The sequence below is a fragment of the Telmatherina bonti genome (genome assembly GCF_933228915.1).
Source record: "Telmatherina bonti genome assembly, chromosome: 9".
Taxonomy (NCBI): domain Eukaryota; kingdom Metazoa; phylum Chordata; class Actinopteri; order Atheriniformes; family Telmatherinidae; genus Telmatherina; species Telmatherina bonti.
Window position 1 is genome coordinate 9,122,769 of NC_136627.1, and position 144,179 is coordinate 9,266,947.

The 144,179-nt window shown below is 41.2% G+C and overlaps 7 protein-coding genes across 7 annotated transcripts; 1 reads left to right on the plus strand and 6 right to left on the minus strand.

The window, feature by feature from the left end:
* Positions 1-1,305: 1,305 nt before the first annotated feature.
* On the minus strand, positions 1,306-5,978 carry LOC306760824 (tapasin-related protein-like). Its single transcript, XM_079246823.1, has 8 exons — positions 5,883-5,978; positions 5,612-5,791; positions 5,265-5,540; positions 4,854-5,183; positions 2,138-2,485; positions 1,956-2,048; positions 1,861-1,880; positions 1,306-1,766 (listed from the first exon to the last, which is right to left on the minus strand). The coding sequence occupies exons 1-8, from the start codon at positions 5,926-5,928 to the stop codon at positions 1,752-1,754; spliced, it is 1,308 nt and encodes a 435-aa protein (XP_079102949.1). The 5' UTR covers positions 5,929-5,978; the 3' UTR covers positions 1,306-1,751.
* Positions 5,979-11,657: 5,679 nt separating this feature from the next.
* LOC306760694 (tapasin-like) lies at positions 11,658-16,380 on the minus strand (the record flags this gene model as incomplete). The annotated part of the gene is made up of 8 exons (XM_079246658.1): positions 11,658-11,672; positions 11,769-11,797; positions 11,869-11,958; positions 12,036-12,380; positions 15,035-15,364; positions 15,446-15,721; positions 16,070-16,246; positions 16,335-16,380. 8 exons carry the CDS (start codon positions 16,378-16,380, stop codon positions 11,658-11,660), a joined length of 1,308 nt encoding a protein of 435 aa, XP_079102784.1.
* Positions 16,381-16,806: 426 nt separating this feature from the next.
* Positions 16,807-30,236, plus strand: gemin4 (gem (nuclear organelle) associated protein 4; the record flags this gene model as incomplete). Its single annotated transcript, XM_079246150.1, has 6 exons — positions 16,807-16,922; positions 19,095-21,062; positions 28,211-28,367; positions 28,444-28,714; positions 29,253-29,939; positions 30,015-30,236. The coding sequence occupies exons 1-6, from the start codon at positions 16,907-16,909 to the stop codon at positions 30,234-30,236; spliced, it is 3,321 nt and encodes a 1,106-aa protein (XP_079102276.1). The 5' UTR covers positions 16,807-16,906.
* A 2,134-nt stretch (positions 30,237-32,370) lies between these two features.
* Positions 32,371-36,183, minus strand: LOC306760967 (TLC domain-containing protein 3A-like). Its single transcript, XM_079247025.1, has 5 exons — positions 35,972-36,183; positions 34,863-34,946; positions 34,510-34,720; positions 32,899-32,994; positions 32,371-32,745 (listed from the first exon to the last, which is right to left on the minus strand). Exons 1-5 carry the CDS (start codon positions 36,091-36,093, stop codon positions 32,455-32,457), a joined length of 804 nt encoding a protein of 267 aa, XP_079103151.1. The 5' UTR covers positions 36,094-36,183; the 3' UTR covers positions 32,371-32,454.
* A 901-nt stretch (positions 36,184-37,084) lies between these two features.
* Positions 37,085-40,400, minus strand: LOC306760695 (GTPase IMAP family member 4-like; the record flags this gene model as incomplete). Its single annotated transcript, XM_079246659.1, has 5 exons — positions 37,085-37,653; positions 37,733-38,038; positions 39,853-40,093; positions 40,162-40,316; positions 40,391-40,400. 5 exons carry the CDS (start codon positions 40,398-40,400, stop codon positions 37,085-37,087), a joined length of 1,281 nt encoding a protein of 426 aa, XP_079102785.1.
* A 2,037-nt stretch (positions 40,401-42,437) lies between these two features.
* On the minus strand, positions 42,438-100,411 carry LOC306760530 (ubiquitin carboxyl-terminal hydrolase 2-like). Its single transcript, XM_079246405.1, is given in 16 exon segments — positions 42,438-44,292; positions 49,436-49,556; positions 49,686-49,790; positions 51,893-51,971; positions 52,279-52,359; positions 53,212-53,315; positions 53,725-53,789; positions 54,228-54,338; positions 54,420-54,531; positions 54,887-55,010; positions 55,668-55,718; positions 80,260-81,010; positions 81,012-81,052; positions 97,386-97,491; positions 97,598-97,750; positions 100,012-100,411. Coding segments are annotated over 13 exon segments (1,827 nt in total). The 5' UTR covers positions 81,050-81,052; positions 97,386-97,491; positions 97,598-97,750; positions 100,012-100,411; the 3' UTR covers positions 42,438-44,207.
* An 18,039-nt stretch (positions 100,412-118,450) lies between these two features.
* tbcela (tubulin folding cofactor E-like a) lies at positions 118,451-131,634 on the minus strand (the record flags this gene model as incomplete). The annotated part of the gene is made up of 9 exons (XM_079245848.1): positions 131,627-131,634; positions 128,256-128,435; positions 125,754-125,893; positions 124,059-124,240; positions 123,658-123,914; positions 122,958-123,084; positions 122,702-122,818; positions 122,492-122,603; positions 118,451-118,657 (listed from the first exon to the last, which is right to left on the minus strand). Exons 2-9 carry the CDS (start codon positions 128,401-128,403, stop codon positions 118,451-118,453), a joined length of 1,290 nt encoding a protein of 429 aa, XP_079101974.1. The 5' UTR covers positions 128,404-128,435; positions 131,627-131,634.
* Positions 131,635-144,179: the final 12,545 nt, after the last annotated feature.

Genomic DNA, 144,179 nt, shown 5'->3' on the forward strand with positions numbered 1-144,179 from the left:
GTCTCCAAACCTGTCTACCCCTGCAGCTGAAGAAGTGGTAAGGCATGGAAAGGCTTCCATGAACAGACACACACACAAAACGACTCATTCAGATATCAGTGAATGTAAAACAATAATGAAATAGTTCTGAAAATGAGAAGCATGTCACTCTCTGCAAATTACATCAGAGACGGGACTGTTAAAATGACAAAGATCATGACTCAGCAAACTAATTCAGCTCCAAGACACTCCATTACCTGTGCTGGGTGGAGTGATGTTGACGATATTTAGCAGACAGCACTGGTCTGTAGATATATGAACTCCAGAGGGAGTGCAGGTTGGCATTTTCTCTTTCCACGACACATAAAAAACTAATAAAATAAGTTTTGTTTATCGTAGGTTACTTTCAAGAGTAATAGTTTTTGCAGTTCAATAGTACCTTACTGGAGCATTTGTCACAGTGGACCGTTCCATCTGATCATACAGTCATCTGTCATCCTAACAACAGATCTTTCTCCATAGTCAACAATCTCTCCTCTCCACTTCTGCTGTCATCTGGTGTGCCACAGGGTTTCATTCTGGGCCCTGTTCTATTTTCTTTGTACATGTTGTTCTGTGATATCGTCATACTGTCTCATTCTATTTCTATGCAGATGATCTACAAATCTATCTGACATTTGCCCAGAGCTCCCAGTTTAGTTCAGAATTCAGTTCAAAATCCCGCTGTTTGGTTTTTGTTCCATCCACAACTTTGCAACACTTTATTATTATCAGGTGAGAGGCAAGGTCCATCCTGGATAGGTTGCAGTCTACTGCAAATTAACAGCTACTATGATCTCTCTGTTTTCTTTATTTCTTAGAAAAGACAATGGAGTTACTTGTTTTAAACTACAACATTTTTATTAAAAGTGAAAGAAATGTGATGTGTAGTATGTAATGTATTTAAAAAAAAACAAAAAAAAACAAAAGTAAATGTTTCTGTATTACTAAATGTTGCTTAGTGATGCAGCAGACAAACAAATATGTCTGGATATTTTCTCCAAGAAGTGAAAAAAAAATTCATTAGTCACACTGAAAAGAGATGCGCAAAAGCATATTATTATGTCAACCCAAACTTTATTTGTGTTTTACCTTCCTTTAAAGAAATCTAATTTCTGCCAAAATAAATCACAAACAGATGAAAAATTACAATCAGACTCTTTTTGTACACCAAGAACAGCTCATTTTCATCCATTTATTCCCTTAAAGATTGAGTTGTTTTCAAATTTATTCATGCAATAATAGGTGTTTCACCTTTTTTATTACATCTATTGATTGGTTCTTTTCAGTGACATTTAGATCTGATGCTTCAAATCATTTTTGTTTTTAGCCTCAGCCAATGAGAAGTTCATTATAAAAACGTACAACATTCAGAAAAATAAACACCCAATCTTGCATGTTCATTGAGGATGGTGAGGATCTGACATTTTAAAATATCAATACTTCGGCTTGTTTTTGCACAACCTTCCATCAGTAGATCACCTGTGCAGGTGCACCACCTGAGTCACCAGCTGTGGTCAAAGCCACCACATGGCTGGATTAAACTGGGATGGCTGCAGTGATGTACGAGTCATTTACTTTATCATCAAGTTTTTCAGCAGCTCAAGTTTCACAGAAACCCAAAATCACCTGAAGACCTAAAGCAAACATCTTTCTTCAGTAAAAAGACCGACGGAGGAGGAGGCGAGGCAACAGTCTGTCGTCCCTGCTGGTTCTTCTCGCACCTCTAACGCTCAGTACGGTTTCTTCTGCTCAGGACAGACAAAAAAAACCCACACTGATTAAAACAAAGTTACTCACAAAATAACATGCATTGATATACAAAGATTTCTTTCAGATTACCTCTATCATCTTCCTTCTTCCTGTAGAGACAATAAATGAGAGTTAATCTTATGAACAGCAACGCCTTGTTTGTTAAAAATTACCCTTTCCCTCACCTAAGTGCAGCTGGTGCAGCATCACAACCAGAACTACCAAGAGAGAGACCAAAACAAAGCCTACAAGGAGGGTAAACATCCAGCTGCCTGGTTCTGCAGAGAAAACACAGCAGATGTGAACCTCTGCTGCCACCAGTTGGTCGCTCACAGTACTGCAGCGTAACCAGGCATTCGCCTCATACCTTCAACACGGAGGATGAAGCTTTTCCTGATGGGCATCCTCAGAGACTGATGGGAGACGCTGCAGGTGAACTGCCTCCCCGAAGCTTTCAGTGAAGCCTGGAGGTAGAAAAATGCCGACACCGTGTAGGTGGAGTCCTGGTTGTGTTTGTGGCTGGACAGCAGGATGTTCTGCAGCACCTTCGGGAGAGGAGCGCCGACACGCTGACTGGACGCTGATGGATCCTGCTCGTACCAAACTATCTCCACATCCAGAGGGTAGTAGCTGTCTGCCTCACAAACCACCTTCTGCTCACCGCCGTCCTGCAGCGTCAAGACAGGTCCGACGTTGATGGAGACACGAGGGGGCTCTGAGGGGGAGAGGAGAACTTTAACTGCACGTATGAAATGATAGAAATACAAGTCTGAAGCACAAAAGAATATTAATTTTCTAAATTTTAGGGAAGAAGCAGTGGTTTTCTTAAACTGAGAATCTTCTTAAGCTTTGTTAGAAAATGACCAGAACATCAGTCGCTGCTGCAGCGACATTAATTCTAATGTAAGAAAATGAATTTATGAAGTAATGACATGAGAATTAACACAAGATGAAGACTGAGACATGAACCCCTTGAGTTTAAGTAAGGGAAGAATAAACAATGATATTTAGCTGAAATTTTCTGATAAAATTTCTTCAATAACACTGGAAGAATATGGCTTTTTTTTAAATAGAGTTGATTCAGGGGTCTGAAAAATGGCTAAATATAGCACCAAATTGCTAGGTTTTTAGAAGAAGTCCACAGTGTGCATCACTGTAATTGGTGTACTAGGAAATTATGCACTGATATACGTTCCGTGATTTATTGCTTTAATTTTTTTAACACATTAATCTTTCTGTAATTATCGTTATAACATGTTAAAGTCAAATCGCTAGTTATTTTTGCAAGAAATGAATATGGGTGATGGATTATTGGCAGAGCAGATTGGTATAAAACCCATCCACAACCAATTTTGTTGAGTGTTCTCTCATTTAAAGTCAGACGAACAAACCTTTAACCTTTCTCCTAACATTTAACATTTTATTAGCCAAATTTGACATAATTATGGACTAGTGGAGTTAAGTTATGGCACTATGTGTGTTACGAGTTTCTGGGGGATTTCTGTGGGAATTACCTGGCCTGCCAATGAAAGGAGTGCCAGTTCTCTTGAAGGGCTGGTGCCTAATTGGACTGTACTATTTTCCTCAGGCAATGTGGAAAGAGTTTATTTCTTAGCGTTTTGTATACATATTCATTTCTCCTCTGCCTCTGAGATTTCTAACAGATCAGTTTGTTTTTCGTAGGGTTTTGTTGTGGCCTGATCAGTAGAAGCATCCTTCACTTTCCTTTCATGGCTTCTTTTGTGAGTAGTTATAATTAGGAGATGAGAAGTCAAGAGAATAATCCAAAACTGTCAGAGGATACATCATTGCTTTGCATCAACAAGGAGAACGGTGCAAAAAGGCATCAAATGTTTCTAAAGATACAGTTAGAAGCACAGTCTGCAAGTTTTCAGTTCACTGAACAGTGGCTGAAATACGTATATGTGGCAGAAAGCGGAAGCTATCAATGGCTGCTAACAGATTTCTGAGGAGGCAGGTGGTCACAAACCCCTCAACTGACTCTAAAAGACCAGCAGCAAAACTTGGTGGCAGCAGGCCGAGGTATTAGTTTCCAAAGTAAGGCGCACACAACATGCTGAAGGGCGCCATAACCAAAGTCCACGACGTACATCATTATCGACCCAAAAGTACAAGGAAGTTGTTTCCAATCTGCTCAACACGACACAAATAAGCCGATGAGGTTCTTAGCTGCTGTTCCGTGGAGCAATGAAACACAACTGGAACTTTTCAGGCCCATGGCTCAGCGGTATGTCTGGGGAAGGAAAAATGAAGCAAACACTGAACACACCTTCCCTACAGCGAAGCATGGAAGTGGATCAGTGATGCTCTGGGCTGCTTTGCCTTCTCTGGCAGCATGTGGAGGGCAAGATGAATCAAGTATCAGGAAATTAAAACAGTCATTAAAAGAAGCATTTTCTGTTGAATTGGGGAAATACACTTAGTTGTGTTGAGCTTTTTAAATGGTTCTTCCTTGATTTCTTTATTGCAAACAGAAGCTTGTATGTACATTTTATTAATAAACCTAAACTGAAGTGGGGGTTTAATCATTTTGTCTACAACCCAAAAGCAGCAGGCATAAGGTGAGTTTAATGGTGTCAACCAAGCTGCACATGGCTGCATTTGAAACTGCATATATAAATTTTAAACATGTGAAAAATCCAAGTTGGAAGGAAAGTAAAAAAGTAGAGGAGGCTGAAACAATATTAAATTTGCAGTGAGAAACCATGGAGTGAAACTGAAAAATATACATTTTTATACATTTTGCATGCGTATGTCAAAGGCAGTCAGCAGTCTAGCTTCATGTTTCCACCGTAGAACTGTAGCACAGCAGTCATCATCTGAAACAGATCCAGACAAGTGTCTCGTATGTAAAAACACTGAAGAAACAACCCATCCTGTTGTGAAGGGTCACGACTGTTGGGGCTACAGTGACATCTAGTGGTGGAAACTGAAACTGCAGCCAGCTCTGATTGGATTTTTACTCAAACATGAAAGCTAAAACCATAAAAAATAAGTTGAAAGTTTCCTCATTTAACATCATTTATTCATTTTTATGTCATGAGTTTAAACTTGTCACTCACCTTCGATCTGCAGATTAATATCTACACTTGTAAAAAGTGGAATCACAGACACGGAACATATGTAGGTTCCTTCACTGCTCATCTTGGTGAAAGGGAGGGTGTAGGAGGCATCTCCTCTTTCAAGGGCCTTCACTGCAACCCCGGCTCCCTCAGTTTGCCCAGTTCGGCTGGTGTGGCTGAAGAGTTTCGTCCTCTCTCCACGGCGCTGCTGGTGCCACTCCACTGAGATGTTCGGTCCTCGGTGGTCAACGTCAAAAAGGCAGTGAAGCTTCTGCTGTGACCTCAGCCCAGCTTTCAATGACGGAGTCTGTGACTTGATCACCATGGCAACTACAGGTCACAGAGACACATGTAGATATGAGGACAGGTCCTGATGTCCTGTGGATCAGAACGTGATGCTGTGTACTCTACCTGTTGTAGTGAGGATCTCTCTGTCAGCGATAGCAGGCCAGCTGTGGTAGTCCTGCTGTCCTGGTGCAGGTTGGTCAGATGGTTGTCTGAGGAAACCGGTGATGGTGAAAAGGCCCTTGCTGTGTTTGAGAGTGGCGGTGTACCAGTGGTTATACCCCTGGGCTCCTTGGACTGGCCATCGGACATGGATGCCCTCTGTACTGTACCTACGCAGCATACACTCCAGCTGTTCTACCTCCACCCCTTCCAGATGTTTCCGCAGGTCCAATTTGGATCCTAGAAGAAGATAAAAATGAACTAAACATCACAGTTTTCTATCTCTCCTCATGTAGGATGAAGAAACTGACCTGTGATCAGAAAAGTGATGGCCTGTGGATTAACAGGTGCGTCTCCATTCTGACCAAACTGCAACATAGCCTCTCTGGAGACAAGCTGAGTCACAATGTGTCCCTCGCTGTTCAAAGACACAAGCTCATCGGTGAACTGACAAGCCAGCCATGGTATCCGATGGATGGATCCCTGCACACCTGTGTCAAACACAGTCAACTTACTGACCAAACACAAACTCAAAAATCACATTGATAAAATAATAACATAACAATTAAATCACAAGCATACCTGTACAGAGGTAAAAGTAAATCAGGATCTTCAACAGGGATCCCATGTTGCCTGATCATTCGTGATTCCCACCTTGATTCTTGTTGTTTGAATCGCTTCTCATACTTTCACTTTCACTTCAGAGGAATAGAAAAAATGCTTTGCCTTCTGCTCGCATCACGTGACAAACAGAAACTATAATGGTAATACATTAACACATATCCTTTAAATGTAAAACATTACAGCAGCAGTGGTTAAATTTCTTTTCTTGCTGCAGTTTTTGCAAACAGCGTTTCAACGTGAATTAAACGGGATCTTCCATTGACGCCGTCACCCAGCTGCAGTACCGACTCTGTCCAGAAGCGTCGCTGTGAAAATGTCCGCAGACATTAAACAGCAACTGGACGCTCCTGAAGCGGACACACTGATCATACAGAAGCGCTTCATCATCATCATCATCATCATTTTTTCTTTCTTTTTTAATGTATTTCATTTATTTTATTTTCAGTTTGCAACAACTGTTTAAGTAGGTAAGATTAATATAAAGAAAACTAATAATAATAATAATAATAATAATAATAGTAATAATAATGTAAACAATGTAAAGAAAATAATAATTTTGGCCCTAGATACTTTCAAAGATGTTCAGATCTTTAAGACAGAAACACATGGATGCGGCCTGTGTTCTTTTCATTGGCTTTAGTGAATTTAAATAATTGTCTGTGAGGTCTTTTTTTAAACACAGAGAAATAAGGTTTAAGTATTTATCCATTTAGCTAAGTGGATGAATAATTTAGCAAAGCATATCATACATCCAATGCAAAGTGATATTTACTACCATACATGCAGATACCAAACAAAATGTTCTCTATTTAGACTGACTTGTTTTGTAAAATTGGGCGATAACCATTCTTGAAAATCTTACCAAAATATCAATGAATGAGTATGTGACGGGGGTCAAAATGCATGTTTTTTATTTTAGTGTTATTATTGCAAGTCATTATTTTAACATATGTCGCTGTGCTACCACACCTGATTTAAGTCAATGTGTATTTAGCAGACATGTGCAGAGCTTGTCAGAGTCAGGCGTTTTCCTGCAGGAACACTTGGAACACACACAAGAAAGCTGGTGACCCTGTTCATTCATCAGGCCTGTTGGAGGCCACACATCTTTATCCTTCCAATGCTGAGAGATTTTCTGTTCAGTAATGTCTCTTATTCCAGGTGAGGGTTAAGTGTGTCATGAAATTATGAACCAGTTTCCAACTCAACAGGACGTGTTTGTGAAAAGAAGAAAGTTTGATTAGTAATTTTTCAATCTGAAAATTACATCTAAATAAAAGATCCATACTACCCAGTTTTTTTTTTTTTGTTTTTTTTTTAATAAACCCTTAGGTAGGCAGTGCCACATGCTATTTCCCATCAGAAAAGATTTTAGCCACTTCCGCTTTAATAGCGCATTCAAACATTCAGCCTGTGAGCCCCGTCGTCGTATTCTTTTACAGTTCCAGGTGTTTTATAGGGTCTGATTTTTCCAGATGAAATCAATGTTTAATTGATTAATAACTTGTTAGGGATGGCCATGGAAAATTCAGGATGAATCCATCTGGACAGACTGACCTTGGACTTTCTGCCGCCATACATTCAAGCTGGATTTACCTTCAGTAATTTGGCTTTGATGTTTAACGTTTCAGTCACTCTTCTTCTCACGTATTCCAGTTCCTGTGGATATGAGGAATGTTATGGGGGACACAGAGTGGTCATGTATAGCTGTAGCTCACATTTGTTCTAGTTTAGTGTAACACCTGATGCTTTGGAGCAGGGGGCTCCAATTCCGGTCCTCGTCAGCCACCATCCTGCAGGGTTTAGTGTTTCCCTGCTACAACACACTTGATTGAAAAGAAAAGGTTCTACAAGAACTTATTGTCATCTTCTGCACCTGGCTGTTAATGAGCCAGTGATTTGGGTCAGTGTGTTACAACGGGGAACCACTAAAACCAGCAGGATGGTAGCTGACGAGAACCAGAGTTGGAACCCCCTGCTTTAGAGGATCGATCTGTCAGCTCTAATTTTTTAGGGATTTGTTCCAAGTTTTTCAAGAAAATCGTTATCTGCCAGTTGACTGATAACAATCTCCTGGTCACAGATTTTTTTTTTATAATTGCCTAAACTTCAACCTCCTGGATAAATAAGAACGGGGAGAGATTACATCCCCGTTTCTTTCTTCTGTTTGAAGTGAAACGGGGCGATGTACCATGAGAGGGCGCAACAGAGCTTGACATGTTATGAAAGGTGTTAAATGTGACATAATCTGGGTCTAAAACCATATAGATTAGCATTTTAAATAAAACTGGTGTTTTAGCCAGTCAAATGCTTTATAAGAGTCCAAGAATAAAATTCAATATTTATCCTAAAGTGACTCTAATCTAGCAAGTCTCACAGTCTAATGTTATGAATCGATCTTTTTCTCACAAAACCAGATTGTGATTCACTAATTATTTGGTCAAGTCCTGGTTTTGATCTGTCTGTGTAAATATGTGAGTAACTTTTAATCAGGGCTGCACGGTGGCACAGTGGTTAGCACTGTAGGCTCACAGCAAGAAGGTTGCTAATAATTTTAGTTGTAGATGATGCTTTTGATGATTTTTTAGATTTAGAAGTTTCGCTGGGGGGTTGTGTCACAATCAGCCCCGCTTCCTCCAGCATTGCTGTTTGCCACACCTCTAATCAGGTTTACTGCCCTCACTTGCCATCGCCGCCTGTTCATCATCCCCATCAGTTCAACCTGTGTATATATGCAGCTTCCACCATTCACCCACTGCCAGATTGTCATTGCTCTCATGCCTGACCTTCCAGCACTCCTATCCAAATCGCCTGCCTGTTACCGACCTGATGTGCCCCTGACTACCGCCCCTTGTCTTGCCCTTGGAACCTGCTCCCCAGTGGTTACTGGGTTTCTGTCCTGGAGGACCACCAACAGTGGGTTAGTGGATTTTCTGTCTTCTTGTTGCTCTTGATGCCTGCCCTGTCGGCCCAGAGGACGGTTACCCTGCCTCGGCACGTTGGGAACCAGAGTTCAACTCCAGCACTGAACATTCTCAAGTGGATAATAAAGACTGCTAACCTGCCCTGATCTCTTGTGCTGCTTTTGGGTCCTTTCTCCAATCATTTCAGCCCTGGAGATGCAAGCCATTTTGGATGTCCCTCAGGAACCTAGAAAATGTGGGGTTCTGCAAGGATCAATTTCAGACCCAATAAGCTGTTACTTGTGATGACAGCAGGAGACACAGCATTGGATTTCACGGAAGCACAATTTAATCAAAGTAATTATATATATATATATATTTATTAAATAACACATAGTTATATCGCAGAAACGTAGGATACTTATCTTTATCGCTTACTTGATCACTTGCTTTGCAGGATTAACTGCATATACTTTAACTGCATGCATGAAATGATAGAAATTCAATAACAGAAAGTCATATTTTTATTTTGGAAGAATGACTCCCGTCCTTTATGCTTTGCTTTGATCAGCTGTCTTCTTTTTTACCTTTAGGAAAAATTAATGATGTAGAAATATAATCATGCCCACCAGTTTATGCTTCAATATGTTCATGCTTATGTTGCTGCCTGTATCAACCGCAATATTATCATTACAGCTAGGAAATAATCATAATCATTTTTTGTATGTGTTTGTGTTAATATATTTACTTTTTGCTTTTGTTTGTAAATAGCATTTTGTTGGTTTATTTTTTTTCCAAAGGTAAAATGTAAAACCCAGCATTAGGTTTGCACTGCATTTTGTATTTTGAGATTTTCGTTTTCTGAAATTAAAGAAGAAAAAAAAAAAAAAGGAGAAACCCCAAATCATCTGCGGCCTCATGTACAAAGTGTATACGCATGAAAAAAAAAATACCATAGATCGGGATGTGCAGAAAAATATATCTTTTGCAAACTTTTGACTTGCCGTAAAAATATTTGTACACCACGCAAACCTCAGTCTTTACAAAGTGAGACTAAAGTTATGTTACTGTAAACTGTCTGAAGTCAAAATGAACTTAAAGCAGAACTACACACACACAAGCTGATGATTTATACCTCATCAACCAAACTAAACCACATTTAGTCTCATTTTCCTGCAGATATTAAGTCATAATAAAATTCCATTACCTTCATTTAAAGAAAACTGATTACTTTTCTCTGTGTCACGTTAACGTTATCATACAACGTGACGTGATTTTAGTCTCATTGAGAATTAGCACAGTGTCAAATGATCATGTTAAGAACAAAACTCTGAATAACATAACAGGAGTAAATTATGTGGAAAATACAAAAAAGGACTGAGAGCATAGGTAAAGTTTAACCATTTATTTATACAATCAGACGCTCCAGTTTATTCCATAAACTGTCTTACTCAGAATGAGTTTATCCCCCCGAAACCCAAGAGGCAGACCAAGTACACAGCACACAATACACACTAGAATAGTCCAAATACCCTGCAACCCACTGCACACCAGCTCTGCACTGATCTCATGCAAATGATCAGGATAAGTTACTACTGGAGAACAAAATCCCATTTAAGGAGAAGCAACCCCTCTTTAAAAAAAAAAAAAAAAAAAAAGCAAAAAAGTAAAAAAAACAAAAGAAAAATGTAAACATTTAGTCCACTCTTTCATTTGCTGCAGCCTGGAGCGTACTAAAAGTAAACAAAACAGCTGTATCTTAAAAAGGACTAAATTAGAAACAACATTTTAATTTGCTTTCTAAAACACATAAAAACATAAAAACCCAGCGAACCTGCAGCCCAGCATTCCCACAACCAGTTTCATTCATTTCCCAGAAACATCTCCCAGACCTGCCACACAAAATACGTAAAAACTACATCCAAAATATAAAAAATACATTTAATCAAAAACTATATTGCCCTGCGATGGACTGGCGAGCTGTCCGGGGTGCACCCTGCCTTTCGCCCAAAAGACTGCTAGAGTCAAACACTGACCAGATACTCCACTCGGTCACTGACGCCCCGCCACCAAGCAGGGAACTGGCAGGCCGCCACTTCCTCTTTTATGAGGACCTGCCCAGTGGTCAGCAACGCCCTGCAGTCTTTCGTGCTACAATAAGTTCCTGCAGGAATGATTAGTCTGACTCAGTCCCAGTCCAATGCGTCTTTAGATCCAGCTCGGCGTGGGTCCGTATCCAGTCAGACTGGGGTCCCTCAGCAGCAGGAGGTCCACATAGATCTGTGCACCTTCTTTTACTTCAGTCTTTATTAGTTTTAATAAATAATAAACACCACAGGACACATTTCACAGCTCCTTGTTTAGAGACTGCGGCATCAGAAATGACAAACCGATCATCGATTTAAAATAAAGCACACATAATAAAGTTTAAGTGTAAAATGATTTAGTGCCAGTTTTCATTATTGATATTCATCCATGTGAATATTTTGGCCGTAAGTCCTTTCCTAAGTTTGGTCGTACGCCACCTTTCAGTGTGAAATCCACACAAGTCTTTTAGTCTCTAAAGACTAAATTCAAACTTTCTTTAAAAACCAACAGAGGAGGTAAAGCGCACCTATCGAAACCACCACATGGCTGGTTTAAACTGCGATGGCTGCAGTGATGTACGAGTCATTAACTTCATCGAGTTTTTCAGCAGCTCAAGTTTCACAGAAACCCAAAATCACCTGAAGACCGAAAGCAAACATCTTTCGTCAGTAAAAAGACCGACGGAGGAGGAGGCGAGGCAGCAGTCTGTCGTCCCTGCTGGTTCTTCTCGCACCTTTAACGCTCAGTACGGTTTCTTCTGCTCAGGACAGACAAAAACACACTGATTAAAGCAAAGTTACTCTCATAATAACATGCACTGATATACAAAGAGATTTATCAAAGATCAGGTTACCTCGTACTCTCGTCTTCCACTTCTTCTTCCTGCAGAGACAATAAGAGTTAACCTTATGAACAGCAATGCCTCGTTGGTTAAAAATGACCTGTTCCCTCACCTAAGTGCAGCTTGTACCACATCACGGCCAGATTTACTAAAATACAGACCAAAACAAAGCCTAGGAGGGTAAACATCCAGCTGCCTGGTTCTGCGGAGAAAACACAGCCGATGTGAACCTCTGCTGTCACCAGGTGGTCGCTCACAGTACTGCAGGCAGCCCCTCACCTTTAATAATGAGTTTGAAAGTCTTCCTGATGGGCATCCTCAGAGACTGATGGGAGACGCTGCAGGCAAACCGCTTCCCCGAATCTTTGAATGAAGCCTGGAGGTAGAAAAATGCCGACACCGTGTAGGTGGAGTCCCGTTTCTGTTTGTGGCTGGACAGCAGGACGCTCTCCAGCACCTTCGGCTGAGGACTGACTTGCCCGCTGGACGCTGACGGATCCTGCTCGTACCAAACTATCTCCACATCCAGAGGATAGTAGCTGTCTGCCTCACAAACCACCTTCTGCTCACTGCCGTCCTGCAGCGTCAAGACAGTGTCGACGTTGATGGAGACTTGAGGGGGCTCTGAGGGGGAGAGAAGAACTTTAACTGCACGTATGAAATGATAGAAATACAAGTCTGAAGCACAAAAGACTTTAGTGAATTTTAGGTAAGAATCAGTGGCCTTAGTGATCTGAGAATTATCTGATGCTTTGTTAGAAATGACCACCAGTAGCTGCTTCAGCACCATTTATTCTTGTTTTCTTTCTCTTTACTTTGTTTCTGTTTTTCCAGCATGGTCCCCGGCGCTGGTTTAAACACACTTTAAATGTTTTTGTAGAACCAAATCAAGATCAAAAGGTTTAAATAAACATACCACATAATAGTTCAAGTTGAAAAATAAAAATAAAAAGGCAATTTTTTAAACTTAACACGAAGCACGATTCAGTCATTTTCTGTCTTTAAAAAGGTTGATGCAACATTCAAACATAATTCTATGATTAGCTGAGCTTTAATAATTATTTCTGCAATCATTTTTAACAATCTTCTCTTCTTCACAGCAACATAGTCAAACATTTCATATTTTTCTAGTTTCTTCTCTTGCACCATTGTAGAAAGCATCATCTTGTCAAGTGTATGAGAGGACTTGGTCTAGTGGTTACAATGCAGGACTGTGCTTCTGAAAGACGTTGTTTCCAATCCTGCAAAAAATGTTGAACCTAATATGTTTGTGCAATACACTTTTACTGCCTCTTTATAAACTAAGAAATTTTGCGTGCACGGTTTTCATCACTTTGAATTTTTTAAATTTTTTTCCTTGGATTTCTTTTACAATTTTTCAGGTTGGAAAGAATGCTGCATGTCTGCTAGCTGCTAAAATGTGCTGCTGAAGCATTCTATCTTTTTATGATCTTTCCAAACCACTGTAATGCTTCTCTTTAACATAAAATATGCTATACAAATAAACATGCCTTGTCTTGGCTTACCAAATATTTTCTGCTGTCAAGGTTACTTCTTAAACATGAGATTGTCATCACAAATGAGATTGGTTCTTAACTAACTTATCTGGTTCGATAAGGTGGCATAGTGGTTAGTACTATGGCCTCAAAGCAAGAAGGTGGCTGGTTTGATCCTCGGCTGGGGTGGGGTTTGGACAGTGGCCTTTCTGTGTGGCGTTTGCACACATGCTGCACATTCTCTGGCTTCCTCCCACCATCCAAAGACATGCGTGTTAGGTAACTGATTAATCTAAATTCTCCCTAGGAGTGAGTGTGAGCACGAGTGGTTGTTTGTCTCTTTCTGCAGGGTGTACCCAACCTGTAGCCAAAAGACTGCTGGGAAAGGCTCCAGCTTCCACGCAACCCTAAATTGGACTAAGTGGTTTGAAAGATAAATGAATGGTTAATGAAAGGTTAATTTTAAATATTTAAGCTGACAAAAAGCAGGATGATAGAAAAATGACTTAATACTGAAGGTATCAATTAATCAAACATATTTAAATAAATACACTGCTCAAACTGTTCATGTCATACACCAATGTATTTTTTTCAGGTGATAGATAGAGAGGCAGAAGGAGATACAGGAGGAAACAGTGAAGGAGGGAAAGTAGTAGCTGGAGGAGAAGAAACTGGGGGCTCAGAGGTGAGGTTGAAAGAATAAACATATGTTTGTCATGACATTAAGCATTGTAACAAACGTTAGAGTGATGATCATCTGCCAGAGCTTTTTAAAGTTCAAACACTATGCTTCTTTGTGTTTTGTCAGATGAAAGAAGCAAACTGGCCAGGTACAGTTTCATATTGTGGCTAGTGTACTAAGTCTGTACAGATGAGTATTTGTATTATTTTATTGGTAAGAAATAGTAGCAACTAAGCAGTAAGGTCAGGAACTCACAGTGGGAAGGGAGTGACTTACCCAAGCAATAGAAAAGCAAAAGAACTACTAGAAAACACAGTGAGGTGAAAGATTAGTTTTATGAATAATACACTGCTCAGTAAAATTAAGGGAACACTTAAACAACAAAATGTAACACCAAGTCAACCACACTTCTGTGAAATGGAACTGTCCACTTAGGAACCAACACTGATTGACAATCAATTCCACATGCTGTTGTGTAAATGGAAAAGACAACAGGGGGAGATTATAGGCAATTGGCAAGACACACCCAATAAAGGAGTGGTTCTGCAGGTGGTGACCACAGACCACTTCTCAGTTCTTATGCTTTCTGGCTGATGTTTTGGTCACTTTTGAATGCTTTCACTCTTGTGGATTTTTTCGGTTTTGTGGACGCACTTTTACCACTGCCACAATGAAGTATTATTATGTGGAAAAAAAGGGCACCATGAAGTGGGGAGAACGTCTACTTTTCTTTAAAGACTTCAAGTGCATCCCCTTACACAAGCAGTGATGGGTCTATATATGATATCGCTCCGCGTAACACACTATTCATTCTGTGTAATGATATTACAACACCCACCGCCTCTGAAATCGAAATTTTGTCTTTGCTCATATCTAAAAACGCTGAAGAAACAACCCTTCATGTTGAACGCCTGAAGGGTCATGATTGCTGGGGGTACAGTTCAAGTTGTGGAAACTGAAACTGCAGCCAGCTCTGAGGGGATTTTTACTCAAACATGAAAGCGAAAACCATAAAAATAAGTTGAAAGTTTCCTCATTTAACATCAAATAGAATTAATAATTATTAATTTTTATGTTATGAGCTTAAACTTGTCACTCACCTTCGATCTGCAGATTAATATCTACACTTGTAAAAAGTGGAATCACAGACACGGAGCATATGTAGGTTCCTTCACTGCTCATCTTGGTGAAAGGGAGGGTGTAGGAGGCATCTCCTCTTTCAAGGGCCTTCACTGCAACCCCGGCTCCCTCAGTTTGCCCAGTTCGGCTGGTGTGGCTGAAGAGTTTCGTCCTCTCTCCACGGCGCTGCTGGTGCCACTCCACTGAGATGTGCGGTCCTCGGTGGTCAACGTCAAAATGACAGTGAAGCTTCTGCTGTGAGTTCAGCCCAGCTTTCACTGACGGAGTCTGTGACTTGATCACCATGGCAACTACAGGTCACAGAGACACATGTAGATATGAGGACAGGTCCTGATGTCCTGTGGATCAGAATGTGATGCTGTGTACTCTACCTGTTGTGGTGAGGATCTCTCTGTCAGCGATAGCAGGCCAGCTGCGGTAGTCCTGCTGTCCTGGTGCAGGTTGGTCAGATGGTTGTCTGAGGAAACCGGTGATGGTGAAAAGGCCCTTGCTGTGTTTGAGAGTGGCGGTGTACCAGCGGTTATACCCCTGGGCTCCTTGGACTGGCCATCGGACATGGATGCCCTCTGTACTGTACCTATGCAGCATACACTCCAGCTGTTCCACCTCCACCCCTTCCAGATGTTTCCGCAGGTCCAATCTGGATCCTAGAAGAAGATAAAAATAAATTAAACATCACAGTTTTCTGTCCAAACAGCCAGGAGAGGACACCTGTTGTCAGGAGTGCTAACAGACCATTCCACTAATAATCACACCCCGCACACACACACGTTTACACACATAAAATTTTACTCTTTTGTCATTTATAAACATCTGAAAGACAAAATCACCTACAATAAATACTAACAAACAACATCTGTATGCAACTATGCTTATTTAAAGTGCAAAATGTGAAATAAAGTGAAAATGTACCTGACTTAGGAAACCCAAAGTTCTACACAATTATTTACTTTATATTTTTCATTTGATGAGCTACTGTTTCATTACAAACTGACCTGTGATCAGAAAAGTGATGACTTCTGGATTAACAGGTGCGTCTCCGTTTTGACCAAACTGTAGCATAGCCTTTTTGAAGACGGGCTGAATGTCAATGCGTCCTTCGCTGTTTGATGACACAAGCTCATCGGTGAAGTGACAATCCAGCCATGGTATCCGATGGATACCCTGCACACCTGAGTCAAACACAGTCAACTCACTCATCTGCTGACCAAACACAAACTCCAAAATCAAAATTAAATAACAATTAAATCACAAGCATACCTGTACAGAGGTAAAAGTAAATAAGGATCTTCAGTAGGGGCCCCATGTTGCCTATTCATTCGTGATCCCCGATTTGATTCTTGTTGTTTGAGTTGTTTATCATACTTTCACTTTCACTCCAGAGGGAAAAATATTTTGCCTGTTGCTCGCATTACACGACAAACAGAAACTGTAATGGTAATACATTACCAGATATCCCGCATATTTAACACATTAAACCAGTGGTTAAACTTCTTTTCTTGCTGCATTTCTTCGCAAACTTCGCTTCAACGAGAATTAAACGCGAGACTCCCATTGACGCCGTCACTCAGCTGCAGTACCGACTCTGTCCAGAAGCGTCGCTGTGAAAATGTCCGCAGACATTAAACAGCAACTGGACGCTCCTGAAGCGGACACGCTGATACGGAAGCGCCTTATCTAAAATTGTTGACATGCCGTCAAATGTCCTCATGGCGTTTTTAGGCTAAATATCAGCTACAATTATTCCGTCCTGTCGTGAGCTGTGGAAAAAAAGCTAGCTAACTAGTTTGTTAGTTGATTAGCTATCGAGCATTTTCCTTCTTTCAGCAACGATGATTCCGAACAAAGGTAATGAAAAGTTTGATTCTTTTATGTAGTTTTATGTCATTCAGTAATATGGCTTTCTAGGAATGACGTATAAGTCAGTTCTAGATACGAGATACCGTTTATTTAGCTTCATTTAAGCTAAATTAAAGAGAACTTTACTTATGATGGGAGAAAACATCGTAATACTATTCCAGTCAGTGCTTTAAGTGGAACAAAATAAGTGGTGGTACTCCCTTAGTGACTTTCTGTCAGTTTGTCGTGCAAATATGGAATATAAACATAGGTGATACTTATATGTAGATCTATAAATTGATCTATAGATTAATAGTTTTATAGCACAGAAATGACAAAAAACAAACACAGCAAGTTCTAAATCAAATCCATATTTGCCAAATTCAAAGTGCGATGGAGACACTTTTCTGAACTCCAAGCCTCATTGCATGGACATTAAAAATAACACTGAAAAGTAAATACATAAACTTAAAGTTCATTAACCCTTTAATGCACAAACTAATAATAAACAATGCAACATTTTTCTAAAGCCAGTATTTTACCTCAACAAATATGCAATGATACTTTTTTTTTTGTAAATTAGTGCTATTTAGAATTTTGTATGATTTATTTTAAGTTACTCTACAAAATAGTTATAGAATAACATATAATTATACTTATATTTTGTAAATCTTCCATAAAATATAGCTGTATCAATTTCTGTTCCTATTTATTGCAAAAGCAAAGTTGCTTATTTACATTGTTCAATAGTGTCATATATTTATTTATTCTCCAGTGAGTGGAAACATATTGGATGACTCGCCAGCATCCACTGAAGTGGTTTATTTACAAAAATAAAATCCTCATTCATGAATAAAATATGCAAGAGTAAGCTTATAAATAGGTGGCCACTACAGGGCTGCTATGCATGAAAGGGTTAAAAAAGAAAGTTCTACATTTAGACTTATTTAGCTTATTACCAGACTAATTTAACAGTGTTTTACTATTACACTTTTCCTCTGTGAAATATGTTTTTCACAACATTAGGCCTGGTCCATGCCACTTAGCAATATTATCTTATCTTTAATCTAGAAATAGTCTTCAAAAACTCAAAATACTGACCAGCCATTCGCTTAGTTTGCAGCACCTGGTGTAATGAATGACTGTTAAGTAGTACTACTGTCATCACTCAACTCTGCTCCAGTTTGTAACATTACAGCCGCCATTGTTTCTTTTCTCCACTTTTTCTCTCATTCAAAGCACGTCCACTTCAATGCAAACACAGAAGCAAGTGAACAACGTGACGTGTGGCGTGACATTGTAGGCTACAGCAAGCGTTGTGCGTCTAAACCGGTCTTCACAATACATTTCTTTTGAGGCAACTTTTTTTCCCTTTTTTTTAAATCAACAAAAATAAGCTGGAATTTGTGATAAAATTGTAGGAGGGTATAGTACTGATTCTTGAGGAAATCAACAACAATCAACAAATCAAAGTCCCGGTATGCACCGTGCGCTGTGTTTAAAAAAAAAAAAACAAAACAAAAAAAACAAAGAGTCCTGGTATGCGAAGGGATAGAATTTAAAAGTGCCGGTACTGCGTACTGCTGCATACCGGCCCACTTAAAGCACTGATTACAGTATATTCATTTGAGTATTGTTCAGAAGACCAGTTGATTTATATTTATACATGTTTTTTTCAGTAAAATGACAAGTTGCTCAGGTATGGAATCAGATTTGTTTCAGAATCTCCAAGCAAAACTTTTTAAAACTCAAGCTAAAAACAACAATTAAAACCAAAACTTTCTCAAACTTAAGTAAAATAAATGATTTAAAAATAAAGAAATTATCAATCATCATGAAAACTATTAGGCTTTTCTTTAGTTAAATTGAGTAGTTTTGTTTGCAGTTTTCTCTTCTTCTTTCACCTCTCTATTTGGTCGCGTTTCACCATCTTTGGTTTTGATTCTCGATTGTTTGGTTTCATTGGTTACAAACCTTTCATGGGCGGGCTCTTTTCAGGGGTGCATTCCGATTGGCTGGTGAGTTTTTGAGTGACACAGCTTGAGTTTTAAAAAGTTGTGCTTGGAGATTCTGAAGCAAATCTGATTCCATACACATATGACGTATTTCTGTCATTTGCACTGTATTTTCCCGCTTATCAGTGAATAGATTAAAGGATGGCTATTCCCCCCCTCTGTTTAGACTCAGCTGTTCTTCAGGGCGCTTTTCTGCAAGCCGATAAGCTGTGTCACCCCTCATCTCTGTCCTTCATACATAAATCTGCGTGGAGCCAGGTGGGATGCCCGATCCTGCAGGCGCTCAGAGAAGTCTGTGGACAAGATGAAGCTGGTTATTCCAACCTTAAAGCTCTGACCTGGAAAAAGAAGATTGTTTGTGCTGTGTGGTTGAAGCTGCTGTGCTCAGACGCCGAGGAGGACGTTGAGGCGTCATGGAGGGAGAACCCTTTCTTCTCCCTGCAGAACAGCCTCCCTGATGTGAACCATGTTGTCCTGCTGGAGCTGGTGAAGTCAACAGCAGCTGTGCATATTTTCACTGGCTTCCTCCTGCATCTTCCTCGGCCTCAGATCTGCACAGAGCTGGAAAGGTTGATGGAACATGTGAGGAGCGACCCCATAAGGGAGGAGGATGTCCATTTTTTCCTGGACGTTTGGTGGGAGCTGTGGAAAAGCAGAGATGAACATAGCACAGAGGAAGAAAAGAGCATAGAACTTATGTTTGCGGACCAGTTTGCTCGTCTCTCCTCAAAGCCTTCCAACGTGTCTCCTCAGGCGGCCAAGAGGTTCAAACTGGACTCATCAGATTTAACAAACACTGATGTCCTTTACATTCTATTTCATGCCCTTAAAGACATTTCAGGTCACATAACTTCTCCAGAGCTTTGCTTCAAAGTCTTGTGCGTTTCCCTAGATGCTCTCTACACATCCTTCCTAATAGACCAGGAAGTGCTTCTTCCAGCCAGAGAGAAGCTGAGCATCATCTGTAAAGTCATCAGCACCAGGGGAAACGATGAGAATCTCAGCCCTACACTTGTTCAGGAAGCTCAAAGAGACTTGCATGCTTCTCTCACTCCTTCTCAGTTTCAAGGCAGCAAAATAAAACCAACTGAAGCTTTGCAGATTATCGCAGATCTGGTACAGTTTGGGGAAAACGAAGGTCTCCTGAAAGGCCACGACGGACTGAATCTTCCTGCGTTCCAGCTGGAGCAAAGCCTCCGACGAGTACTGATGCGTCTAAATGAAGCAGAAAGTCCTGAAGCTGCGGCTGCAAAGGAAGCACTCCGAGGTTTGCTGACGTCTCTGACTCTTCCTGACACGGAAAGCAGTCCAGAAACACGTTTACACGTCACCACCATCATCATCAGTCACCGTCTGCAAGACCACAAGGACTTTGCAGCGTTGTTTGCTAGCGAGACGTCGTGGGCGCTTGGTGACGAGCGATGGATGAGCTGCCTGGAGAAGAACGCAGCAGCTTTTCGGCAGCACAGCACACTCATCAGCCTCTCCTCCACCCTCATCAGTAAACTACACAAGGAGGGCTCAGACGTCAGTCAGTGCAGGAAGCTGATGAAGATCATCGCAGATGTTTTCTCTGGACTTTCATTAGAAGACAAGAACAAATCTCTGGCAGCCATGTTGGGATTATCCAGCAGGGGCTTCTTTAGCAGCTCCACCCCCCCTGCTGTGAGCGACGCGTTCGAGCAGGAGCTCAACATGGCCTTCAACTGCATCATCCAGGGAGGCGGTGGAGCGTCAGCGTCACAGGGGAACCTGACCACGGCCGTGTCTTTGGTTGCGAGGGTGGCCTTTCAGAACCCAGAGGCAACTTTAAGGTCCTGCTGCCATTCGGCTGTTTTCAACAGAGGCGCCTTTTCTCTGATGGCGAAGATCCTGCAGCAGCTGCCTGGACTCCGACATCAGAGGGGAGGAAAAGGGGGAGATGAAGGGAGCGATGCTGGGAGTGGTCGCAGTCTGCTCTGCAGGTGTTTACAGGAGATAATCAGGAACAAATTGCTGTCTGCTGGTGAAAGAGAGCAGCTCCTCAAGTTTCTGGGTCTGCTGATGATGCCAGACCAAGAAGAGAAGGTTGAAAGCTTTCTCGCTCCTCAGGAGGTGGTGAAGACGTTTGTCCTGCCGAACCTGTCAGCTGCAGGTGAGAATCCCGCTTTACATGTTTCAGCTGCTTTATCTCTGACAAGACGCCATGGCCATGTAGACACCTGGAGTTCTTCATGAGCTGGAAATAACTTTTCACTCCTCACCAGGACAGTTTGTTTATCTTGTATAACAAATGCACCATCAGTAGATCCATTATTACAGTTCTGTTTCTTCTCCTTATGAGACTGGAAGGCACCATAAGCTTTTATACTAAACGCAACAGCTCAGACTATGAGTCACAAAACAGTGGGGGAAAAAAAAAGGGAACTAGAATTGTGGTGTTATTACACAACAGCAAGTGTGAATGCAATGATGTGTAATTACTGATGTATAATGCAAAAAAGCTGAAGATGTCACTAAAATGAGTGAAAACGTTGTTAATTTTCAAGTGGTGAAAACTGAGATGAATTTGTCATGGATTAGTGAGAGGCATGACTTTGTAGGGCTGCTCGATTATGACAAAAATTACAATCATAATTATTTTGACTGAAACTGAGATCTCAATTATTTAACACAATTATCCAGTATTTTTAGACAACGCTGCACGTTGTGGTGTTCCCGACTGCGTGTCGCGCATTATAACTGTCTAATGCACGGTTCCGAGATGTTTAATCCGCTTTTACCGCTTATATAGGAACTATTTTACGTTGGCCTTGATGTACGATTTATGCTAACAGCCGCTGTCAGGCTGCAGCACGTTTTTCACATTCACCTGTTAAAAGACAGCTGATCTGAACCTGCTGATTAACGTGTTGCTATGGTAACGCCCATTAACAGAGGGATATTACAGGATATTACAGTGCAGCCGGAGCCGACTGAGACTGGCCGCCTGGGAGTGCTTTAGGACGGGAGAGGCTCCCGCTGCTCCTTCCTTACAGTAACTGCAGAACAATATGTGCCTTCAAGTCAGTCGCCAAAATACCAGAAAAGTCTCTAATAACTCCAGTAAAAGTTGTTAGATTTGTTGTTAGTCGCTTTTAACCAAAAAAAAAAGTCGCCAGATTTAGTGAGAAAGTTGGCAACAGTGTCTGAATGAAAGCATAGCGGCTGTGGGAGGAGTTTACAGCACAGCGCTGCAACGCCAGAGACGCTCGATTAGCAGCTGAAGACAGCAGGAGAGGAGACTGCAAAGAGAAAAATAATCACACCCTTTTATTTTTATGATTGTTGAAAACCCAGATCGTAATTGAGATAAAAATCTGATTAATCGCCCAGCCCTATGACTTTGTGATAGTGTTAGGGTGATCTAGTGGCAATTAAAGGGAGCACTTTTGTTTTTTTAACTGTTCGTAGAACATTGGTGCAGCTTATTGAAATTCATTCATTCATTCATTTTCCAAACCGCATAATCCATTTCAGGGTTGCCGGGAAGCTGGAGCCTATCCCAGCTGTCTTTTGGGCGAAGGCAGGGTACACCCTGGACAGCTCGCCAGTCCATCACACTATTGAAATTATGGTGTAGAATTGTAATTTCTTTATGATATGATTTTTTTTAATGTGTAGAAATCACAGTATAATCTTACTGTCACCATCTGATACATGAAGTGTCTCTGGATGTGTCTCCTTCTGACAGAGGACACTGCAGCAGCTAGCAGATGTGCAGTATTCTTTCCAATCTGATTATGAAGTAAATTGAAAGAATGACAAAATAAAGTTTAAAAAAATGCAGAAAGAAGAATGCTTTCTGAAAGATTAAAAAGAGAAAGGAGGCGGGAAGTTGTATTGAGCGGACATATTAGGTAATTGTACCTTGTAGAATTTGAACCCATGACTTCAAAAGTTCTGTCCCATAATCATTAAGCCACCTCCTATAACATACATGTATGAATGAGAAAAGATAAAACTCTTCTCTTGGGAAGAGGATTCATTCTATATTAATGCATGTGGAGATACCATAGAAAAGCACTGATTTTGAGCCTAGTGGTTCAGTCAGTTAGGAGAATTACTGCTAGAGTTTCTGTCTTAGTTTCAGGTCTTTGTTTGCACTGCTGGTGCCGGGCTTTGTCGTTACCACGTCTCTCTAAGATCTGCAACAGCTGAGTCTGTGACGCGGGTGACACTCTCACTGTTCACTACTGGGGTCAAGCAGAAAGAAGCGGTGATTTTGAGGAAAATCCCGTATATAAACAGAGGTTTCAGCCTGCTGCGTAATCAAGCTGAGTGGAATCAGCTGTGTCAGCATCAGGCACTTAAGCAGCCCAGGCGCTCTGTAGCGTCAGCCCACATCGGGTTAAGACCACTAAAGGGCAAAGACCCGCGAGTAAACCTGCGTGAGTCCGCCGAGCAAAGGCACGAGCAGCCACAGCTAAGCTCATATTACCATGTGCCGCCAACCCATCCTCATCCAATATGGGTACAGATCAAGGTGTGTGTTCCACAAACAACGCAATCTGCTAAACCTCTCTCGTCCAATGTCTCGCACACTTTTCGCATGCTCTGTCACCTTCGGTCTTCGGTCAGTCTGCAGTAAACAAAACAGAGTTCATCAGTTCACTGATGTCAGTCTCAGACGTTCAGGTCCTAGCCCTGACTAAGACCTGGACCCGTCCTGAAACACAGCTACTCCAACTGCCCTCTATCTTAACGCAGATTTCACTCATACACCTCGCTCTGCCAGACGAGGAGGTGGAACGGGCATCCTACTTCCTAAAAAAATGGAACATCACCTCTCTCTGTCCCATGTCTTCCTACTCGGCACTTGAATATTATGCAATTAAGGTTGCTGCACCTACCAATGCATACATTCTGGTCATATATCGCCCCATATAGGAGTAATGAGTTTATCTCTGAGATGGACATGTTACTCTTTGACATACTTGATGATGGCACACCGCTAATTGTCATGGGAGGCTTAAATATTCACATTGGCAAAACTCAGGCCAATGACTTTATGAACCTTGTCAACTCATTCAATCTCAGGCTAATCCAGACTCCTCCAACACACAAGACTGGCAACGCTCTTGATTTGGTACTGACCGGAAACTGTTCCACAACTGATCTGTCAGTCACTCCGCTGCACCTCTCAGACCACTTCCTGGTCAAATTCTCAGCCCTTCTCTCTCATGGCGTTCAAGAGGCTCCAAGGATGGTTTCCTACCGCAGAAACCTGCGATCTCTAAGCCCCGCACAACTGTCTGACGAGGTTAACTCTACCCTACCCCTGAGTCAGACTTCTCCTTACTGTCTGTTAATGAGGCTATAGAAACACTCTGCTCCTCTCTGCCTCCTGTCTCAACAAACTCTGTCCTCTGCTGTCTAAACCAGCCAGACATAATCCACTGAGTCTATGGCTCACTGAGGTTCTAAGACGTTACAGAGCAGGTCTCAGGGCAGCAGAAAGAAAGTGGCGCAAATCTAATAAACTCACTGACTGGTCAGACTACCGACTTCAGCTCTCACTCTTCACATCCAGCCTAAAGGCTGCCAAGATAGACTTCCATCAGAACAAGATCTGCAATGCTCCTAACACACGACAGCTATTCATGGCATTTAACTCTCTCCTCTTTCCACCACCTGCTCAGCCACCATCCATGCTGACGGCAGAAATGTTTTCATCCTTTTTTACTGAAAAGGTTGCTACCATCACTAATCAATTCTCTTACCCTGACCAACTCAGTCACCACATCATAGCCTATCAGGCTATGATATATGTAAGTCGCTTTGGATAAAAGCATCTGCTAAATGACTGTAGAATAGAATCCAGCTAGCGGTGCTTCACTTTGCTCTTTCCACACTCTGAATGAGAATGAAGTCCTAAAGCTTCTACAAAACTCTGAACCCACTACCTGTGAACTTGATCTGATCCATACTGATATTCTGCAGAGCATTTCTCCTATAATCAAAGCTGCAGTGACCCATATTATTAACTCTTCTCTTGAATCTGGTGTCTTTCCCTCTGTCTTCAAGCAAGCTTGGGTCACCCCGCTGCTGAAGAAACCCACACTCGACCCAGCCCAGGTTGAAAACTACCAACCGGTCTCACTGGTACCGTTCTTATCTAAACTACTAGAGCGTTCAGTCTTCAGCCAAGTCTTGCAGTTCCTCTATGATGAAAACCTTTTTGATCCATATCAGTCTGGCTTTAGTCAAGGCCATTCCGCTGAAACTGCTCTCCTGTCTGTTACCGATTCCCTCCGGCTTGCCAGATCCACTGGTCAATCCTCAGTCCTGATACTTCTGGACCTGTCTGCTGCTTTTGACACAGTGAACTATCATATTCTCCTCTCCACAGTCTCTGAGCTCGGCATCCCTGGATCTGTCCTCTCGTGGTTCTCGTCCTACCTCTCAGGAAGATCCTTCAGAGTATCCTGGTGGAGAGAAGTGTTCAGCTCACATGAGTTGAAAACAGGGGTGCCTCAAGGGTTGGTCCTCGGCCCTCTTCTCTTCTCACTATACACCTCCTCACTTGGTGCAGTCAAAAGCTGTCACAGCTTCTCCTATCACTGTTACGCTGATGACACTCAGCTTTTCCTCTCCTTCCCTCCGGATGACACAACCGTCTCAATGAGAATATCAGCTTGCCTTGCAGATATCTCTACATAGATGAAGGCTCGCCACCTTCAGCTCAATCTGTCCAAAACAGAACTCATTGTCTGTCCAGCCAGTCCTTCCTTACATCCGCAATTAAGTGTGAAGCTTGACTCTATTACACTTGTTCCTACGTCTGCTGACCGGAATCTTGGTGTCATGGTGGATGACCAGTTGACCTTTGAGGTCCATGTTGCCTGTACTTGCCGATATGCTCTCTACAACATCAAAAGAATCAGACCGTACCTGAGAGAACAGACAACTGAGCTTTTGGTTCAGGCTCTGGTTATCTCACGCATCGATTACGGCAATTCCCTACTGACAGGTCTGCCTGCATGCTCTGTTAAACCTCTGCAGATGATCCAGAACGCCGCAGCGCATCTGGTTTTCAGCCAACCCAAACGAGCTCATGTCACTCCGCTGCTAATCGCACTTCACTGGCTTCCAGTCACAGCACGCATCAAATTTAAAGCTTTGCTTCTGGCTTACAAAACAATAACTCAAACGGCTCCCGTCTACCTTCACTTCCTAATCCAGACCTACACTCCCTCTCGAGAGCTACGTTCCACCAGTGAAAGACGCCTTGTGTTACCACCAATATGTGGGACTAAATCACTAGCCAAACTCTTTTCCTGTGTTGTGCCATGATGGTGGAATGATCTCCCAAACTCTGCAGAGTCCCTGTCCGGGATGTACCGGATACTGAAGGTGGTAAATTGTTAGAGCATACTACGTAAAAGAACTGCAATTTTTTTAAGTGGTGCAAACCAAGAATTTCTTAAGGATTGGCAGCAGGCATGATGTCACAACAGTTGTGAGACAGATCTACGATCAAGGCTTAAACACTCTCCTCTGTCCAACAGTCTTATTTAACCTCCAGGCCACTAACATTCAGAAAAAAATTTACCATAGAGTATGTGATTTTTAAAAAAATTTCTTTATTTTTCACCTTGAATGAAACACTTTGTTTTCTCCACATTGGTTTGGAACCATGTAGACTGTGTCTTACTTATGCAGTTTTTCAGACTTTGCTCAGTGTAGCACAGCTGAAGGTGATAAAGTAAACAAAGACACTTGCTCTATATGACTTTTCTTTATTAAATAATTTGCAAAAAGACTTGGCTGACACCAACATGGCTAATTTAGCTAGTAATAAACAAACGGTGCTGGTTGAAGAACTCAGCTGGGAGCAATTTTATAACTTGACACAGTGTGAATGGAAGCAGCTTCAATAAAAAAGTGAAGTTCCACCATGAATTTCTGTAAAACTTGCTGGTTTCAAAACAGCACAGATCAGAGTTAGATGGAGGAGAATCTCTATAGGTTCATGGCTGTTGTGAGACCCTGCTACAGAGATGCAGACTGAAAGTAGTCATTGTTATATGGCTGCAATGTACCGGACACTGGAAACTGGTGCAAACAGCAAGAGAATCCGCAAGGCATGCTGGGGAACTCCGATGAATCGCATTCACACTGAATTTTCTTTTTCTTTTGGGTTAAGCTCAACTAGACTAAATATGAAGTTTTATCTTACAGCACATTTCACATAGAAGACGAGAGTTTTAGGATCTGATTTAAGAAAACTTAAGATTTGGATCAGATGTTCTGTTAGTTTGTTCCAGATTGCAGACTTGACCCAGATGATCTTTGAAGAAGAAATAAACTTAATCTGTCTGGAAAAAACATAAAGGGTTAAAAGAACAAGTTTGTTGTGCACATTCCTTTTTTTTTTTTTTTTTTTTTTTTTTTTTTTTGTAGATGATGAAAAGATTAAGACCTGAAATCCTCTAACTGGTTTCTAGGATGTGGCTGTGACGATATGCTTTTGTCCTGATTGGATTAGATTTTAAATTGCGATTCTCACGATTCTTCAATATTGCTGATTTTTGTAGACTTAAAAAAATGTACAAAACTTTTTTTTTGCTTATCATTTTTCTTAATTTCAATGAAGAAAAAACAACACAGTAACCAGACCGTCATTCTGCTGCTATAATGCCCAAGAAGACAAGTAAAAAGATCAATAAAAATGACAAACAATTTATAATGGATTATTTTTATTTGTTTGAGGAAAAGAAAAAAATTTAACAAAGAAATCTATTTTAAAATTGTGAAGAAAAAAATTCAGGTATTTGATTTTTTTTTTTTTTTCTTCCCTCGATTTAAATTCCCAACCCTAAATTTTCTCATTTGACATTACAAGTGTGTCCTGGGTCGGCTAACCGGTGCAAAGCACCTGGGGAGCATCCTAACCAGGTGTCTGGAGGAGCTCACCTGGAACTCAGTGTTACGAAGCAGAGACAAGCGTGTCAGCGTTGATGCGCTCCGGTAGAGACAGGAAGTCATTATGACAGGATGGCAGGAAGTTATTATGCAGAATGTTTTATGTCAGATTGACATGAAAAATCCTTTTAAAACTGTTTATAAATGGACCTTTATGTTCTTCTGTAGCTTAAAATAAAAGTAGCTCCTGTAATATTTGCTGTCAGGGAACATTGTGGAGTTTGTAGTGAAATATTAGCAGATAAACTGCACAGATCGTTTTGTAATCGCGCCGCAATCCGAGCAGTGATTATTGGAGTTCAGTCGATGTTTAATCGCTTCCTCGTGTGTTTCCAGGTGGCTCCACCGTGGATGCAGAGCTCAGTCTGCAGCTTCTGCATGCTGCTCTGTCTGTGGACGTCCAGGAAGCAGCTCCTTCTCCTCACTGGGTGTTGGCCTGCTCTCCTTTCCCCCTCCTCTATGTGCTAGCCCAGCTTCACCACCAGACTCTCAGGTGTGTGTTTTCCTCCTTTTTTAAAGCTCGCCGCCCAGGAGTTGCTGCTGTAACCAGGCTTTTATTCCTCTGCCAGATGTTGGGAGCAACCACTAGAGGGAGCTGTCCACCTTTGCTCCATGGACACCAAGGAGCTGCTGGTGTCTGTGCTGACTAGACTGGGGCAGGTGGTGGGCGCAGAGGTGGAACTGGCCCTCAGCAGCTGGTCCAGGCCTTTATTCTGGCTCTATAATAAGATAGAGGGGTTGGACTGGACCGTTCGTTTCCACCTGAAGCCTGTGTGGGGGCAACACTTTAAAAACGAGGTTCCAGCGTCTCTGCTGGAGGTGTGCGATTTACCTGAACAGGTAGGAACGCCTTCAACAAGCACAGTAAGGGCGGTGGTCCAGTTTCCTCTGATGTGTTTGGGTTAAAGTCGGATCTGCTGTTTGTGTTTCACCTTCAGATATTTTCTCTTTGTCATGTAAAAAAGCAAACATGACCAAACGAACAAGCCGAGAAAAATGAACCAGATAACAGAGAGAAGTGTGTTTATGTGGGTCTGTTGCAACTCTGAGAGCAAAATCACTCCATTCCAGATAAAAGTATGACATGCAGGGGCCAGCAATAATAATAATAATAATAGTAATAAAAATAATTATTAATGTTAATATTGATGTTATTATGTAGGTATTCATGATAATATAGATTAATAAGTTCATAAATAGTAGTAGTGATAAAAAAATGTGGCTACAACTCATATTTTTATTTTAGAAATTAAAATAAGGTACAAAATAAATGATTGAATAATAATCCTAAATTATTAACAGTTGCAGTATTTATTGCAAAGTAAGGAATGGAGTATTTTAGATAATTAATCTGACGTTTTGCTGCATGTGTCCGTAGGAGTGGTCGGGTCTGGACCTGCCCCAGTACGGCCAGGGAACGGGTCTTTTAGCCTGGATGGAGTGCTGTTCCATATCCGACTCCCTGCTGTCCACCATGTTGTCTGGCCTCTCTCTGGACCAGAACAAGCCGGATCACGTCACCATGTTCAGCAAAGGCCTGCTGGTGGCGCTGACCCAGACGCTGCCCTGGTGCTCCGTCTCCCAGTGGACCAGACTCCTGAGAGTCCTGAAGGAACTGATCAGCTCCGCCCGCCTCAGCGTCCCCTTCTCTCTCGAGTACGTGGACTACCTTCCCCTCCTGGACCTGAGGCGCTTTTCATCCGAGCTGCGCCTGTCGGTTCTCCTGCTCAGAGTCTTCCAGCTGCTCTGCGGCTCCAGCTGCTCTGATTGGCTGCCGGCCGGCGGCTGGGCCCACGTCGGCAGGTTGTACGCCCACGCTGTGAGGGAAACGATGAACTCGGTGAAAGCAAAGCTGGCTTGTGCTTCATCTGGAGCTCTAACTGCGTCTGCTCCTAAAGCTCCAGCTCCAGAGGACTCCAGTCCTCCCCCCTCCTCAGCCAGAGCTCATAAACTGCATGAAGACCATCTGAAAGAGTCCCAGATGGAGGAGGAGGTGGACGTGGCCCCCAGCCAGGAGGTTCTTTTTGTTCTCAGCCAGCTCTTCTGCCACGTCCAGCACATCCAGGTGGGAGCAGCTGACTTACACGCCCCGATGCAACAACTTGTCGTGTTACTGAAGCGGCGTTTTTCTTGCTTCCAGGTGATGATGCCGGGCGGCCAGAGTGAGCCTCTGTTCCTCTGCAGCCTGGAGATCCTGAGTCACTACGAGGCCGTCATGGCGGCTTTCCCAGACAGCTGCAGCTCTCTGGAGAGCGACAATACCCGCCATTTCTTCTCCACCATCACAGACAACCTGCAGAACCAGGAGATGAAGAAGGTGCTGCAGCAGAAGATCGCACAGCTCGTGTCGACTGCAGCTTGACACATTGGAGACGTTCCTGTGGGTTCTGAGCACATCTGCTGGTTAAACTGGGCCTGAAGCCCAGTTTTTACTCACGCTTCACTGGTTCTGCACGAGATTCATCTTCATCAGCTTCAGCTTGTGAATAAAGTCAGATTTTTCTCATTTTGTTTTGTTTTTACGTCCACCAACATGAGAAGGAGCTGGAAAATGTGTCGGTTGTTGGCCTGTGTGTGTTTTCTCCATTTCTTCTCATGTTTAATTTCTGAAATAAAGCTGGTTTACTTCAACAAGCTGGTTCGACTGAAGGAGACAAACTTTGTTAAAAGCAGAAAAGTGCTTTTCTACTCAAAAGGAAATTTCTTCATTTCTCTTCTTTGCTGGCAGAAACTGGTGCCGTTAGACACTATACTGGAAAGCCTGATTGGTTGCTTTTACAACCAAATAACTTGTAAAGATGCTGCTTCTGTGGAGAGAGCAGGTCAGCTACACACGGGAGGACTGCAGCTGGTTCTGCAGGAGGGAACATCACCAGTACCGGGATACACTGGTACCATTTTAAAGGACGCTGTCTCCCAGAAATGCACCAGCTTGTCGTAGTCCCGAGGAGTTGTGACTCGTGGAGACCGAACCTTTTCTGCAGCAGCTCCCAAACCCTGGAACAGTCTCCCTCTTTCGGTGAGGTCTGATGGGACTTTAAGTGGTTTTAAATCTCTTCTGAAAACTCATCTTTTTATTTTGGCTTTTAACTCTGGAGAGCAGGACCACCAGGTCTTTTCTGTCTTAGTTTGTCTTTTTAACTATTTTCTTGTCTTTATTTTAGTGCTTTTAATGTTGATTTATTTTATTTTACCTGTAAAGCACTTTGGTTACTTTGAGGTATGTGAAAGTGCTCTACAAATAAAGTTTTGATTGATTGACCAGTGAGCTTTTCTAATTGTTTTACTTTTTCTTTTCATTTCTTTCTCCTTTAGATTTTCTGAGTGTATTTCAGGTATGTTGGAGTATTTTGTCTCATTTTAGTATCTCTTTGGATTATCTGGCTGTGTGTGGAGGTCTCTGGAGCAGTAGCAGCGGGTGGGGCCTGCAGCTGCCGTCCCCGCCCTCCTGGAGCCCGTCCTTCATTGCTTCCAGGCTCTCTGGCTGTGGTCTTCCTCTGCAGACTTCTGGGTGGATGTTTGGTCGTCCCTGTGGTGGGCTGGCTGGTCTTCCGGGTCCCCCTGCTGCACCTCTGATCTCTGCAGTGACCCGGTTGCATTTCCACAACCTCTGATCGCGATTCCTTCCTAACATTTTGCCCACATTCACTAACCTGCCTGCTGATCCAGCATCCGTGGCGTCGACCAGCAGCTACAGTTCTGTCTCTTTCTTCGTGCTGCTGATGTGGTCGTCGTGGTTACCGTTCCCAGCTTATAGGCGCTCCTGAAGGTCGTCAGTTTTGTTTCCTTCCAGATGTTGCAGCTGGTTTTGCTGTTCAGATTAAACATCTCATCCTGTCTGTTTTTAATTTCTCGTCACTCTTTTATGTTTACTTTCTCTTTGTCTTTTCCCAAAATGAGGAAAAGACCAATGTAGAAATAAAGAATAATAAATGATCAGTAGAGGCCTTATATGCATATATCTGACCTTGGCAAAGCCCAGCGCTGCAGCCAGACCATCCTGTAGGATGCTGGATGTGACAAGTTGGGAAAAACAAACATGCTGCAGAAGAAGAGTGTTGACAGCATTGGAGGTAGTTTTATATGTATAGCTGTAAATGTAGGAACAAATGAGCTCATGCTTCATTTCTAACATTTATTTTCTTATATGTATTCTGGTTTGTGTAATCCCAGGTCATAATACGATCAAGTTTAAAGTAAACCTTCAGTGATTTGTTTCTGGTTGTAAAGATAAGTAATCACACAACATCAACTGGTTTTATTAAAGTGGAGAAAACTTTCCACCAAACAAATCTAAAAAAAAATCCTCACGAAGCCGAGGACGTGTTTTACCGATCTGATTTGTCACATTTTTCTGTATAGAAAAGTAAAATACTGAAACAAAATGTTGGGGAAACTCAATTTATTTGAAGTGAAATATGAAATTAAAATTAAAAATACATTAAAAGTAATGTAAAAATCTACAATTGTTCAACATGAAAACCTTCATTCCCCCATTTATTCATTAAATTTACGCTTTTCATTTAATATTAGCTGCACTCAGTTAAATTTTGTCGCTTTTTGGGCAACAGATGGACGTTTCATTCTGTCCGTGGTCCGTCTTTGTCCTCCGGCTGTCTCCTCCGTCTCTGGTAGAGTCTGTTGGCTTTCCTCAGCAGCAGGATGAACCAGTAGATCTGCGGAGCCAGGATCACCAGGTTACCCACGTTGCACTGCAGAGGCAGGTGAAAGGCCACTCTGTGAAGAGGAATCCCGAACTGTCGGCCGTACATCCAGTACATGAAGGGGAAGAGCAGGATCCGACAGGTGAAGAAGGTCAGAAGGACGACGATGCCGTTGGCTCTGTGCAGCCGGGTGTCGTCGAGGTGAAGCTGAGTGTCGGGATACAGGAGGGGAGCGTTAAGAAGACGTCACAGAGCCAGAGAGATCCAACTACAGATCTGCTGTTCTATAATATGAAATTATGCCAGTATAGTTTATTTTTTCCCAGATGACAAACTGCTCTGAGGGATGCTGAAGTTCACCTGAATGAGAATCTTTCCCAAGGCGACGAAAGGAGTGCTGCACTCTGTGGTGAACATGCAGCCGATGAAGAAATCCCCCAGTCCTCTTCTGAAGAACTGCAAATCAGACACGCAGCAGTCAGAGAGGTTTATTACACTGAGACATCATACGCTGGGTCACCTACCTGGTCCTGGAGGGCTGCCATCCTGCAGGTTTTAGGGTTTGATTCTAATGAAAAAGTTCTCCAGCAACTTGTTGACATCTTCTTCCCCTGCCTCTTAATGAGCCATTAAATGGGGCAGGTGTGTTGCAGCAGGGAAACACTAAAACCTGCAGGATGGCAGCCCTCCAGGACCCCTGGTGTGGAAAGTCCTTAACCTGCAGTACCACTGACAGCCACTAGGGGACCGGATTCGATGAACATAAAACAAATATATCAAACTTTCCTTATGAAGCGCTTCAATGCAATAAAATCTAACATAAAGTGCTTTACAGATTGAAAAGAAGAAAAGAATTCCCTGTAAACCCCTCCCCCTTCACACACACACACACACACACACTCAACACCTATCTTAATCATCACACATGTAAATGTCGCGGAGCACAGAGAAGCCAGACAAGGAAGCACAGGAGCCGTCTGCTACGGTACCAGGACTCGACCAGAACACAACAACAACACCAATGATGTGAAAGGCGTCCCTGCAGCCATGGCCAACATGACACCCAGCGCAGGCGGCTCCCTCGGAGGAACACCTGAAAATATGTAAATAAATATGCAAAAATACTCCTGATCTTTCCTTTTTTTTATTTTAAAGACCAGAGCCTAAAGATCTCAGGGTTCACAAGAGTTTATAAGGTAAAAGCAGGATGGAAAGATAACAAGCCCCAAATCCATTAAGACATTTATAAAAAACAGTAGAAGAACCTTAAAGTGGATCCTAAAACACACCAGGAGCCAAAGCAAAGACCTTACAACAGGTGCGATGTGAGCCCGTCTTCTGGTTTCGTCAGGACACCTGCACCCAGATTCTGTAATAATTAAAGAGCCAAAATACTGTTTTGGGACGACCAGTAAGCAGGGCGTTACAGTAGTCCAGTGTTTCCCAATCCAGGTCCTCAGTAGACATGTTCCTGCTCCAAAACACCTGAGTCAGCTTCCTGAACTTTCTCCTCAAGTTCTCTGCAGCCTGTTAATGAGTCTTTCATGTCATTCAGGTGTGTTGGAGTAGGGTTACATATTAAACATGCAGGGCAGGGGGTCCCGAGGACCTGGACGGGGAGACAGCTCCGGTCCTCGAAGGCTGCAGGTTTTCCATGTGTCCTTGCTCCAACACACCTGACTCAAATGAATTGGTAATTGTGAAGAACTTCATTGGCTGTTGGATCCATTTAATGTGAGCCAAATGTGTGTTGGAGCAGGGATACACTGACAACCTGCAGGCCTTCAACTCTGGAGACCCTGGCGTTAGCATATCTGTCTTTCCCTGAGAGGGAACAAAGCTCGTTGCTCCGACTCCTCTGTCTTCCTCACACCCTTGACCCACATCTCAGGTGGGTGAAACTGAAACTGGAGACCAGGCAAGGAAAGGAGCTGAGGACAGACATGAAATGTTTATGACATAGCACCTTACCAGCGTGATGGGCATGAAAATGAGAACCAGGGCCGTGTGATGCAGGACTATCATCCAGTCCTTGACGAGGAAAGCCCTCAGCGTCTGAAGCGAGTGCTCGGTGGCTTTTCCTCTGACTCTCTCGGTGTGGTAGTGGCTCAGATACATGGCGTAGATGTCAAAGGCCATGTAGGGAGCGCCGAATAGAACGAAGCTGTTCACCAGCCAGTGACTGGGAGACAGAAAGCGTTTTCACTGGGTTACCAAACCAGCAGCAGCACATTTTAATTCTGGCACAGAATTTGTTTTCTGTGTCAAACAAAGAATGTTTGACACAGAAAAACCTTTAGAAATTAGTTTCATTAGTGTCTCACTTGTCTGTCATGACGTCACTGCAAGATGACACCACGATGACACCAGCTGCAGTGGCCAGGGATGCATGAAGAGCTGAGACCAGCCTGGATAAAGAAAACAACACGGAAACTGGAATCTGAGGAGCAGCTCCCATTTCTAAACAAACACCTGCACCTGTTTGTGTTGTCTAAAATTACACACAATAAATAAAATAACCAAATTCATGTATTTTTCATTCATATAGTCACTGAATAACAGAGGTGGCAATTCCTGGTCCAGATGTAGCCTGGATGTAGAAACTACTGATCATCTATTTTATCACTGTTTGTTCAGTAAATTGTTCTGGATTAATGTACAAACTTTTATTCAAAAGAAAACAGAACATTGCGTACATTTAAAAGAAAAGAACTTTTTTTTTTAATTTGAAGATAAAAAAGTGGAAAAGGACTTGATATTTTGTGTAAAACTTGTCATACTCATGGGAAAGTTTCATATTCATAAAAGGAAATGGGCTGACGGCAAGCCGAGCTTTGCAATGTTTTTACAAGAACTTTTTCAATACAGCACCATCATTAAAGATCTTGAAAACCCTAAGGCCTTAAAAACTACAGACATTTTGGAAAAATTCTTATTTCACTGATATAGTCTCACTGAGACTTTGTATATGTTTGTATGTATGGACGTATACACAGGCGAAGATGCTCAATTTTTACATGTATTTTCCGTAGCCTGCATATTCTTTTGTACCTATTTTCATTTAATTCTTGAACCCCTGACTTATCAGTTTATGTTCTGGTTTTTTTTTGTTCAATTGTGAAAAAATAAAATGACCAAAAATAAATAAATAGATCCTGGTCCAGAAAGTAAAGTCCTGTCCGACCAGTCACCAAACGAGCGGAATTTAATGAGCAGAGTTTATTTTCCAGGTAAACGAGCCTGTTAGTGAAAACACCTGTTCTAAATGTACAGGTAGATAAAAAAAAAACCATGGCAGGACTTTTACTTTCTGGACCAGGAATTGCCACCTCTGCTGAATAACTAACTTTGCAGTGTAAAGTTTACACTGAGAAAAGTAAAGTCGCATCAAACTGCGCATGCGTTGCAGGATATTTCTGAAGGGCTCGTGCACCTCTCGCTGACGCAAACGACGTCGGCGTCAGTCCACCGCTTGAAGCTGCGTCTCAGAAGTTTCCTGAAACCGAAGAAAACTCCTGGAAACACCACAGCTCCGCAAACTAAGGCGCTAATCATGATGCCGGCCGCTCTCTTCCGCTGCCCGAAACAGCGTCCACTCCGTTCTCACGAAACAAAATATCTGGAACACTGAAGTTACGCACCCATCATGCGGATAAACGAGCTAACTACTGTTAGCCTGTTAGCATGACGTTTACTTCTTGTTGGAGTTTCTGGACTTCCTGCTTCCGTTTAATTTAAAGGGCTTTGATTGGCTGTAAGAGGAGCGTCATTGACCAATAGAAATCATTAACCTTAAATGACTTTAATTTGTTTTAAATGCCCACAAAAGTTATGAGATAGACAGACAGACAGAGAGAGAAAGATAGACAAACAGATACATAGATAGATAGACAGCAGGTAGATGGATAAACAAACATATAGATAGACAGATAGACAAACAGATTGATAGAGAGAGAGACAGATAGACCAACAAGCGTATAGACAGACAGATCAACAAACAGATAGATAGATAGATAGACAAACAGATACATAGATAGACAGATAGATAGACAAACATCAATAGACAGACAGATAGATAGACAGATAAACAGAGACAGATAAACAAACATAAATAGACCAACAAACATATATATAGACAGACAGACAGATAGAGATAGACAGACAGATAGATAGATATTTAAAAGCCCAGTTGAGTTTCACTTATTCATACATAAATAAACACATACATGAATAAAAAGAAAATAACTTTATTTAAAGGGAAAAAAGAAAAAGAACACTGATTTAAAAAAATGTATAAAACAATATGGACTCCTGACAAAATCCCTTTCTGTCAGGACAGGCTCTCAGAGTTTATAAAACTTATTGTTTAATTTAATTATAAACGCTAAACTAGTTTGGTTCCCATAGTCTACCAGATGCTATAGAAAAACTTTTTCAGGAGGTTTCTACATGACTATGAACGGTAGATGTATTACAAACATAGATATCTGCATACGTACAGAGATTAGGAACGGCAACATGAGGTCAGCATGTTAGTTTAAAAGGTTTACAGCCTCTCCACCAACTCCAGGAGCTGATTTACTTGTGCTTCATTGTTTGTTTTGGTGTCACAAACATGATATCGGCTCCCACATCTCTCCAGAACCCACAGCAGAGGTTTTCCTTTCTTCTCAATGTACTTCTCAACTGTACTTCCTTTCAGCTCGTCTCCATATGTGAACAAGACCACGGTGCTCCTCCAGACCTCGTCGCCCAGCACAGCGACGTTCGTCTCTATGGCTTTCCTGTCTTTCTCTTTGAATGAATCGACAGGGATGACCAGCAGAAATGTCCTCCTACTCCCTGCAGGACAGAGTGAGGGGCTGTGAAGTATCCCCATTCTGACCTGCTCAGCATTGGCCAGACCAAACAGACTCCACCCGGGGGTATCCACCACCGTCACAGACCTCCCTGATATTTCTGCGCGTCCTGCAGAGCAGCTGGTGGTCTTTATTCCCGTCTGAAACTGCTCTCTGTTCAGGATCATGTTGCCTGCTGAGCTCTTCCCGGACTTTCTCCTTCCCAGTAGGATGAGGCTGAGACTGGGATTCCAACCTGCTCGAGCTGAAACAAATCCTATAGAGACACAGTGGAGGGATTTTCACATTTTGCACAGCAAACGCATATTTATATTTCTGATTGATCAATCTGATACCTCTGATTATAGGAGGATCTGTTGAGGTAATCTGCTGCCTGTATTCTGGACTCCTGTCCATCTCCACGTGTATTTCCTGCCTGATGCTCACATGTTGGTTCAGCAGGATCTGCGGCCTGTACCCGACCCCCCTGGGATGCTTTGGAACCTCCACCATCCTCTGAATCTTCTGAAAGAGCTCCATAACCTGAGCCTGAGACTGGGCGGAGTGGCTGCTCATGACCTGGTACCTGTTCCCACATCTCTCCAGCAGCCACTGCAGACTCCCACCCTGTTGTCGGATGTGCTCCTGGATGGACAACCCCCCTACAGCACAGAGAAACATCACCAGGTGAAGTGAAGGGGACATATCATCATGGTGCGTTCACTGGACCTCAGAAATGGGAACTGCTGACAAGAAAGTGCTCAAAGTGAGCTGGAAATGAGAAACGAGCTAAATCTGGTCTTTTATTAGACCAAGAACATCAAATGACAGGTACATGATACCAAACTCTTTCCTGTCGGTAAAATACTAGCAGGTTCTCTCCAGGCTGACATGTTAGCTTCATCGTTCATTCATCCGCTCTCCGATCCGCTTAGTCTGATTGAGGGTCGTGGGGAAGCTGGAGCCTATCCCAGCAGTCTTTGGGTGAAAGGTGGGGTACCCTGTACAGCTCGCCAGTCCATCACAGGCCAACACAAAGAGAGAGACACACACGCACACACACACTAATTCCTTTCGGGGCAGTTTAGAGTAACCAGTTAACCTACAGTTTTTCCTTGTTCTCTCTCCCCCCCTCTCCCCCCCACCCGCAACCCCCCCCCCCCTCAGCATGCAGTAAAGTCTCTGAATCGCCAGGTCAGAAGAGTCTGATTAAGACTCATTTTTATTTTATTTTCTTTTACTAAATCTGAATGTTTTGTATTTTTTTTGTTTTTTAATATGTACTCTAAATAAATCTTTAAATGTATAAATTAGTCGGCATTCGCTGGATTCACCTTTTTCCCATTTTCAGAGATTATTTCTGATGTACAAATTTAATTTCATACTAATTTTGCATGAATATTACGATACGTTAGCACAGTGGCCTTACAGCAAGAAGGTTACTGGTTTGATTCCTCAGCTGGGACAAGGCTTGAACAGCAGCCTTTCTGTGTGGAGTTTCCATGTTCTCCCCGTGTATGTGTGGGTTCTCTGGGTGCTTCCTCCCACCATCCAAAGACATGCTTGTTAGGTTAATTGGTTACTCTAAATTGTCTGTAGAAATGACTGGCGAGCAGTCCAGGGTGTACCCGGCCTTTTGCCCACAGATCGCTGGGATAGGCTCCAGCTTCCCCGTGACCCTTCATTGGATTAAGCAGTCAGGATGATGAATGGTGTTTTTAATTATGACATTGTTCTAAACTGCAAACCTCAATGTAAAGAGGTCATTTTTATTTCATTCATATTTTTACCTTTTTTTTTTCTTTTTTTTTTAAACTTTTTCCTTTATTTTGGAAAACTCAGAAAACTGTAAAACTTATTTACTTTGACAAAAAAAAAAATCAAGTAAATCCTATCGACTCTGAATATGAGTATAGAAAAGGCAACCCTGCATGGGAAACCCCGTTTAATTGTCTTTTTCTAGGTGATAAAGTTGGGAAGGTAACACTGGGGTGAGGCATTTAATTAATTCATTTTCCTCTACTCTGAGCAGAAAACGGTCTGCGGTGTGATTCTGCTCGCAGATACAGAGGAAGTTCTTCTTGTACCAAACAGACTACATAAGTACATAAGTGCTCACATTCTATAATATCATGAAGAGGCATCAGTAAGACCATGTTACTGTAAGTATTTAAACAACTCTAACAAGAGTTTTATCCACAGAAATCTGTCATTATTCACACCATTAGGGGTCTAGTATCACTTCCTTGTCTAAACTGCGAGATGGTCGCCCTGCCATTTATTCAGTTATAAACACCGTAAAAGGTTTTATTAATTCACTCGTAATGAAGCGTAACTGATAGAAATAAAGTCTTATTCCAGTTTATGACAGATGTGATGTCATGATTATGATATTGTCATTAAATACAGAAAACTCCAACGACACATAAACGGTTGTAGAAAACATAAGAGGGAGCTGTGTGGATGGTTGGTTTACCTAACTGGTCTCCGTGGGTGAACAGGACGATGGCCTGCTGCCAGATGGACGTTTCTAGCTGTCTGATCTGGGCCTCCATGGCTCCCAGTTCCTCGGGACGGAAGGAGCTGCAGGCGGGCAGCACCAGCAGGATGGCGTGGGGTCCTTGGTGGCAGAGGGTCAGGCTTCTGCAGATCTCCCTGGAAACCTTACGTGGAGTGGTGGATGGGGACGACCACCCCGGCGTGTCCACCACCGTCACCTGGACGATGGGGGTGAATCTGAGTGACGTCCAGATTTGTTTAAGTGACCACAGAGAAAGTGTGTTACCTGGAGTCCAAAGACAGAGCTGCTTTCTCTGCAGCTCCGGCTGGTTTTCTGATGGAAGGCCCGTCGGCTCAGGATGGCGTTTCCTGCTGAGCTCTTCCCACTTTGCTTCTCGCCCAGGAGGAGCAAAACCAGTCCCGACAGGGTTGGCTCAGGACCTGACCGACAGTCATGATCTCACATACATGCACAGAAACGCAGCTATCCATTCACACAGTTCAAACTAACTTACCATGAGACATGGCCATGGAAAGGCAACTCCCAGTAAGAGCTGTGCCTCCGCTGCCCTGATTAGACCATTACAGCGACTGTGCAGTATCTAGGCAGGGCGCGGCACAGAGATGGTTTCAAAGTTCACAGCAGACGAGTTACTGAGAATCACTTTGGTCAATAAATGATCAATTCCAGAGAAATGCCAGAGACCGTCAGACTCAGCGACTGGACGCTTTAAAGATATCTAATAAAAATATCCCTCTTATGACCACTGCGGAGGGGAGGGGGGGGGATACATCGATGTCTGTAGCGTTACATGGCAACCTCTTGGTCCAACTGGACTCTCAGCAGTCTGACCAGTGATTATCTATGATGTCCTCGTTTGATTTCTTACTTGTGTTGTTTCACTCTCAGATGTAAGTCGCTTTGGATACAAGTGTCTGCTAAATGACTGTAGAATAGAATAGAATAGAAAACAATAGAATAAGATAGAATAGAGTAGATAGAATAGAACAAGATAGAATAGAGTAGATAGAATAGAACAAGATAGAATAGAACAAGAGAATAGGATCAGATAGAACAAGATGGAATAGAATAAGATGGAATAGAGCAAGAGAGAATAGAGTTGATAGAATATAACAAGATAGAATAGATAGAATAGAACAAGAGAATAGAATCAGATAGAACAGGATAGAATAGAATAGATAGAACAAGATAGAATAGAGCAAGACAGAATAGAATAAGATAGAACAAGATAGAATAGAGCAAGACAGAATAGAATAAGATAGAACAAGATAGAATAAAACAGGATAGAATAGAATTAGATAGAATAGAGTAAGATAGATTAGAATAAGATAGAATAGAATAAGATATAATGGAGAAAGATAAAATAAAACAAGGTAAAATAGAATAGGATAGAATAGAATAAGATAGAACAAGATAGAATAAAACAGGATAGAATAGAATTAGATAGAATAGAGCAAGATAGATTAGAATAAGATAGAATAGAATAAGATATAATGGAGAAAGATAAAATAAAACAAGGTAAAATAGAATAGGATAGAATAGAATAAGATAGAACAAGATAGATTAGAATAAGATAGAATAGAATAAGATATAATAGAGAAAGATAAAATAAAATAAGGTAGAATAGAATAGGATAAAATAGAACATGATAGAATAAAATAGAACATGATGGAATAAAATAGAAAAGAATAGAATATCTGTGCCGCTGTTTTAAAAGAAAACCTGGGAATAAAATGTAAACCCTTTCTGAAGGTTTATTGTGGAGCAGAGATTCAGTTTTCAACACTTCAGTTTGTGAAGTTTCCTGAAGATCAGCTGCGTTAGAAAGAAAAGAAGAATTTTAGTTTCATAACTGAGAACATTGTTTGTGACGTTTGCAGCTACAGAACTTGTGGAACCTCCATCCAGCAGCATGTTATCTCAGCTGCATATACATGATATAATTATATATTCAGTACTTCTATTTGTAAAATGAACTTATTTTTTTTCACAAAATAAAACTAAAAGTGTTTTTTATGGTTAATTTTAATTTTAATTTTTTAATGTATGTATTTTCCAGCAGCAGTTAGAAGTGCTGGCAATTTGTAAAGAGCAGAAAATTTGCCCTGGAGCATTTTTATGCACAGAAGTGCTGATTGTGCGTCACTTAGCGAAGCTCTGAATGATCTTGCCTCATTTAACCTAAAAAGTAAAACAACAAAAACCTTCCTATTTCATTTTGTCCCACACACGTCTCCGTCCAGCAGTCCTGTTCTGGTTGAAGCGAGGCAGAGCTATCAGGCTCCTCTCCTGGAACCAGCTTCCAGTCAGTGTTTGGGATTTAGACACCGTCTCTACGTTTACAATCAGGTTTAAACGTTCCAGCTTAGCTTTGGTGGGATTTTTTTTCTCATCAGTTCATCCTGGGTCAAAGAACCATCAGGAAAAAAGACACACTCACATCTAAGAGTATCATATTCTGGGATGTTTTGACAATAACTGTTTATTTTCAACAGACACAAAGAAATAACTTCTCCAGAGCAGGAAAAAAAACACTTCGACTGCACCTAAATCAGCCGTTCAAAACATGGAGTTTGACTTGACCACAAATCTGTCAATGAAGAATGAGAGGTTAAAACCCCACGAGGGCTTCACATCTCCTCAAAAACATGCAAAAATTAAACTAGACTGATCAACAACGTCAAGAACACGAGATGAAGAGAAAGAAAGACAAAAAGACAGACAGAAAGAAAGAAAGAAAGACAGACAGAAAAGCTGATGGAAGTTAACGATTGTTGACGGTGAAATCTTCTGGACCTCATCCACCGCTCAGCTCCTTCTGAATTCTCCAAAATTGTAAAGAAAGGACTGAAGTCACAAAAAGATGAGTGATGATGAACATTTCTTCCTCTACTGGCCGTTTATTTACACCTACGTAATAAACAAGACTATCAAATTTCACTTAGTCTGATTCAGAAATCATTTCCTCTCCTGAACATTAATTAAAACCACCAACTAATCTGTTTAATTTTTATTGCAATTTGACCCTTTATCGCATGAATTTTGGTCGAAAATAGATTTGTCCCGAACAGTCTGCTGTTCCCCACCCGTCCACCAGATGTCGCTGTTTCCTGCTCTCTGAGCTGAATAAACGTCTCGTTCTCCAACAAAGAAGACGGACACAAAGTGAAACCACTGTGTTGATTTTTATTCATATACAGAGATATATATATATATATATATTTGTATACGCATGTGTTCGACTGCCACTGTTAAAAAGTGTGACTCATCACCTGTAAGCATAAATAAGAACTTTTTTTTCTCTCTTGGAGCCTGGTGAATAAACCGACTGAAAACAGTTACGGGTCATTTTCAGCACCATTGAATAGTTACATTCTCTATATTGCATCGGGATATAAAAATATACAGATATAGTTTTTCTTCTTGAAAACATTCTTTTCGTGTTGTTCAATGGCATGAAACAAGAGAGGAAGAAAAGACCCCACTCTGACGATGAGATCGTTACAGTTATTACCGCTTGTGTCCAGGTCCAGACCGGACTGTCTGTTCACAGCACTTTTACAGCGTCAGTAGCAGCCACACGTGGAAGAAACGAGCTAAACCAGGAGCCACAGGGCCACCGGCCCCCGTCGCCACGCCAACAGAAACAGGCTGAAGACGCCGCCAACAGACGTGGGAGTGTTGCGGTGCAGCGGAGGCGAAGCGGGCCGGTGGGCTGAGAGCTTCTCGGGACCAGTGACCCTTCCAGTTACAGACACGGTCCAAAGTGGCGATAATCCTCATGGTGCTTTACTAATAACATTATGCGTCCAATAAACAGAAAAACAACACAAACGCAAAGAAAAGAAAAGAAAAAGAGTCCAAAAAACTGCAACCAGTCCGTTTTAATGGTTCGAGGCAGATGAGGAGAAGAAAGGCGCAGAAAGGATGCCAGTTTGGTTTTCAGTGCATAGAGGGACTTCTGGGATGGAGACGGATTCACCTGCTCGGTCTGCTGGATGGGTTATTGCCCTGTGTCTGCCTCTCTCTCACACGCACACACACAGACGCACGCACGCACACACACACACACACACACACACACAGTAAACACACACCTCTCCTCTGGTGAGGAGACGGAGATACAGAAAGCAGAGCTGCTTGTTGGGTTTCTGTCCAGTCTGTGTTGCTCGTCTCTCCAGCTGCTGGGAGAGGATGTCTTCATCTGTGTTTGTGTGTGAAACCAGTTCAAATAAAAGTCCAGAACAGGCCCAGTTCCATCCATCCGTCCGTCCGTCTGTCCGTCAGCTAGCGGTACCGCGGCCCAGGCCTCACATCCGGGAGGAGGACGCCAGCTCGTAGAACAAGACGTAGGCGTCGCTGCTGCGTACTTGGCTGGAGGACATTGGCGTTACTCTGCAGACACACGGGGGGAGGTGTCAGAGAAGTGGAGACAATCTGAACGCTTCGCTCGGCTTCTGCAGGTTCACCCGACTGTTTGCATATTTTCATTTCATTTTTTCTTTTTCATAATATATTGGCAAATCCAAAAAACAACAACAGAAAATATACTCCAAAGTTACAACAACTAATACACACCCATTGTGGTACAAAGAAAAGAAATTTGGAGTAGAAAGAAGAATTAATCTTATAAACCCGACCCCATCCTCATTTCAAAGTAAACCAACTGGATGGCATCATCTACGGCAGACACTAAGAACAAAGCACAGGTATGAATTTTTTTATTTTTTTTTTCTCAAATCAGTTTTTTGCTACAGTTTTAGTATGTACTCTTTATATTTCAATTTAAATTGAGAAGGATTTGAACAACTTTTAAAATGGCTTTTAAGTGCGTTCCATTGTTTTACACCAACCACTGAAATACACATTTGTTTAAATGTGTAGTTCTTGTGAAAAGGTAGTTAAAAATCACAATTTCGTCTACTTGTTCCATCATTTAAAATAAAAAGAGTTTGCAGCCCTGGTGGTAACAAGAATTGTTTAGCTTTATGCATGATTATTAATGTTTTCCACATAACCAAATCTTGCAGTTTTAAACAGTCCCGACTTCCAAAACAATTCCGTTGTATGCTCTTTAGGAGCAGTTTTATTAATTATTCTTATTGCTCTCTTTTGCAAAGTAATTAAAGGCTTTAAATTAGTATCGTAGGAATTACCCCATGCCTACTAATTCAAGGCCTTTAATTACTTTGTTGTTTGTTCCTCTAAGAAACAGTGATGCTGAACTTTACTGAACACAAACAAACTGTAGAGGCGTTTAAGCCACAGGTGTCAAACTCCAGCCCTGGAGGGCCGCTATCCTGCAGGTTTTTGTTGTCTCCACGCTCCGACACACTTGACCGAAACTCAAAAACAGGTTGACAAGAAGCTGCTGGATCCATTTGGTTTGAGTCAGCTGTGTTGGTAGAAGGAAACAACAAAAACCTGGTGGCCCTCCAGGACCGGAGTTTGACACCCCTGATTTAAGCCGTTTTTATTTACTTCATCTATTGATTTGTTTAAAACGACAAACTCAACTAAATGAAGCATATTTTGGCTGGACTGCAGGTGTAATCCTGGTCTCTACAGAAGCTGAAACATGTCAGATGACTACAGAAGAACCAGAATCTGAGTCAGAAAAAAGTCACCTGGAACCACAGGTGGCAAGTCCTGGTCCAGAAAGTAGAAGTCCTGCCATGTTTTTGGATCTACCTACATTTACAACAGGTGTTTTCACTAACAGGCCCGTTTACCTGGTAAATAACCTCTGTTCATTAAATTCAGCTGCTTTGGTGACGGGTCGGAACAGGACTGAGTTCCAGGCCACCTCTGCCTGGAACTCAGTAGAAAACGTAAATGGTTTCTTTACTTTCAGTGAAAACCAGTAAAGAAGAGCCTTGAACTCTTCCCAGTAAGGAGGAGCTGGGAAAACGTCTGATGAGGACCTGTGCTACAGTAGCAGGTAAAAAGTGAACCAGTGGAGTTTTCCTGGTGTTTTACTAAAGGTGTGATGCAGGCGAACATCTCAGGAAGCTGATGATGATGATGGACAGAGTCCAGGAATAAACTTGCCTTCGGGACAAGTCCTCTATAAATGGGGAAGTAATGCCAGCTTCCTGTTTGGTAGCCAGAGACAGCAGTGGCCACGTTGACTTTCAGGGGCAGTGTTGGACCTCAGCAGTGATCTGGGCTGGGCTCTGGCAGACTGCTGGATGAAGGAAACGGGGTTTGGGAATTCGAGGCTGCAGTGTGATGCGCCGCTACCTGCTGTCCTTTCGTTTGATTTAGTTTGAAGTTAGTCTGCTCCAGCTGTGTGTGTGTTCAGGCCACCGTTCGTGGTGATCGTAAGAGCGGATTAACTACTTTTGTTTGTGTTTTTTTTTTTTTTTTTTCCTTTCTCAGTCGCTCCCCCCCAAAAGAATTTATTCTCCGGGGTGCTCAGCACTGGTTTGTCTGATCCCAATTCTTTTTGTGCATGATATTAAGTGACTGTTGATGTGTAGAGGGTTGTCATGCAAATCAGGATGTCCCAAGTGTGTTAACTTTGCCGTGTACTTAGCAGGTGATCCGCCTCGGGGTGTGTGTTGTTGGGGGCAAACTAATGCTGAGCCAGACGGTCTGAAGAAGTAAATGAAGTGTTTGTTTATACAAATAAATGATTAAATGCTATTTATGTTGTTTCTATGGTTCATTTTAGTGTTTACCACATGCTCACTCCTGTTACAAACTCCAAAATCAGCTTTAAAACTCCAGAAGGCTCCAGAGAGAAGTGAATTCCAAGACAATATATATGACAGGAAGAGTGAATACTTCACTACAGAGCCTCCTTCATCTCCATGGAAACTAGCAGTCATTGATGAGTCATTTCAAACAGACTCGTAGGAGAACGGAGACGTATTGTTGTTCGCCACGCTGACTGCAGCTCACCATGATACGAGGAGCTCCCTGTAAGGTTTGCTTGAACTGGAGAAATGATCAGAAGCTGTGAAGTGGAGACGGTTTCATGTGCATTCCCATGTAACGGCTTTGGGTTTGGACGGCAACGCGCCGTCGAGCCTTTTAGCAGAGTTCCTCCTCGCCATTCTGCTATGCTACATGTTAGCATTGCTGCTTCCTAGTGTCAAGAGATCATTGGTCATCTCATGCTACCGCTGGTACGGGGACTCTCACCAAAACCTTTATCCATACCCCCACAGCAGAACATTTGGTCTAATCTGGGCTTCTTTATGTTCTTATGGCCCAGTTGCAGCACTGGAGATTTCTCGTGTGGCCAGAAATGGTGACAAACCAGTCTGGAAATACATTACAGCAAGCAACTCCTGTCCCGGAGTTACAGAAGGATTGCTCACATGGAGACAATGCCTCAATCAAAGCCACATATAGGCCCAGCAACACTGCAGATGTGGACCACATGTGGGCCAAACACTTTCTGCTATCAGGTTTAGATAAATAAATCAATACTAGCTGTAGAGAGAAGCACAAAGAGGCTGAAGTGGGTCAGTCTTGTAGAAAATCTGCTGAAAGAAAAGCTGTTTAAAGAAAAACTGATTGTTTCTGTTCTATGCAGACGGGCAACATGTTGAGTCACCGCTACAGCAGTTTTCAGGGGCGCTGCAGATCCGTCGCCTGACGCAGCAAACAGAGCTAAACCAGCAGAAAGTGCAGGATTACCGCGACCAAGCGGTGTCGGAAGCCGCCGTCAGAATGCGGGAGTGAGCTCTCAACTCAGCAGCGCTCACTACTCCGTCCTGCTTCACACCGACATACACAGGAAAAGGTTTGGTCAATCTCTGCTAATTTCATGCTGAAGTCTTGCCAGAAAGTGACAGAACCGTGGGGTTCAGCCTTGCCTGTGTTCTGGTTTTATGGGTTTTATTTTTCTATGCATTTTTCTGATTCGCTGTGGATTTGACTTGGTGGACAAAGTAACTGACTGGCCACTGGCCCCAGCTGGCAATCCTCCTCCCTGCCATGAGACTGGCAGGGGGATGTGTAAAAGGGAACAGGTGTGGGATTACAAGGCGGACTGGGAAGGAGAACATGACGGGCAATGGGTTGGAAGCAGCTCGCCACTGGGAAGAAAGCCAGAGAAAGGACTGGTGCCGGCAGCAGGAAGGGACGGCGATGATGCGCCAATGACTACGGCGGCAGAAGCCCGAAGAGGACAGCAGCTGGTGCTGCAGATCGGAGCGAGTGATGCTGCGGAGATTACCAGCTTGGTCAAGACCAAGACCAAACCATGTGGTTGAGATGGAGCCAGTCAGAGGCGGACATACTGGGGTGCTTTAAGGGGGGGACATGCCCCCTTCCTCATCTGTAGCAGATTCCCACCTTTCACCTTCATATGGAACAACTTTTATATGATTGTTTTAAGGAAGAGAGACTATTTTTATGTAGTGACTTTTAATAAAAAAGAATCTCCATTCCTCTGAATTCTTGGACATTTTCTTCCTTTAGCAGTGGGAACTCGGCTGGAATAAAAACTTGAAACTGTTTTAGGGTTGCAATGATACGCTTCTGTCCTGATTTGATTTGATTCGGAATTTTTTGGGTGCCAATTCGATTTAATTTGCAATTCTCACGATTATTAGTTATTGCTCATTTTTGTAGACAAAAAAACAAACAAAAAAAAAAGTACAAAACTTTTATTTTTGTCATTTCGTTTAGGAAATGGAAAAACAACACGGTAGCCCGACCATCATTCTGCTGCTATGATGTAAAAAGATCAATAAAAACAAAAAGGCAAAAAAATTATAATGGATTATTTGTAATCATTAAAAAAAATGTTGTTTTTTTTAACAAAAAAATATAGATTTTAAAACTGCGAAGCAAAAAATTCCAATATTTTAAATTGTCAATCGACTTCCCACTCCTAGTGTGTGTTATGCTGACCAGGTGGGAACTGGAATCAGACTGGTTTATCGGGCGAGCAAAATACTATAAAACTACCAGATTATCTGGTGTTGAAGGTCCAGTGTGTGAGAGTTACTGACATCTAGTGATAAATATGAGCTGAATAAGTTATGAATGTACGGTGGCCAAAAATCTTCCAGGGAAACCTGTTTACATCTGTGAGTGGATGCAGTCGTGTCCGGTGCAGCGATGACTGCACTACAGGCGACTGCGGCAACACTGGACTGCCGTTACTGATCTCAAACGTCCTCCTAGCGCCTTTCAAACAAAGCCAGTGCTGCAGTTTAGCGCTTCACACACACACTGCTGTTTGTCCACATATGTTTGTACATATGAGGCAGATACCATGTATGCGGACAGATAGATGTAAACCTCTCATTCTGAGAGGAAAAAACGTTAGTTTAGTAACGTGATCACATACCAATACAAATACAGTTTTAATGATTATAAAAGAGACATAAGGGGGGACGAATGCGTGACGTGTGTGTAGAAGTGAACGTCAGAGATTATCATCAGGTGTGTGTATTTATGTAGAGCCCCTTTACTGAGAGGGGGTTTTGCTGATTCTTTCAGTCCCACAAGAGGTTTTATCCCACAGTAAGGAACATTTTGCAGCTTTCTAACATATCAGAACCATCAAACCCACCTGGAGTCATTAAACGTGTACCATTCTCCCGAGCTGGGATTGCGACAGTAGGCTGTGTAGTGACCGCCCATGGTGGTGCCTGAGTGGTTGGACACTGCATACAGGTTGTACACTGCATTTGCTGCAAAGGGACAGAAATAGAAACAGAAGTTAGCTCAAGATGTAGTCCAGCCTCAGGTCATTTTTATCACATCAGGATAAAGCTGCAGGACGTAGAACTGTCCGCAGGTCTGACAGGAACTGTACTTACTGCTGTTTTCAGAGGCAAACTCCCGCAGATCCAGGTCCTTCATGGGGAAATTAACAAAGGTGGACAGTTTGCTGGTTCTTCGTGCCTCAGAGAAGCGTTTCAGGTCTGGATGAGGGAGTTGAGTCAAGGAGAAGCAGCTTTGGGTGCAGCTCAGTAATCATCTGCAGATTCCCAGTGAGTCACTTCATTTGACAGATTAATTACAGAGTCATCAGTTCTCACAAACATTTGTTTGTCAGTGAACATTACAGCTGGTTACAGCTGACAGATCCTCCTGGTCAGTTTACTGATGAGCTGCTGGAAGACGCGCTGCACAGAGCTCATGTTTGACAGTTTGTGGTGGAGTTGTATAACTGGTTTCCCAGCAGATACTGGGCCACGACAGAGGCTTTAGCTTAAAAACTGCACCAGTATTTCATGTTGGGAGGAGGATTCCACCATGAATGTTAAACTGTGGTGTCAAAGGAAAGTCTAAATATTTCTCTTGTTTATCTAAAGTTACCCACCAGGTCCGTCAACAAAATGCTGCAGGATGCTTACGGAGCAAAAACTAAACCATATCCTCTATTTCTTGCCCACACAGCTCATGTGCACGCACGCACGCACGCACGCACACACGCACACGCACACGCACACACACACACACACACACACACACACACACACACACACACACACCCATTCTTGCACCTAGCTGGAGTTACGTACAATGTAAAATCATGACAGACAGTTTCACTGCTAGTATCCATAGTAACAAGGAAACAGCCATGCTGCTAGTGTCCATAGTAACAAGGAAACAGCCATGCTGCTAGTATCCATAGTAACAAGGAAACAGCCATGCTGCTAGTATCCATAGTAACAAGGAAACAGCCATGCTGCGAGTATCCATAGTAACAAGGAAACAGCCATGCTGCGAGTATCCATAGTAACAAGGAAACAGCCATGCTGCGAGTATCCATAGTAACAAGGAAACAGCCATGCTGCTAGTGTCCATAGTAACAAGGAAACAGCCATGCTGCTAGTATCCATAGTAACAAGGAAACAGCCATGCTGCTAGTATCCATAGTAACAAGGAAACAGCCATGCTGCGAGTATCCATAGTAACAAGGAAACAGCCATGCTGCGAGTATCCATAGTAACAAGGAAACAGCCATGCTGCGAGTATCCATAGTAACAAGGAAACAGCCATGCTGCGAGTATCCATAGTAACAAGGAAACAGCCATGCTGCTAGTATCCATAGTAACAACAGCTATGCTGCTAGTATCCATAGTAACAAGGAAACAGCTATGCTGCTAGTGTCCAAAGTAACAAGGAAACAGCCATGCTGCTAGTATCCATAGTAACAACAGCTATGCTGCTAGTATCCATAGTAACAACAGCTATGCTGCTAGTATCCATAGTAACAAGGAAACAGCTATGCTGCTAGTGTCCATAGTAACAAGGAAACAGCCATGCTGCTAGTATCCATAGTAACAGGGCTACATCTATGCTGCTAGTAAGATTTTTTTTGTTTTTTAAATCTTTAAATATTCTGGCCCCTCCTTACCTCTCTGAGCTTCCCCACCTCCACACTCCTGCTCTGGGCCTCCGGTCAGCTGACCTGGTGCTCCTGGATGTACCAAGGTTCAAACAGAAGCTCAGAGGGGACACAGCTTTTTCAGCTGCTAACCATAAACTGTGAAAAGAGCTCCCCTTCCACATCAGACAGGCGTCCTCAAAGTGGAAAACACTGTTTTAATGACATGTCGATCATCTTGACTAGTTTGTGTGTTTGATTTACTTGATCAGTTCTCAAGTATTGTGAAGATGAGGGACACAAATATTAACAAATATACTCAGTAGTGGCTGAAGTTTCTTTTAGTTTTGGATTTTTTACAGAGCAGTGAGCAGCTTGAGAAAATTAGAGCTGAAAGAGGTTTAAAATTATGCATTCATCCCACAATGTTCATGTCTTTTCTCACATTAAGCTGTTTGATTGTAAGGTTTGTGATGTTATTTGTGTGGTATTCAGACTTTGAATTACCGGTAAAATAAAAAAAATAAATAGAAAAGTTCATCCTGCCTCTGTAAAAAGAGGCTGGACAAACATTTTTCCTACTCACTAATAATTTTGAGTAGAGTCCTATCCTGAGTATTGGTGTCATGTTTGACAAACCCTATGATGACATCATCACCTTGATGTCTGATCATCCGGATCAAAGGATACGCAGCACTAAAATCTTGGGGAACTTCTGGACTGTGAACTTCTTGGTGCACCTCCTCCTGGCTTTACACCTGTAGCACGTCTGTGGAGAGCAAGCAGGAGGCTCAGGACCAACGTGAGTATTAAAGAATAAATATAAAATTAATCTGATCTGCTGTGGAAATGTGGAGCATTTTAGATGCGTGGCGAGCGGAGCTTCAACTCCCACACCAGTTTCACTCTAACAGGAATTTATTTATTCAACCAACTAGTTAAAACTGATCAGTAAACGTCTGATACCAAAGAGGTCCATGCTGCCGATCATTAGATCTTTTTCAGACCACAGAGGGAGGCTGAAGTGACCTCAGAGGAAACTCTGGTAGCAGTGAGTTGTTGCCATGGAGACCTACCGGCTTCTCGTCGCCGTCGAGGACATCCTCTTTGGTGAAGAGTCGCATGCAGTCCATCAGACTCACCTCACCATAGCCCTTCTGAGCACAAACATAGACGCATTCACGTTAGCATGCATCCACGCACGCACACACACACACACGCAGAAAACACACACACACACACGCAGAGAAAACACACCAAACAAAGAACACAGAAAGACAGGAAAAAAGCAAAGATCTCTGTTAAGATCAGCGATCGCAGCAGTTTCACACAGAGGAACTGTCAGGAAACAGAAAAACACACGAGCAAACGCCACCTGGACGTGTTTGTGCCGTTGTCGTCATGACGACACCAAACGTCTGGCGTTCAGACATTTAGACCAGTACTCACTTTTACCTTCATTTTATTTATTACCTCCAACCAAGGCGAAGGTCGTGTTTTTACTAGTGCTGATTTTTTTATGATATTTTCAGGAATTTTTAGACTAATTCTTTACTACAGCGACGTAGGGATAATTTTACCATTAGAGCTTCTTACTCTAAAATAATGCCCACAATCATCGGCGCAAAAAAGACAAGCACAAAACAAAACAGTTGCTTGTTGGGGGTTTTCTGTCTGATTATATTTAGTAATAGAGTCTACATGTTATTTTTAGGCTTCTAAAAGATGTAGAAGAACTGAAACTAAATAAAACCGGCCGCTGAACATCAGAAGTGTGTATCTACACACACGCAAACTGCAGCCGTGTGGTAGGAAAGGCACTCCATGAGGAGGTCCTCAGTCCGCGTGAAACACTGTTATTTTCCTCTTTTCCCCAAGTATATGTGATGAAAAGTCAGATTCTATAAACTTTAGCAGAAATGGAAACTCTAAAGGTTACTTTAGCCAGAATGTGTGTGTGTGTGTGTGTGTGTGTGTGTGTGTGTGTGTGTGTGTGTGTGTTGTCTAACCTTGGCGATCGGCAAAGAAAGATCCCAGAAGGGGTCGAAGACAGTGGAGCAGAAGCCACAGTGGCTGCAGGTCAGAGAGCTCTTCAGCTGGCCGACAAACAGATCTGGAAAAACAGCAACGATTCCAGAAAAATACAGAAAGACGATTAAATTTCAACAAGCTCATTCGTTTCTGGTTTAATCTCTTCATTTCTTTAGTATTCCTTCAGTAAAAATGTTCAAAATGATGCTCCAGTTTCCTTTTAATCCTTACGAAATAACATAATAAATAGGGCAAAAAATAAGGAAAGAAATAAAACGAGACATTAAAATAAATATACAGTTAAATGAAAAAATTAATAATAATAATAAATAAATATAAAATGAATAATAAAAAAATATATAAATAATAAGAAACAAATATAAAGAAATCAATTAAATCACAAGAAATCATTTAAAACGGAAAAAAAAAAAAAAAAAGACCAGAAACGTTGCAGGAAGGAGTTAACGCCGTTTCCATTGGTCTTTACTCACCAACTATCTTACTGTCTTCCCTCTCCAGGTATTTACTCCACATCTTCTTCCCTTTCTCCTCGTCTCTGCATGGAGATCAGAGGTGAGAAGTTACAAACACCACTGTTTGCTTTGTCATAACAAACCCTGCAGTAGGTCGTTGCTCAGTCGTGCAGAACGCGCTCGCCACCAAGGCGCCGTGCACATCAGGTGCTCTGACTCGGTAAAAACCAGAACAACACACCTGACCTGCTTTCTGCTCCACGACCAGGTGGCACGCTTCTGCATTTAGAACTAAAAAGCCACGTTATTGCACTGACACTGTCCCTGAACCGGGCTGCAGCGAGATAAGCGCCAATTTTATCTGAGGAGAGGTGGAGCACCAGGCTCCGCTGGAGCACCAGGCTCCGCTGGAGCACCGAGACGAACGTGCTGTAAATGAAAGCTTTGCGACGAAGCTTGAGTCGTTGCCGTGGTACGGGCCTGATGGCAGCTCTGTCTTACACCTGCAGACGGAAACTTACGGCAGGTGGTCGAAGTCCTCCGCGGTGCCTCTCGGCCTGACGGTGACCCTGTTGACCTCGTTGTGCAGGCCGTCCAGGAGGAAACGCAGGAACTCCTGGGCGTCCTGTTGGCTGCAGAGGAACACACACAAGTGTTAGTTGTTTCTCTGCATCCTCCCACGACATCCAACGGCTGAAACAACCAAAACTTACTTGTAGCCCACGAATCTGGGGGCGTATCTCTGGATCTGAGTTTTAAATTCGGACGGGCTGACCGCCTCGCTGCTGGACGACGTCCACATGGTCTGTATCAGCTTGGCAAATTCTGTCCACAAAATGATTCACATTACTGTCAAGAAAGGATCATGCTTCAGATTTACTAGCAAACAGAAAGACTCTTCGGTTAGTGTGTGTGTGTGTGTGTGTGTGAGGTGAAGTGTCTCTGAGTGGATGCACATCTGACTGAGGGTGTCGAACTCCAGTCCTGGAGGGCCGGTGTCTGCCGGGTTTTTGTTGTTTCCCTGCACCAACACAGCTGATCCACATCAGACGGATCCAGAAAATTCTTCTCAACCTTTTTATTAATTTCAGTCAGGTGCGTTGGAGCCTGGACACAACAGAAACCGGCCGTCGAGGACTGGAGTCTGACACCTGTGGACTAGGAGGAGCTCGTATCTGACCTTCCATGAGGGCGGTGTTGGTGCGGCTGTTGTTGTTAAGGTCTCTGCGGTGGGAGTTGTGCAGGCAGTAATCGCGCAGGCTGTGTGTGTTGCTGAGACACTGCAGGATGCTGTTCATGAAACACTGCAGGCAAAAACAACATAAATCAGCTGACTGGACTATTTATTTACAATTACGTAAAAATAAACGCAGTGAGAAACGCATGCAGAAATAGTGAAAAGAAAAGAACTGGAATAAAAAAAAACAAACAGTTAAATATGTTTTAAAAATTCAGAAGTAGAAAGAAATAAATACATACTAAAAGTAATAACAGATAAATAGTAAATAATAATAGCAGTTGAGGGAATAGCACATAAAAACAGGGTGTAAACAGAAACCACTTCCTGACTGACATCTCTCCTGGTTGCTTAGCAACCTCACAGCAAGAACAAGATCACAAGAGTCCAAGAAACATTTATTTTCTGCACCTACTTCCATCTTCTCTGATAAAACTTTATAAAAACTTCCTGAGGAAAAGTGGGGGAAGGACAAGTATCACTGTCTCTCACACACACACACACACACACACACACACACACACACACACACACACACACACACACACACACACACACACACACACACACACACACACACACACACACACACACACACAGGACATTTATTTTGGGAGAAGTTTCTGGGCCTGTTGCCTGGCAGCAGCGTCGGGGTTTCAGGAACGTGGCAAACCAGCAGAGATAAAAATCTGCAGCTCAGGGAGGATGGAGGAAGTCTACTCACTGTGTTTCCTAAGTTCTTCAGTCCAACCAGACCTTGGGCGCTCTTCGAGTTCTGGAAAAGGAAACACAGACGGAGCGTTAACGCTGACCTGTAACACCAGAACTATTTAACACATTTAACCCGTTCCCATCCAGCACCGTACGTTGGTCAGAGCTTTTTCTCTGCAACGTCACGGCATCGCCATTAGCAACCAGCTGACCTCAATGTTTGGACATATAACATTACTGAAATTAGACCTGACCCACTGCCGATCATAGACTGCCCTCTCAGCCTGGAGCAGTCAGCATCAGGCGGGACGTCCTCCTCTCTTCTTACCCAACATAGCTTTACCTCTCAGATTGTACACAGCAACTGTCTTTAAACAGCTTTTGTATATTATATGTCATCTTTTTACTTTGAACTTTGAACATAAATTGAGCTATTTTAAACTGAACCAAGTCACAAAATCTGAGAAATAAATTATTTCTCTGATCTATATAACCTGCATGATTGATAACCCTGATGGCCTTTTTTGCAGAATAACTAGTCTTTGCAAAGTAGTCCCAAATGTTAAAAGTCGGTCCTCAAAGGCCGCTGTCTTGGAGGTTTTCAATGTATCCCTGCTCCAACAAATCTGATTTCCATTAAATGGATCCAACAGCCATTCTGCAGAATTATATATATATATATATATATATATTATATATATATATATAAAAAAGATATGTAGTTTCTCTGTCTGTGAGATCGACGCCCCCCCACACCTTCCCAGTGTTAATAATGAGTTGGACTGAAGCTTCTGAAGGGTTGAAACTATCGAACAGGAAACAAATATTAACCTGCTTTTTGTTTTTGTTACTTAGAGCTCATTATCTCCCCTGGCAACCGATCCGGATGGCAGAAACATGATCAATAACAGCGAAGCCCAGAGCCGTTCTGCTCCTGAAGGATCCGGGTGAAAGTGAGGCGTCTGCAGGAAGACGGCGATTTACACATCAAAATGGCTTGAAGTGCTGTGGAGCACTTATGTCATCACTCGCTGCAGTTAAATTTCATTACATAAGTTGAGCGGTTACATAACGGAGTAGCCAGAGGAAGAACGAACACAGAACAAGGGGGTGGATAAGGAACGCTGCGCTGCCCCTGACAACCAGGCAGAAGCAGCAGAGAAAACATGAGACCAGTTCAGTTTGCAGGGTTGTGGTTATTAAATAACACAAGCTTAGAAAAGCTGAACCGCTTCAACCTCCGAGCTGAGTCGGATCTCTGCACCAGTCCACGTATTTAATCCCACAGCTGAGAGCAAACTGGGAAGGCAAAATGGCAGCATGTTGACGTAACCTCAGGTTTTCTAGCAGCCTAACACCAGACAGCTGATCTCCCCCCACATGCCTCCTGCTCCGCTGGCCTGAGGTGAAGCCCGAGCGCGCTCCCTGAAGACCGCCGTGAAAACGGGCCACATCCACACCGACGACCGCGTCTCAGGGGATGATTCATTCACATCCACTGCCGGCGTAGCAGGGAAACAAATCAGCCCTGAACATGTTAAACACACAGAGCTGAGACGTCATCCATCATCTCGCCCTGAGAGGTCCGACACACACACACACACACACACACACCTCTGTGGTCAGCAGCTTCGGCATGCGGTGGACGTGACCTCATTCTCCGAGTTCAAAAGGTCACTCAGATCCACGAGAGCAGAGTTCATGGAGTGGGTGACTGAGCTGACGTCACCAGCAGGTGGGAACGAGACGCCTCACCGCCGCAGAGACGTTTTACAGCCGCAGGAATAATCCGACCTCATAGAGCCATCCCATGTCACGCTGACCTTCAAACTGACTGGTTTTAATGGCACACTGACATTCACTCACACCAAGCCGGTGAAGTTCGGGGGAATTTTCAGGTTTTTGGTGAAATGTGTAGAAACTACACGGTTGATGCTTCACTGATCACAAATCATGACTGGAAGACGCTGAAGCGAAATCACGTCATGATTCCTTCATCTCAAACGCTTCGCTGGAAGCTGATAAAAACAGAAACGTCTCGGCGACGTGTCGTGTGTTGGTTTGGTCTGATGATGGTCAGACGCTGCATGCTGGATGAGAAGTACTTTAACGTTGAGCGTACACATATTATTATATGTGTATATGTACTGTATCCCTTCAAACGTTCAGAGAAAGTGTAAACATGTCAACCTGTAAAAGTTACAGTCTCCATTAGCAACTTTTATCCTATAGGATGCAAATGAATAAATAAATGAGTGAGTGCGAGTGGTTGTTTGTCTCTGTGTCGCCTTGTGATGGACTGGCGAGCTGTCCAGGGTGTACCCTGCCTTTCGCCCAAGGCCAGCTGGGATAGGCTCCAGCTTCCCTGCAACCCTGAACTGGATAAAGCGGTTTGGAAAATGAATGAATAAATGAAAAAATAAATGAATTACTTGGATATTTAATCATAAGTACTGCAGAACCCCCCAGACCAATCCAGGCCTTGCCCAGTTACAACAAGCTTCTGAGAGTCTAGCAAAATGTTTGTTTTAGAACTTGTGATAAAAACAGACAAAGCAAAGCGAAGCTTCTCTAAAACACTCCAGAACCTCTGGGTTTCACCTGGCAGCGTTTTCAGACCGCATCATGTTACAGATTTCTTTATAATGTGGTAGATGAAGCTCTTCTTTTACTCCACATTCAGCGGCTTGGTAAAAAAAACGTTGGAATTGCAGCGGGGCTTTTTTTTCCCGGGTTTTAATCTCAGAGTCTCTGTGCTCTTCGTACTGTGCGTCACGGCGCTTTGAGGTTCATGAGATCTCTTCCATATCAGCGTACAGGCGTGTCGGATGGTTATCTGTGTCCTTTAAAAAGCAACGACATCAGCATATTCTTTAAGAACAGAGCTGTTCCCTCCTTCCCTCCTCAACAGGTTTTTATCTGAAGACTTCAGGGCCTCCTAATCGTAGTTCACAAGATTTATTTTATTGTTAATAGTTACTGTTCCAATGGGATTTGCTGAGGCAGGAAAAAACTTTCCATGTTCGCTTTGCCTGCAACTAACTGGGAAAAAGCGTCTTGACCTGCTCTCACTGGATGCATTTAAGGAAATCCTGGATGGTTTGGAGGCTGCGGTCCGTTTTAGGCCTGGATACGTTTGGAAAAGAAAGTTTTAATCTGAATGAGGCTTCTGGTTCAATAAAGGTTTAACAAAACAGAACCAGAAAAGCACTCGGACAGCACAACACCACCGCCATGACCTTTAAAAAGTTCCTGGATCCAAACGGGGATCCAGATCAGTTCTTCCTTTCCAACAAAATCTGAAAAGTTCATTAAATCCGTCCGAAACTATTTGAGTTATCTTGAACCCAAACAAACAGATAAACGTTGGTAAAAACACGACCTCCTTGGCGAAGGCAATAAAATGGGACTTTTCTGAGAATGTAGTACTGAAAGGACAGAAAGCAGCGAGATAAAAAGCAGAAAACAGTTCAGATGTCTTCATCACACAGATACCAGCAGCCAGATACTGATGCAGACCATCAGGTTGTGGCTGTTAGGGAGCATTTCCCCCCAGAGGAGCTCAGACCACCGAGACGAGCATCCTCATCCTGACATCTGCAGCCGGGCTTCACATGTTCAGTCTGGTAATCTCCAACGTGCTCATCTGGTTACCAACACACACACACACACACAGATTTTTATGACTATTACATGAATAACCTTCCCATCTGCCTCACGCAGCAGAATCAGGACGTAGAAAACTAGTTTTATAACGGCAGCTCATTCAAATCCTCCGTCCCTGCAGTTTATTAGCAGCTACACACACACACACACACACACACACACACACACACACACACACACACACACACACACACACACACACACACACACACACACACACACACACACACACACACACACACACACACACACACACACACACACAGCCTCCCACTGAAATGTGGATATCTGACTTTGCTGCACTGTGCTGAGTAATGCCACAGACGCTCACCAAAAATAGCAGCTTTGCGTCTGACAGCGGCTGCTTGTCCGCACGCGATTGGCCGAGCCTCCGGCCAGCCCACTGCACGTCACCACGGCCAAACCACGTCCCTCGTCTGTATCCGTAGCAACGCCTTCCTTACTTTTTTTGCATGATGGAGAGCTAGAGGACACGGTGACATCACAGTGATGGCGCTGCATGGAGGTGGTGTGTGTGTGTGTGTGGGTGTGTGTGTGTGTGTGTGTGTGTGAGAGAGAGCAGATGTGACTTCTACACTTGGAATATTTATAGAGTGAAGCTTACAAAAGGCAGGAGGATGAGGCAGCTGAGCGGTGATGAAGACTTGCATAATGAAAAGAAAGGCGGCGTTATGAGATGAAACTCGGCCCGGCTCAAACAGAACCAAACTTTCATTCACACTGAAGGGTTTGGAAATGATCCACTTTACATTTAGAAATCTTCCTCCATGATGAAGACGAGGTGACCGCCGCTTTGTAATCCAGGTCTTTCCAAGGACTGCATCTGATGCATCCTGGGTCCTTTAAGCCGTTCACTAAAAGCCACACTAATGGCATTATTTTTGGTGAGTTAGCGGCTCTCCTCAGAGCGCTGCAAAGCAGCTTTTAATGCAAACCAAACCACAGCGGAGGGATTTCTCCGCTCTCTCCGTTTCACACAGGAAGAATTTAAGCACAGCAGCGAAGTCGCGTTCAAAGTTCATGAATCTTTATTGTCCTTGTCCAGAGCACAACGAGGCAGCGCCGCGGCAACCGGGTTCAAACAGGAAGCACAATAAAAATAGCTAAAGTAAAAAACATAAAATGCACACAAACAATAAGAACAAATACGTATGAAATAATTAAATAAATATGAATAAACAGAGTTAGGTTTGGAGCAAACGTGCTCTAAAAGTCACCGTGCTTTTAGAACAACGTGTATGTTAGCGGTACGGTCCGACGGATGGAGAGTACGATGATCTGATGAGTCAAACAGCTTCCAAGACTGCGGTCCTGGAAGCTGTTTGACGACTTAATCTGTTCTGCTGGGATTCTGTTCTGTGTGTGTGTGTGTGGGATTAAAGTTGTGCACTTACACTTAAGCCATTTGCACACACACACCTGAGATGTGCTGCTTGCCATCATGAGGAAGCTCCATGAGCGAATACAGACATCCTCATGAGCTGAACTGGACTTTGTCAGGACTTTGGAAACTTTAAACCAAGGCAGAGTGTGACTGGAGCGAGGGATACTGAGTGAAGTGAAGTGTGTGTGTGTGTGTGTGTGTGTGTGTGTGAGTGCTGAAGTCACTCCTCACACATTACAGTCATGGTTACTAAAAGTCATCACTCTGGAGAACAAGTTGTACAACAACTGTTTGTTCTCTCCATGTGTGAACAGGCAGCTGATCCGTCTCCGCACAGAGTCATTAAACGCAGCATCATCAGTTTACGGCTCATATTTACACAGAATGAGGTCCCGAACGCATCATTTCCAAACCACGTGGTAACGCCGTGGATTCTTTACTCAACTTCTGTGTGAGTTTTGGCTTCTGCTGCTGAGCGATGGATTAACACCGGACGGGCTCAACATTGTAGGAGACCAAAGAGAAGAAAGGCCGAACATGTCTGTAGGTGAAGCGGAAACATAAAAATCCAAAATCTAAATGCTGAGTCAGAACATAAAGAAAATAAAAAATAAAGAAATGAAGTGGATAAAAACTAAGAACTGGAACTAGTTGGTCAGAAATGTTCCCCATCAGACCTCCAGGGTTGAGTCTTGTGTTTCCAGCTCTGAAAGTTGGAACACACAGAAGGCAGAAGCAGATAACGTATATCCAGTCTGTATATTGGCAGCTCATGTGAGCAGCCTGATGCATGGCAGGAGACAGGAGATGAGCCCAGGGGGGGGATAAATCTGGAGAAACGCTCCATTCATGTCAGGAGCAGCTCGGACAACTAACTCCTGAAAGCCTGCTCGCTCCTCTGAGGCTAAACAGCTTTGTGAACACAGAGGCACCATTAAGCAGCGATCCGCGCTCCTGACGCCGGGAATAATGCCCCTCTGGCGCGCATCCACGTGGGTGGAGGTAAAATCTGTCCGTCCACCGCGTTCTATTAACTTCCAAGCAGTGGGACGGCAGGAAGTATGGGTGAGAGAGGTGAAGAGGCCTGACTGAGGCTCTGCTGTCTGAAACCTGCTTCTTTTTGTTTTTCCTCTCACAAAATGTTCAATTGATCTCTGAAGAAACTAAGTCTTTGGTGGGAAACCCTCAGAACACACACACACACACACACACACACACACACACACACACACACACACACACACACACACACACACACACACACACACGGTGTTTGTGTGTGTCAATGTGAGGAATCCAGGGTAGGAAAGGCCTCAGACATTAGCTGATTAAATGTGAGAACATGACCAGGCAACGATGCCTGAAGAAGTCACGTTAAGTGGATTTGGATGGACGGACTGTTCAGTGAAAGTGGCTTTAATTCGGACTTGTGCTTTAAAAACACAACAGGCGGATTTAAACAAGCTCGCTTGTTGGTGTGAGTAACGTCAGCCTGCTGGTGATGGTGAGGGAAAAACAACCACCGAGCAGAAGTAACACAATCTAATGAATCCCAGCGGGAAGGGGGCGGGGAGAGGTGCGGTGTGGAGGGGGGGTGCGGTGGGGACTTTAGATCAAGCAAAATAAGCATTTCCATCACCTGCTGCAGACTTAAGTCCTTAATGAACCTCTAACGTGGATTTTATTTAATTAATATCATGCATTTATTGTTAAAATAAACTTTATCTTTAAAGGTTAAAAACAATTCTTTTCTCATGCGACGACACATGAAATCTACACAGTAACTTTGAACTAATTCTGCTTTTAATTATTTTAATCTATGATTTTATTGTGATTTTGCTATTTGAGTTGTCCTTTATGCTTTTTTAACACCATCTGTAATTCTTTTAATGTTTCCTGTAAAGAACTGGTATTGTCTTTTACATGAAAGGTGCTAAACAGATAAACTTACCTTGCCTTTAACAGGATTTTATTTTATTACGGCCTTATTTTTGTTTTTTCTCTGTCTCTTCTGACTGCATCATCTGTGGCGCAGCCCGGAGTTACATGACCTTTTTTCCCTCGACCCCCCCATGATGCTAATGCATCTCTGTCCTTACCTGTTATAAGGCGGCGTCGGTAAAACTGGCTGCGTGGGCGGAGCTTAAGCTTGGTTCTGTATTCATCTTTTGTCATTATGTTACATGTCTGCATGGCACAAGCTGGCTTGAACTTTGAATTTCCCCTCGGGGATGAATAAAGTATCTTTGATTTGATTTGATAATTGTAAATAAAATGGGCATGAATGGGTTAATAGGAAAGGTACGCCAACATCAGGAGAATAGGAATAACTTCCAGTCTCCACTCGGGCAGCATTCGCATCATAACAGGATTAATCCAGAACAATGAGAAAATGCTAAAAAAAAAAAAAAAAAAAAAAAAAAAACCAAAACACTGATTATTAATACTGCTGATGTGTTTTTGGACGTCTCTTTCCCCATCTGCTTCTCTGTGGGCTGCAAACGAAAATTCACACCAGCAGCAGGATGCCAAGGTCCACCTGGCAATGCAGGATGGCGACTGCTGATTGGCTGGCAACGCAGGGTGAGAGGGAGCAGCAGAACAGTGTGTTCTGACCGACGAGTTTATTCACTCATGTGTGTGTGTGTGTGTGTGTGTGCTTATTATGTCTTATGCAGTGTGAAACCACTCTTCATCCATGGAGAAAATCGCAGCATAATCCAACACAGTGACCAGAAAGCAGAGTGCTACCGTGGGACGTCCCAGCTGTTTGTCTCCACGCAGCTCCGGTTTCCATCAGGAGGAGATCTCAGCCGCGCTGCTGGCGACCACGACTTCTAGGCTAACAGACTGCTGTTTACACGGTGCTGAGGCCGGGACCCCGATGCCAGCCTGTATTTAACAACACTGCACCGTCTGTGGCGTCAAAATGGGGAAGAAATATAAATACAACACATGACATCCTATGTAGGATCTAGATCAGAGCTACCAAAGTCCTCAAAGTCTTCTGACCAATCAGGTGATGATGGAAGAGATTTATACTGTATGTATTTATAAAAATGATGCATATTAATGTTTCATTTACACACCTAAATGTTTCTTCTGGTCATGTCACTACCAGAAAAACACTAATTTTATTTTATCTCAAACAAAATTGGCTATATTATATATAATATAAATGTATAAGTCAGGGACATTTAGTTTTTGGTAAAATGTAAAAACTTGAAACTGTACTGATATAATGCATATTATTTTACATTAATGAATAAAAGAGAATTAACAGAAAAAACATGCAATAATAATTTCTTCATATCCTTTTTCATAAACTACAAATGATAAATGTGAGACTATAAAATATAAAATGAAGGAATATGTAAAAAATACTAGACAAGAATCCCAGAATATGAAATTTCCACCACATCATACAGTATATCTGAGCTAACAAGGGTGTGTATTTCACACCATAAAATGTCTCAGTAACTTGTCATGTGCTGGTTTGGTGTGACCAGTATGATGAGGAGGACTGGTGAGACACAAGCTGTCGTTGAACCAGAACATTTCGTGCTTCATTGTTCACATGCTTCTTTTATCTTCTGGTTAATCATGCAGTTCAAACAGAATGTTATGTAATAAGTACTTAAACACTGAACAGATATGCATGTGCAATCAGAGCTTTATCAGGACAAATTAATCTCGCCTGGAGTTCAGGTAAAGTCTGACATCATCAGGAAAGCCAACTTTCTGCAGTGTGTGTATAGAGCAGCATTTTCTCACTGCAGTCTGATGTGTTAGCTGCAGCTGGAAGTCCTGCTTCATGTTGCTGAATCTGTCTTTTCAGACGGACACACTTCTGGTTTTATCCCCAGTTTGGTGTCTCAGGACATCTGTGCTTTCCGTCTAACCGGCCCACATGTACACCAAGAACCAGCGCAGCAGGACTTTCCTCTGCTGTCGTAAACAAACATCCTAAAGATTTGCTGCTGAAGGTGGATGCTCAGGTCACCAGCTCCTTTATAATCTGCAATTTGTCCAAATAAACAATACATTCAGACAACTAAGCTAATTTTCTAGCAGCTCAGTGAACATGCTTTAAACTATGAAGTGTTGGGGTATAAAAAAAAAAATCAAGATTTTTGTAAAAACAAGTCATCACAGATGGAAAATTTCACCTCATCGCTCGGCCCTGTTATGTATCTTATAACATGACAATGTCCCGAGTCGGTTCTGACAGGAGGAAAGGCACAAAGCCACCTTGAACGTGTCAGCTGGCAGTGTTGCTTCTGCGCACCAACATTTGCATGATCACAGACACACACACACACACACACACACACACACACACACACACACACACACACACACACACACAAAATATCAGTCCAAGCTTCTGCCAACACATATAACTGTTGTGTATACATTTATAAACACACACACACACACACACCAAAGAGACAACGAGGACACATTTCCACGACACGGTGTGGTCTGCAGAGGGAGGAGCAGGGGGCAGATGAGGAGTCCGAGCGGGAGGAGCAGGTGGATGGTGACAACAAAACAGACAAGCGTGCCAAGCTGCCAGAACCAAAGTGTATTCTAATGTCATTTTTCATTATGTAACAGGAGCTGGCACACAGCAGGAACACAAACACACACACACACACACCAAGTCATCTTCATCCCTTCATGTGGGAACAGACAGCTGACATCCAGGCTGTTATGCTGCTGAACATGAACTGATGCTGCAAATGCATTTATTGTATTAAGTCAGACGTGTGAAAATGATGATAATTTTGAGAGGAAATACTGATCTGCTTTCACACAGCAATCCTGCTACTTCGTGTCTTCAAATAAAATGTAAATATGTGAAATAAAGCAGTAGAAGAGCAGCCGATGTTTTCAGCTCAGTGTCTCCCAACATGTCCTTTGTCCACACGCTGCTCCAGCTTCCAGAGGTATTCTGTACATCATGTTCTCACACCTGCACTGGTCCGTGTGTCTGCCTGAGTCTTTCAACCAACATTCAAAGGCGACATATATACCCTGGACAGTACAGGGCATATACAAACCCTTCCTGACACACTCACATCTGCATTTATTCACGTTTGGGACGGTGGGAACCATCAGAGCAGTGTAGTAGGAGAGAACAGGGATTACAGGCTGCTTATATAAGCGTGACCTGCCGGTGCAGGGCCCCTTATTCTGGCACGGCACGGAACAGCGGCTTAACGCTGCGGCTTACCTCCCAAAATGACTCATTTCTACGTTCAGATGACTTCAGAACATTTTCTGTGAAATCTGGAGACATGTCTGGTCTAAATGAGGGACGTTCACGTCGCTTCCCACCAAATCGCTGCACAGAAAAAACCTTCCACTACGTCTGAGGAGCCTTTCATGAACTCAGCGTGACATACTGATGTTTTTTTTTTTTATACAACTTGCACACGTTTAAAACATCTGATCCGGCATTTTACAGCGAGTTATTTCCCACTTTTAGGTGACATAACAGTTCCTGCTGCAACTGCTGTCTCTGACATCAACTCACAAGGAGTCCCATCATCTGAACCATGTGAGAAGTGAGCCGTGAGGACGTGGACGTGGAGGGACTGCAGCCCACGGGACGCAGCTCTTACCTTGGCTTGGTTGATGAGAAGACCCACGAAAGTTGACACGAGCACCGACCCCGACATGCTGCCTTTCCTCCGCATCTCCTGCTTCAGGAACGGGAAGGCAGCGGCGGGCGGCTCCTCGGGGACCGTCACCGTGTAGGACTGTCGCATGCTCGGCATGCTGGAGCTCGTGCACTGGTCCTGGTTAGTGGGAGGGCTTCTGGTAATTTTAGGACACGCTAAGTGACGACCAGCCTATCATTCATTCATGCACTCTGCGATGAAGCGAACCTCACAAATCACGATGCGTGACTTTTCTCTCCTCTCAGTAAAATGACACTTAAAAGAAAACCCACGGAAAGTTCTCGCAAAGCGGACAGAAGACGTCTTAACGATCCACGCTGATGATCCCACGCAGCTCCATTCAGAGGAGGACGTCTGCAAGCGGACTGAGTCTCCGTTCAGTTTAACAGAAGCGGAGCTCCGCCTCTTTCTGGCTGCAAGTCAGCCTCCAGCGACGTCATAGCCGCCTCCTGCCTACGTCACACACCCACTGTCCCGCGCTGCTGAAGGACTGAGGCGCGAGGAGACCCACTTTCCCCCCCCAGAACCAGAACACAGACCCGGGAATACCAGGGCTTTTAATGGGAACTCAGGTTTTTAGTAAAACCTGCTGAGCGTCACTTCTGCTCATGAAACTCATGACGTTAAGCTTCATGAGGTCATGAACTGCATGTTTTGTTCTTTCCTGACAAATTATTAATTTTTTGTGAAACATTTCTCAGATATTTGGCAGGAAAACAAGGTTTTCTTTATAAGTTTCTGGTAAAAACTTCACTTTAACATGAGCTGTGGAACTTGGTGAGATGTGAAACAAAATGTTCTGTAATGGATGGAACCTGCAGTCACATGACTGCAACCACAGTTCACATGCGGTCATCTGATGTGTTTTGTGTGCAAAGCATGAATTCTGACACCAGGCTCGGGTGTTCGAACCATTTGACTGTATATAAAAAGACGGACGAAGCCTCCGTGATGTCACCCTTTAGGTTTCTGAAGAGCTGAATTGAAGTTCGGTGGGCGGTTCCTCCCATCGCCATCTTGGCAGGAGCATGCACGTCGTGTAGCCCGGAAAATACAAATATGGGCAAAGAGGTGGAGCTGAGAGGGGGGCTGGGAGCGTCATGGTGGATGATTGACATCGAGCGAACTCTGAGCTTTTTGTAGCTAAGAGCTAACCGAGCTAACCTGGAGATAACAGGAGCTAACCAGCTAACAGAGGTAAGCGGGCTAAAGCTAAGTCACGTTGTTAACCGGCTAAAAACCGCGGTTGTTCTACGTTCTTCTTACTAGAAGTGGGAGATCGAGTACCTGTCTATCAAAAGAACACGCCCCTAAATATGACAAAATTCGAAATGTAGGAGAGAAATTCACTCCCCCCACAGTTGTCATGAAGGTAAACCTGACCTATTAAACCTAAAATAGATTTTTGAACCAGGCTGTTAACACGTTTATTTCTGCCATGAAGTTGGTCTTTTTAACATGGGAGTCTACGGGGATTTGCTGTTTTGCAGCCCCTAGTGGATGAAGGGAGAACTGCAGTTTTATCCGCCCGAGGTTGCTGCTTGGTTCCAACACAAACTGTAGGATAAAGCTCAAACATGACATCTCAGCTCATTCCTAATCCTCTTAACCAAATATAACATTAATCTGTTTCGTGCATGTTTAAAAATAGTCTAATTTCAGCTGAGAATCAATAAAGAACCTTTAATATTAATATAAATCTATTTTATACCACTCCATCAAAAAAAAAAAAATCACTGGATTTTTGAGGAGTTGTTCAACTTTCATGTTTACTTTTATAGATTTGTGTTAAAATATGTCAACAACACCAGTTATTTATGCAGCCGTTTGTTTGTGCTGCTAAATTTACATTACGATAAATATAATGTAACAAGAATGTGTGTGACTTAACTAAAAGAACTTTATGCGCTTGGAGAGATTATATTAATTCAGTCCAATTTAGCTTTGTGCATACCATCACTTCAAAACAGAACAATCTCAAGGCACTTTTACAGCCCAATTCAATCCAATTCATTGTGATCAAAATGACCAAAACAAATCCATTAAATTATGCACATTTGTCCACTTTATAAAAACAATGTTAATATAAACTCTCAGTCTTGGTTACAATAGATTTAAATATTGATGATTAGAAAGTAGGTTTAGCTGATTTGCTGACATTTTTCCAGCTGATACCATAATACTTTCTGTTTTTTGTACTTTTCATGAATATAATTTTTCTTGTAATACTTCACCCCTTGATGGGAAATCAAACAACCATACAATGTGTATTATTAACTTAATTGCAAGGGCAAAGTGAAATATGAATAAAATGCTTAGAAATCATAATAAAATGGAGTAAAATAATCAGATTCACAACAGTAAATCTGTATAAGAGTAAATCAAATACAGCAATATTATATTATATTATATGATATTATATTATATTATATTATATTATATTATATTATATATTGTAGAATAAATGACATAATAATGTGTTAAAACAAGACACTGCTAAAGCAACATGGGTTTATAGATCACTATGATGTAACTTGTTTACAGGGTTTTTCTCTGTATGTCAGAACTGACTTGTCAATTGTTCTCTGAAGAAAAATAAACAAACCTGCTGACTGCTTCAGCTCTTGTAAGCTAAACATTAGAAACAAGCTAGTTTCTAATGTTTTTCAGTCCACCGCTGTGGTCAGGCGATGGACATGTTGGATTTAAGTCAGAAGGGCTCAGGTTCTGGTAAACAAGGGGTTGCCTTTCAACATTTCAGACTGTTCAGAGCCAAAGTGTTGGAGAAATGTTCAGGCTGATACACTGCATGTGGTTACACACATCTTTAACCAAAACCAAACATAATCTAAATGTCCTCCAAGTAAGAATGGCCTGTCTTGTGTTAAATAAAAAAGAAAAGAATCAGAAAAAAGAAAGAAAGGCAAGCCCCCAAAAACCTGCCAGCCCTTAAACATTTGCTGTATTTTTTTTTTATTCAAAGTGAGTAAATACAGCAAATGTTTCTGGTCCTGTCTTCAGATAAAGGACTGAGGACAGAGTCACTTTGACTGAACTCAAGTATAAAGTAAAAGAAGTGCCGCATGTGACTGGCAAGAATGCTGAAGTGTGTGTACACAACAAACAACAGAGCAGTGCATTCCTTCAGCAGGCTCAACATGTGAAACGGAGTATGTCCAATGTACAACACGAGCAGAGGGCGGAGAGTGTGAGTTGCACTGATATCTGGCAGGGAACTGGACAGGTCGCCCGTCCATTACAGAGCCAACTAAGAGTCAAACGTGTCTAAAGTCACTTTAAAATAACTTTAAAATCACTCACTAAAATGAATAGAGAAAAAAGTGAACCCTTTTATGCTAATGGTATGTTTGCAGAAAACTTCATTCGGGTTACAGCAGGTCCAATCAGACGTGTACTGCTTCTATGAGCTTGAAGTTTTCTGATAACCGTTGACATGCATCACGTTTGTACTGATAACTTAATGAGTCATTTGCTGCGTTTCCATTGCAGTTTTTTGCAAAACAAAAGCAACATTTCTAAAGTTTCAGTACAATTGTTCCCTCTGAACGGTGTTTAGTACATAAGCAATCATTCTTTTTACGCTCATGCCAGGTAGCATTGTTTAAGGGTTTTCTACTTGCTGCGGTGGCTTTTCAAAGCCCATCTCCCTCGTTTTCCTTTCTAATTCCTCGCTGTTGTTTGCGATCAAGGTTGGGGGTTATATTTGTCTCTTTATTTGCAAAACAATTTCCGTTTCCTCCTGCATCCATCCAGAACACACCATCTGTACTTGGAACAGGTCATGTGACCCCCTGCATCATGTCCGGTGATGTGTAAATGTGAAAAAAGGGGTTTCCATTACACTCTGCTGCTATAAATCTGAAAAAACCCTTTACTGTCATCTTATAAGCATTACTTGCAATTATTTATGTTCACAAGTTTTATGAATCTACTGTACAGTCATGTGATTTTGAAGGGGATCGTGGATTTGGTATGGTATCTGTGGAAAAGTACCATAAACTACAAATAAGAAAGAATGCATTAATGTCCTCCTAGCTTGAATGTAGTAAATTTTTACTTGTCTGGCTTTCAGAAAACAGCAGCAGAAGAAGAAATGGTGATTTTAAGTATAAACAAACATCACTGTGTGGATTAAAAGTTTTAGTAATTTAAGATTGTGTATTTGTATCACATACAGATCAGCTGTGTTCTGGTCCCACCATGTCTTCAACTAGCCGTGACATAAAGTGCAGGATTTTGTTACATTGATGACCTGCTGATGTCACAAGCATATGCAATATGGACAATTTCCACCTGACATTTATATTATATGTTTTCACGCATGTCAATGGAATAACATCGGCATAACATACACCTTTAAACTGGAATGAATTTTTAATCCGGATTAGTGTGATCGGATCAGCATCTATTGTATGTTCATGTGAAGGATTTTTATCCCGATCAGCCATTTAAACTGAATACTAGAGTTCATCCTAACATGGATACTGTCTTAATCATTGAATTAAACGTAACTTATGTAAAACATTTAGCTTAGATAACTGTTGCGCCGTTATTCCACATACCTACTGCGTTCATGACATTGTTTGACAGTTTACTGGAGAACTAAAGGGTGAAGTTTGCTAAAAAGTCACACAAATTAGCTTCTGAACCAACTTTTAGTGTTTGTGCAGATCTGGAGAGTCTATATCAGTTTTAAAAATCACTTTTTGTTGTAAAACATCATGGATCACAGGCTTAACTCTTTGGCATGCCGGCAATCTTGGAGGTGAACCCAAAGAAAAAGCAATGCAGAGTAAATGTGTAGCTGTTCCTGTGTCATGTGGAGTACAGGTATGGCTGAGGAGGCTTTTAAAAGATAACAAGCAACCAATCTGATTCAGTCTTGTCATTACTGGTACCTAGTAATAGGAGTTTAAATACACTGCAAAAGAATGATGTCACATCTGCCTAATTCTCATTCAAAACCATTTCCCTTATAAATGACCGTAGCTTGGTGTGGTCCTATGGAAAACACAACAGACTTACAGTCTGCAGTCTACTCACACATCAAATATGACGGTAATACAACAGAAAACCAGGCTTTTACAGAAATTCAAATATAGGACCAGGTGTGCCAAAAGTGTGCTATTTGGAGACCTCTAGTAACCATGGTTGCTTCTATTTTTTAACCATTTAACATAAATCATGATATTGTGCTGTAATAAAAGGTTAATAAAACGATCCACTGTCAGAATTACTGACAAAGCACAAACATTTCTGTCTCCAAAGACTAGTCATCCAATAAAAGAGACCTAACCGAGCATTTTGAAATAAAATTATTTTATATGACGACACTATTGAACAATTTGCAGGTTCTGCCTTACAAACCATTAGAAACATACAGCGCATTTAGCAGTCCCAGTCTGGAATAAAGCCCAGTGCAATGTCGCAGGGCAAATAAAGTTGTCTCCAGCTTCTCATTAGCTATCTGATGCATCAGGTATAATTACTCTGCTAATATTGATGTAATCCTAACTAAATTCCTGCAGTATTTCCTACAGCTCAGCTGTTCGTTAACTCTTGTGGTGATGAAAATGGTATAGCGGGCTATACCAGAGGGAGGTGACAATCAAAGTTCAGAGGTCACAGCAGTTTTGGTGTCATGGCGAGGCTAACGACTGTAAGCTAGCTAACATTAGGATGAAGAAAAGCAAAACATGTCTGACGGACATAACCGTTATCAACAGCAGATAAGGTTTCCTTATTAAACTTGTGGATTGACGGTTTCTCTGGAATACATTTACTGGACCCTTGCTGGTGTAAAACAACTGGTTTTGTTGGATATGCATCTGCTCATGGGATACTGTAAGCCTCAGAAAATGAGCAAAGCCAACATCGTTGCTTTTTGACTGAGTCAGAGTCACAGTTATGAATGCGTACTGGAATGGTGTATATGGTCTTATTCTTAATAACATTAGCTTTCAAACAGCGTATGACATATGTCAGCACATTGAAAGAGAAGCAGGCTTTGCACTGACATGGGTATCATCCTACCCATGGCACACTGAAGGAGGAATCTCATTTCTAACATTATCAATGTGAATATACATTTTTATTTTATTAACAAGTAATCTTGCTTGTAGTATTTTAGATTTCTATTTACTCACTGCACATTTTTAGTGGCTCTAAGGAGCTGCATGGTCAATATTTACATGTAAAGGACGCAGTGATATCTGACCCAGTCTGGGCCAAAATGCCAAGGCTGATTTTTTTTTTTTTGTCCCAGTCCGTCCTGATAATATCTGAGCAAATTCTCTCAAAGAGGACAACAAAGTATGGTGTAAAGCCTTTAAAAACAAACAAATGTAAACTAGCAGGCTTATCTTGGAAAACTAGCAGATAAAAGGTCAGCTTGCCAGTTCTGTTTTATATTTAACTCGTTAACCAGCCATTGTCACAAATTTATAAAAAAGACACTTAAGGCCTTTTTTTTAAATGAATTTTTATTTTATTCCTTTTTATTTAAATATTCTATTTATTATTTGGTTTTATTTGTGATTTTCTTTAGGTATTAGTTTTACTTACTACTTATTTTTATTAATTTCTTTCATATTAAAATAGGTTTTATTTGATTTCCTGTCTTTTTATTTTGTCATTTCTTTCTTGATTTATTTTGTTTTCATACAATTGTAAACAAATTCAGGCTTTATGGAGTTAAGGGGTGAAGGTAGAACTGACCCACGGAGCAAAGCTCTTTTGATATTGATCAACTTTCATTGGATCCTGGCAGCTCTGTGGCCACAAGATTTAGAGTAGCGATCCCCAGAGTGGATGAGATAACAATCCTAAGCTGTTGGCGAGACTTGTAAGTGGGTTAAGTTCAGCTCTTTTAGGGGAAAGTCAGGGTTCAACCAGCTTATCTGAGACGTTGGGACGTTTGCACAGCTGGTAATGAGGAGCAGCTGCTGCTGATGTTTAGACCGTAAAAGTTTCAGCTTGTAGCAGGTGGAAGAAAACAGAAAGGTCCAACAAACAGTGAAAGGCTGGCTCCATCACGGTGACCTCGTTAAGTGGTTATCAATAAAATCTTTTATATTTGTAAAGTATAAACATATAAAGGCCCATGTGGTAATGAAGATATGGAATAGCATGATGTTATGTGACAAATGTAATGTACTACACTGACCTACAAACCCCACCAATCAGGTACTCCCACAATAACAGCTTACAAAACTGAAACTCTGCTGTGTTAACCTTTATTTCTCAAAGGGAAGCTTCATCTTGCACCGGACTGTTTTTCATTTTTCTTAATCAAAACATAAGCTGTCTGAACAAGGTGGTAAACGGAGAGTCAGACAGTCTAAAAATACTGTTGACTCAACAAAATGTCTAGACGCGAGGTACAAACAACAGATTTACTTCGGCATAAAATCACAATGGTTTACACGCTGCCCTGGTCTTACAGTCTGTCTGCAGGAGCCAAAGAGAGAAAAGTAGGAATGAAAGGTTCTCATTGTCTTTGTTCCAAGAGCCGGTTCTTAACGTTAGATAACAACAGCCCTGGATCAGAGTCTCTGACCGAGTCTCAAAAGATGAATTTGAATGTTTTGAAATTCAAAAGTCACGTGGATATTAAGAAGTCAGATGGTCTAAGGCAGCTTGTCTAAAGGTGAAGCTATACATACAGTACATGACATATAGCAGGTTAATCGACCAGCATTTGATGGAAAAACCTCAACTTTCATCATTTAATGCTGTCAGAATTTCACAGGGAAGTGGTGACAGATATAGTTTGAAAGACTGTATTTCATTTTTCTATGTATCTTATTTTAATTTGTTTAATGTTACAGATAAGAAAACGTAAAAAACTCAAGCTGAAGATAGTCATGTCAACAAAACTGCCTTCCTTGTCAACATGGCACAACGCTAACAGGACTACATGGCGCCAGCAGTGGCTATTTTAGTTCAGCCTGCTCGTCAGAAAATATCAGGATACGGTTTGGCTCGCTTTCCAGCCCTGTTCCAGTGCAGATGTTTTGTGTCACAACAAGAAAAGAATAAGTGATGATTCAAACTGCTGTAAAGTCACTCTTAGGAGTGGTACCGCTGTCACCAGTATTCCCAGAAAAATCAGAACTGGTAAGAACATCAGTCACAAGGAAGTAACAATCAAAAGAAAGAACATGCTGAGAAAAATACAGGTTGCCTTTTGTGGCTACTCAGTAAAACTGTTCAAATAAAAATGAATGAATGAATGAACAAAAATAATTCTCTTCATCATTACATCTAAGAGGCTCTGCCTCTCTGAGGTGCTCCTTTGTTACTCACCTGTTCCCAATAAACCCTTTTTGCAAGTTTTGCAGTCGCCACCCACGCATGCCAATAACTAGCAAAGGTGATCAGAAGAGTTTATTTACATCGTAGTTTCCCACTGAATGTGGATTATTTTTCTAAATTGTGGTAAAATGGTTTACATAGAAGCAGATATGAAGAAGCTGAAGAAAAGGGAATCGTTGGATATTGCTAAAGGTTATTCTGACCTGCTCAAAAAGCCTCTAAAACATCTTTAATGGCAGTTTTGTTGGCTAAATCAGCCCACCTTACCTTCAAGGCTTTTGACAGAGCTGTCTAACATGCCTCAGGGGGGATGTCAGAGACCTACAACCTTCCGTAAGTAGCCTTGCCTTTTCTGACATCCATAGAATAAAAATCTATTTCTATTCTTTTGATGTGGACTAAGGAAAACACGTATTTATTGGGTTCCACTCATGGAACGTTTGGTCCAATACGGTCAAATGCGGACTTTTACAGAAAGAAAACCAGCCCATTTTATCCCATACACAGGGACAGACTGACCATCTGACGTGTTTCTGGGGCCAGCTGTGTATTTACTGGTTTGATTGGTAAAAAATATTCAGTAGATCAACAGCACAACTAACACGGGACCGCCCACTGCATTTCTAAACTTATTCCCTGTTTACAGGACTTCTCCCCTCTTCAACTGGAACATACAAACACACAACAGCTCTACGGCATCGTTCTAATTTTCCTGGTAAAGACGACTGTTAATGGAAATTTCAATGGACGTCCAAGCTTTCTGACCTTCTTGAGTAGTTATGAGCATGTGCGAGTGATGCAAGAACAAATTACAAAAATAACCATTTAGCCAGTTATTTATAAAACGCTTGTCCAGTTATTTTAACCAGTTACTTTTCCAGCCTTTTGTAGCTCCTGAACGTTTTACAGATGTGTTGCTGTCATCAGATTCAAAATGAGCCATCCATTTTCATGAAATGAAAATTTTCATGCAACATCCTACATGTTGCTTATGTTCTCCTGGAAATAAAATATGGTTTGAGCGTATTAAACCATTGCATTCGGTTCTTGGTTACAATTTACAGAACATTCCAACTTTTTTGGAACTGTGGTTGCACTAAACCAAATAAATCCATCAAATAAAAGAGGAGGAGACAGTAAACTGTATACGTCTTCAGAAACCTTTTGGAAGTGTGCTTTGAATCTTTACTGTGCACATTTCTTTGACTCGGTTTTGAACAACACCTCATCGTAGCACCACCTCCGTACTGCACTGTCAGCTTCATGCTTCACACTCATATGACCAAAACAAAGCAATGGAGTATTATCCAGCCGGAGGGTGAGCTACTGTGAGGTTCCTTTAGTATATGTTCCTCCAGCTTTGTGTCGGAAACCAGCAACACTACTGGTAGAGCTGCTCTGAGGACTGCAGCTGAACTTTGTTCTTTACTTTGTGACTGCGGCTGCAAAGTTTTGATGTTTAGTAATTCAAGCTGCTTTCTGTTTGTTTTTTTCTTCAACTGGATATCAGTGTTTTTTAAAAATTCAGTCTGCTTTCCATGTGAAACTAGAAAAGCACTCGGAGAGTACAGACCTCCACCGAGCAACTCATTTCCACCCACACTGTGAAGAATCCTTTTAAAACATCTTAAAAACTCCCTAAAAGCGTTTAGTTTTGACTGTGCTGCGTGCAAAGAGAAAATTAACACAGTTTTAAGCAATTTAATCGATTCAGTTGCCGTCAGTGTTGTTACTCCAACGACTGACTTAATATCGCGTGTGGTCAGTAAGTGTCCATACGAGAGCTGATATCGCGCCTGCAATGTGTCAGACAGCACACACTGCACACAGGTCACACCCACATCAGAGGGTGAAACAATGTCACATACACGTACACACATTCACATGCACATGTACAGACGCAAACACACACGTTTGACACGTGCTGTTCTTTCTCCCTGAAGCCATGTTTGTGTGCCATGTTTGTGTGTATGAGAAGGATCCACACCGATACGTGCACATCACAGCAGCTTTGCAGCTTACAGTTACACACGCTATTGAGAGATGTATTGATTACTGATCTGACCAATAATTTTACATGTCTAAATATTCTCAGTTATAAAGGAATATGTCTCTAAGTCTGGTCTAATAATATATCCAGTATAGTAAAGTAAGGCTGTATAGTTTTTTTTTTTTAAATAAAAATGGATAATTCACTTAAGATATAATGCATCTTTTTCAGTAGAAAAGAAAATACACATGCTAGCTGATGTCACAGAAATTCCTTTAAATCACAGAATCATTCAGCTTCTCCTGACATCTATATCTTTGACAGAAGTAAGAGGGTTTTAATATGAAAAAGAGAGCCATCACGTAAGTGCTGTCAGTTCATACAGTGGATTGAAAGGTAGGCACCTCTCTGACATTTAATACATTTTTAATGCACATTACAATCTGTAATTAAGCCTGTTGCAATAAGCAATAAGTCAATTAATCGCACAATAAGAAAAAATGTGCGCAATGAGTTTGCCGGACGCAATAATTTTAATTTTCTATCTTTCTTATGCCTTATGTGTTTTAAAACAATATTAACTAAACATGGCAATACAACAAGCTTCCATGTGCACTTAAAACACATTAATCAACTTTAGTTTTCCCAGCTGGGAAAAAAGATCTTAACAGACAGGCAAGCTCCATCTTCCTGACAGTCCACAATCACTGCGGTGTTTAACCAACAGATTGAACACAAACAGGACAGTGCAACATGGCGTGCACTCAGACAGCGTAGTTGGTAAAGTGATGTTGCCCTTTAAGATTGTTAAAAAAGGCGACATTTTGAAAAATGTTGCAAACATTTAAAAACCAGTATGAATTGCCTGGATGAACATACATGTTACAAACGGCAAGTCCACAACTTTACAATGACATGAAAAATGACATACTGAAGGCGATCAAAGACATTCAATTTTACCATTCCACCTCTGGTCAAGTCCAAACATTTCCCCTTATATGAGCTTTACCATAGACTGTGAAACTGTGTTACATTGCGTTTAGAGACCATATGTTCCAGATAACCATTGCCAAAACCCCAGGAGAAATCCTGATCTGTTTCAGCAGACTGGGGACTGGATGAGCATAAACTAATCTGCACATCAGGCTAAATGTTCTTTAGAAATTAAAGTATGTTGATATTTGAAAGGGTGTACTTGCATTATTATGGCTTTATTGTTATTTTAGCTGAAAATGGTCTCAAAATGACAACAATAGTCGCTTAGCGCAATATTATCGTCTATCGCAATAATTTCTGAGACAACTAATCGCATGGAAAAATTTGTTACTGTGACAGGCCTATCTGTAATTTACATATTTGGGGGAGTTACATAAGAGTATGAATAAAAACATGTAAAATGCATAGAAGTCCTCCGTAGGACCATACTCTCCGAGATTTTGTCCTCGGACTCCACAAAGGGTGGGTATTCTAAACCATCAAGACCTGTTCCTCCACCCAATGTCGACCTAGAGGGAGGCTACCGGTTTGTACACTGGGGTATACCCCAATGTGCCAGCAGCAAGTCACTGGGCAATGAATATGGCCCCATCTGCCCAGTGCCTCTCCTCCAGAGCAACTACAGAGTGGAAGAGGGTCCAACCCTTTTCAAGGACACTGGTTATAAGAGCCCACATCATGTGTCCACATGAGTCCAACTATATCTTGCCAGAGCCGCTGAACCTCACCCAGCAGCTCAAGCTCCTTCCCCACTTGAGAGATGATGATTATCCATCTTCGTAGAGCTAGCTTCTGCAGCGCAGGATTGGACCACCAAGTTCCCTGCCTTTGACCGCTGCCCAGTTCACACTGCACCCAAGCCCCACGGCTCCTCCTGCAGATAGTTACTCCATGGTAACCTCACAGGTTCAGCCCAAGGCCACCGGGCATTTGCCTCTGTGTCCTCACGTCCAGGCCGTTTCACAGGGGTCTTTGAGTCGTGCTTGGTCTGGTCCCTCCCCTAGGGACATGTTTGTCACATGTGACCCTAACAGGCGCACAAAGCCTACAACATCTGTCCAACAATCATCAGGAAGCACAAACTCCTCCATCGTGAAAAGGTGGCCTGAATGGCCGACATTAGAACTCTAAAAGAATATAAGACCTAATGCTTTTTACTGAACAGTGAGAGGCAGTGGAGGGTACTAGTGGGGGAGAGATCATTCAATCTTGAGTCTGAATTTATATTTCTAGATGCTATTTTAACAAGTATCCACTAATAGTTGTAAGAACTTGAAAGCTACTAAAAGCTTCTTTCCAGCCCAGATTTGTCTGCATCACTCCCCCTACTTCCCACACTACCTTTTCTGCTCATGTGAGCGGTTGTTGGGAATAATCCCGAGGAGAAATGGGTCAGTTGAGTTTTCTGACCTGCATGTATAACATTTACATAACATTTACACTGAACTTAGAGATGGGAGTGACCTACAGACCCAGATCATCAGGGTCAAAAGGTTCTCTCAGAAAGGTGCAAGCTATTGCTGGGTTAGGAAGGGTCAGGTGTTGCTATGGTCCCACATCCAAAGTGTTTTTATGTTATTGCAATGATCATGGCCTATTTTCCTTTAAGACCCCCTTCATGTAATGACTAGAAGCCTGTGGAAGCCCCACCCCACACCATGCTGAAACCATGCTTGGCTTTATGCTTTCATTAAACAGGTTCTCACCATAACTCATCCATAACTACAGCGCTACTGTAGCACCATCAGCTCACTGACTTCACTAAAACTGCAGTACATAATCAGAATTTGATGCTCAATATGTGGCCTACTAAGTAGCTTTCTTTATATTTAACCAAGGATATATTTGTATTGCAGATTTAAATGATCTGCGATGGACTGGCGACATGTGCAAAGTGTACCATTGGTCTGCTATTTGCTAGGATTAGGTTTCAGCTTCCCTGTGAACCTGACTTGGACTAAACCGTACAGAAAATGAATGAAAGATTTTATTGACCCTCATTTATTCACTTTAGGACCTAGCTCCCAAAACACCAGTTCCAAGACAAGAAACAACCACATGATAAAAAATAATGTTACTGGGAAAACTTCAATTCATCAGTGTGGATATGGCTTTCATGTTCACCTAGGCTCAAGGGCCCCCTGTGCTCTTTGGGGCCCCCCTTTTTGAAAGACACTGTTACAGGACTGATTCTTGTTAAAACACAGGAGAAAATGCATTTTAAGTGCCGTATTTTCACAGAAAACAGCAAACAGGGAATAAAAAGGCAGGCTGAACATGTGGAGTCCTTTACAAGTGCACTGACAGTACTTGGACTAACAGTGCCCCCATTTGGACAAAAATTGTGTTACCAGAATAAAGACTACATTTCAGAGCTTCACCAGTATGGCTGAACTTAATGAAATGAAACCATTTGATAACGACTGCAGTTTTCAGCCTTACGCAGCTCCTGGCTATCGATTCTCTGGAGGAAAACGACTGCAATAATAACAGAGAAGAAGAAGTAGAAGAGAGGACTTACTGTGGAGTCTCTGCTCGGAGAATCAGACAGACCATTGCTGCTCGGCTCCCACGCTGAAGAGCTGTAGGCTCTGCTGCTGCTGAAGGCCTCCTGGGTGGAGCTCCGTGACAGGCCCGAGTAGCCCGGCCGGGAGCCGGCGCCGTACGAGTCAGGCACATCTGCAGTTCGACTCCGGTATGCACTTCGCAGGGCACTGGTGGAAGAGGACGGGGTGGAGGAAGAGGAGGACGCTTCGCTGAGGCTCACAGAGGCCAGGTCCCTGCTCAGGTCGCTCTGTGATACCGATTTCCGTCGACTGAGCGAGATGCTGGAGGCCGCCGGTGAACAGGAGAGGTAGCTGGACTGGGCTGGCGATGCAGAATAGGAGCTGTAGCTGGAATAGGCAGAGCCCCCACTCAGCCCTGACCCGCCATAGCTCTTGACGGGAGTTCTGCTGAGGCTCTCGCTCCGGCGGCTGCTGCTGCTTCCGAGGAGGTCAGTACGCGGGATGGTTCGTCCCCGGTCACGGTCAGGGTCAGAGGAGGTGCTGTAGTTGCGGCTGCGGGCTGCAGAGCTGCTCAGATAGGTGGAGGAGTACCCTGAGGAAGAGGTGGAGGAGGAGGAAGGGGACTTGTAGGAGGACAGCTTGTCCCGCTCGCTGTAGGAGCTAAGGCCCGGGGTCAGGGAGGAGCCGTAGGAGCTGTAGTGGCTGGTGTAGGAGGAGCCAGCATAGCGCTTGGCTGTGGAGGAGACGCGAGACATGCTGCTGCTTTCTCAGCCACAGGGAGAGAGAGCCTCTGGAAGACTGCATCGACTGCAGACACAGCAAAGAGACACGACACGTATTAGTTCATCAGCAACAATCAGATCAATACTTAGAGCAGTTCGGCCATCAGTCATCCCTCCCTCACCGAGCATTAATCTGCTGTTAAACAGACTAAATGGCTTCAGACTGAGCTGTGCATCATGAAAACATTAAATCCATGAGCTTTAGTCAGCTTCCAGTGGTACTCAAACTGGTACTCATTTATTTTACTACTATTACTACTATAAATAATAATAATACCAATAGGCTCCGGCTATACTTTGAATAGCTTGGACTCTAATAATAATACTAATATTACTACTAGTGTTACTACTACTACTACCAATAATAATAATACTAATATTACAACAACTACTACTACTACTACTGATAATAATAATAATAATAATAATAATAATAATAATAATTATAATAGTGTTACTACTACTACTACCAATAATAATACTACTAATATTACAACTACTACTACTACTACTGATAATAATAATAATAATAATAATAATAATAATAATAATACTAATATTACTACTAGTGTTACTACTACTACTACTACCAATAATAATAATACTAATATTACAACTACTACTACTACTACTACTGATAATAATAATAATAATAATAATAATAATAATAATAATAATATTACTACTACCAATAATAATAACAATAATAATACTAATATTACTACTACTACTACTACTACTACTACTACTGATAATAATAATAATAATAATAATAATAATAATAATAATAATATTACTACTACCAATAATAATAATAATAATAATAATAATAATAATAATAATATTACTACTACTACTACTACTACTACTACTACTACTAATAATAATAATAATAATAATAATAATAATAACAAAAACAGCAGTGGATTGGGGAGTTGACAGACATATTGGCATATTTCATTTTAATTTCTCACACACTCCTTTGTTTCCCTGTTTTGTGTAACCCTTCTGACAAATGTAGAAGTGTAAAACTGAGTGAACTATTTTTTCTTTTAGTCTTGACAAAGTTAGATAAAATAGAAAAAAAAATCAACAAAAGTAAAACACAGTGAAGAGACAGGGACCATTGTGTGACTGGTGCATCGATACTTTACAATTGATACATTGACATCTGCAGCGCTGTGGCCTCACAGCGTGAAAGCAGCAAGTTTCTGTGTGGAATCTGCATGTTCTCTTGTATGTATGGATTCTCTCTGCGTACTCTAGCTTCCTCCATCCTCCTCCGTCCAGGACATGCATGTTAGCTTAACTGGTTATTTTCAATTCTCACTCAGAGTGAGTGTGAATGGTTGTTTATCGCTCTGTGTTGGCATTGTGATGGACTGGCGACTTGTCCCAGATGTTCCCTGCCTCTGGCCTGCTAACTGCAAGGATAAGCTACAGCTTCCACGTGATCCTGAATTGGACTACGTCAGGCAAGGGAAGTTTATTTCTACAGCACAACTGAGTGACTCAAAGTGCTTCACAGAAACATTTAAATAATTTAAAATGAAAAACAAGAAGGAAAATAGAAAGAAAACCAGAAAAAAGTGTTAAAAAAGGATTTAAAAAATTCCAGCTTAAAAGAAAAAGAGCAAATTTGGACTTTTAAATAAAATCTATTGAGAAGCAGGTGAGCTAAGCAGAGTAGAAAATTAATGAATGAATGAATTTTAACAGCGTTTTGAAGCTTTTCCTTCCAGTATTTATATAATTGAGTTGTGTTTAGATGTCACATGGCCTTGCAATTAATATATTAATGCACACTGATTTCCCTTTCAGGAGCAAAAACAGTGGCGACAGGTTAGTAATAAAACCAGCATTGAGTTATAAAAGTGGTCGATTTCTCATAGAAAAAATGTATATTTTTTGATATGTGGTTTTGTAGTTTGTACTTTGATCACCTTACATAGACACATTAAAACACTGCATGAGTCTGTGCTACATGCATCTGGAGCCTGACAGAGAGTTGCCAACATGTCATTATAAAGTGACTGCATGACCTGCAACTAAGAAGCACTGTAAACAAGGCAGTGAGTGGTAACGATGAACACTAACTTGCAGCTTTGAGGATGATCTTCAGTGAGGCCTCATAGCCTGCTTGTCGGGACAAACAACCATCTTTAAGCCAAGGCCAAGAAAAGTCCAAATATAAATAGCAAGATGGAACATAATCTTTCTGGTTAATTCAACACTTCGGATTGCAGATCTCCTCTCCTGCAGCAGCCGTTAACAACAGCCAGGGTCCCTCCACCCGGTGTTGGAGGTAAATGCAGCACACAGTGTTCCCGTGGTGGCTGAGGCTCAGTGAGAGACTCACATGCGCAGCAGCCTGAATAAATAAAAGTATCTGGTGTTGCTGATCTGTGTCGAGCTCAGAGACAGAGGCTCCTATTTCTTCAATCTGTCTGCCTCTGTTTCTCTCTCTCTCCATGCCTCCTATCCTCTCTCACTCTCTCTTCCGCCTCAGCCTATCCCTCGAGTGTGCCCCCTTCCCCTCAGTGTAATTTCCCATCCCTCTGGGTCATGTAGCTTTCTCCTTACATCTCTCGCTCTCTCTCTCTGGATCTTGGTGTAACCACAGGTTTATCAATAATTCAGCGTATGGATCTGGAGTGGGCACATGAGCACGGTGCTGGCTAACGCATGCTGCGGGCCAAAACACAGAGAGGCAGCTGTGGGCATGCTAAGCCTGCGAAGCTAGCAGCTCCAACTGCATACCAGCCCTGATATGCTGTGCTAAAAACCAGCAGTAGGTGAGGGGTTCTAGTTTTGGCTAAATGGTCTATTGGCTACATAAGATCAAATAAAAAAGCTGCAAATGAAAAAGTAGGTCAGATGGATGAAACTAATAAACCCGGCTGTATAAAACGTCTAGAAGGACATTATGGTCTTTAGAATAACGGTTTTTAGGGAGGTGGGGGGTGAACTATAGGCCTCTGTGACACTGTCCAGTCTTTCTGTCTTAATGGCTTCTCCCCCTTTCCATTACTTTTACATGTATACTTTCAGCAGTCAGTTTTGAAACCGGTACTTTTACACCTTTTCTTCAACAAAAGGTTTGAGTTGATAACTCAACACTAGAACAGGCTAACATAAGCTGTAAGTGTCAGTCTGTTGCTGTTTGGTTACTGAACGGCATCTGACTGTATATACCTAAACAGAATAAAGATGAAAGAACTTCGACAGAAGTCTTTATAAAACTGGTATCTATTCTTCCCGACTAAAAGCCCATTTATGCTCCATGCAGAAGACGGATACGTAGACAGATAGACAATCTGTCTTCTGCGTTGGTAATGAGAGTAATTTAGTCAGTTTTTCAAGGAGCTTAGCGAGCCCACAGAACATCAGTGGACTCAGCAATGCCCACTAGCAGATAAACTGACTTAACAACTAAGACAACGTACAGGACGTGTGGAAGTACGAATGCAGCAACGTATGGCAACACTTGAAACAGACATCCCCGTTTAGGTATGGAATAGACCATAAATTGACCTTAAAGACACATGACGTAACTTTCTGACCTCAAAACTCCAGGTTTCGGACAACTTTGATGACACATTGAGGACATCTGAGGCCTTTAACACAAAGAGCTAACCACACACTGACGAGGTCAGTCATTAAGCCTGCTTGACCCTCCATCTGCACTGTCCCAAACGGAGGAGCAAACAAACGTCTGTGTTTGTGTAACGGATGTGATGTTGCATTCAACAACAGGATTTCCTGGTTAGTCCACGTATCTCCATAAATATTATTCTTCTGTGCATATTCTGTGCAGATTCATAAGACAGCTGCTGGTAAACTGGTCACATCTTCACCATCACAGGAGGTCCAACCTTCATCATAAACTGTGTCAACGTTCTGTTCTCTCCTCCATGGTGGTGTCGCGGCCAGCGCCAGCAAAACAAGTGAAACCATCTCGGGCTGGTGGGAAGGCCCTGCTGCAAACAGCAGATCACACCTGTGTGGTTAACCCTACGTGGACACTGCGGACTGGGAGAAAACAAACAAAAAATAAAATATGGATTTCATTTCTGAGGGTGATGTCTCCACAGAAACAGCACACACACACTTACACACACGCACTCTGGTTACTCTACATTTTCGGCCTGCCCTGAGTCTGCTCTAACCAGTGGTTACCATAGCTACAGAGGCAACAAGCTGCATTTGTTTGCTTGCTACCAACGCATAAATGACTTAAGTACCAGTGAGGTGTAATCTATGAGCAATTTAAGCTCCCTATCAGAGCTGGAGACCGTGGCGGCATGCCTTTCCTTCTTCCAGAGAATCACCGAGGAAATGAAGTCTCTGCGGCTGGAAACAACGCAGCGCTAAAGGACAGGCGCAACGATGAAAACGCCTACTGACTGTGGAAGGACAAGGGACTCTACCGAGTTCGGTGGATTAAAAAAAGCTCCCAGCAGAGCGGCAGAAGTGACGACGTAAGTGCAGAGGAAGAAGACTTTTAGCAGCTGATGGCTGCTAAGTCACATAGTCCTACTGTAGATCTTTAACAGCCACCTTTACCATTTAGTAGAACAATGTTTTTGTGACTTTAGTAAATTTATTTCAATAAATTCTGGAAATGAACCTATCTGAGACATCTATCACTTGGTTTGGATACACATTGCTAAAGCATTTGTTATTTCTTTATTTATTACATTATTAACCAGTATTTCAACCATTTGTGGAAAAAAGTATTCTAATTATTATAGTCCAAATAAATATACATAGAAATTAGAAATGCATCATGTTAACGTGAGCAGCCCTCCCGTATACACTTAAAAGTTTTTAAACTATTACCATCAAATACCCCATTATTTGGCTCCTTCAAGACTTATGATGAGTCTCCATGAAAGACTTGTTTACAATCGGGATCAACCAATTAAATTCTGCCAAATCAGGATTATCAGTGAAACAACACATCAAATCCCCATGGAGTTGAAATGAAGGACAAGAGGATGCAGAGCGGGAGTGAGACAGCGGAGAAAGCGATGGAGATTTAAACAATTTCTCCCAACCGTCCTTATGGGTAATGTGAGATAGCTAGCTAACAAAACGGACAAGCTCAAGATGCTAACAAGGTCTCAGAAAGAATACAGAGAGTGCAGTATGATGTGCTTCACCGAGACATGGCTGCATGAACACATCCCTGACTGTAATGTGTCTGAAATGGGCTTTAAAACGGTCCGTGCAGACCACAGTAGACAACAAAGTGGAAAGCTAAAGGGTGGTGGAATTGCAGTGCTGGTTAACCAGCGTTGGTGTCATCCTGGACATGTTACTGTCAAGGAGAAGATATGCACAAGGGACATCGAACTGTTAGCTGTGAGCTTCCGTCCATATTATTTACCCAGAGAGTTTACCTGTGTTATTCTGGTAGCAGTTTACATAATGCCTGTTACCGCACCAGACACAGCCTGTGACGTCATCAGCTCCGTTGTTGCTCGGCCACAAACACAGCATCCAAACTCATTCATGGCGATCTCCGGAGACTTCAACAACGTTTCCCTCTCTGCAACTCTACCAACATTCCAGCAGTTTGTCAGCTGCTCCACCAGAGAAAATAAGACGTTCGACTTATTTTATGCAAATATCAATAATGGATACAGTTCTTTTGCCCTGCCTCCTTTAGGAAGATCTGACCATAATCTGGTTCTTCTCACCTCCACCAACAAGCTCATTGTTCAGCAGCAACCAGTCATCACAAAGACTATCAAAATCTGGTCTGCTGAAGCTGAAGATACTCTTAGAGGAGGCTTTGAGGCTACAGACTGGAACGTCCTCTGTGAACCTCATGGAGACAACATTAACACCATGACTGAGTGTGTGACAGATTACATAAACTTCTGTGTGGACAGCATCGTCCCAACAAAAACAGTGAGGTGCTTCCCCAATAACAAACCCTGGATCACCAGTGACCTGAAAAACCTGCTGAACATCAAAAAGAAACCCTTCAGGGATGGAGACAGGGAGTCATTGAGGGCAACACAAAAACAACTTAAAACACAAACTAAGAAGTGCAAGAAGGACTACAGGAGGAAGTTAGAAAGTCAGCTCCAGCAGAATAACGTGAGGGATGTGTGGTCTGGAATGAAGAAGATCACCGGCTTCAAGTTAAAGGGGACCAGCCTGATGGAGGTCTGGACAGAGCTAATGAGCTGAACATGTTCAACAGGTTCAGTTCACTCCCTACCTCCAGCCCAACAGACCACACACCCTCCATAAACCCACTGCTTTCCTGTCACGCCTCCAATCTATCACCCTGCAGCTCAGTCATGGACCAGAACACAGCTTCATCTCCCTCCACATCAGGACATCCTGAGACCTCCACCTTGTTTTTCTCCTGCAATCAGGTTATGAAGCAACTTGAGAAACTGAACCAGAACAAGGCTGCAGGTCCAGATGGTGCCAGTCCCAGAGTTCTCAAGACCTGCTCCAAACAACTATGTCCGATTCTCCAGCACCTTTTCAACACCAGTTTGAGACAAAATAGAGTCCCAGTACTGTGGAAAACCTCCTGCCTTGTTCCAGTGCCTAAAAAAAACACAACAAGCTGAACCAAGTGACTACAGACCAGTTAACCTGACATCTCACATCATGAAAGTCCTGGAGAGACTCTTACTAGCTCACCTCAACAAGCAAGTAAACACCTTTCAGGACCCGTTAAAGTTTGCATATCATAATGGACTTGGGGTTGAAGATGCCATCATATACCTGCTCCAGAGAGCACACTCTCATCTGGACCATTCAGGCAGCACTCTGAGGGTCATGTTCTTTGATTTCTCAAGTGCTTTTAATACCATTCAGCCTGCTTTGTTGTGTGAGAAGCTCCATAAATTCCGGGTGGATCCCTCCACAACCACCTGGATCTATGACTACCTCACAAACAGACCACAGTTTGTGAGACTGAAAGGTTGTGTGTCTGAGATGGAGGTCAGCAGCACTGGTGCACCTCAAGGAACTGTACTCTCACCATTCCTCTTCACACTGTACACCTCAGACTTCCAGCACAACTCTGAGTTCTGCCATCTGCAGAAATACTCTGATGACTCTGTAGTTGTGGGGTGTATCAGGGATGGACAAGAAGCAGAGAACAGAGAACTGGTCAGTCAGTTTGTTAAATGGTGCGGTGACAATCATCTCATAATAAATAGCAGCAACACAAAAGAGATGATTGTTGACTTCAGGGGGAACAAGAATAAACAAAGCACTGTTTCCATCCTGGGAGAGGAGGTGGAGGTGGTGGAGGAATACAAGTATCTTGGAGTTCAGCTGGACAACAAACTGGACTGGAAATGCAACACTGACTACATCTACAAGAAAGGTCAGAGCAGACTGTACTTCTTAAGGAAGCTGAGATCTTTTAACGTCTGCACCAAGATGTTGCATATCTTCTATAAGTCTGTTGTGGAGAGTGCAGTCAGCTTTGCAGCATCTGCTGGGGTAGTAGCATCAGAACCAGAGACTTGAAAAGAATCAACAAACTGATCAAGAAAGCTGGTTCTGTGCTTGGAGTAACTCTGGAGCCGCTGGAGCTGATTGTCCAAAGAAGAACACTGCACAAGCTGATGAAGATGATGGAGGATTCTTCACACCCTCTCCACAACACAGTGAAGAAACAACAAAGTGTGTTCAGTGAGAGGCTTCTTCAGGTCTGATGCAAGACTGAAAGATACAGAAGATCATTCCTGCCAGCAGCCATCAGCCTCTGGAACAAGACCTCCTCAAATAAATTATTATCGACTACAATATTGAATTTCCCTTTAGGGATTAATAAAGTATTTTTCATTTTATTCATTTCACCATGAATGTATTCATATTGTTATATTGTACACATATTATGTAGACATCCTGTGCTGACCTGAAGGTTAGAGAACTGGACCTGGGGGTCCCTGCACTGATGATAAAAAAAAAAACAAAAAAAAACTGGATTCATAATAGATGTGCCTATTTCTTTTGTTAACACTTTGATGCCTGTTGTTGCAAATCTGTGAGAAACAGCTATTTTATTATATATTACTAAATAAATAAATAAATTCATTTTATTTACTTTTTTAATTTTATACGATGTATTTCTCATTTATTTAACTGTTTTTATTGTTTTAATGTTTTTATTTCAAATGTACTTGTGTTTTATCCTAGTTATGTTTTTTTTTTTTACTTTATTTTACTGAATATATTTTGTTTATATAGAGCTGTAAACACATTTTTGCTTGAAGCAATTGAACCTTAAAAAACAGGATCTATTGAACAATACCATGTCATAAGATTTTGTCCTGTTTATTCCAATATTTTCTGTCTCTCCCAGCTGACAGAATATCAGCTGAATGAATGTGGAAGTCTCCTCGTCTGTCCCAGTTTATTTGCCAACCAAAAGCTTTTGAAAAGATCAGCATTTTCCTCACTGCCTGGTCCTCTCTCTATAAACTGCAGCCACAACATAAAAACCACAGAGACGCGGTAAATGACATCAATCATCTGGTTAATAATGCAATGTTCTGCTGGGACACCAGAAGTTCTGGCATGAGGATGTTACTGATCCACCCAGATAAACCCTGGCTGTTTACACGCACTGCAAATAGACTGTTTCACTCATACACTATTATGTTTGCTGTGAACTGAACTGACCAAAAAATAAAACACATAATGTAGCATCAGGCCATATCACATCTACATATTTACTTTTATTCAAATGTAATTCACCCACAGCTCACCGGAGGTGAGTGGACCACGTGTCACCAGCTGGACATAATACTGTTTGTGTTATGTGTATGTAACATATTGAAGCGGATGTCAGAATATTGATGAGGCAGTGAACAAACTAACTCCCCTGACAACTCTTACATGGCAACAGTATCTCTCCCAGCAGCGGTCCTTCAAAGAAGTTAAATATAGTGAGGCGCTTTAGCACAGCCACACAGGAAGCATCACACAGCTCTTTTTTCTGCTTTCCATGCACAACATTAATGATAAACACATGTCAAAGGAAAGAGTTAAAGTTTTCGCTCTACATGAAGATCAGATCTCAACTTTATCTATTCTTGACAGACAAACCCAACTCTGCAGCAGCTAAAGTGGCTAAGAGGTCCCTACATTCATGCTGTTTCACAGCGACGTTTCTGAGAAGCACTGTTTCACACACACCTGCTTATACAGTGTGTATACTGTATGAGAAATGTGACCAGATAAGAGATCACTGACGTCTGAGAAGACACACCAACACCTCAGCCCTCCTCTCTGAGCCTGTCACAAGTACACAACTATGCTTGTAATCCCTTAACACCGACTTTTATTTGTAATTATATAAAAACAAAGTAAATCCAGGAAAAAATAAAGAAAGCAACCGAAACAAAGGAAGGAATGTGACGGAACAAAATGTAACTAAATATAAGATAAAATCAGAACAAAAGATAAATAAAAACAATTAAAGCTGAGAAAACTAACATGATAAAGGCTCTAACTCATTCATGTAATGACGAGTGGAAACATTTTTAACACCAGCACGGTGACAAGCCCATGCAGCCATCATTTCTCTACGACGGCAGGGTGGGGAGCTTTCTGGAGCCAGTCTGGAAGATGAGCTGCCTGGCTTTGTGACTTTACAGAGCAACTTATGGAGGGTGCAGAAGTTTTACCATCCATACCTTTCCTGGATTAAAACAAATAATATAAACTAAAAAGACCAAACAGAGAAAACTTTTCCCACAGTTTGACACTGACATAGCTGCTCTGGCCCTCGGTGTCTGAGCTGCCTCCATCTCCCCCTGCCTCTCCTGTCGCTCCGTGAATCATGACACCGGCTGTCAGGGATCAGCTGATCGGCTTTTCTGTCACCAGCACTGCCTCTCTGGTTGCATTTGCTCCTTCTTCAGCTGAAAAGGAGGAAACTAGTGCTTCATGGTTCACATATTTACCCCAGAAATATAGTTTTTTGGAAGCTCTAGCCAAACTAAGCAAAGTTTAGGAGTCTCACGTCCATCAGACCCATCGCTATGACAACATAGTCCTATTAGACATTATGTGCATTTATTTCAGATAACTTTTCAGTTTTAACTAAGTTTGTTGGTGATGCAGCGATAAATCCACTGATCATAAGACAGTCATGCACACATGAAGACGGATCGGGTTCAGATATCTGGTGAAACAGCAGAAGGAACCAGGGCTGATGGATGAGGAGAGGAGTCATGAAGAGTTTCGATGAGGCGGCTGGGCGCGGTTAATGGGCAGAACCATAAGAAAAACGTGCTCTTCACTGGTGGTTTAGTTTCAGCCGGTAGTTTTATGAAAGATATTATCACCATTGAGATGGTTGGTGAGATGATACTGTATCAATTCTGGATATTGATCTAGAACATGGTGGACGACTGTAGATGGCGGTAAGATGGTAGAGGCAATGCAGAGCATATTTACCTACATTACATGTTGCATTTACTGACCCTATGACAACTGTTTTCCAGTTTTCAGGTAAATGCTGATCAATCATGACTAATTCATCTGTAGGCTCTGATTAATCTGATTAAGGACTGATATAAATATATAAGGACTAAAATAATTATTTATTGTTTATGAAGAGTGAGAGGCATAATGTGAATTACCTTGAATAATTACGATGGAGTTACATTTTGAATATCTGTAAATGCTTTCAAAACTATTAAAAAGAAAGGAATGTAATGGGTAATTAATGCAAATTTTAGAACAACTGGATGTTGTATGTGAATATTGTAAAATGGATAATAAGAATGGACATAGGATGATTATGAAATTAGGGGGCAGATATCACAAGATTGCTCTTCTTTCTGCTCCTTTTCATTCAAGTCATATTTAATTGGCAGTTGTATTTTGTATTTATTTTTATGTTGTTTTGAATGAAATAAAAAATAAAATGAAAATGAATGAAAAAAAATAAAACAAATAATGAGTCACAAGTTTCCATCACTCCTAGAATTAAGCAAAACCCCGATATCACACTGAAAAAGTGGTAATTAAAACACCAACTTTTTGGAAAAGCTCCCAAATATTGTTAAAAAGTCTCATGAGGTGGTTTTCCAGACGTGTCGGTATAGAAGTTTATTGCACAGATCAGATGTAATGAAAACACTTCCGGTTACATTTCACCGAACGTGACGTGGAGGGTCATGTGATCAGTTTATTTCAAGTAAAAACAGCATTCAGCTGGACGGAGGTCGAGATGGAAATCTTTTTACAAATAATTAAAAGGAAAAGTATAACAGTCATACCTGATAGGAAACAAAAGCCAAATGTGGGGTTTTACAAGAATTACAAAGGAAAACGAGGGAGAAGGGTTAATGAAAGCCATGGGAAACCCTCGCCAGCCGGTGGAAAACTATCTGGATAAGCCATAATTCTCATAAAACGTCGTCCGCGGATGAGATCTGACAAGAATTGCTGCTTAGGAGACATTGAGAGTCCAGAAAGACGCCCACAAATAAAAAGTATTACTTTGTCTTAAACACAATTTAACAGAAACATCCGCAAAAAGCAAATGTATCAGTTTTATTTTGCAAAACACTGTAACGTAAATGCAGCTTCTATGGATAACTTCACCTGAATCAAGAGTGGGGAAACATTGAAAACCAGCAGACCAGCAGCCCTCAGGGACCAACTTTGGCTCTTTGTGCACTAGATTTATCCTTTTTCTCTTTTCATACATGTACACACTGATTACATCCAAACAGATGACAGGTGCGGATGGTTACGGTTAGTAACCATTTATACTTAGACGTGGGACTTTAACACATTAATTACGGCTAATAAATTACAGAAAAATTAACTATTTTAATTTTTTTTAACACATCTAATGATTAGTTTGAGTTTATAACAACACATAGCGTTTGTCAGTGCACGATTTGCTGGTACATTTATTACACATTAATGAATGTTATTACACATAATGAGTGTTGACACAACCATTAAAAAAAGGTTAAAAGTACTTTAACATGTAATAACATGTAACATGTAGACGCTTAAACAGCTGCAGCTGTTGAATAAAGTATGTAACTTTAAGATTATGTCTGTTCAAAATTATCCAGAAATATTATATTTGTGTTTCTATTTTCAGTAGAAATGTAATTAAAATGTGTTTTTCTGTTTGAGTTTACAGTGTTATTGTCTGTGATTCAGTTGTCCAATAAATTCCACTGAAACTTAAAAAATTATGCTTTTTCTTGCAAATATTATGCTATTAAAATGCAATTAATCAAGACTAAGCAATTACAAAGCATCTATTTCTTTTTTATTTTTCTAAATGGAGCACCAACCTTACTTTAAGACCCGTATGAATCAACTTAAGTGTTTATAATCAGGCCAAAACTTGCAGCGTATGCAACACTTGATCAGGGTTTTGGCTGTTTATGCTTTCATTTTTACCTTTTAAAAAGCACAAACACAATTTATGATTTAAAAAAAAAAAAAAAAAAAAAAAAAGACTTCAAACCATAACGATGAATAAAAGAGAAGCTTTTCTTTTCTAAATCAATACAAATCCTCCTCGCAGATGTAAACTTCTGAGCACAGCTGTATGCAAAAGGAAGTTCAAAATGGCCTGAAAATGTTTGTTGCACATGTGAAAAAACAATTTAAAAAAAACATCAAAGGATTAAAGTTAAGGTCAGATCTGGATCATTCCTGCTTTCCCAAACTGTTACTTCCATCCAATCTAACACTTCTTCCTTTCTTTTTACCTCAGCTACATACATTTGTGTGTCACTGCAGAATTTTAGAAGCTGCTTGATAAAAGCGATTAAAGGAGATTTTATATAAATACAAGACTAAGCAATTACAAAGCATTTATTTCTTTTTTATTTTTCTAAATGGAGCATCCATCCAAACCCGGCCAGCGGGGTCTAAGAAGACTCCTGGGCTCTTAATACTACTCTCACATTTCATTCTCCATGTCTGAACAGATTTTATTCAACTCTCAAAACAAGTTAACAAGAAACAGCTACCTGAGCAGGAACTAAAGCGTCTTCTGGTGATCACAGATCTCCACTACAAAGCCAACTTTCTACAATCTGTAGAGAGCGGAGGAGCAGATGATGGGCTTTTCTTACTGCCACCATCTGCTGGTGACTCACACACGAGGTTGTGAATGCAGCAGTGATTACGGACCGGGTTATCATCTGGTCAGTAATTAAAGCTCAGCTTTAATTCACAGTTTAACGGCTGAAATGTTCGACACAAAGGACAAGAAGCGTCGCGCACACCCCCTCAACACGAACAGGAAGAGAGTTTCAGACAAGTTAGACAGATTCTCTCCGTTCTGTGTGATGGAAATGACATCCAGGTTTTAAGTCAGACAGCTCTCAAAGGTTTGTCTGTTTTAGGGAATGGTTCGGTGATGTTAAATCTATCCAGAGCCTTCGGCTCCTCCTGTACACTGTAGACGAGGCGTTGTCGTGCTGAAAGGAACCATGACAGACATATTCCTTCACAGGAAGCTGCTTTCTCTTGTTGCTCTTCTGCCAGCATGTGAGTGAACGCCACATGGCTGATTTATTGACCCGACAAATTCATTGATTTAGCTTTTTCAGATGGAATCATTTTATTCTATCCAAACTAAATCAGTCTGTTTGATCTCAGTGTAAAAGCAGAATATTATTTTGTTTTGAGCAGATCATTCCTCGCCCAGATGCACCTGCTGCTGAAGGAATGATCTGAATTTCCTACGTAAATTATTTATTGACTTGTATCTGCAAACCTCTCTTCAGCTGAACTCCAGATGTTTCACAGCCATGAAACAGAGCAAAATCAGCGTCTCTGGCCGACATAATTCCAAATTTGCTTCTTATAATAATTCCCCAGATCAATCTCTTTGCATTAATGTATTTTTATAACCCTAATTAAAACTATAAGATATAAGGAGACCCATAAGGAGCGTTCAAGTGGTTTTATGTATGTATTATAATAGTAATAAAAGCAGATTATTTATAAAAATCATAAACTGAGATTCTTTCTTTGACAGTAGTCAGACATAGAAAATTCTGGATGGTAGCTTGTCTATGTTATTGACACAGAAAACAAGGTAAATAGCTATATTTTTGCTTTAATCACTATTTTTTATTATTTGCAAGTTGTTTTCAAAGCATCCATGTTTTAGTGGATAATTTCAAAATCCCTCAATTTCAGTCATTTTAATTTTGTCCTTTTGTAAAACACTTTTTTTTGCTCTTTGATAAAGAATCCTATAAATAAAAGATAAGAAATACATTAAATATAACTGTGCTTTATGAATTAATGGTAAAAGGAATCCCATTCTTTTGTTAGGCCGCCATGTTGGGTAGCATAAAGCTAACTACCACGATGGAGCGATTGTTAAGCCTGTTAAATACTCCCCGAGATGGAAGAACTTTTATCTTGTTCTCGAGGCTCTGAGAAGAAAATCACGTCATTTTGTTCTCGCAGACGTGTTTGTAGACATTTCTTGACACATCAGACACGTCACGGAGGTTTCTGTCACATCCATCCATATATAGTCTACGTCTAAAGTCATCATCATTAATGTGTGATGTCTCCACATCCCTCCTCACAATCCTCCTCCTGTGATGAAGGAGATCATTCTGCTTTAGTAGATTTTAAACAACCAAATGTAGCAAAATCTGAGTACTGACGACTTCCATCATGCTGTTTTCTAATGAGGTCTCAGTTAGATACTATCTGACACAGGCCTGTAAAGTCAGGTTATCAGGTGAAAGAAAAAGCACTGAAAGTGTCCAAACAGCATTTAATGGGTTCAAAGTACTAGATGCAGATGTGAATACTTCATTTATCAGCCAGCGTGAAATCAAAGTAGGTGTCTCATCATGATCTAGTGCCATACATGACCTTAATATAAGATTCATTCATTCATTTTCTGTACTGTTTAGTCCAATCAAGACTAATCCAGCCTTCATCCAGCTAGAGACAGGTACACCCTGCGCAGGGTTAAACATTTGTTTACACTAACTTTCAGTTTCTGCATGTGTGTTTTCTCTAGTGGGACTGAATCTATGTGAACTTAAGTTTTCATGCTTCCCGCGACATCTCAACCCACATCTTACAGTTTTAATAAACTTAAATAATTGATCAGAAGGCGAGTGGATTAAAACATCCACATCTTTGTGTTGCCTCACGCTGAAATAAAAACTTCTCCCTCCAGTTTCTGTCAGTGGTTGTCATGGTGAATCCAGGTATGGGGGCTTTTTGTTGTGGCTCTTAACTCTGGGTGAAGACGCTCAGAGCAGACTGAACCAACTCAAAACGGCGGATCTGGAACCAGAAACCCAGGAGTTGCTCAGCTCAGAGTAAGTTAACCCAGAGTTTCTGAGTAGACCTAGACCTCCTTTCTGGAACAGGCTGCAGATCTACGTTTAGCCAGTAGAACCAGCAGCTACAAACACAGCTGCATTGGTTTTTATTGACTGATTACTGGTCTTTCTGTGTGTTTACTCTGCAATATGAGTGTTTAAAACCTTTCCTAAAGACTTTTTGTGCTTGCAATAACAATGGTTAACTTTTTAATGTTCATATCCTGTAAAATGTTCTTTAAATTTGTTGTTTTGACATCGCAAACAGTTTAAAGCTGTTTAATCCATTATTCCAGCCAAAGTTAACTAAGATCCTGCTGACACTGCCTTTAGTGAAACTGGCCACACCATTATAAAGACTCCTGGGTACGCCCCTGTCTGTGGCAAAAAAAAAACCAAACAAAACAATTCATGAGCTTTTGGTGCATCACTGGTTCCTTCCAACTGGTCCAACTTCACTGCAGACATACCATACACTTGCTTGTCAGGTAGCTCATCGCCTTTTTATTTAAAAGAATTTTTATAAATTGTCATTTTTGACTTAAATCAGCCCCAGTGGGGCGTAAAAAGTAATCAGCTTTATTTATTAATCTAAAGCAGAAAATATGGCATAAAGTGTTAACTTTCCATTATTTTACCATCACTGGAACCTTTTCCCTCCCATTTGATTTTCCCAGTATCAAAGTAGCTTTGTACCAGTGATGCTGTAACTAAAGAGGGAGTAGCAACTCCCCAGTTCTGTCATCTCTGAGTCACCTAACCTGATCAAACACATCACAAAACTTACTTTTACAACCTTTTCTGGACTCTCTTTTAGACTAGGGGGTGTAACTTGTGAACTCAGCAGCATAAAAGCTCCAACATGCGACAGGAAGAGTGTCTCATGACCTACATGTACTCGATGATACTTCAGAGTGTGCACCAGCTGGGACAGAGCAGTGTGTAAAGGCATGTGTGTGTGTGTGTGTGTGTGTGTGTGTGTGTGTGTGTGTGTGTGCGTGTGTGTGAAGTTACCTGCTGTATTTGCAGTCGTGTCAGTCCCTGTAGACTGGGAGGGCTCCGGGGCAGCTCATTCTACTGTTGCTACCCCACAGTGTACACACACGCTTTCAGATCACTTCTGTGGAAACACACACACATGCTACATGTCAAACAGAGCCCACCGTGCTCGGTGAGATAACCGTTATCTGAAAGGCATGAATGTCTGCAATGACAGCTCCCCTTACGGAGAATCTCAGTCTGTAGTCACATCGCCCACCGGGACCATAAACGGACAGGAAACGCTGAAATCTGTGGCGCGCTTTTCTAAGTGAACATCAACTCCACGGCTCGACACATTCTCTTCATAAATAAAACACCGACTCATCTGAAAAACATAACTTATTACCAGTAGATGAATAAAAGAAAATAATCACTCGTCTGAAATAACAACTTATTAGATGAATAAAAGAAAATGATCACAATCATTTCCATCTAAAACAGATGCTTTAATTTAGCCAGAAAGAATTTTGTTGGCTGAACTAAACCTAGATGTTCTGGGTCCAGTTGATGTATTTGGGTTATTAACTAGGGCAGTGACAATATGCTTTTGTCCTGATTCAATTCAATTCTGATTTTTTGTGTGCCGATTCAATTTAAATTGCGATTCTCACAATTCTCTGATATTGCTGATTTTTGTAGATTTAAAAAAAAAAAAAAAAAAAAATAGAACTTTTTTTTTTTGCTTGTCATTTTTCTTGATTCCAATTGGGATAAACAAAAACCAGTAGCCAGACCATCATTCTGCTGCTATAATGCCCAAAAAAACAAGTTAAAAGATCATTAAAAAACAATAAAAATAACAAAAATTTTTTATAGTGCATTCATTTTATTTATTTGAACAAAAAAAAAAGGATTTTTTAATAAAAAATCTTAAAATTGTGAAGAAAAAAATCCTGATTTACGATTTTTCGATTTGATTTTCCCACCTCTATTATTAATCGTCTTTACGCCCTGCGATGGACTGGCGAGCTGTCCAGGGTGTACCCTGCCTTTCGCCCAAAGACTGCTGGGATAGGCTCCTGCTTCCCCGCAAACCTTCATTGGACTAAGCAGTTAGGATAATGAATGAATGAATGAATGAATGAACCGGTCTTCACTCCAGCTAGATGTGTTTGTGTAAATGCGGCATATTTACTAAGGATATGGTGTGATTTTCTCGTGCTTTGTTTTGCTGCTGATCAAACAATACAAACGTGTATTCAAATGCAATTTAACCAGCCTGATTTATTCCGACAAACCCGATTTGTTGGAATAAAACTTTAATTTGTCAAGAAAGTCCTATTCCATCATAAGAACGCAGTTAATACTTTCACTTTTACATGTAATCTGGTTTTATTTTGGCTTTTTAATGTGCAATGGAAAGCAGACGTTTCTGGTGGTACTTCCTTCAGCTTCACAAGCCGGATTACCTGAGTGTAAACAGTCCTCCTCATGCTTTTCACAATTTGGCATCATCAGACCAAGACGACACCGACTTAAATATCCTAAAATCATGACATAATATCAATGTAGCTCATTCAGTAAGGCATCCAACGCCTCCATATGGGAGACCTGAGTTCAAATTTGGCGCCGGGTATTTAACATCACAGTGATATAATATAAAACCTGTCAGTCTGGGTCCTTAGCCGAGACCCTTAATGCTACTGCTGACCTCCTACGGTCATGCTGCCATAGACATCACCCGGTCAAACAAGTTTCACGCGCATCCATATGAAAACACAGACGCATTAAAGCCCAGTCTACACATTAACATCAGAACAATTCAGGGTTTCAGTATCCACAAAGGGTGGCCAACCCAGACAGACCAGTCAAGCAACATAAAGCACCCCCAGAACGATGACACCTTACATTATAATGCCAAAATAAAAAATAATCCTATGTAAAAGTAAAGCCATGAATGTTATTTTCATTACGGAATTAGACTTTCTTTAAAAGTAAAGTTTCATTCCAAATAATTCTGCTTATTCTGTTTTTCTTCCCAAACTAGACACTAGCAGGAGGTAAACATCTGATTAAACTGCATTTCTGATTAATACCCTTGTTGTTTATTATTATAAATAATAGTTGTTACAACCTTATTACAGTAAAAACACCCTAAACTCCTATCATAGAAGTTAAAATGGCACAAAAAAATCAAATCAGACCCTGGTTCATATGTTATTTATATTACAGAGTTAGTAACATAACAAGCTGACCCAGAATATTTACAGCTAATTCAGTCAACACAAATCTTTCTCAATAAGTTAGTGTTTGATTTAGATGGAAGTTGTTTCCACGACTCAGTTAGGTTAAAATAAAACAGCAAAACATTATTTTTTTAATAGAAACTACACGTTTGACTTAGGATAACATAACCTCTCACCAGTTTGGTTTTTTCTTAGCGTGCCATCAAACTTGTACAGACCACCAGCTGCTACCATACTGTAAGTACTGTACGCACAACATAAATTCTTAAACTTGTGCAAGAAAACTTCAAAACTTTCTGAAACTTCACCCCAGATCTTCCCTCCTTGGTCATCGGAGCAAACATCCAACATCACACTCATAAGAAGAGGAAAACAGAAGAATTGTGAGTTTAGTCTGGTTTTGTTGGGCTCACCTGTGGCGTTCAAAGCAGCAGGGTCAACAGACCTAAAGCAAAGAGGTGCTGCTTGCTTGGGAGGCAGAGTGTTTGACAGAGAGGACAGTATGAGCACAGCTATCCAGAATGCCACAGATCAAGTTACAGAGCCGGTAAATATAGCAGATGCCTATGACCTCCACAGGTCTCTCAACACTCCCCTGGCATTCCTATTCGCTCTTAAAGGACTAGCATTAAAGCTTTTTATAAGCCAAGCTGGGTAAGCATCGAGTTCACTGCACTGCTGTAGCAGCAGATTGAGAGGAGCCTCCTCAGGGATGGTGTCTCTGCAAGGATGCACTTCTCCGTCACATTTCATCTTAAGTCACTTCAGCTCTCATTTTTAACCTTCACCTGCATCGTTTCAACGATGCAGCTGCTGTGGAGAAAAGAAAGGGGGTTAAAGGCTGGACTCCAGGTGAAATCCAGTGTTTTCTGGCACGCGGGAACAGTGGACGTGTGTTGGGGAGACAATGGAAAAAAAGAGCGGAGGATAGCATTACGTGACGCCGCTGGTACCGAAGCAACCAAGGATTATCCAATGGGCATTATGGGCACAGGCCCAGGGGCCCATGTCCACTTGGGGCCCATGTAGGGCATATACCAGCAGCTTAGACATGAAACAAAATGTATATAAAAGCCAGATAATTACACCACAGTGTCCAGTGTGTTGCTTTTGGTACCATTTGCTGAAAGATATTAGAAATGCCATTTCACAGTGTATCATTCACAATTTTTACAATGTTGCGGTGGGGAAGGGGGCCCCTAGAACACTCCGGGCCCAGGGGCCTGTGCACTTTTGATCTGGCCCTTGTAGCCTCCAAGGTTTTTCCAGGAGGAATAAAACAACTTTTATTTTCCTTTTCTTTTTCTCCTTGGCTGGATTAAATTATGGGCTCTTGATCTCCTCTTGCAGTCAGAGGGGTGTCATCCTAGAGGACTGGAGAAAATGACCTTTTTGACCCGAAAGAGGAGGACGGCTTCGGGTGTATTAGTTTTCTTTTCTTTTCCCCCCCCAGATAAACACACAATTCACATTTACCTCCAGATTTCTCTTTCAGGACCTCCTGCAGACCCCAAACCAGATGGTCTGAACAAAACCTCTAACACAATTTACAGTCCCTTAGGTCAATAGATACGGAATGTCACATCGAACTAAGCAACTGGCTCTTGTCAAAATGACACCTTTACACCTCAAGATAAGACTCAACGGCGCTAGGAGAGAGACCCAGGAACTCTGCTTTGATCCTCCCCGAATATACATTCTGGGTGACAGATCCACCCCTCTCCCCACAGGAAGAAACTCCAGATGCACTTCTTTGTGTCTTCTTTAAATTTCCTTTCACTAACTGGTTTAATGTAGCCTACATGATTTTTGTTGATAGGTTTGACTGAAGTTTCCCTTTTTATTCATTCTCATATGTGATTTAAATCCTTGAACTGATCACACATCAGAATCAATCATGAACACTTTACTACATAATGTTGGTTATATCTTTCCAAGTTTGGAACCCCTGTTAAGCAAATAATAGGAATGGATAAGAATGTAACTCTCTTTCAGGATTCATCGGCTGAGGAAGACAAGTCATGCCAATGGATTAATCCACACTTGATAAGAAATATGTGAAATATGCAACAATTGGGTTTCATGTGTAAAAGTATTACTATTGGTAAATGTTCCCTTTTCAAGCAAACAAAACATCTGCATGAGTCCCCAGAATGTTGATTGCCATGCTTAAAGCTAGGAAACAAAGTTAATAATTTGATTATCATGATCATGTTAATGAAATGGGAGAAAGGAACCAGGGCCCGCAGTGAAATAAGACCTGAATCACTCCTACCCTCTTGGTTAACAATCAAAGCTGACCTGATTGGGTAAGACTGACCAGCCTTCTGACTATTAGTGGTTTGTGATTGGTCAGGACCTAGGAGGAAGGGTCCAGTTAAATGGACCCGCGCTCTGGACTTCGAGGGTTTTTTTCGTCCTCCCTTGTTCTTCTCTCTCGGCCCTTGACTCTCGATCGCCGTGATTCTTGTACTTTGACTTAATTTCGTTGCCCTCTCGCAACTTTCCGCTGTACGCAGCTGTTTCTTTGTTCTCATAAGTTTACTCCATCTCTCTTCTTTTGTGCGCATAAGATCTTAACGAGATAAGTTCGAACAGAAAAGTAATATTTGTTTTGAAGGCGAAACAAGCCTTGTTTAAGTTTACCCAGCGAACATTTTTATTTTTCCTTTTTGAGATCAGTAATTCACCAGAACCGCAGTTCCACTAATTTTTGCGTCTGTACAAGTACTGCCTACCCTCAGACAGTACGCGTGGAACACAACCTTTGGAATAATTTGAGTACGAGAAACACCGCCCTTGGTTCTGGGATTCTGCTGGACAGAGATCCCAACCCGTTCATCAGAGCAGCTCCAGACCTACTTCTCCCGACGCCAGAAGGTCCATTTCCCGGAGACTTGCAGTCCAGGACAGAACCACCCGGTCCGCCGGCTCCATCAACTGACCCAGCGGGAAAAAGTAGGATCTTCATAGCGCTTTGATATCACTTGTGGTGTTCAACAGTACATCAAATTTAACCAAAGTATAAATTTGAATTCTCATTCAAACACAATATCACTAAGTATAATTTTAACAAAGATTTAAGTGAAATAACGATACCGATTTAATTGCTTCAATTCCAACCAGTTCCTTTCTGCCCCATTTCATTCAATTCATTTTTACCTCTCATTATTACTGTCATAAATGAAATCCCTGTAAACAAATTCACTTGACCATCTCACCAATAACCTCTCCATCATTGCTCATTTTCACTGCTGTATGTTTACCATCATTGTAATAAATATGTATAATCAATTCATCTGTTCTTGTCATAATTTCTGAATGTACAATTTCTGGTTCATTCGTTCTGAGAATTTACTACTTTAAGTGAGACTGTGTTTATTGAATTAAGTATATTTCAGGTTTTCTCATCCTCCTGAATCTTAAGTTAAGTAAAAGTGATGAGTGGTGCTCCGAGGTAATTAAAATTTAATAAGTAGTAATTGATAGAGGCATAGGTCTACTACACCCTGGAAGCACCCCAGTCAATTAGCTGAAACATGGGCATCGTATTTAACTAATTTCATGGCAAATAATGTATATTTAATACATAAGTTGAGGATATTGTGCGTTTAAGGTGGGGTTTGTTAACAGAAGCGGTCCGACCTCTGCAGCGTTGCCTAGCCATGGAAGCGGAGCACGCGGGCTGCTGTCCGCGGAAGGGCGGAGAGGATATACAGTTTTGCTCATATTTATTCATACCCTTTCATTAAAGAAGGGGAAAAAAACATCTGCCTCTGAAATAAGATGAAATTGACAAAAATAATAATAAATAAAAATTTTACGAAAATCCTTACATTATTATCTAATTCTGGTTCAATAGAATTTTTTTTTTTTTTTTTTTTAAAAAACCAAACAAATAAGATCATTTATTACATATTACATCACTCATAAACTGATATTTTGTTGAACAATCCTTTAATGTTTCCGCTACAGTCAGGTGTTTTCTGTTCCTCTCAGTCAGACTTCTGCACCTGTTGACAGGTATTTTGTCCCACTGTTCGACAGAAAAGTGCTCTCATTTGTCCAGGACCAATTTGTTTTTATTTTTTTTCTCAACTCAATTAAATGAAAAACCAGTGTCTTATATTGCTAAATTATATTTTTGCAAATTTTTAGTTATTGTTCCTTTTTTAAGTCTCCAGTTATTTGAGTGATGTTGTAAATTCAACCTTTTCTTTAATGAAAGGGTATGAATACATATGAGCACAACTGGAGTTACAACCACAACTAATTGGTCCCTCAACTCTCCTGGGACCGAGAGGAAGCGAATCACAAAGTTAACACTACACCATTACCCATATTACAATCCAGATCTGTGTGATCTTGACAAACTATCCCCTTTTTAGAGCATATCATACTCCATTATGGTGCAATACTAGTCAAGCTCAAATAAAAAAGCTTCAGATGGCATTTCATGATGCTTTTAGAATATTGTTGTTACTTCCAAGATGGACAAGTGCAAGCCAGATGCTTGTCTCAAATAACCTTCCTACCTTTCATGCTGTGCTGAGGAATTTCATGTATAGATTTATGTGTTGATTAAGGGAGTCAAAACATGTAATTGTAATAGTTATGGCTGAGCCAAAGTGAAGTGACACAAGGTATTTTTCCTGTTTTTGGAAGCACTGGAATGAATGTCTGTCTTTACAGATGTTTTTATAATCATGTGTGTGTAGATAGGCTATGTGTCTATACATGAATGCTCTTTTATTGCTGATACAGACCGATGTGTCTGGAATAAAAAAAATCATGAAACAAAATGTACTTAAAAGCCAGATAGTAACACAACAGTGTGTTGCTTTTGGTGCCACTGGCTGAGAGATGTTAGAATTGTAGTTTCACAGTGTATCATTCACAATTTTCACAATCTTGAGGTGGGGAAGGGGTCCCCTGGAACACTCTGGGCCCAGGGGCCTGTGAACTTTTCATCCGGCCCTGATTACAGTTGGCGCAGACAGGAGAGCCGCACCGTGCCAAACTGTGCTGTGACAGCGATTTGATACGCAAACTAAACAGAAACGGGACATTTAAGCAGGACACAGCTGACCAGCTAAATAAGACAGTTTAATGACATATATTCCAACTTTACAGAGTTGTTTCGGTCGTTATTCTTGTTGTAAAACGTGATCAAATGTGTATTCTCCAGCAATGGAAACATTAAACTGATTGTAACTTTTCACAATATGTAATTAGTTTCTCATGTAAAGGCAAACTAGATCACTATTCCCTCAACTTATGCCTGAAATGAGGCTGGGACCATATGAAAGGATAGAAACCCACAGTTTCAGGGCTATGGTGGTAAAAGGTAATGCAGTCACTCACCCCGCAGTTGGAGATCATCCCGATCCAAACGCCCCCTCCAGAAAGTACCCCTGTCGTCGCCTAGTTCTTAATTTTGGATAATTTACAATTCCTCGACAGGGTGGACAGTAATATTAGATAGACGTCGACAAAAACCCAGGGCTTCACTGAAGCATACGCTGCTGTTTGGCCATATCTTCCGTCCCGTTTGCAGTTGTAGAGTTTTTCAGCAACCAAGTAACGGTGCGTTTAGCTTTAACGGTGACGTCAGCATGGAATAACGGAATTTGATTGGTTTGTTCCCGACTCTCAACGTCACCAAACCAAGAAGGGACCCTCCACCCCACATAGTCGCTATGGCGATGGACGTAAACATGCGAGAATTCTTTCATTGAAAAAATGCGACGTTCAGGTATGTGGGAGATCTGGACATTTTCTTCCAGTTTGCAGCGCCAGTTCAAATGATAATACAGAACTGTATTACTTTTAAAGTTTGCGCTCCATTAAATGGTAAAAAAAAAAACAAAAAAACAAAAAAACATGATTTAGCAAGCATTTATTATACTGTATAAAGGAAAATGTTCACCAAAATTTTTGGAAAAAATAGCAAAATTTTATTGAAGTTATATGGTAATTACACGATTTATTTAGTTGTATTTATTACGCTATAAACGTTATGTATGCTAATTCCACATTTTAAAAAATATTTGACAGTAAAACAATATTTTAATCAGAAAGCAATTTTGCACATTAAAATTCTTTCAGTTATTACACTTTTAATGTATTTATTTATTTACAAAATATGTTGAAATTAAAACAATATTACAATAACATGAAAAACAAATAAAAGAAAATTATTTTCTTGCTTGCCTTAAAAATATATATTTTTATTCATCAGGAGTATCAAAGTATTTCTGATTCCAGCTAAAATCTTTTTTTTTTTTAATTTTCATTAATGCATTTATTTCTTAAGCTATACTAGAATGATACCAATAACTTAAATTTATTTTACACATTGTTAAAAAAAAATCTCCCTTTTACCTTTTAACAGACATTTTCAAATTTCTTATTTGTTTATTTTTTACAATATATTTGACTAACAATGTACTATTATATTATGATTGTTAATTATATTTTTAGAATATATTTCAATAGAAAAAGATTTAATTAATCCCAAACGGAAATGTGATTTTGCATTTTTATTTTTCTATAAATAAATAAAACACATTAAAAGATGCCCTTAATAAGAATGTCTTAATAAAAACTCTGTGGACCTAACTCAACTCAACTTAGTTTTTTTTCTTTTTAAATAAGGGGTATGCTTAGGAAGTGAATAAAAACAGGACACAATGATTTACAAATTCCAAGTTGGTAAAGGTTGGTTAAAGGCTAATTTAACACAGTTTGTATCACCTTTTCTTTTACCAACACTGTTAATGTTTTCGTATCTTATAAAAATCTGTTTGTTTGGTTTAAAAAGTGAACGATTTCGCACTTTTCTTTTGTTGCTGAACATTTCAAGGATGCCTTAATGAGGATTTTTTTTATAACTAAAATATTTTCAGAGGCTGACAGGTCTTGATTACAGACTAGACAGTTAAACACGTAATCTCCGCGAATACTTAGCACACTTCTGTGGTCAACAGGATCTGATCAACACTCTTTTAATAAAATAAACAAGGACTCTAACCTGCATCTGGCCTTGTTGCTGATGTGCACGTTGTCAGTGCTATTCTGACTAACAGAACATTTGTTCAATCATACCAGAGGATGAGCAGATTCAAAACATTCGACATGTTTGCAGGAATGAAACATTGTTAAGACAGCTGAGAAAGGAGATTGCCATTTATTACCATTCACATCTCTTTCATCATATAGCAACACAAGAAAGATGATTACCTTCGATATATTTAAGAGTTCATATAACCTCCTATAAACAAGACTTTTCTTCATCTGAATCAGATTCAGGGCAGTTCTGTGTTACATACAGTTGAGTGAAGTGCTTACCTTGAATACTAGTGTGTAAATCGAAGCAAACTTGGAGAGATTGCACAGTTAATACGACCAAAAATCTATAGCTCTATAATCAAATATAGCCTTCTGAGATCCATGTCTGCTGCTCTCCAACACGATGACTCAAGGAGTGTATTCTGGAAAATATTGATTTAATTCTCACATCTTCCCATTCAAACATGATGTACTGAACTAAAAATGCTTTTTTTGTGTTAAGAATTCAACAACATAGTTAAAATATGGAGCTTTTCATTAAATGAATGAAAAAACCTCCTACAAGCAGCATGACATTAGCTCATTACATCTGTGAACTATTTATAGCTGAAACTGTTCACGTGCTTCTTTTATTATAAACTGATGAAGAGGAGAAGGATGAAGTCAATGGGCTATATCTGTTATTTGCTTATCATCTGAGGGGAAAGTACTTGTGAGGAGTGTTAGCACCTTTATTAACACTCCAAACTGCCTGGAACAAATGGAAATATGTCATGTTTTATTATTAGCTTTGTTGCCAATAACAAGGTGAGAGTAGAGACAATATTTCTGTCTGAACCGTTGTTTAAAGAAGCAGAAGCAGTTCCACATATTAGCTTAGAAATAAACCTCACACTGGGCCAAATAGATTCTCTGTTACAGTCTAAACCAGACAAACCTGTTAACACCATCAGTGAAATTCAGAGAAGTGTGTGCTGAACAGCAAACTGCAAGCAAACAGAAGCAAAGTCAGACTTAGACTGTTTAGCTTTTAACCATAAGCAGTGGCGGAGCTAGAGGGTCGTGCTCTTCTCTGGTCACATTACAGACATGAGAAATGAAACATCTTTACATTAATAATTGGGTTTAATGGGTGGAAACATCTGCGGTAAGTTCAAAAAGGTCCAGAAAAAGGGTTAAAAGGGGTGAGTAACAGGGATTTTAGGTCATTTTTGAAGTCGTCCTTTCAAAATGATTAGTCATCAATAATTAAATGTAAATGCAAAGAATACTTTACATTCAATAAACATTTTAACAGATGTTCGAGATGTTATTTATATTGTTTGTGTTCCATAAACAAATGCTTTTCAGGATTCATACATTAGACATTGTGTGGGTTCTGGTGTCCCTCATTGTGCAGCAGGTTGGTGAGAAAGTGGGTCAAGGAGACTTTGGGATTGAAACTAGTCTGGCTGTGTGTAAATGCTGGCTTGCTGTGCTACATGAGCTGAACACTGTACCCACAGCAGTGTTCAGCAACAAGAAAATACATTTTCCTTGTCTTGCTGTCTCATTTTGTCGCTCCTGAAGCGGTGACGCTATCAGGGTTCAGTAACAGAGCTGCTCTGGTCTGTTGCCTCCGCTAATCGACGAAAAGTCAGACTGAATCAGCGGTTAAACTTTCCTCCTCCAAACGGAGTTCAAGAGGCTGAGCCGAGGCGATTACTCGATTACTCTCAGGTGAAGTAGCAGCTAGCTTCAGGGTCAACTCGCTTTACTTTACCCAGCAGTGGTGAAGCTGACAACTACAAGCTGGAACTACAAGAGCTGCGTGGTGTTTACTACTATACAGTTTCTCACAGCTAACTTTCTCTGCTATACAGTCTATGGCTATTACGCAGCTGTTGGGGCTCCCGCCATTGGGCTGGGGTCTGCGTTGGACTATCAGTGCTATGTAACATGGATGTTGAGAAACTCTTTGAGCATCTTTGTAGCTTATTTTCAGCTCCAGCATGAAAGTCTTGATTAACTGAGTTGATGCGTAGTCCTTAAATATCTTCACTGGAAAAACTAAATGGCATGTTTTCCCCACACTGTCTTAAAAATAATCTAGTGCTACCGATAGACTAGAGTAGCACTGCTACATAGCTTAATTCTAACATCAGGTCATAAGCATACATAACATATGTTTGGGGAAAAAAAAAGGGACAATGTAGATGCACAATAGTTAGCCTGGTAGCTAATTTACACCTGATTGTTCCAGATGTAGTTGTACTCAAACAGGGACAAAATCTCGGTCAGAAATGAGCAGCTAAATTGGTAGTGACACTGGTTTGCATGTCTGAAAAGACATGTCTGTCCTCCTGAGACCAGTAAAACACATGAGGTGGCACTTGGAGTGTCCAATCAGATTTCCGAGGTGGTCAGCGCTACTATGGCCATCCCTATAGCTCCACCACTGTCTGAATGGAGAATTACAGAGAACTTGTGAGGAGCGTCAGCAGTTTTATCAACACTCCAAACTGTCTGGATCAAAAAGAAATACTTTGATGTTTTAGGATGTATGCTTATTAGCTTTCCGATCAATAATGATGTGAGAATAGAGAACGTTCTGGCTGGACAATAATGTAAATAAGCAGATGCAGCTAGTTAGCTTAGCTTAAAAAAATACTCATGCAGGTCCAAATAGTTCCATCCTTAATTATGCAAACTTGTTCATACCATCAGAATTCAGACCAGGTTTGTGCTAAATAGCAAACTGCAAACACCAGCAGTTTAGTGTTTAATGCTAAGCTAAGCTAACCTCCAAACAAAGAAGCATCTACATATGAAAAAGGCAAATAAGGGGATTTGCCACAATACTGAAGTATTCCTTTAGATGCCATATAATTTAGGGCTTTTTTCATGAGCATGCAGAACATTGTATGGACAATAGTAACGATGGAAGTAACAGATAAAGAAACGAACGAATACCTTAATGCTTGCGCTGCATTGTGGTACTGAAGCTACTGCTGGTGCATTTATTGTCTCTGTGATTGATGTGTCCCTGTAGAACTGCTGAATAATGGATAAAACGTGGCTCTAAGCCTCACAGTATCATTCTGCAGGACCTGATATTTAGTGTTAACTCAGTCTGAGCAACTCCAACACTAAACAAAAGAATCTCCAGTAGATATTAAAGGAAATCAAGGATGGATTTTCACTATAATGCCCTGAAAATGTTCTGTAAGTCAGCATCTGTTAATTAATGTATGTGATACGACATACATCAATTAGGATTTAATCAAATGTCTGTTTTCAATCAAACACACACGACATCAGTGGACTATCTGTGTTTCTATTTAACTTGTTCCATTTTTAAATTAAATCCTGTGATAACTTTTTTCAGACCAACATAGTGACTTTACTCAGAGTTGTATAAAGTAGAAGTAGAAAGCTCCACTGCAGGAAGATGAGCCCAAGGCCGGATTATCCAATGGGCATTATGGGCACAGGCCCAGGGGCCCATGTGGGGCCCACGTAGGGCATATACCAGCAGTTTGGACATGAAACAAAATTTACATAAAAGCCAGATAGTTACACCACAGTGTCTAGTGTATTATAATTGGTACCAGTGGCTGAAAGATGTTAGAAATGCCATTTTACAGTGTATCATTCACAATTTTTACTTGTTGCGGTGGGGAAGGGGGCCCCTGGAATACTCTGGGCCCAGGCGCCTGTGCACTTAATCCGGCCCTGGATGAGCCTGTTAGTGAAAACACCTCTTCTAAATGCATCTGTAGATCCCAAAACATGGCAGGACTTCTAGTTTTGTTTTTTTTTTTACTTCTACTTCTACTTTATACACCTCTGGACTTTACCAATATCCACATATGATACTTGCTGGTATAATAACCAGAATACACAATAAATAACATTCTTAAGAAAATCAGAAATCTCTAGTAAGACATCAAATGTTTCCCTCCCTTACTGTAAAACAAAGCTTTCAGCAACACTTTTCTCATAAACACAGTCAATAAATAAATACCACACATGCCATTAAAACACCCACCCTCCACACAAATACATACATGTTTTCACTCCAAAACCCCTCTGATCAGTACAGACATTAGCTCAGTTCATGGCTCTACACCTAGATGTTGGTCCCTGCAATGCACTGCTGCCTCTTTGTGCTGCTTTCTATGGCTCTGGTTCGTGCTACACTAACAGTTACTCAGCACTACTGGGATAGAATAGAAGGGAAGAGGTTCAGCATGACAAATCTGTTTATCCAGTCTGCTCCCACCAATCTGTAAAGAATCAAAACAATATGAAAAGTACATCCTCTTTCTATTCTAAAGAACTCCATCTGCCCATTTCAAAACTATCTGGAGTCCATCACTCTACATAGCGAAGGCTTTTTCCACAGGTGGAAAACATTCAAAACAGGTGATAATCTTCCCAGGAGGGGAAGCAGGTTCAGCCTAAGTTCAGAGTAAAAAAAAACACCACAGACTCTCCAGGCCTCAATTAGCATGGTGAATATTAAAGTTCGTGACAATCTAGTTAGAAAGGAACTGAACAAGTCGGATTTGTTAGGAAGGGCTGCAGAAGGAATCCTCTTCACTCTAAGAAGGACGTGGCAGTAGGATCAGATTTGGAAAGCTGCATCTTAAACCACAAGACGTCTGGAGTCCTTTTGACAAACCAGATCACAATGTAGATGTTTGGTCACAATGAACAAAAAACATAAATAAACCCAACACATCAGCACAAACACCACACACCAACTATCAGCTCAGCTGTGGAGGGAGGATGATCTGGGCGCCATTTAGTCAGCCATGAACTCCTCTGGATACCAACGTATTCTAGAGTCAGATGTGAGAGCATCTGATTGATAAAGCTTGCTCGAGATGGGCTTGTGAGACTGGGCGATGATCCCAAACAGCTGCAGATCTACGATAAAACGACTGAAAAAGGTGTTGTCGCAAGACCTCAACCTGGATGAAATGATGTGGACGGATCAAACCTCAAGCAACTGGACATCAAGACAAATGGACAAAATGTCCTCCACAACCATGTGAGAGACTGATGACATCATCCAGAAAGTAATAATAAATAAATAATAAAACAGTGTAATATGTCATGTGCTGTTGTTAATTTAGGGCTAGATTTACAAACCATTAAGACCTCATAAAGACCAGAATATGTGGTGACATAAAATAAGACATAAGAGGATGTACTTTCTTTCACATGACAGCACCTTCACACTTTTTTCATTCTATAGTCAAGTAAAATACAAAATAAACACTGGAAAATAATAGTTAATAAGGAATACTGTGGATTTTACATTATTTGCACGATTCATATTTCTCAGTTAAGAAATAAGCCCAAAAACAATGAACTGGGGTGGGTAAACTGGAAAAAACAACGCTAACAAGCTTGTTCCATATAATAATAATAATAATAATAATAATAATAATAATAATAATAATGAATTCTTTGGTAAAAGTACCTTTGTGCAGAACGGACCATGGCAGATGAAACACAGACAAAGGGTGCATATAATTCTGCAGAACTTGGCTGAGATCAGCATCTTTTCATAAATGACTTCTGATAAACTTTCAGCAAACTGATGAAGAAATTTAAGGTGAATAAACTAAATAAAACAGTAAACAATGCCTTAATGCAATGATGCAGAAAAAAAGACAAATGATATCTTTGCCAGAGCATATGATACTAAAAACAAGTCTTACTGAAGCTCTAAAAACTAATCTCCAAAAATGTTTGAGTTTAATAAAAATCTAGAAAGTTTACTGAGATATGGTCTCGTCTCAAGTGTGGGTTTTTGTGTGGTAGCTTTCCACTGAAACCGCCCTGTAGGGGGTAGCATACGACGTAACGTCTGTGAATACAGCTGCATGAACATCTGGGATCTGTACTACGAAGCAGGATTAGCATCTTATCAAAGTAACTTTAGGTTCAGCTCTGGGTCTTAAATATTATGTAACTGGCTCACTACAAGATAGTATCACCATGGCAACTGATGCTGGTATCCTAGAATGGTCTGGAGTGGCCCGTCTGTCTGTTCTTTATCAGCTGCAAATGTGACGATTTAACCTCTTCTTGAAAAGACCTTTTTTTCTGTCTGCTGTCTGAAATTACATTCCCAAAATAAATAAAGTACTTCTTCATAACTACAAGGGCTGTATGTACATTTGACGTCTCTACAGAAAGCTGAGATAGGAGATGACCTTCCATGTGTCAGAATCAAGATATGTCTGACTGTGTCAGAGGAAATTCACCTGGAAAACAGGAGAAAGTGGAATTGGTCATCTCCTCCTGAAACCAAACCAACCAGTGGATGGCAGCCCAGTCCATATGGGAATTAGTAAAGTTTTCCTAGAAATGATTGAAGTAATGTATGATGAAGGCCTGTGCTCCAGTAGAAGGTAAAAAATAAACCTGTGGGGTCTTTCTGGCGTTTTAATCAAGGTGTAAAGCAGGTAAACATAGCAGGAAGCCATCGACCGATGTTGATGATGGACACCTCTATCAATGGTCAGAATCTGGAGAATCCAGGCATTGACCCCAAATTCATCTTAGAAACATGAAACACAATGAGGGTCCAGAAAGAAGTGAAGCCCAGAGTAGTTAGTAGCAGGAAGAGAGCTAATTTACAATAAAACCTCCTTCATCTCCATGCAAACTACCAGGACCTTCACGATTCATGATGAATTTAAATCAAACCCATGACATTGCATTTTAAATGCAGTCATTCACAGAGCTTTTAGAGCTGGAAGAAAACTTTTCAGCAAAAAACAGCAAAAACAAACAAAAAAAACCAAACATGATTTATGATTGTGGCTGTTTGCTCCCACATCCTTTGTCCCACAGTGATGGGACAGATATCTTTGTAATCAGCAGTTTCTGCTTTTATACGACACTGTGTGGTTTGCTTGACGTGGAAAATTAGCAGAACACTAAAGTGAACAGTGGTTTTCTGTTGTACATTCCCAAATAATTGCTGGGGGTTTGAACTGTGTTTGGTTTTTACATGCCTCCACTTGGTGGAGTTACTGAGATGAGTCTCTCCATGTTCTTAGTATGCTACCTTTTAGGATTGCTGTCTCCTACAATGTGTAAATATCATCTGTTCTGTATTATTTCACGCTGCTTCTTGTCAAGAAGAGGTTAAAACAGCCTGTACCAGCCTTTTCTACGTTCCTTTTAAAGGCGGTGGCGGTGTGGATGGTCTGATTTTTGTATACACTTCCAAAAATCCAAATAATAAAAAAAAGGGGAAGGATTTAGAAAATTACAAATGATTTATTTTTCTTTAAACAAAAAACTAGAGTAAAGGCGGATCATTATATATTTGTTCCAGTTTAAAAAAAAAAACAACAAAGTGCCTGAAAGAGGTCAAAAAACCCTTTCATCCTGTCTCACACCATCTCACACTGATTTCCAACGGGAAAAAAAAAACACACCACCCCCGGACGTGACATAAATGACCTGTCTTCCCTCACCGTTCTCACCCTCACCCTCATCCAAAAGCTAAATAACAGACTTTAAATGAAAATCTATCTGTGTAATATAACCTGATATACTAAAATATAATACAAAAAATAATTGAACTTCCATAACAGCCATTTCTCATAAAAGAAAACAAAAACACATAAATAGCCTCTACACAGTCAGTGTTGCATCTGACAGAATAAAGACTCATGAATCTTTCTCATGGCTGCACGGAGGTGTGGTGGTTCGCACCGTGGCCTCACAGCAAGAAGGTTGCTGGTTGCCTTGTTGTCTGGGGGAGGTTCGCCAAGCCAAGAGAATAACCTGGATATATATTTAAACTGCTTCGTAGTACAGGTTCCAAAATATATCATGCTAAGACAACCGTATTGAACGGATCCACACAGTTTGTGGTTAAATGGCTGCTAAAGTTATTTTGGTATTAAGTGGAAAAATTGAGCGTATAAACATACTAAGTACTGCGGAAGCTGAACATGGTCTGTTATGCAAATGACACGATATTCATGAGGAAGACTGTTATTTTCGGTTCACTTGAAAATAAAATTCCTAATCGTATAGAGGTTGATTCTCTGTGTAAAATGTAAATGAATTAGCAAAACTCAAAAGCCAATATTTTATTTACAAAGGAATATTTTAAAAAATGTTCAAAAGTTTCAAATGAGACATTTTACTGTTTCATGAAATATCTGAGCTCATCTTAAATTTGTGTTTGAAAAAAGGGAGAATATAAGTAGTGCTGAACAGAAACAGCCGGAGGAACATGATGCAGTTAATCAGGGCTATTCAACAGGTCAGTAACATGATTTTGTATAAAAAGAGCACCTTAGACAGGAAGAGTCTCTTACGTAAATATGGACAGACATTCAGCAATCGGCTAAATCTGTCTACAAAATTTGAAGCAGTTTCAGAAATATGTTCCTCAGTGTAAAATGGTGCAGACTTAAAATATTCTATCACCTCCAGTGTCTTCTACAGATTTAGAGAATCTGGAGAAATCTCTGTGCAACAGGGACACAATTGAAAATAATCTTGAGGCCCTCAGGTAGGACTACAATAAAAACAGACATAATTCCCAACTGGAAAACACTCCCATCCACTGTTGACCATCAGGTGGATATATCACACAATGTGTCCCTCAGACTTGAGAACATCTAGCTTGTCAACAGAGCTCAGTTTAAACCAGAAGTGGGAACCATTAGTGCCTACAGAGCCAACACCTGTCACATCTGTGAAGCAACAATGAAAAGTACATGGGGGGTTTGTGCTCCCATTTCAGGGAAGACCTTGCAGATTTCAGCAAGACAATACTAAACCATCACAACACTATGGCTTAAAAGGAGAGTTTGCTGAACTGGTCTGCCTGCAGTCCAGACCTTTCACCACTACAAAACATCTGGAGAATCATGCAACACAAAATACCACAAAGAGTGGGACTATTGAGGAGTTCCACTAAGGCCTGTGTTATACTTGCTTCGGGAAACAAGTCTGCATACGTATCATGGCGCCTGTTTTCAGCGTGCCTTTGGCATGTAAGCATTAATGGCTATGTAGCGTGTCGCATGCCTGAAGTGCAATGTGAACACAATGGCAGATAGTTTTGAAGAGCGCCTCTTGGACCTTGATCACCACTACCAACCTTTTACATCATCATTCCTCCCCATTGCGCAGCGACAAGCACTCATGCCTAGTTAGCAATTGACTGGTCATGCTTAGTTAGCAAATGACTGGTAAACTGTTGTTTACCGAAATACCACAGAAGTACATGGTTACCAGCAGATTGACCGTTTTACTAGTTCAGAGTCCAAGTGCGGTGTACTGCCCCCTAGCGGTCACATCCTGGACGTTTTGACTACAGCATGCTTGCATTGGTTACTAGTATATTCACAGGCATAGCTGTATGCTGCCGTGTACACAAGCATACGTAGCAAGTATATCCCAGCCCTAACATTGTGGTCCCCATCATGGTTTCTCTAAAGAGAAACACAAAGCCTTCCTTCTCCAAGGCTTTGACTGTGAAGAGCACAATGATTGGTAAAAGTGATTGGTAAAAGTAAGGTCATGTCCCCATGTTTAAGTTTTTATCATGTCAATGTTTCATTCATCATTCAAGATATCCAGACAATTTCTTCCTTCAGGCCATCAGACAAATAAATAAACTGCATAAACTACCCTCGGTTAACCTGGTTAGCAGCAGGGAATGAAGCATGTCCAGCACCTAAGTCACACCTATGCTGCTTTTAAATTTGATGTTTTTTAAATCAATTTTTAAATTGATTTAGTACAAAGTGTTTGCTTTACATTTAGCACTGATGAAACAGAGAACAGAACATGATGTATGCCCTGCGATGGACTGGACAGCTGTCCAGGATGTACCCTGGCTTTCGCCCAAAAGACTGCTGCTACATCCTTCACTAGACTAAGCGGTTAGGAAAATGAATGAATAAATGAATGAATGAACATGATGCATGTATGCTGAGGGTCCATGTTGTTTTGGTAGTTACATGGAGGGGGTCCTTAAGGAAAACAGGTTGGGAACCACTGCTCTAATGGACCGCAATAGGAAAACACTCCTCTTCCAATGGTCCGGCAACTGGTGTCTTTAGTTTACGATGTTTACAGGCTGTTCTCATAACAAGAAGGTATGCTACACAAAAATAAACCTGTTGAAGATGAGCTAGTATTTTTAATGAAACTACGGTGGCCCTGAAGTGCAAACCACAACAACAAATTAAAAAAACACAAGCATATTAACCTACTGGAAAAGACAGGTGCCAGTAGGCAACATGAGATAAAATGACTGGATGTAGGACATTCATTGTTGTTTAATTAGTTGATTCCTTTCATTTGTTGTATCTTTTAAAATAGTCAATTTCAATTTGTCATGTTTTTTTTAATTGCTGTTGAGTTTTTTTTATTTAATGTTGAGTTTTTAAGTTGTTGATGTTTGTTATGTTGTCATTGAGTTTTTTTAAATTTGTCATTGTCCTTTTAAACTTGTTTAAGTTTTTGCATGTTTAGTTTGGTTTCCACTTCAGGGACAGGATATGAAACAGTAAAATGTCTCAGAACTGGATGTTTTCCTCTGTGAGTAAAATATGCAACTATGAGCTCTGCAAACCATTGCATGTCCTGGGATATCTGCTGGTTGTGAAGTTTGGTGCTTGGATTCATGTCCTTTAGTTAGCACCCCTTTTGTCCCAAATTAGCACATTTTACGCAGAACAACAAGCCTTAAGAAACATGTGAATGTTTAGTTGTTAGTTTCCAGTATCTCCAGACATAGCCCCATAATTAATGCTTTTAAATAAATAATTTAATAAAATATTAATAACTGTTCTGTCACCTTCTAATGCTGGTGCTAATATCTAACCTAAGTCCCACAAATTGATGACAACACAGCTTGCCATTTGTATTTTGGGGGGTTGTGATTGCACATTTTTACAGAATTTTTCAATACAGATGGAGTAGATAAAAGATTTTGAAGTTTTTCTACTAAAAACTATTCAGACAAGTAATTATGCAAATGATTCTTGATCAGGCCAATGGCAGATCAACATTTCAAACTGACAAATTAGATAAGTACTAAACTGATTTTTCAAAGGCATTGTGGCTCTTGTGAAAATGCTTTTGTTTGACTTCTCAAATGGAGCGTGACATCCTGTCACTGGCAGTAAAGCACAGTAATGTGTTAACCCTAACAACATATTATATTAATATAAAATTGCTTGCAAAGTTCACCACACGTGTAGTGTAACAGCCCCTGCTCTTCCTGATGTTGTGCCAAAGATAAAGGTGCATATGAGAGCAGCAATCCATCTCCGCTTGGCAGCAATATCATGGTATTAGTCGGTGGGCAAGCTAGTGGTGTTGGGTACTTGCCTCTAAAGGTGCTATGGTACGTGCCGTGTTCTAAGAGCAGCAGCTAAGCTGTGCTGGAACAGCAATGCTACCTCCCTCTGCTTAAGCTGCAAGCTCATTGGCCCGTTCTCCAGCGGGACAGGGTTGTCCTGCCTTTCCAGTGACTTTCCTTCAATACAGCTGATATAAACAATTTCTAGATTTCCAGTTAGAGCCAACCAGCAGCCCACTATCTGCCTGCAAGTCTTCATTATTCTTCTTGTGTTGATTTAAGCTTTTCTTGTTTTACTCTTTATGGCAAAAAAGTGGGCCACTCTTGCTGTTCCATGTGTGTTTTCCAGTGATTTTCAATATTAGCAAATCAAGAAAAATTTAATCCATCCAGTTTATCATTTCTTTCTTATCAACCTGTTGGGTGTCAGCTGTTCATTTGGTCTTGGGGACCACCAGTATTTCATCACCGTCTTCTATGCTGTAGGAATGGAGAGCCCGGGTGTTGTACTTCATTTCCTCTGGACCGAAGGCGCTGGACTTGTCGATGTAGTAAAGCCTCATGCTGTTTGTAGACAGCTGGACCACAGTTGTCAGCTGCTTCTTCAGCTCAGCTACAGTTTGGTCCAAACGAATACTCACCTGAAACAAAGACAACAGCATCAGCACAGCCCGAGGTTCAGCTATGATATTATTTCCCTACCTAGTCATAAGATCATTCCCCTTAACCCCGAAAACTCTGCCAAAAAGCTGGTGAGCACTCGCTTTTATCAACAGTTTCCCAAGAATGGTAGTATGTAACTCTGTGGGGCAAACTGTGGTGGGTAGTTTATGCTCTTGGTGATCTAAAGATGTTTTTTAAACATTGATATCCAATCCAGGAAGTTTACAATCCAGCTGCAAAATGAAGTATTTATTCAAAGACCCAACATGGTAAATCCACAATGAATGATCCATGATAACCAATATTTATCCCATTTCCATAATAAAAAGAATATCACTATCACTACGTTGTTACTAAGAGACCCCCATTTAGACCTGGAAATGATACTTCCTGTGTACACTTTTACCCACCTTAAATAGATGGTATTTATTATATTGTACAATCAGGAGCACCAAAAAAACCAACAAGCAAGTGGAAAAATAATGGTCCTCTATGGCTGGAATACAGCCAAGAAGTTGCTTTTGATGCTCGCTGATGTCAATCTCCAGCTGAGTTGTAGTTGGTTTTGTGAGGATAGCAGATAAATAGTAGCATTAATAACTGTAAACAGCTGCTGTCAATGGTGATCTGTGTGTGTTGTTTTTACAAAACACTGTTAGTAATCACTTTTGTTTTGTTGTTATTGATTTGCCTTTATGGTCCTTTATATATTGATAAATTCATTGTACATCATTTTAACCTCAAAATCTGACAAAAGAGACTGTTCTGAAAAAAAAAGTCTGCTTGTTGACTCAGGTTGAGGTTCTACATAGACTTAAATTGGGATCAGTTTTAAGAGTTAATGCGCCTAGTTGTCTTTTTATTGAAAAACTGTTCTGTAAACTGTATGCAAATCTACAAACATGTATTTAGGATTTTATTAGAGTTTCCAACTTAATAGCATACTAGGTTGTAGTTTAGAAAGTTACTTTGTGTGACTTAAGAAAATAAAGTAATGAAAAAGTTATGATTTTGTTTGGTGGCTTTCTTAAAAACTAAGTGGCTAAGTTTCAAAACCAAACACACCTTGGGGTAATTATTTAGTAAATTAGATAAAATATAGCAGGATATTAGCATGGATGGTCCAGTTGAACAGCTTGTGATTTTAGTTAGAAAAACTAATGTAAAAAAAACTAGATTGAGCCTGTTAGTATTTGGTAATTAGCAAAAAAGCAATCACTATAATATCAACTATGACAAAAACTATGAATGAACATGAAGACTAGATGTCTTATGTAAGCTTCTTTTTACATGTATATAACATAACCATCTGTAAATACACTTATTACCACAAGGTTTTTGTTGAAAGTTAGAGAACATGTTAAGAAGACACATTCCTTTGTAATGATGTTCCTATGTTGGAAATAATACCAAAACAATAAGCTGAGAGAAGGTATTGTTCTGCAAGGCTACGTGGAACTGCAGGTTTACAAAAGCAGGATAATACTGGCTGGAGGAGTTTACCAGGTTAATCACATTTGAACTTTTGTGAGTGAAGACTTCCGACTTCAATTTACACTCAAACCATTCCTGGGTTATATACACAAACTAAATACATTTACAACAAAAACCTAGGGGTGTAAGAAAATATTGATATGCTGAAATATTGTGATAATTGATTTTTTTCAGGAACACTTACTGTAAATATAAACATTAACTATGGTGGTTGATTTTCATGTTGCACCTAAACTTTGATTTATTTGTAGAACTTAAGGACTTTGTTTCTTTTAGATATAAATGTTTAAAAAAACAGTGTTACAATTTACATCAAAAATACATTACTTTAATAAAAACTTTAAAATAAAATATTGCTATACTTTAGATAACTACTTGAGATCATCACTGATAAGGCAGATTTTAATTTCTTTATTCATCTTGTACATAAAGACCCAGAGAGCATAGGGAAATATAAATGCTTCTGTTATTATTCATAAAGACAACATCATGCATGTGACAGCTGTGTTTACTATGCTGTGATGAATTTGCCAAAGAAAAATGACAATATATTGTCTTTCTTATAGGATCGCATCACAATATATCGCAACATATCGCATTATTGCCGCTGTATTGTGCTACCATAGACTGTATATTAAAAGATGGATGGAACCTCCATGACATCACCTGTAGGTTTCTGAAGAGCTGAATTAAAGCTCGGTGGGCGGTTCCTACCATCGCCATCTTTGCAGCGTCACACGTGTTGTTTCTCCCGGAAAATACAAATATGGGCAAAGAGGTAGAGCTAAGAGGGGGTCTGTGAGCGTCATGGTGGATGACTGACATCGAACGGACTCCAAACTTTCTGCAGCTAAGAGTTAACCAAGCTAACAGGAACTAATCAGCTAACAGCGGCTAAAAACCGCGGTTTTTCTACGTTCTTCCCACTTGAAGCGGGAGATTGGGTACCTGTCAATCAAAAGGACATGCCCCTAAATATGCTGAATTTAGAGATTAAATTACTTTTAAACGGGCGAGTTAGAAAAAAATTCACTCCCCCCAGTTATCATGAAGGTAAACCTGACCTATTAAACCTAAAATGGATTTTTGAACCAGGCTGTAAACATGTTTATTTCTGCTGTGAAGTTGGTCTTTTTAACATGGGAGTCGATGGAGATTCGCTCTGTTTTTCAGCCCTTAGTGGATGAAGGAGGAACTGCAGTTTTTTTACATTTCCGCATAGGCTTCACTTTTAACCGTCGGAGATTGCTGCTTGTGTGGTACATATTATATCACTAGATTCACACTCCTACAAACAACATCCTTTATGGCAGGGGTGTCCAGCTCAGGTCCTCAAGGACTGCACTATTCTGCAGGTTTTCCATGTATCCCTGCTCCAACACACCTGACTAAAATTAATCAGTCTATGTGCAGAACGTCATTGGCTTATAAATCCATTTATTGGGAGTCAGTCGGAGCAGGGATACATTAAAAACCTGAAGGAGAGCAGCCCTCAAGGATTGACTTTGGGCACCTCTGCTTTATGGTAATGCTTTGCTTTGATATCTGTGACAGAAAATAAATATATATACAGACTTTAGTAAAAACATTTATCTATTTGGGCAAACATCAGTAAGAACAGTAACAAACTAAAGTCAGCATACTTTTGGATCAGTCCTATCAAATTGTGTAGGTATTAATATAAATATTTACAACTTGTATGCTTTGATTGTGTTCTCCCTGTGTATGCTTGAGTTCTCTCTGAGTACTGCGACTTCCTCCGACCGTCCAAAGACATGCGTGTTAGGTTAACTGGTTACTTTAAATTGCCCACAGGTGTGAGCGCGAGTTGTTGTTTGTCTCTGCGTGGCCCTGCGATGGACTGGCGAGCTGTCCAGGGTGTACCCCGCCTTTCACCCAAAGGCTGCTGGGATACCTCCAGCTTCCCTGCAACCTTTCATCAGACTAAGTAGTTAGGATAATGAATGAATGAATGAATGAATGAATGAATGAATGAATGAATGAATGAATGAATGAATGAATGTTTTATTGTTTGTTAAGACATTGCTGATGTGATGCAAAGCAATTCTCAGACACGTTTCTGACATTAAACTTGTGTCCCACTGCATCACTGCTTATCCAATGATTTCAGAGACAGTTTGGCATGAAAGATTCAAGACAGTAACATGATAAAAAAAAAAAAAAAAAACTATTTAAGTCTTTTACTTGAGACACTTAAAACACACTAAGCATGACATGGGAAGAAACTAATTGAAGGCAGGGTGAAATGAGAACACCTGAAGGCCTGATTCTGGAAGCTTATTTAAGGCCAAACCAACCTGCTCTACTTTTTCTTCACAATGAACCTCCACCTGGGCCCGGAAACGAGGTCTGAGGTCAATCTCTGCCAGGGGCTCCAGCTTCCCATACTTAGTTACCAAGGAATGGTATCTGGCAAGGAAAAGAGCCCATCTGTTTCAATAACATGTGCAACACAAACACAACACCACTGTAGCTGGAATACTGTACAGACGGACAGTGCAGAGTACCGATAAGGCAGTTCCTCCTCGGGACAGTCTACATAGTAACGGATGAAGAACCTCTCCGCGTCCTCTCGCTCACTCTCAGTCACAACGCTGCCGTTTAGTAGTGATATAGAGGGAAGCCTGTAGGGAAACATTAATATCTTATGCAATTAATCAGCAGATATTGTAAATGAGATGCATGTCTTAATGAACCTCATAAGCTCTTATAACAATGAATGGAGGAAGTAATTTCACAAATAATGCCGCTTCTGCTACTTACTGTGCTATTATGAGACTGCGTCGCTCTGCGTTGGTGTAGGTTTGCAGTAAGGGAATGCCCTGCAGTCGGACTTCCTCCAACTTGGGGAAAAAGTTCAGCTTCTCGATGTCTTCCCATCGGTTGAGACCTGACGACATGCACCAGAAGGAGGGAGACCAACAGTAAACTGATGGATCATGCCACAAAGAGACTCAGCATCACGTTGCATGTTGTCTCTTGTGCTTCTCCACAGAGCAGCAAATGTGTGCTAATATGTTGCTGAATGAGGTTTTTGTTGTGTTTTCTGACATTTCCATAAAGGAGGCTGCGTTGTAAAATTTCTTCAGCCTGCAGGAGAAATGTCATGTTAATCTGAGACTAAATAACTTGGAGGAAACATGGTTTTAGGCCTCGGGTTGAACATATATCTGAGCATCATTTTTGTGCTTTTTAATACAAAAGAACACTATAAATAGAATTTCACGGCTACTTTCCTTAAGTAGAAATGATGTGGAGCCGACTGTCTTTTGCTGCCGTGTGACATGTCTACTGTGCTAATTTTATAAACTGTCGTTATGCTTTTTTATCATGTTTCACAAAACAATTCTAAAGAAAAAAAAAAAAAACACAACCTTTTTTTTTTTCCTCTAGAACTGAAAGCAGCATGACAGCAAAACATGTAAAACCAACACACAGTCAAGCCAATGCCTTGATTCCTGACCTGAGTTGTGCAGGTTGATACTGCGAAGGTTAGGGAAGAGCCGCTGCAGGATGTCCTTGTTGTCCTGAATGGAGCCCAAGTTGTTGTTAGCCATAACCAGAGTATCCAGGCTGGGGAACATGGAGCCAAACTTGCGGACTTCAGCCCAGTCGTGGAGGCTGTTGTCGGTGATGTGAAGTAGGCGCAGTGAAGGGCAGGCCACGCTGGAGGCACTCACACGACTGTACTCATTAAGGCACAGGAACAACTCTTCCAGCCTGCAGGACAGCAGAGTGGAGGCTGAAGAAAACCTACTGATCTGTTCTGACAGATGACAAAGCGCTCCTCAATCTCATTAACAAAGCTAATTAATGTCATCTTATTGTTTCTCAAGGGGACTCTTCTGATGTAACTCATCTTACTCGGGAATCTGCTGAGTCAGCAGTACCACCGTGTCCCAGGATATCTGAGTGTTGTTCAGGACCAGACGCCGAACCCGGGAGAAGGCTTCAGCGAATCTCGGTTCCAGAGTAGTGCCTGCCAGCGGGTTGGAGCTCAGGTTCAGGAACTCCAGGTTGGGGATGCTGGACACGATTTTACTGATCTGAAAAATGGACAACGATGTGGGTTTTTCTCATTTTTTTCCCCTTTTTTGACCAGTTGTGGAAATTATAAGAAACAACAGTGTGTGTATTGATGATCTGGTGTGCTTTAACCTCTTCTTGATGAGAGTCCCCTCTACAGTGGACCACATGAGATCCATGCAACAAAATTATTTGTACACACTTGGAAGCAGCAGTCCTGGCATGTAGCATACCAAAATGACAGGGAGTCATTTAGATAAAACACTGGCAGCCAAACCAAACACACTTCAAACCCCAATCCACTGAATGTAACAAAAACATAAGAACATCACTGTCCACTGTAGAGATTCTGCTAAGTCCTCCACTTGAAGCGAACCACACAAGCAAGGTGTCGTATGAGCGCAGAGACTGCTGATCACATAGACGTCTGTCTCATCGCCTCGGGACAAAAACTTCACTGTGAGCTAGCAGCCAAAGAGTTGCAAACAAAAATAGTCTAAAAACAACAAACCCAAACGTTTTCTCCTGACTTTTCCTTTCTGAAACAAACCTTAAGGTTCTGGAAGTTTCTAAGGAGACTTAGGGGGTTTTAAAGGGACATGTTCACCCTTCCTGATATGTTCTCTTTGAACGTACTTCTTTCTGCATCCTCATGGTGTTTCCAAAGTGAATTTGGCGTCAATCGATTCTCCTGACTCTGATCATTGATCATAACCATCGGCCAATGGCTCCCTGCAATATTTACCTGCATAACCTCTATCAAATCATCTGGACAACTGCTCAGGTTTACTTTTAACCTGCTAACTACACAGTTTTTCATAAGACATTACTTCCAACTACCAACTAGAGTTCGGAAGCTCCATTAACAAAGTCGTACTTTGGAACATGTCTTACGCTGGATGCCCGTCCTGACGTAACCCTCTGCATTCATCCAGGCTTGGGACTGGCTCGCAGAGGACATTTATCGCGGTTTCTTGTGGCTGCAGCGTAGGGGGAGCAAGACTGCCAACCATTGAATCACAGGAACGTCGGTTCTACCACCTGAACCGCAGCCACTTCTACTTTACTATCCTTTGAATGTACTTTACTAATTCCTAGAACTACTTTACTAATTCTGAAGATCATTTTACAAATTTCGAGGGGTACACCTTAATAATTTGTAGGATTAGTCTACAAATTCCTTGAATACTTAACTTATTCCTGAGTGGTCACTAATTCTTAGGGCTAATTTATTAATTGCCAGGACTATACTTCACATATTCATAGAACTACTTTACTAATAATAATACTTTGGGACATTTCACTTATTCCTTGGACCATACTTCACTAATTTGCTAGAACTTCCCTTTACTTCTTCATACAGCCCTTGTAGTAATAAAAATCTTTATTTTGGGTATGTCCTTTCAGACATGACAGAAACAACAGACCTCATCAACAAGAGGTTAAGATCAGTGCTGCTACTCGATACAAACATGACGTGTCACCATGAAAACGGCAGAGCACACAGCTGTAATAAAAACCTAGTGATGGCACCTCACGCCAGTCCTGCAGCTTGTTGTGTGACAGGTCCAGCTCCATGACATGAGCACAGAAGGCAGCGATCTCAACTTGGTCTCCCGCCCTGCTGATTCCACAGCTGTTCAACACAAGCACACTGGGCAGGTTCAGACGGTCTGGGATGACAGAGGAAGAGGAGAAACAGAGAAAACAGCATGGTTTACAGGAGGGAAAGTTGAGCGTCTTGACATTATAAGCATGATAGTATGAAGACACCACGGGCTACAACCTTCTGCTACACAGCTTTGAAGATGAGGTTTGGATTAAACAAAGCACATTAGGCTGTCATGTTTCAAGGAAGAACTCAAGCTGCAAAAGGATTTAGAGGATCATAGATTAATTTATTTCCACATAGGTTAGCCGGGGGGCGTCTTGGGGCAGAGCTGACAGAATACTGTGATCTGGGGGGTATGAGGGAGGCCATGGTAATGGGACACTGGCCTGGAGGGCAGTCTGGAGGCACTGACGACTGGAGAAAAACCTCTGGAGGATGGCTCAGTGGCTGGACTAATAAGGGCTGGTGAGGCAGGACATTCAAGAGTGGATAACAAGGCAAGGATCTCATGAGTGGAAGACCAGAGACTCAAGGGTGAAGGAGCTTGGACATCTCTGATGAATCATAGGACGTCTGAAGAATGGCAATCATAGGTACATGAACCGGAGCTGATGGACGTGAGACCAGTAGGGCTCGCTTGAATGAGGGAGCCAGACTCAGATGCAAAGGAAGCACGCCCTTTTCAGGGACCCCATCGGAAACAGGAACAGTGGCGGAGGTGGAGCATCCTATTCGAGGAATTGCTCTGGTAAAGCAACCAGGGGCGGAAGTGGAGCGTCCCATTCGGGGACATGCTCTGGAACAGAAACTAGGGGCGGAGGTGGAACATCTCATTCGGCGACCTGCTTGGGAACAGGAACCATGGGTGGAGGAGGAGCAATCTCCTCAAGATGGGTGAGAGGCAAGCCATCCTGGGACCCTCTCGGAAACATGAACTCAAGCAAAATCAAGTTTTTGTTGTGTGCTAGGACGCTGGAGACTGACAGATCATAAATACGCGTTACAGTCTTCAATAGGAGAGTCTTCAGCCAACTTCTCAGGTGCACTCAGAAGACCAAGGTACCAGGGATTAGTAGTTAGCATGTCAATGATTTTCTTAGCTGCTGTCATCTGGTCCAGGATAGTGGCCCTGCCGGCATTCATACAGCTTCATCTCACCAACTGCCTGCATGAATGACATCTACCCAAACTGTTGACATTTTACAAAGGGGAGCAGAAGTCACAAAAAATCAAAAAGTCACACCAGATGTAACAACTGTGTCAGGTTATTTGGCTGATAACTTTAATTGTGAATTCTTTTTTTCATTATTCCTCCAAATTTTAAGATATAGAACCTATTGTAACATTAAACTGGAACTATTATGTGCATTTCAGGCTAATTTATTTTTATTTCTGAGACCAGAAGGGCTGGGATTGATCGAGTTATTGTCACAAATCGCTTTGCTTACTTCAGACCGACCCTCTCCGTAGGCTGTCAGATCAGCCTGTGGGCAAAACGAGTGGATTGAGACTCTTCCGCATTAAGCCCCGCCTCTCGGCACCGCGCTACTTTGGGAGCGCGCACCGCAGCTGCTTTCGCATACAATGTCAACACATAGCATACAGCCCTACATGTTGGAACCTGAATCAGACCCTGAAAACGAAGTGGAAAACAGCAACCCACAGCAACGAATGCAGCAGGATGTCTCTCTTTGGTAAACTCACCAGCCATCGTTGGAAATAACTTTATCCCACGTTTTCCACCCGCCTGATGTATTTGTACATGCCCTTGTTAACCAGTAGAAGGTAACCAATCACCGAACCTTATCCCCTGGGACGTCACAAGGATTTTGAAGTAGAAAAAACTCTCTGAAACGAAGCGTTTTTCGTCGCCAGGGAAACCAAACGGAGAGCGTGCTGGAACTCAAACTCAAACTCAAACTCAAACATGCGTTTAGGTGATAAAAAAACGGTCTCGTTCACATGTCTGATGAGGATTCAACACTGTAACACTGTAGAAAGCTCAGAAAACTTGAAATACCATAATAGCACCCTTTAAGCTTAACGTTAGCCTGTAAGATCCTAAAGTTGAACAGAATAACTATGGTACCCACCTGAGATCCCTTCTGCTTTACTTTAAGTGATTAAAGTTAACTCATAAAGCATCTAAAAAATTATGATGTGATTACTCATTTAAGCTCCATAGCTGCAGTTAACTTACTGTCGTCCCTGTAAAGGAGTCAAACTAGCAGGCCAAGTCGAGAAAAAAACAAACAGAAACACAACCCTCTTAAATCTGTCTTCAAATATCAAGAAGACAGCCATGTCTTCTTGATATCTACGTTCCCTGGCTGAAAACAACCACAAGGAAATACATTGTTTTAACTGGCCCAAGTTTAGCCCTGTGTATGAGAGTGGCACATCATCATCTCTCGCCAGTTCACCTTTCATGGGGGAACCTTGGACACCTGCAGTGGGCACCACCACCACCCCCATCCCGGGCCCTCTGCGGTATGGAAAGTTCTCTGGGCTGTACTTTTCGCTGATCACCTCCACAAAGGAGCGACCTTCCTGGTCCTCTGGTGGCTCCATGGCTCCTTCCTGCTGAGCAGCTTCCTCTTCAGCTGTGGAGTGGACACGACAAACAATCAGTAATATTCACTCCTTGGATCAGTTTAGAACCAAAAGTTAACCTATCATGTATGTTTCAGGACTCTGGGAGGAGGATTGAGAGAACCATCACATACATGAAGACAATATGGAAGTTCCTAACCTGACCTAAAACTAGACCGACCCATCTACCTGCTGCAGCTACTTGTAGCCAATATTGCATGTATGACCAATAGATTGTCAACTGGTTGCTAACTGACTAGCAGCCACTAACGACTGGGCTGAGGTGTTAGATCATCCATCAAGGTTTTTCGACCAAAGAATAACCGATACTTGTGCTAGAACCAGTGCTTTGGTGGTTCAGCTCCGGTGCTAGCAAAGAACCGGTTTTGGTTTTGACTGAAAGAGTCCGGTCAGTGATGCACCATTGTCAGCCAGTCACCAAGAACAGAATTCAAGATCTGGAAATGTTGGTTTCTTTTGGGGTCGTTTGGTGCTGCTGTGTCCCAGCTTCTTTTTCTGGTCCCAAGATATCTTCTGGAAAATTTGTTTAACTAGTTTGTTGACAAGCAGTCAAAGCCCCAGCTGCTGACGACCACAACGTGAAGCGGTTTTCAACTCTGGTCCAGCAAAGAGTTGGTGCCAGAACAGAACCGGTTTTGAGAACCAGGAGCCGGTGCTTAGGCAATCAAAAGCCAAAGAACTGGTGCCAAGTCTGGCTCTGGCTCCGAACCAGTTCGGTCGAAAGCCCTACATGTCAGTTAGTCAGAGGGGGTTTTCCACCAACTGGTACAATTGCTGGTTCAAATCCAAAAACCTAACTTAGAACCAGTTCAAAGTTCTGATTACAGAACAGGAGAACTAGTGCAAAGCTGAAATCTGCTCTCTGCTGGTACACACCAAGCAGCATCCTCCGGTGGTTAAAAGTGAAGCCTATGCAGAAAGGCATGAAACTGCAGATTCCCCTTCATCCACTAGGGGCTCCAAAACATGTTTCCAGCCTGGTTCAAAAATCAATTTTCAGTTTAATAGGTCAGGTTTACCTTCATGACAACTGTGGGGAAAGTGATTTTTTTCTAACTCGCCTGTTTAAAAGTAATTTAATATCTAAGTTCGGCATATTTAGGGTCGTGTTTTTTTGGTTTTTTTTGATTGACAGGTGCCCAATCTCCCGCTTCAAGTAAGAACGCAGAACAACCGCGGTTTTTAACAATGTGACTTTGCTTTAGCACGCTTACCTTCGTTAGCTGTTTAGCTCCTGTTATCTCCGGGTTAGCTCGGTTAGCTCTTAGCTACAGGCAGCTCGGAGTTCGCTCGATGTCAATCATCCACCATGATGCTCACAGCCCCCCTCTCAGCTCTACCTCTTTGCCCATATTTGTATTTTCCAGGCGAGACGACACGCATGACCCTACCAAGACGGCCATGGTAGGAACCGCCCACCACCGAGCTTCAGAAAGCTATGGGTTTTATATACAGTCTATGTACACACACAACCAAACTTAAAGTGGAATTGAATACCTTTCTAACCCTAAAACTTTGTCTCCAACTTGTTTTGAGGACACAGTGACATTCATTAAGGACATTTCTGGAGCCGTTGCTGCCGTGCAGCATCTCAAGGCTAAGATATCCCACATTCCAACATTTTTCTTCATACACGATACTGCATCATTTCTGAGGCTTTACGCCTCTTTCTGACCACTGAGCTTACATAAAGGTGAATTATTCAAAAAAGAAAATGGAAAAACTGATGAACATTTTCTAAAGGTAAATGGATTTCAAACACGGCTGACTATAGGAATGCATACATGAGAAAGCAGGCAGAAATGTGAAGCGGACACCATGTGTACACATCGTGCTTTAGACCATTTTTTTGTTGCTGTTAAGCGTTTTCTTAATGGAACTGGATTGTTTGCAAGTCCAGCTCCCAAGAAATGGATTGTACTTTGTCAGGCCTCGACCTAAACACCTGTCCAGCTTTGGTGTCTTTTTTTTTTTTTTTTAAAACTCAAAGCACAAAAGCGTAAAAATTTCATGTTAAATGATATACAGAGAAGCAGGCAGACAGATCATGTCACGCCACAGTGCTACCCTGCCTCTTTGGCTCACCCTGGTGTCCCTTCCTCTCCCTTAAAGTGTTGGCTTCCTTGGTGCCTCGCCTGGTCCTCCCTCATCATGGCTCAACAGGAAGCTACTGTCCATCATCTCATCAACCTCTTCATATTAAAATCCTGGTTTATTCAGCAACTCTTTGTGAGTCTGACAACAACTCTTTCTGTAGTATTGAGCCAACAGTTAATTGGTTGTGTGTTACTAATCGACTTAATTGAAATCTAATTGTACATCCTCAGATCCTGTTATCTGTTTAACTTATTGCCTTTCTGAGGATTCCCTAGTCTGGATCGTTTTGCTTTTCATTAACAGACTCATTTGTTCGACAAACCATTGTTTCTCCTGAGATCAGCATTTAAGTCCAGCCTCTGCAGAGTCAGAACACATAACACAATAATATTGAGTCTATTTTTGTCTCCATACTGAACCGCTCATGCTGGAGTCTGATAGCAGCTACATGTGAATTATGCGAGCAAGCAAGCAGAAACTTGGATCTTTCTAAACCATTGCTAACTGGCTAACATTGTGAAACTGTGAAATTATTTCTAGCTTTACTTTCATCCGATTTTGCTGATATTTCTCAGTTTCTCTGAAAAGCACAAAACATTAAAGCTGATTTTTTTTTACTCACTGTGAAGAAATTGTCACCAGACTTTCTATGATGACAACCACAAACTTAGTGGGCAGAGCTTTGTTGTGGAATCTGTTGCAGGAAAGCATGAATAATACGGTGGTTTTGCTGATATTAGAAAAAGATCCTGTTACAGTATCTGATATGGCTAAACTGCACTTTTGAAATCTATAGAAATGGATTGTGGTTTGCAAGTCACATCAAAATGAAATCTATTTTTCAGCAGCTGCTGTTCCGGACGTGACAGGGAGAGTCTTACCTGAAGAGACGTCTCCTTTGATTTGATGACTATCACTGCCCTCTGTCTTCTTTTGTTTCTGTACTTGTGGCCTGTCAGAAACCCCAAATTTTGCCTGATTCATTTAGCATCCACCGCTTCATTTACTTCATTCTATTTAAATGCAACTTAAACTGAATGGCCTCATTATCAGAAATCAGGCATATAAACAGTGAACTTCTTACTCCAGGGTGGCTGAAAGCGGAGGGGTGTCAGACATCTGCAGGAGAAAGGCTGCTTCCTCTTCAGTTGCCAGGCAGGATTTGCTCTTGACAGGGCCAGACAAGGGAGCACTTTCACCACATGACGCTGGAGAACAAACAAGGTCAAAGATCAGTTTCTGCACTCTGCTATCACAGTAAAACCACTGGAGTAGCACAACAATGCTGCTTCTCTTATCAGAGTCAATCAGAAATTTCCAAACACAGCTTCATAGGCATACTTCAAAATGATAAGACATGATAATCTGTCTGGGACACAATATTCTAGTACAGTAATTTATCAATATTAGCTCTTTCACAGCAAACAACTGCAAAGCGATATGAAAAATCCACAGACTAGTTAAGTGCTTTCTTGTTTTAAAACCCTCAATGATTAATAAAACGGCGTTTGCCGATCCTTTGACGGAAATTGCCGATTCTGTCACGGAGATTGCCGATCCTGTCACGGACATTACCGGGGCAACTGCTGCAACAACTGCCGTTACTGCTGTTTTAGATCTCTGAGCAACTAAGAAATAATGTAAATAAATAATCAATTGCTAAGACACACTTTAAATAATATATTTTATATTAGAATTCTGGGACGTTTTGTTTGATGTGAACTATTTACCAAAAAAGCCTTGAAAAGCCGCGAATTTTTCTTGTTGTTTTGACTTGTCGCTGAAAGCACGGGTCAGTTTGCAGAAACGCATGTAAATACGAATTACTACAAATATGTTTTTAATTCGGCATATACTCTTTTCACATCTTACAACTCATTCTTGCAAAATATTAACTTACTTGCGAGATGTCCATAGTGGCAAACTGTCTCCAAGGAAGGAAAACACAGCTGGCAACGTTCAGACCAATGAAAAAAGTTGCTACATTTTTAATTTATTACTATGTTGTCATATGAAATATATGCCGATCTGGTCCGTAGAGCTTGGTGAATAAAGAAATGTGTAATATTAGTGTTTTTATATTATACATGAAACGAAAAGGCCAATAATCCTCAAAATTATAAGATTTTTTAGTTGAATTTCGCGGTGTCACCAAATAGCATCATTTACCAAATACAAGCAATAACAACAATATTTTTCTTTATAATATCGCAGAATGAAAGCAAATTAAAGAGATAACCCAGATACAGGCTGTGTCTGCGATTGAGATTCGGCTCGCGGCAGTGACCAGTGTTCCCAGTCTGATCCCAGCAGCAGCAGCTTGGTGGAGCCGGACATGGATAACAGATGGCAGCGAAATAAAAACGCCATCGATCATTTCCAGATGATGACACTAAAACCAGAAATCAGCTTACACTCAGACAACAGATCAGGTGCTCGCTAAACATACCTTTAAGGTGTACTTTAAATTCTCCTTGTTGATGAAAACAAACCAGCTGTCATTTGGTCTCCCCTACATCCCGGAAGTGACGTAATTTGATACGCGAAAGCAAGTTTTTTTTTCCTCCACTTTATTTTAATAACTTTCCTTTCAGCTGCAAATGTTTGAGCCGGAATGCTTTTCTGGGACTCAATTATTGGATGATGTAAAAAAAAAAATAAATAAACTCAACGACGCTATGACGTCATCTACACATAAATGATGGCTATGTAAGCATCGATTTTAAAACGTCTTCAAACTAAAAACTATATAATTTTAAACATTTAACATGTTTCTTGTATTCAGATATTTATATTCTTTACACCTGCAATAAAAAATTTGGATATTTAAAACTCATAAAATTAAAAGAAAAATTTCACATTTTTGAAATCCCACTATAACTAACCATAAGTAGTCTATACTCATCGCAAAAAAGTACTAGTGTAGGTGTGTTGTAATGAGCCTAGATGACTGATATTGTTGGCTTGAGGGAGGAGTGGTTGAACTCAGCTGTGTCAGTAGCCAGAGGAGAGAAATGAAGGCAAACAGGAGGAGAGGGATCTGGAAGTTGTGATGAGAGAAGCTGTTGCCCTGAGATGTGCTTGAAATCTGCGACGTGTCGCAATCTATGACCACAAGGGGTACTAGTGTACGTTTTTCTGCATGTATATGTTAAAAGAGTGGTCCCCAACCATAAAGAGGTCCCCAAAGTGCACAGGGGTCCCTGAGGCTTTAAACCAGGGGTGCCCAAGTCCGGTCCTGGAGATCTACCATCCTGCTATTTTTAGGTGCAACTCTTCTCCAACACACCTGAATAAAATAAGTGGCTCGTTAGCAGGCTTCTGCAGAGCTGAATGACATGCAAAAGAAGAATTCAGCAATCTGACTCAGCTGTGCTGGACAGGGGTTGCATCTAAAGGTTGCAGGATGGTAGATCTCGAGGAGTGGACTTGGGCACGCCTGCTTTAAACACATCCATTATAATTAACGTCCACATATCTTCCTTATTCTAAGAAATAAAAGTATGCCGTACGTTGTTTATGTAACTTTGGCCTTATCAAAGGACAGGGTTCAGCAAAAATATAGTGTGATGAGAATCCCATTTTGAAAGCATAAAACCAAGCATGATTTCAGCATGGGGTGGGGCAGAGGCGCTGTGGTGTTTTTGTAGGTGCATAAAGGGGGTCCTCAAGGAAAATAGGTTGGGAACCACTGTTTTATGAGCTATAAGTGTGGAAAAACACGTAAAAATAATAATAATAAAAGCTTCTTTAATCACACACTCTGATGACTATCAGAAATGGTGCCTTATGTGATCCTGGCTGTGTGAGGTTCACTGTGCAGTAAGTCAGATTAGTTTAATAACTTTTATGGACAGAATTTCAAGGTGCAGCCAACGTGTTGAGGGAGTCCGGTTTGGTGAACTCAGGATTGGGTCTCTACTTTTTGAAGATGACGCAGTTCTGTTGGTTCCATCGGGTTGCGATCTCCAGCACTCGGAAGAGAATCAGCTCCTACAAATCCGAGACCATGTTCCCAGCTGGAAAAGGGAGGAACGTCCTCTTCAGGATGACAGCGAGCTCCGGTCCCAAGTGAAGCAAATGAATATCGCAAATGAACCAGACATGCCAACATTGTCTGAGTTAGACATCATGATTTCAATCAAAATGATAAATATGTTCTTCAAACTTTGCCTTTATAAAAAAAAAACCAAAAAAAAAAACACCCCAAAACAAACATTTTGCTGTAGTTACAGCACAGCAGATATGACTTTCTAGGTGCTAATTTTTTAAGGTAACCTGATGAGATTCCTTCCATCCGTCATGGAACATCTCACACAAGGTGGATCAGCTTGTTGGGTCTTCCTTTGTGAAGCTGCTTCAGCAACAGCTCACTGGGTTCAGATCCAGAGGCTGTGCTGGCCACTCCATCACAGTCAGAATTATGACTGCTGACACTTTTTGGAAGCATTGTCCAGAAGATGTGGCCTGACACTGTAAAATCTTATGTAACATTCATTCATTCATTCATTCTCTGAACCGCTAATCTGATCAAGGGGACCCTAGGGGTTGACTTCTTATCCTTAGTAGTCAGGATCCCTACTGATCCTGCAGGGATGCATGAAAAACCTGCAGGATTCTGGCCCTGGAGGACCGGAGCTGGACACCCCTGATACAGGCGAATGCCACAAGGCCTCAGCTTTGTCACTCCGCTTATCCTGAACCTGAATGTCTGGATAGTCGATCCAGACCACCTGGTTCATCAGGATCAGGTACACAAAGGGAAACTGGATGGCTTTGTTTTACACATTTTCACCTTCAAAACTGCACAGATGGAAAAAGAGAAACAGAGAAGGAGGGCTTGATCAGATCACTTTATTGCATTTTAATAAATTAATCCCACGTGCAGAGCCGTTCACCGTGCACCCAGAAATAAATACTGCATGAAGAAAGTAAATGAACTACTACACACTACTTCACCCCTCCATTACAAAAGGAAGAAAAGAACATAAATTAATTAAATAAATATAGTAATGACAATGAAGGCAATAAACAATACCATCAAAGTAATAAATAAATAATGGAAAATAAATATAGAAATGATTGTTTTTTAAAATTTTTCTGGTCTCTGATGACCTGTAAACTAATTAGACTTCACTCTTAAAGTTACAAAAAAAAGGAAAAAAAATCACATCACAGCTTTTAATTTAAATCCAAATCAGTATAAAAGGAATCACTTGTTGATTTATGAAAAATGTCGCTCTTGTTTGAGCTGTTAGTCATGCCTGCTTTTGTGGGATTGACGACTTTGCTTTGGACGTATATAAAAAACCTTTTGCTTGACTAAATCAATCACTTTGGAGAAAGCACAGCCTTCCGCCTCTGTGGAACAGTCTGAAGAACACAGGGTGTATTCTGTCTCAGCCCAGTCACCTGAGAGGAAAAAAATAAACTAGTTTAAACAGTCAGCTTTCAGTTTTTCTGCTCATTTAATTCACACTTCCGTGTTTGGTTTGCTCTGTGTGGAAAGATTTGATGTCTTACAGGGATGGTGGATGTCATAGAGCTTGACGTAAGACGGCCGCAGGTGCAGCACCTCATACTCTCGCACCAGCTGCAACATGAAGACGGCTACTTTGTCCTTATATAACTGGAAAAAGAAAAGGAAAAAAATGTTCAGAAACAAACTGGAAGAGCATCGTCTGCTGTGTCACCATGTGGAATTTGCTCACCTCCTTTAAGGTCAAAACAACACGACAGTCCCTGTATTCCACGTGAAGCACCTGCTGAGCGTTTCTGAGCTGTGAGGAGAGGACACACAGCTTTATCATCACCGCCGGGACTCGCACACGTTCTTACATCTTCATTCACAAGCAAAAAGCTGGAATAACTCACACTTTTCAAAGACTTTGCGAGCGGCCTGAATCCGGATGCGATTTGGATCTCCAGGATCACCATGTTTGTGCAGCCTCTGTTTCCTTCATATCTGTAAGAAATGTTTTCTTTCATGACGTATTTTCACAATTAAGTTTTTAACTGGAGTAAAACTCTCTGAAACTTCACATTAATGACAGTTTAATCCAGCTTCATGCCAGGAAAAAGTCCTTTGGCAGATTTGTGGATACTTCCTGCTGATTACTTACAAGGCCTCGACCTTCAGAGTGACCTTCTGTCCGAGAAGCTTTTTGGACTTTCTGGGCTTGATAATTCTCTCTACATTTACACTCAGATAGCTGGAATCAGTTGTAGTAGTTGGGACGTTATAGCGAACATAAACCTGGCAAATGGATAGAAATGGATTGTATGTAAATTCATTGTATTCAGACAAAGCCTGGATGATATTTACAGCCTTTCAGTGGCAGATTTATCATTGCAGTTGCAAATGCATGAAGATAATACATGAAAAATGAAAAAGAACGGCTGATAAGCTTTAAAGAGTTTTTTGTAATTATGAAATCAGCGAGTTTCTGACCTCCACTGCAGTACATGCATTCCCTTCCACCTTCAGGCTGTACTTTCCTCTCAGGTCATCCAGCACCACCTGCTGTTTGTCCAGTCGATTGTAATAGTTCACAAAAAATGTCAGGTGGGAACCGGGAGACCAAAATGTCACTCTGCTGGTGCATGATGTACTGGGCACCCGAGCGGAGTAGAGGGCCAGAGCTTGAACTGCCAACACCGTCTCCTGCAACACAAACCACACACATAACATTGTATCATATCAGAAGGAACAATTAGCCCTGCTGTTCTCAGGTCTTTATGTGAAGTAAATCCCTCCTCAGATAAACAAGAACACGGTGACACATCACACTGTAACTGAAGAAAATCTTGATTTTAAGGTTGTCTGGATGTCATCGTTTCTCACGGTTTGGGAGGAATTTGGTTGCGGTTTCTTTCCAGTGTTGCTTCAGTTTGGTCGGCTGTAGCTCAGGAGGAAGAGCAGTTGGCTTGTCACTGGGAAGTTGGGAGTTCAATTCCAGGCTTCCCCTGATTATGTGCTGAAAGTGTCCTTGGGCAAGACACCAAACCCTAAGTTGCCCCCCAAATGTGCCTATTGTGGTATGATCATGTATGTAAGTCACTTTGGATAAAAGCATCTGCTAAATGACTGTAGAATAGAACAGTTCATTGAGGTTTGCAGCGTGAGTTTCTGCACAGCTTTTTGTTCTTTTTCAGTCATTCTGTCGTAGATCTGCTGCTATGTTTGGGATCATTGTTCTGTTGCATCAAACCGTTTTAGCCTAACTTTACCTCTCAGACTGCCGGTCTCACATCTGACTCTAGAATGTGTTGGTATCCAGAGGAGTTCATGGTCCACAAGTGTCCAGATCATCATCCCTCCACCACTGAGCTGGCATTTTTGTTCTTACCTCCGCCAAGGAGGTTATGTTTGTGTAGCTGTTTGTCTGTTTGTGTTCAAGATAACTCAAAAAGTTATGGACGGATTTTTATTAAATTTTCAGGAGTTGTTGGAAATGTGAAAAGGAAGAACTGATTAAATTTAGGTGGTGAGTCAGATCACCGTTTTGATCCAGGAATTTTTAAAAATGGTTCTTTAACGTTGTGCCTGGTAGAGGTTTGTGCTCTCTGAGTACTTTTCTGGTTTTTGTTTGTTTTAGAGATATGATGTTTTGTCTTGTAATCCTTCCAAACAAGCTACATCTTTTCAGTCTTTTCTAACTCTACTGTCATTAATGTTAATATTTAACATGCTAACAGAGATCTGGAGAGCCTGACATGTACAATAGCTGTTAGTTTTGTTTTGTTTTTTAATCTAAAGTTTTTCTAAATCTTGACTTTGATTTGGTTGACTTTGGTTGGCCTTATAACCTTTCCCAGGGTGACGGGGAGCAATAGTTGTGTCACTGCAGGCTTGAACACATTACAGCACAGGTGTCAAACTCCAGTCCTCGAGTGTCAGTATACTGCAGGTGTTTGTTGTCTCCCTGCTCCAACACACCTGACCGATATGAATGAACATGTTGACAGGAAGCTGCTGGATCCATTTGATTTGAATCAGGTGCGTTGATGCAGGGGAAACCTGCCGGAGAACGGCCCTCGAGGACTGGAGTTTGACACCCCTGCATGACAGGATTCTTCAAACTTTCACAGATTTAGAGACCCCACACTGTTCCTGATAACAAAAAACAGATTGTGCAAGATTTCTCGCTTCTTATCTTATAGTGAGTGGTGTGCACGACAGAGCACCACATTCATTATGCAAAAATAATAAAAGAAAATATTCATTGACTTAATTTATTAATTTATTTTCTATACTGTTTAGTCCCATTGAGGGTCACAAGGAAGCTGGAACCAGTCCCAGAAATTAACAAGTGGGAGGTACTGGACAGGTGTCCAGTCCATCACAGAAATACCACTGGGACGAAACCATTTAGCTCATATTTACTCATAGATTTAGAGTGACTGGTTAACCAAACGGGTGTTTTTATAGGGTGGGAGCACCAAAGCATCACATCACTGTGCAAACTGTAGTGAGTAATTATAAAAATGTAACATTAACTGATATCTACAATAAGAAAAATACAATGAAAATTATTCATTTATCTCACGTTTTTTAACCAATTCAATGGAAGAACTTTGGGTTTTTTTTTTTTTTTTTAGTCATTTTTGTGTTTCTGTATTCAGACAATCAGATTTTTTATATTAACTGACCTTTACTTGGACTTGGACTTAAACAAGCTGCAATCCAGCAGGTTTTCCCTGCTCCAACACACTTGACTCAAATGAATGAGTCCTTGTGCAGAGGTTGATAGGTTGTTAGGTCCATTTAATTAGATTCAGGTGTGTTGGAGCAGGAATACATTAAAAACTTCTTGGCTTATGGTTCTCATAGAATGAGTAACACTGTTGTAGATCATAATGCAGATTTGATACAGCCTCATCTCACCAACCATCTCCATGGTGATAACATGTGTCATAAAACCACCAGATAACTGAAGACACTCTGATAAAACTGATCTGGCTAAAAACACATTTTCTGCTCATGTAGGACATGTGTTGTCTTTTTCTGCTTAACCTTTGACAAGCTTGGCCTGCTATGAAACTTCTGTACCAGGTCTCAGTCTGTCACAAATCTGAGGTTGCAACTGAAGACTAACCTCATCATGCAGGGTTTGAGACTTTACCTACCTGGAGGGAGCTGTAGATGCCGTAACAATTCTTCTTCTCAACCAGCCACTCAACGATTTTTGCGGCCGTGTCGAGGTGCTTGGTAGAGATGGAGTTACAAAGTGAGGCCAGCACAAAGTAGGAGGCAGCCCCCACAGACAGAGAGGTGGAGGATTTTTTGTCTTTATAAACCCAAAGGAGGAACTCCCCTAAGAAATACAGTTGCAGTGTCAGTCACAGTCATCAAACCTGAATTCTTTCCACCATGAAGATGACTCACCATCGAGATCGTGAAGGAGTTCAGAGCTGATCTCCACCTCACCCGCCTTTGCGAAGACATATGCCAGCATAGGTGCTGCAATACTCTTCTCATTCAGTTCTTTGTGATAATTCTTCAGGCATGACAGGCCGTTCTTCACCATGTCATCCTTTAACAAATAATTTACAATTTTATTCAATTAAACAAATCTACAGTGTCAGTGAAAGCAACCAGTTACATCACACTATTGATAGAGTTGAAGTAAAATCTTGATTTTTACTGTGTTTGGTTTCTTTATTACCCTCTAAAAAAAAAAACCTTCAATTTTTGCCTAAAATGTTTTTTATGGATAAAAAAAACAAAAAACTGTGGGCTATTTCACTGTATTTTTACTGGAGCATTATTGGGTGAAACAGGACGTTTTTGTTGCAGTATCATTTACATTTGATAGATTCCATTGGCAACTGGTCTGAAATAAGTGTCTATTGGATCTACAGTTATGGGCCAGCCTGTAATACATCTTTCACATCTCAAGGATCTTAGCTTCGCAGTGGTTTAGAATATGTAGGTGCTCAGAAGGCTGACTGGATAAAATACATTAATTTCTTTTGTCCTGCCCACTGGTCATCTGGTACTAATGGGTTAATAACTTTCAGTCAACTTGAAGCACTGAAGGCTATCTGGCTAAAATGCTGTACATCCAGACATACATGTAGCTCATGTAACACCAGTTTTAAAGTCTCTTGATCGGCTTCCTGTATCCTTTAAGATAGATTTTAAGATTTGTTTACTGTTCATTCCTCCCTTTACAGTTTAAATGTGTTGATTTATCAGTTTCAGAGCAAAAAAAGTGTCTGAACCCAAGTTAGTGCCAAACAAAATATAAAAATGTGAGATTATTTTATTTACCTACCTCTGTGGAAACATGCATCTCCAGCAACTGACTAATGATGTAAGCCGTTTCAATTATTTTATCATCCGCATCGTGCTTTAGAAAGAAAACATTAAACAAACTTTACTATGATTGCACACTCATCATCCACAGCGCTGACACCATTACTGACTGAGAAAGCACTAAAAATGAAGATGTGGTCTTGAAAAAAAAGGGGTAAAAAGTCTAGGAATATATAGGTATTATTAGTGTTGTCATCATAAAAATTGGTACTGATGAATGCTTCAGTCTTAATGAATGTTTGTGTCTTTAGAAAACTGATGGAGCCATTAGTTTACCTTAATGTCATTGCTGAAGAGGTTTCCTGACACCTTAAAACATCCATTATCTTGTTGCTGACATTTCAGCCATGCCATGGACACGGAAAAGATTTTTGGATCAATGTAAATAAAATCTTTAGCTTTGTAAAACGTATTAATCACCAGTGAAGTCAGCCTGAAGAAGTAAACAAACAAACAGAAATAAGTATTTCTCGACTAACATCGAGGCTGAAATAAGATACAAAACTAAATGTAACAACAGTTCATTTATGGTTTGCAAACTCTGCAGCTGTCAGGGGGTGTGGGTTCTTTGAAGCTTTTTTTTCAGGTTCCACCAGAGGGAGCCAGAGAAACCATTTTCTGGAGGGTGTTTTCACCACAGGTGTGCAGACCTGCACACCTGTGGAGAATTAGGGATCATCTACCAGCACTATATCTGGAGCTGATTGCCAGTCCTTCATTGCTTGAGCCTCTGTGGTAAAACCTAAGCCCTCCAGTGTATTCCTGTAACCCTTGAGAAACTTTAAGAATTCTTGTTTTTTCCCAGAGACACTCCTTTGTGGACTCTCCCGAGCTACCTGTGATTTTCCTCCCAGCGGCCAATCATCTCCAGCAACCACTCCCTACCAATAACCTGGCATTCTCTCCACTGGCTATCCTCCGGATCCGATCAGCTTGCCACTGCCTATCTGCCCTCCACCGAAAGGACCCTCACTGGCTCCCACTGCCAACATCAATCCTCTCAGGCCTTCTGACACCACCCAAATTCACGGCAACTCCGAAACAAGTAGGACACCTTCACTTCCCAGAGATTTATTCCATCATTCCATTACTCATAAATCTATCTTTGCAGAGAACCCCGCCTTCGGGTCTTTCCGGAACCATCCCCTCAGTTCTCCAATAAACTATTTTCACACTTTCCAGATTGCTTGATCATGCATGTGGGTCCAACATCTTCACACCATGACAGCAGCAAGTTTGGAGAAAACCAAACTCAGAACAAAAACATCTCAGCAAACTGGTCAGAATCCCATCTGAAGGACACCTGAGAACTAAAGATTTACCTCAACAAATATGTCATGTGGAGTTCCCCAAGGCCCCATGTTGGGCCCCCTAATGTTTCACTATTTACATGCTCACACTAGGTGGTAGCTACACCCTTTCACTGATCCCCCCCCCCCCCCCCCCCCCCCCCAATGAGGAGTTCAAAGCTCTTCTGGCATCAGAAGATATCCAGAGAGGGTTTGAAGGCTCACAGCGAAATGGAAACCCGCAATGTAACACAATAGGTAGGCAAGTAGTGGGTGGGGGAGGCAAGGGGAGGGGTGAGGAAAGTGGGGTTCTTTTCAAAGTTTATGAGGAAACTGCATTGGAAACACACCATATGGAACGGATGAGATAGTGCCCATAGTCGGTGATGCAGCGCAAATTAAAAATCAAAATCAATGTTTATACTGCATTTTTTTCCAGCTATTTCTTATTCTGGGGGGAAAATTAGCTCAAAATATAAGCAACTCACTGTTAATATGTATGTCTCCTGGTCGTTTGCATGTGTGGCTCACGTTTTTTACTTCATCAGTCAATAATAAGCACTTAGGCACTCAGTTTAGCATTTATGAAGTACTTTTGAGCTTTGGCAGATTTGCACACTGAAATTGCCTTTAAGGATGGCTAATTTAACATCTGTCTTGAATCCTGTCTCTTCTCTGAACTCTCTCCAAGTAGTGAAAATCATTCTGATGTAAACTTTTGTCTTATCTCGTAATGTGTTTCTTTCCCTCGCTTTTTCCAGTAATGACATGCATTTTATGGATGAATCAAGGCCTTATGATTGAACAACTGAATGGGTTCAGTGAGGTTTCTTTAGAAAGAACAGGACAAAGGTCATGTCAGCCAACAGCAACACTCTACATGCTGACTGCAAAGGCATTTACTGCACCAATGCGAATAAATGACAGGAAATTGCAAATAATTCGGAGGTGAATTAACAATGTTTCTGCCTATGCACACCAAGTGTGATACAAAATTGTGAATAAACGGATGAAATTCTAGAAGAAACTCGCAAAATGGATTCTACATCAAGCCACGACAATAGTGTGCTCATGATGCAAAAGAAAAGACAAAAGGAGGTGCTGGGTTCATCCTGTTCTGGAAAAGACAGAAGAATTTGGAAAGTTTCATTGTTTAATCCAGAAACTACAGCTGGAGCACAACCGCTTCACGGGGGACTTTAGGATGTCCACAGCATGAGGATCTGCTTTAGCTGCTAGCTGCTTGTTTTAAGAAGCAGGGAAGAAACAACAAAGACACTCGGTCACGATGATGCAAAGTTTGAATGAAATGGCAGCAACAAAGTGACACCTGCACAGCTCGCAACCGCTGATCCATCAGTCAATACAGCTTCTCTGTCGGATGCGAATATCAGGAAAAGTCAAAGTCAGATTGAAAAAAATAAAACTCACAAAATCACTGGACAGAAGAATTACATCTCTGAACATTCCCATTGATTTGACATTGACTCAATAAAAAATTATAACCATGCAAATTATTCAGAGGAAATATTCAGAGCAGGTGTGTAAAGGCCTTTACGCATCTTATCCTGCAACAATGTTTCCCTTTAATGATTAATCATGAAATAAAATAGTAATAAAAAATATAAATATATGATATAATAATAATATAAATAAAAGTAAAAATAATACATTTATTTATCCTGCACATTGGGCTGACCAGTAATGTTCTTACCAAGCACTGGGAAGTCCTAATGGAAAGAGGCTGAACCCACCTTTCCCATCTGTATAGGTCAGCTGGTTGTGGTAACCTGTGCAACAACACAAGGCGGCAGTGATCAGGGTACTTCTGCAGTTCACTTCATGTCATCTTTAGATATAATGAATGATATGGAGGAGTGTTATGCGTATGGAGAGAGAAGGAGGAATGACATGCAGGGAACATGACTGACATCAGGCTTGCTTTGTAAATATGTGCATTTCAAAGAAATCAAGCACTTTACTTTTGCTTTTACATCTCAACAGATGGAGTTTTGCTTTTGATTGTT

Excerpts from the sequence above, each read along its gene's own strand:
- LOC306760824 (XM_079246823.1), bottom strand. The coding sequence starts at position 5,928 with ATGGGATCCCTGTTGAAGATCCTGATTTACTTTTACCTCTGTACAG. Across the intron at positions 5,792-5,882 it reads TTACTTTTACCTCTGTACAG|GTGTGCAGGGATCCATCCAT; the intron begins GTATGCTTGTGA and ends TGTTTGACACAG. Across the intron at positions 5,184-5,264 it reads AGAGATCCTCACTACAACAG|TTGCCATGGTGATCAAGTCA; the intron begins GTAGAGTACACA and ends TGTGACCTGTAG.
- LOC306760967 (XM_079247025.1), bottom strand. The coding sequence starts at position 36,093 with ATGATTAGCGCCTTAGTTTGCGGAGCTGTGGTGTTTCCAGGAGTTTTC. Across the intron at positions 34,947-35,971 it reads GTCGTTTGCGTCAGCGAGAG|GCTGGTCTCAGCTCTTCATG; the intron begins GTGCACGAGCCC and ends TTCTTTATCCAG. Across the intron at positions 32,995-34,509 it reads TTTTCATGCCCATCACGCTG|TTCTTCAGAAGAGGACTGGG; the intron begins GTAAGGTGCTAT and ends TCTGATTTGCAG.